Raw genomic sequence first — 120,819 nt, 5'->3', positions numbered from 1 at the left:
TGTTCTCACAGAGGTTGAAGGGATTTTGAACTCCAAGCCCCTGGGTTATGTTTCGACAGATGTGGCAGACCCAGACCCTGTGACCCCTAATCTGCTTCTCATGGGGCGGCGCGACTCCTCCCTACCACAGGCTGTTTATGAGGATGCAGAGCCTTTAAGTCGACGCCGCTGGAGGCACAGTCAAATGTTAGCAGACCAGTTCTGGGCACACTTTATCCGGTGCTACCTCCCAACCCTTCAAACCCGCTCCAAATGGCACAAGGACCCAGCACAGCTGCAACTCGGGACCACGGTCATGGTGATGGACCCTCAGCTACCGAGAGCCCTCTGGCCAATTGGACTGGTCACCAAAGCTCTTCCTGGGAAGGATGGAAGGGTTCGTGCAGCTGAAGTCCGAATCAAGGATAAGACCTACACCAGGCCCGTTGCACGCCTTGTAGCCCTACCCGCCATCCCAGACACTGACTTTGAAACTGTGCGTCCTTCTTAGGTCTCAAATTTGCTGGACAAATTAGGGGGCGGCTGTGACGAAGGACCCGCCCCGTTTCTGCCAGGTGCCTGATTGACAGGTCGAGTAGCCAATCACGCGTTAGCATAGGCAAGTTAGGTTGAGGATGCTACGTGTTTGCAGAGTTTTAGTTGTTTTCCCCCACATCGTGTAGAGCTTGTGGTTGTAGTTTGGTGTGCGTGATAAAAAGTGAGTATTTGTTAGAAACGAAAGTAGACATAGACACACCATTTGTTCCATGATTGTATAAAGTGTTGCATGCCATTCGAATTGTTTAATAGTGTAGTTAAAGTTATATATTTACCTTGTTTTGTGTTTGTGAATGCTAAGTGCCTCGAGCTAAGCGCTAACAGCAGTAGCTCCGACGGAGCTCATGTATATTTGTGCATTATATGTTATTGTTTTACAGATTTTAATATAATTTATGTTCTCCTTGTTTATATTACAGAACCACACACGTATTTACATGATTAATAACTGCTCTGTAAATACCAACCACCAGTATTATTTGACTGAAATCTTTAATAAAGAGAAAACCCTGGATCATCTCTCCCAGTGCATTCTTACCAATGCCCCCTGGCGGTCACAACCCGTATAAAACCAGTAAATTAGCTCTCCCCAAAACACAATTGTTATAAAAATAAAATACATAAACATTAAAGCAGCCTGTAATTGAAAATACGGGCTATAATAATTAGCCAACTGAACAGTGAAAAAATAACATGGCCATGTCTAAACAATATCCATTATCCAGATGTTAGCATCAAGGATAGAATTGAACTCACTGCGGAAGTCTGGGAAGTTGTCATAGCTGTCAGGCAAATGCAAAAGGGATGCACAGGTACGGCCGATTGGTCTGCGGGTAAATGTAGTTTGAACAACAAACTCTACCATAATACAACTAGATACCAGCAAGTCAGATCCTGTACAAAACCTTAGAAATTTCTCTAGTCTTTCTTCATTAAGTTCCTTCACATATTTTTTTAAGTATCGTGCCACTTCTGCTTCTTTTGGTGTCATACTGTCCGGAAAAGTTAACTTTTCTGTTACTCTTTTTGAAGTAGGCTTCGACTCACTGTACATTGTTTTCAGCCGCTCAGGGTCCAGTGCAAACATATGTGGCTGTGAAACGTTCCGCCAACAGTCAATGACAAACTTTGGTTTTTGAATAATTTCTTTGTGCGCCAACTCAAGCAATATTTCCGGTAGGGTTTCAGGGCTGATATGTTTGCGGCATTCGTAGTTGGCGAGAAGATCTATTATCTCATCAGCTTCCACAGAATCGAACTCAACAAGTGCTTTGTTGATTATTTCCTGTTCATGTGAGCTGAAAAGCCGAAGAAAACTTGTCTTCAGGTCACTGTAAATCTCCCCGAAAAAAATTTCCTCAAGAAAAGGAGGGGCAAGTTTAAGAGGCAGGTATCCACAATCTTGAAACCCCTTCACAAAGATCCTACCAATAGCCTTCCATGTTACTTCAGTAAAGTCATGTCTAAGAAAAGGCACTTTGTATGTGGTTCCCAGGGTACACCGTTCATAAAACTCTCCCCAGAAGCTAGTATAGACATCTTTAAGTAAACCTGTACCACTGCCCTTCTCCAGCGACTTGTCTGGAAGAATACGCTTAATTTTTATTGTTTTGTTAAGCATATTATCGTCTGAAAAAGCCCCTATCATGTCACTGAAGCTGTTTGCTTGGTTTAAGACCACAGTTATCTCTGGAATGATGCCTTGTGGACTGAGTGGTGGCATTGTATCAGGCTGGTAAACCACTGTGTCGCTGAGAGAATCCTCATTGTAAGTTTTGTCTGGGCCAAATGCAATCTCCAGGTCAGAGTTGTTTGCATTTAAAAGAGAAAGACTCTCAGCATAATCTGAACTATTCAGAGTGAAAGAATCATCAACATCAAATGTAGAAACAGCACTGTTTTGTGTATCCTCCGATGGAATATAAAGCTCTGGAACCATCTCAGGTGATTGTTGCTGTGGACTATTGATATAGGTTGTGCCTTCATTGGGTTGCCATTCCTCTTCTTCGAAGGATGGATCATCTATGTCATCATCCACAATCACTGTTTTGACTTTGGTTGCCAAATAAAACCTTTACATTGGCAGCTTCACAGTGTTGAATATGTCCTCCACTGACAAATCGTGTGGCAAGGAGTTTTGTTTAAAATCCCAAACATCAAAATCAAAATCACTCTCAATGCCTTTGTTAGATTTTCCTTGTGGAAAAAACAGAGCTTTTCCTTGTTCTAGAATGTCACTAAATCTTGCCGTGGTGCTGATTGAAAGCTTTCTTGTTCCTCCTCCTTGTTTAGCTCTGACCTGCTTAGATGATTTGTTTTCAGTGTGGATCCAGCCTATTTCAATTATTCGCGTAGACTGTTTGGTTCTTTTTTTTAATGTTAGATGGTCCAGGCTCTTCTTCCCCATTATGAGGTTGAGTTCTAACTTTCAGTTTCTCCCTTAGTCTCTCAAAAAGTCCCTGTTTTCGTTTTGCTGAGTGTGGATGAGATTTGCAAAAATTAACTAGAGCAATTCTGTCTCCATAGGATGGCAGGTGGTCCTCCAAATCTGCATCTTCCATCAGCAAAATTACTTCTCTGTCAATCTGAAAGCAGTGTAAAAGTAGAGTTAGAGGCAAAAAACTAAACAAAAACATTGAGATTATTTTAAGTGAATGGTGAAATAATGGGTGAGACACACGTTTTTGTAGTCAAATGGCTGACATAATAGGCAATATACAAGCAGAAAAGTAACCTTATGTTCTTGAATCCATGTGATGGCTTCCTCTGAAACATGACGTCCCCTTAAGAATGCCACAATGTCAGACAATGAGTCAGTCATGATACATGGACCTGGAACAGACAGGAGAAATGGCCTTGTTATTATCTGACTAATCAGCAGCTTTTAGTAATGAAACATTAGTCAACGCATAAAAAACATACCAACGGACAATCAAGCAATGCACATCAAAAGTATGTCCTCCTCCAACACTGGGAATGACCATCTGAATAAATCCACAACTGTAAGCATATGAGTGTTAGTGAAAAAAGATGATCACAGTTACTAGGCTCATAAGCATAAGTGTTGTTGTGGCTCTGCCTGCTAGCACTTGCGCGGGTTTATCTCTGTCAATATGGCAGGTTGTGGAGGGCGGGGTTACGTGTTTGCCTCCCGCGCTCACCTGGGTCGCGGCTGCTACTGCTGTGTAATAGGATGTAACGGGACTTACAATCACCGCATTGAAACCTTGTATCCATCGCGGCATAGAGCAATACTGGCCATGGGTGCTGGCCATGGATACCGGCCGTAAGGTGCTGTGTATGGTCTGCTCGACGCTGCGATCCCACCTGCGCTCCCCATTCCCATGTGCGTGTCCCTGTGTTGTGCGCATGCCGCGGCACTGCACTGTGCGGTGAACATCAGCACTCTCTTGGTACTAACTTTACCGAACTCTTGCTTACGTCGTGATGGGCTTGTCAGAACCAGGATTGATTCCGGACCAAACCACCCCCAGCATAACACCAAGACCTAACCAACTGGTCAAGAGCTGTGTCTTACGAAGCGTCATACGATGCGTCATACGCACACCTCCAAAATCATATGCATTTCATTGCCTTGTAATCTCAGCCATAACTTCAACATACTCCCCATATGAATGAGACCGTCCTGACGAGGTAGCAGCAGTCCTGCCCCGCAGTCGACCTTGTACACGGCCTGCGAAGGAACCAGGCCGACCCCTCGCATGTATTAAACGCACTTGCCGCCCGTTTTACTTGAAATGTATGGAAATACATAATCCACATTTTTGAAATATCACATATTATAACAATATAAGAAAATATAGCCTTACCTGCATTGAAAATATGGAAGAAATCCGGGTAAAGATGAATTGATCTCCGCTTCTTTCGTTTCGTCTCCCACGATGGTTTGATTTTGACTTAATACGAAAAATTTCGACTTTTTTCTCGTTAATTAAGGAGTTTTTTTCTCATTAATTAATGAATTTTTTCTCATTAATTATTGACTTTTTTCTCGTTATTTAATGACTTTTTTCTCATTATTTAATGAGTTTATAGTCGTTAATTTACGACTTTTTTCTGACTTCGACTTTTTTCTCATTAATTAACGTCTTTTTTCTCATTAATTAATTACTTTATTCTCGTAGTGCAGCGCATTTTTTTTTTCTTGGTTGGCCCTTATACTCCGTCGTACATTCTGATTTCTAATAAGATAATGTCAGAGTAGCCTACACTCTTATTATTAGACTTTTACTGAGACTACACCGTATTTAAGAATTAGACTAACTGCCTCAATCTCATTGTCAAACGTGAACTTTTGTTGTACAATTCCCAGACACGCCAGAGCACTAGAGGGCACTAGAGACTCACTATTTACCCAAAGAAGTGACTGTTAGCCTCGGCTAACGGCTAGCCTATTCCTGACATAGACTATATTTCCTGCTGATATCCAGGTTAAACTCCCATCATTTGACATTTAATGGAAAAGTCAAAGTACACTCTAAGGACGTGTTCTGACGTGAAACTACGGTAAGTAATGTTGTCTTCTCTCGTCTGCAGCGTTTGTCTGCTATAAGTTAACAAAAGTTTATTTCACAGTTACTGACTTGTGCTGAAATAAATACATGTATATTTGCCTTTGTATTGCGCACATGTTGTATCAGCATCTCAGTCACACACTTATGTCAAACAGATCACATGTCAAAACTGTAACGGCCAAGTGTCTTGCCCAAGGACACCAAGTAAAACCTGTTTAAGTGAAATCACAGACCTAATCAAATCCTATTCAGAAGAATTGCTGTTACTGCTACCTTAAGCTTTCATGTTTAATGTTTCTGTTCTCTTGTTGAAACATCAAGCATCACATTGCTTAAATCAGTGTTTTTCAGAGAAAATAGATGTTGAAAGATGCCACGACACACCACCAAATTAGACCCTTTATTAAATGGATGTTAATTCATTTAGTGAATAATGTCAGTAGTTTTGAAGTTCTTTAGATTTGGTAATGGTGATTATTTTTTGTGTACAGAAGTATATTCAGAATCAAAACACTCAAATGATCAATTACTCAATCCAATCCATGTGTGATTTTTTTTTTCTTTCAAGACACATCTAGCACCTCTTCAAGTCTACTTTTCACTGGTTGAAAATCAAGGGCTTGAATCACAAAGTTATGAGCAAAATAGTGTTATAATATTCACTCATCCATACATGCAATGTTTCAGGTCTTAATCATGATGGCCAATGTAGAGGAAGACAGGAACTGCGTCCCAGAGTCGTCTTCTCAGACACAGCTACCGTGCCGCTTCTACTCTCAGGGAAAACCCTGCCGCTTTGGGAAGAAATGCAGGTTCTTACATGTCGGACCCAGATTGCAGGAGGTCCGTCCCTCTCAACTAGAAGACAATGAGTCAATTGCCTCCAGGACTCAGATCACCTCCAGGACCAGAGCAGCTCCCACTCCAAGGCCATGCCGCTACTTTCTGTCTGGCTTCTGCAGTATGGAGGACCGCTGTCGTTTCCTGCACCCTGCTCACATGCCTCCATTAGAGGATATTCCCTCTCATGACCCCCAGCCATGTAACCTCCAGCCACGTAACCCCCAGCCACGTAACCCCCAGCCACGTAACCCCCAGCCACGTAACCCCCAGCCATGTAACCCCCAGCCATGTAACCCCCAGCCATGTAACCCCCAGCCACGTAACCTCCAGTCTCGAGACCCCCAGCCTCGTCCTCAGCCTCGAGGTCCAGATCTCACCAGGGACCTGAAACTAAGAAGGAGGAAGGAGATGGTCCAACAGCTGAGACTTACAGAGATCCAGCAGCTGAAGAAACGATTCCCCAAAGATCTTCTGATCATTCAGGAGCAACAGGACATGGCTTATTACAGGGCAACTGTAGAGGCCACTGATCCAGACTGGGTAATATATTATCTTGTGTCATTTGGCTGTCCATTGTAAATATGCAATTTCTACAGATCAGAACACTCAAATTAGCTCATTATTACATTGCTTGAAAAGCTCTTCAAATCTATCCCTGCACATCCCTCATTTAAATCCTGGATAGCTGTAGCAAGAAGCATGCTTAAAATGTGCTCAGTACAGAGTTACAAAAACACAAAAAAATAAGGCGTTATAGGGTCCCCCAGGACAGATTCAACCGCTACAAAAACTCTTTTTTTGCTACTTCTATAAGGCTCCTATACCAGCCGAGGAACTGAAGCGTATAATATTGTATTTGTTTAACTCACAAAAATCACGAGAATTAATCTTATTTACAAGCTTAATGTAGTATATTGAGTTAGACAAACATGTGTAAACATTTTTTTTTTGGGGTGGAAAAGGTAAAACAGTACTTTTTTTGCAGCCCTTTGATCTGAAGGAGATTGACATCATGGTGAGCTTTCCAGACAACTATCCTGAGGAGGTAAACCCAATAAATTGTTATTATATGTTTATGATTAATAGTGTTTTAAATCATTTTCAACTAATCCTACTTTAATAGATTTTTACTTTGGAGATTCCCCTGGATCAGCTGCTACCTCAAGTCATGGCGAGGTACGTCTCTGCCAAATACAACTGGTCCATCTGGTCCTGTCCAATTATATTTTGTGTCCTACTTTGTCATTAAGCCATGTTCAAGAAGCTTCAGTACAATGGCTACAAGCTAAACATGCCACAAACCAACTGCTGGGAAAAGTGGAGCTTCTGTTTCGTCCCTTTCTGCGATGGCTGGACCGCAGTCTGGAGCGGCTCTTCATTGAAGGAGCTAAACAGGTCTGTTATAATCCTTAATGCTCTGGTCTGGTGGGCAGTAGTATACCTCACGCTGTTGGAAAAAGGACAGTATTCATCTCTTTGTGACACATGACTAGTTTGATCATTGTTGACTTTGACATTTGTCTCCTGCAGCTGAAGAAGGACATAGATTTGGAAAAAGCTGGACTTCAGTTTATATCATACCAGGAACTGCAGGCTGCCGTCAGCGAGAAACAGACTCGGGACGAAGAGTCGGAGCAGCCTAAGGAGGCTGCGTCTGAGCGAACAGAAGACTCTGGGTCTATGTGGCCTGAGGAGGCGGAGCCTGAGAAGACAGAGGAAGCCGGGTCTGAGCAAACTGAGGATGATGGAGTCCATTTGGTCGAGAACATCCGTCTCCAAGAACGTCCAAAAGGAACAGAGATCCAGCTGCTCGGGCTGAGTCTGGGGCACAACACAGCCACAGTCATGACCCAAAAGATCACCGTCTGCCTTCGCTGCAACAGGTGTGAACTTATATCTCAATGTTGTTCCCTCGTCCTATCTCTAGAATAGGTCAATTTCGAAAGTTAATTAATTTGTTTCAACTTGCTCTGATCATTTCTGTCCAAACTTTGCCTTCACTACAGAGAACAACCGTTTGGTGGCGCCAGTAGAGAGCGATAGAAGCTGTGACAGCACAGGCTCATAGAGGGCTTCTTTTAAAGCTTTGTTTTGATTTATAAAATGTGAATATTTCTTTTTTTGACAACAAATAAATTGTGCAGTTCTGTTCTTGATTAGATGTAACTCACCAGTGCTTAAACATATTTTTCCCCCTCATCCAAACCAAATGTAAACACGCTTTCCACACGTGTGCACAGTCTCTGCCACAAGATCTCGCCTCATTCCTAATGAAAGTCTGTGTGCAGGTGTAAAATGAGTGCGGAGCTGAGTCTGTCTGGAGGGGCCCTCTGTGTGGCTCAGTGTGAGAAGTGCAGCTCAGATATCCGTGCTGGCTTCACGCCCTCCATCCTGCACCAGTACAGCACTGTTCTGGGACACCTACAGCTCCACAACACCACTGCCCTCGACCTGCTGGTCAACCGCTGCCTCTTCACTGTGGGCTGCCTGAGCTGCTCCCAGGACAGCGCTGTTGAGGTCAGAACATGTGCCCCAACACGCCTTCAACTTCACTTTTTTATTATTATCTCCTTTTTATTAATATCTCCAGCAAAACTGTCACTGTCACAAGCCTAAACATGTTTTTATATTCTTCAGAACCTCTCTTATGGCCAAACAAAGGAGTTCAATTGTGAACACTGCCACGAGAAGCTCAGCATTGCGGTCGAAAGTGCGCGATTTCTGTTCATTCAGCCTCGCAGCTGCAAAACAGGTGAGAGCCCCTTCAGTGTGAATACTGGACCAGAGCATCACTGCCTCTTTCTGCCCCTCTGCAGGTCCAAACACCAACACGGGTCACTTCAAAAACATAAGGGACCCTGCAGTACAGAAGGGCAAGCCGCTGCCCGACAAAGGGACCTGTAAACACTACAGGCAGAGTCACCGCTGGCTCAGGTACGCTCACACGACCTCTGCCGTGACACATGACCTCTGCCGTGACACATGACCTCTGCCCGCGACACATGACCTCTGCCCGTGACACTCGACCTCTGCCCGTGACACATGACGACCTCTGCCGTGACACGCGACGACCTCTGCCGTGACACGCGACGACCTCTGCCGTGACACGCGACCTCTGCCGTGACACGCAACCTCTGCCGTGACACGCGACCTCCGCAGGGACACGCGACCTCCGCAGGGACACGCGACCTCCGCAGGGACACGCGACCTCCGCAGGGACACGCGACCTCCGCAGTGACACATGACATGACCTCTGTGTGGTTCTACCCTAAGGTTCCCCTGCTGTGGCAGAGTTTACCCCTGTGACGTGTGCCATGATGAGGACCAGGACCATCCGATGGAACTGGCCACCAGAATGATCTGTGGCTTCTGTGCCAAGGAACAGGTCAGATCAGAGGCTTTCAGCACATTTCACTGGTCAATGGATGTCACAGGTTTTCATGTTTATAATTATTACTTCTATTGGTGGGATAATATAGATACAATAAAATAAACACTAGATAACTAAGATAACAATTGACATTTTTTTTTTAAACTTTTAAGCTATAAAAGGGCATACAAATTACTGACAGAAAAATTACACAAAAATTAAGCTTTTGAACCCTTTTTTTTCTCATCATTATCTTATTCAGAGTTATATATTGATTGAATCTTGCTTGTTTGAGTAATCTGTATTGTCCTGCATTTATGGTTTGCGAGCTCATAAAATCCCCTACCCCCGTCTCCGCCCACTGCTCTGTACTTACTTGGCATTATCCAACTATTTTAGGGTTGAAAACGCCCATATTAATTATTAAATTATAAAAATGTATACATGAAGAAGTTATGCAGTTTTGAAGTGTAAAATACTGTTCTAGTTTACCAGAAAGGACCAGATAAATAGCCATGTGTTACTTCTTCAACAAAGTAAAGGTTTGTCAACTACTTTGTATACATTTAAAATATGATACAAAAATATAAATTAAACAAGATTTGGCTCTCGTTTACAGTATGGTTGCCAGATAAGAGTTATGGGATTACTTCTATATATGACACATCTGCTGGCCATGTTCAACCAGGAAGTGAAATGATACACTTTAGAAAATTAGGTAAAATCTTAAACCCGATCATGTTCGGTAGTGGAAGTGCATAGGACAGGTTAAACTTAAGGCCGCAGCAGCGATTAAGACTTCTTATTTATCGGTATGTGAGACTGTTGGCGACGGATAATATTTATGAATGGCTTGTGTTGTTTTACAGAGCTACGGCAACGGAAAGCCCTGTGTGACCTGTGGCAGTTTGATGACTAAAGGCACTCGCAGCACTCACTGGGAGGGAGGCCAGGGCTGCCGCAATAAAGTCAAAATGTGCAGGTAAACTCACTCCACTTCTGTTTTCCTTTGGTCATATGCTTTAATCAAACAGAATTATGTCTATGTTTAGAAACGATCGCCAAAAATATGCCAACAGCAACAAGACGATCTCGAGGAAAGCAGCGAGTGAGAAGAATTAGTTTGATTAAAAATTAATTTATTTTACAGCGTGCAATGTGGATGTGACAGTGAACATGATTTATTGGAAAACAAATCAGACCAATGCTTAAATCTTTTTAAATAAAACATATTTTTCTGCTTGGCTTTAACTCAATTTAGATATAAGTTTATTTGAAATACGCGTTACATTCAAATCCGATGCTACTGCTTCTAAAAATGTCACAATTATACAGTAAAGTTCTCATCTTTAATTAAAAAGAAATAATGTATTCTGACGTCCCCACGTCTAAGAACATTTTAATAATTTCAATGAAATTATATTTTGTACATGTTATGATTAACACCTTTGACTATTTATAAAAATGAATAAATAACGTTCACACTTTTGTTGTTTTTAAGTCTATTACTTCTGCCAGGGCACCATTCTGTTAACTTTTTCTTTAGCTATTTCATATTTTTGTTTGTCATATTTTTTATACTACATACCTCTCCTTTTCTTTATCATCATTCTGGGTAAAACATTTCAACATGATTTTACTACCATACACGAGTTACATGAGCATCATATCTGATTAGAAAGACGCAACATCCGACTTGTACTTTGCCCCATGTACATGGCATGAATAGTACTAAAGTTGACTCGACTGAACACAAATCTGCCTGAGCTGCTGTACGGCTGCACATTAGGCCAGTGCGTGTGGGTGTGTGCGCTCAGCAGTTTGTCCAGCATGTTCAACAGCAGCAGCCTGTGGCCCGTGCAGCCCTCGCAGCGCCTGCTCCAGCCGCTGTGGGACCATCTCCTGCTCCACCACCGGCCCCTCATCTCTTCTCCGTTCTTCATCGTCCTCCTGGCCTTCTCCTGCTATGTCTGCTTCAGCGTTCCTTTCGCTCTTCTGGACCTCCTGGGGGAGAAGCTGCCTTATTTCTACCAATACAAGATCCAGCAAGACAGGAAGCCCACTTTAAAAATGATGAGCAAGAGCTTCACGACGGCGCTGTACAACCATCTCGTTTTCGTCTTGCCGTCCGTGACCATCGGGACTTTTATCCTGCCGTCACCGATGCTACCCCAAGACGCCCCGACGCTCTATGACGTCTTCGTGGACGGACTTGCGGCGCTTCTTCTTTTCGACGCTCAATATTACCTCTGGCACTTTATGCACCATAAGAACCCGCACCTGTACAAGTGGATCCACGCCGTCCACCACGAGTACGTCTCTCCCTTCTCTTGGTCAACCGAGCAGCTCAGCATCCCCGAGCTGCTGACCGTGGGGTTCTGGAGCAACCTGGACCCGCTGCTCCTGCGATGCCACCCGCTCACGACGTGGTGCGTGACGGTGTTCAGCATTTGGATGTCCGTGGAGGATCACATCGGGTACGACATGCCCTGGACGCTCAACCATCTGGTTCCGTTCGGTCTTCTCGGAGGGGCGCCGGCTCATGACATGCACCACCAAAAGCCAAACAGCAACTATGCGCCTTTCTTCAGCCACTGGGACAGACTGTTTGGCACGGCTGTGTCACTGAAGAGGAAATATAAATACTAAAATAGAGACTTTGATTTAAATGTCATTATGCAATTTTTAGGTTTTTAACAGTTATTTGGGAGAAAAAGAACGCTCAAGACGTTTCTTATGTGCACGTTGTATTTTTTGCACTGTTGCATTGTAGAGATGTACTAATTGAGTAATGGTTTTCTGAACTATACATAGAAGAAGAGGTTTTATTACTCCAACAAAGCAGTAATATGATGCACAAATTTGTGTTTTTAATTATTTTTTTGTAAACACGCTGTGTAGATGTTCTCAAGCAACATTTAGCTTTAAATGTCAAAATCTCATTCACAGGTCTTTTGCAAACTAAATCATTAATCAAAAGAAATTGTGAACACATTAATTGTTTACCAAAATATTAGTTAGTCACAGCTCTATAATCTTTGTTTTCAAGCTGATGAAGTACGGACAAAACTAGTTTGAAACTAGTCCGACTCAAATATTACATAAATCACACATTTTTGGCATACTAACATCTACTTTTTAAACTCTTGCATAAATCAGCACTTTTTACTGTACAGATTGTATTCTGCACTAATCAGCTTGAAACAGAATGTTGTTCTATTCGGGACCCTGAGGTCATAAGTGGGTCACTGAGGGATTGCCTGCTCTCTACAGTGGAGGATTACCATTCACAAAACAAAGGCTGCACATTTAGAAGCATAAAAAGGCATTTATTAAGACAATCACAAAATAAAACCACATCATCTTAATTTAAGCTCTTATTTAAATACTGCACAAACATGTTGGTGATTTGCCCGCTGTCCTCTGTGGGGTGACTCTTGGTGTAGCTGATGAACTGGCGTCGCAATTTACGCAGCTCTGCCATGTTGACGTTTCTGGAAAGTTCTATGTTTGAATGTTAAGGACCATCCGGAGGTGTACACACTGTCACTGTGAAGATTATGTCATCATGTATTACAATAAACCACTCTTCATTTGCTGGGTTTGTTGATAACTGCATTCACTCTTGGTTTACTCCCTTTTTTGGGGGGTGTTCAGTAACATATCGTCCAGGTTTTAACTTGGTCTAGTCCAGGTTTAGTTCAGTGTCTTGTCTCTAGTTTGAGTGCTGTATGTGAGAAGCAGGTATTCATCACACAAGCAGGTCCCATTATGCCATTAGCGACATGGTTTACAGTTCACTTTATTGAGGTTATGACATTGCAATTGATGTTTTGGAAGTATGCAAAATTAGAAAAAATGTTTCTTTCATAATAAAAACTCTTAACATGGCATCAAAAGGAGGAGGCAGAAATGTTTAGCTTAATTGATCAAACAAGGGTATAAAGTGGTATTTCTGCCCCTTTCATAGTCCATTCATTCCAGTATTCTAAGCACATTTTAGCACGTTTGTTAAAATCTGAATACATTTAGGGTTTAAATGATATAATCTTAGGTTAAATTGTGCATGTTTTATTGAGTAAGGTTTTTTTAATGCAAGGTTTCTCTTGAAAATGCTGTAAAAGGCCTTCACTGTATAAATAAAGGTTAAAATATATATATCATGGTATAAAATATGCTAAAAAAAATCATAATCTAGAAATATTTTTTGTCTCCATCAGCCCTGTAAGTGCCTGATATGTCTAACACCAAACACACACCAGCAGTAAAAGTACAGGTAAAAGTAGACTTACTGGACTGTTTGATTGTGTGACTGGTTCGTGTTTCTAAAATGTAAAGCCTGTTGATGCGCCATAGCAAGTAAACTTGAATGAAATATTTGAATACGTTTTTCACTGTGGCTGGACCTGCAACGTCACGGTTACGTCAACCAACACATGCACACAAAGTTCAAAAAGCCAATTAGCATTTGCTTTAAAATGATCTCCTTTCATTTATATTCTTTGATGGGAAGCTCCTCTGTAGTTTTCCTCGTCTCTCAAATTGGTTTTGAGTTTCCAACTGCTGTAAGAATATCTTTTACTTGGGAGGAGAGCACATTAAAGGTGCACTATGTAAATGTAAGGGTCCGCTGCCTGCTTGTCTCCATGGATATGTTACTATTATTACTATTACTACTTTGAATTTAATCTACAACAGTTTGGCCTTAAAACCTCTCTAGCTCAATGTTTTTCAAATATATTTTAGCAATAAAAATGTCTGTAATTGAATAAATGCAAGAATAATACCATACTGTGGAAAAAGTACTCAGCAACTAATCTGATCGTGGCGAGGTTAAAGGATATTTTCTCAGTTGCTCCAGGAATCGTTATAAAATCGCCGGAAACGCTGGTCTTTAGTGTGTTGAAAATGACCTGAAAGTACAGTGAACGAACGATCAATCAGACAAACTAGCAGCGACTGACTAGCCAATCAGGAGAGTGATAGTTTGTAAATACATCTATAACTAAAACAGCATTTAAACGTTTCATAATTGTACAGGCAAGAGCTTTTGAAGAACAGGACATCAATAGTGCAGACTGCTTGACATCAGCTGTGGGCGAAGGAACGACAAGTAAAGAGAAAAGAGGAGGGAACAAACAAACATTTCCCAAGACAGCTTCAGATCTAAAGTGTTAATCAGCATAAATCTCAGGACTAAATGCTCTGCACTTTGGCCAGCAGAGAATCTATGTGTATTTAAAATCATCAGTTTAGGGGAAAAAAACATTCTTACAATAAAAATAACCGACAACACAGTAGTAGTAATAGATGCTTGCGCTGATGTCCCCATTTCTTTAGCAGGTAGAAGCCACTGACTGGCTATTGTATACAATATTTTCAGAAGAATTGTCTACATACATTTATTAACCTTCAATCAATATTATGCCAGCTAGGTTGTGTTCAAACCACGCAACAGAACCAGCATATCAAGAGCTGTAATTTTGCTGTAATGCAGTCATATGTATAAATAAACAAAAACATACCATTAGCATGTCCTGTGTGACTCTGTCCAGCTCATAGAGAAAGTTTGCAGACGACAGAGGTTGCTGAAAATGAAATAAAAGTCAGTTCAGACAGAAACAGGCAGTGCAGAAGAGAGAATGTGACCTACACTTTGGGTGGACTGGTTTGGTGGAGGAGCTTTTCTTTTTAAAAGAGCATCAGAGATGGCCTCAAAGGGAAGCTGGTTGTCCTGATGCACAGTAAACAGAGGGCTGTCCCAGCGATTTCTGGAGTCGGGCTCTTCAAATCTCAGGACCAACGCATCAAATCTATAAACAAAACAAAAGCAGAGATTTATGCATGAGTCTGATTTTTCTGCACATTTTGAAGTTTCACCTTACATTTCTTGGCTATACCGCTCACTAACATCCCTTTGAGAATTCCATTTGGAGCCGACTTCAGGTGACGTCAAACAATAAATCTTTAGAAGAGGAACAACATCTGTCAGAAGACAAACACCAACATTGTGATGTCAGCAAATACTTACCAGGCAGTGCGGGGTCTGTGTGTGTTTGATGAGGCAGAAGAGTTCATACCGGTATCCTGCAAATACAAAGCATGTTACACTTGTAAAAGAAAGACATTTGGAATTTCATTAAGCTCATTTTACCTTTAATGTAATTGAGTGAATCTAAAACGACAATGTCATCCTTGTTGACTTTCCTATAATAAAAAGTACAATTGCATAAAGCTAGATTATGAAATGTGTGTGTTTAGATGTTCAGACATAAACACAAACCTCTCTACTTCAGCTTTCAGAGCTCCTCTGATATCTTTTTCCTTTTGGAAATCTGCACAAATGTGTTTATTGATTATACCATGCGTGTTTAATGTTTATGATGTTTAACAAATGACAATGGAAAATCCCTGTTAACAAATACTATGCCTACAAAACCAAAACAGAAGGCAAATATGATTTATACATTGAAGTAAACAATATTAATGGATTTGCGCAAAAAAGTCTAACAAACAAAAGGAGCAAAATTCATGTAATTATGCCAAGTGTCAACTCCAGTTTGTTATACTTGTGGCAACACTTAACAGCAGACTTTGGCCACTGTTAGATACACATTAATGGGGAAATGTGTTCCGTTAACTTCATGAATGAAATTGGAGTCCGTCTTGCCTGAGTACACGGAGTTTCTGTCCAAATCGAGAGCCGCGTCTCCCACAACGTGAATCTTCCGCTCCGAGTTTTGTTCCAGATAAAGCTTTAGTTGGTTTGTTCTCTGTGTTTTCCCACTACATGGATAACCGCACATAATGACCAGAGGCATGATGACAGCGTGACTTCACTGTCCAGACCAAAACATTAGCCTCATGCTGCCTCGAGACCGGAGCGCAAACCGGATATGAACAGGACGACGAGCCCCCTCTGTCGGTGAATATGAGTACTACAAGGAACAGTACACTACAGAGTAAAGTGAGTAAACTAAAGAGAATAGAAAGGGAGGTAATGTTAAAATAAATAATTTAAATAAACTGAATGCTAACAAATAAATTAAATATATCTAAAATGATCATGTTTGCATTATTGTATTTGCATTAGACAATAATTCAATAGCAAACCCTCTACATTTAAAGATGCACTCTAATTTTACGTCTCTTGTGACAATTTGCGTTTATTCAATTACAGGTGTTTCTATTGCTTAAAAAATACTTTGAAAACCATACATTCTCCCTGGGTTTAGTGCCAAATGCATAGAAATTACATTTCCATGGAGACAAGCTGGTGACGGACCCTCCTCAATAAAAGTTATATAGTGCACCTTTAAGCGACTCCACTATAATAAGCACAATCAGAATCAAACGCATATGAAAAGATGTTTTGTAGCAGTACTTTATTGGTTAGAGACATTTACAATATAGAGATGATGCAGTGCAGGTTTACATGACTTTGCCCTACACACACACACACACACACACACACACACACAAACAATACTGGAGCTTTTTACAAGTATGAATGAAGTAGACATGCTGATCAGGCTGGGTCTCCTCTTCTACAGAAATTAGAAATATTAATAGCATTAGTTACACAGCTGACGGCTTGGTTCAAATATACAACCGACTGACATTTGAAGGGAGCGTCTGTGTTGAGCGTGTCTGGGGGTGTTCATCAGCTGCAGCAGCACTGTTGACATGCCTTTGGTATCGTAGCTCGAGCTCAGAGCCTGCTTTTCAACATGACCATCGTCCTCATATGAAGACGACTCCATGGAGGAACTGTCCACACTTTTCTTCCCCATGAAATGTCCTTGCACCAAAAAAAAAAAAAGAGTAAAAGTCACACAAAATTGGAGATTCTTGTTGAAAAGGAAAGGTTAAATATCTTACCTGTTGCCCAGAGGTTTCCCCTTGGATTGACTTTGATCTTTGAAACTTTATTCCTCAGCTCAGTTAAATCGAGAGACATGGATGAAGTGACTGGAATGAAAGAGAAAAAAATGAACGAGTAGAAAAAGCCTAACACAGCACCTTTCATTCCTCTGAGCTCTCTGGTGGATGTGGTTGGATGAAGCTTGTGGCCCCTCAGCGTCTCATGCAGATCCAGAGGAAGCTCTCTGCTTTTATTGGAGGGTGATCTTGTGCAGAGGCTTCTCATTGGCCCGGTGAGGATGTCACGGACTTCAGTGCTGCTGTGACGCCAAAATGACCTCAAGAAAACTCACCATTACAATCAACTGCTGTTTGAAGAAATATTGATCACATCACTCAAAGCTCCCACTCTGCGTGTGTAACAGATGAAACATGAACTGGAATTAAATAGGAATATTTTATTTGATGGCCACATGCTGAATACTGGCTTTCAGAATGAATACATACATGTAAGATTTGCTGGTATATGTAAACACATTCAATAGAATCAAAAAGCTGTCCGGCTATAAAATAAAAAGCAGCATCTGTCTTTGAGGTCAATATGACCACGCCACAGTGATCATATTCCCAAAACAATTTATAAAATTTAATGTGAGAAATTATTTACTTCTCAAAGCCCTTCAACAAAAAACAATCGTTTGCCAGAGGTAGGAGCTGTGGGTCACACATCCACATTCAGTCCCGCTGCTCGTGTCAAAGTCACAACTGCAAAAGCTTCGCTCCCTCCGAGGAGCAGAAGAACTCTGCTTCTCATGTGCATTTGCCAAAGCACATTTTACTACGGTTAGGTAAATTAGTCTTGCACCATTACCTTTCTATGCATTCATTAAATTCAGGAAAACAATTTGATTAAACATGAAACAATAAAAAGAACAATGATCCAGCACAAGCATAGGTAATCATGACGTACCAAAATCATAACATAAAGATGATTAGAACTGTTGAGTTGTTCTGCATAAGAAAGCAATCAGTCGCACTGAAAATGGAATGTATTAAAGCTAATGACTAATGAGCAGATTCAAGTGCTGTTTTTAAAAGTGATGATCCCTGCGTTAAAAGGAACTCTCCCAGACCAAACACTCCTGAGGACAGTACACTGTAATATCAGGTTCCATTATTATTGCTACCAATATGTGTAAACGCTGAGACTGACGATCCACTCATTGAAGATCCATCTGTATTCTTGCATAATAATCACCCTCGACAAAAGGAATATTACATTGTTTTGTACATTCCATCAAACATCTGCCTCCTCCTCTTCTGCACTCTCAGTTCTGTCATTAGTTATTATTGCTTGTTTGTGATTGGACGGCTGTCTCGACTCACTGCACTGTGATTTGATGGTATTCTCTGCACTCTTTGTGATTAGACATCTTTCCCTATTCTCTGCTTTGTGACTGAACAGGGGTCTCCTTGTCAGACGCTCTGACTTTGTGTACAATGTGGAGATGTCTGTTTAGGGCCAGTGCTGAGGTGAAGCACAGGCCGCAGTGTCGACACTGAGGAGTGTTCTCCTCCAGTTTGTGTTGAGGGATGTGACGCCCGAACTCCTGACCGTCAGAAGTGACAAAACCACACTTAGCGCAGCGGAAGCTCATCTTCTGCCTCTTCTCTGCTGGAGCATCACCAGTATGATCCTCAATCTTTATACCGAAAACAGGTGGTCCATCACAACCCTAAAATAAACAAAACAGTGCACTCATTCCTCTGTGGTACAGGTGGGTTAGAGGTGCATTTCTGATCCCTACCTTTCTTAAGGACTTGTTGGATTCATGATGTAAAGTCTTTGGCAGTTGATCAAAGTCTGCATGTTTAATGCCGTGCATTAGACTCATGTGGTTCTTCAGATTCACACTTGACGTGAATGTTGTTGTTTCAGTGCAACACCTGAAGAATATCCATGTAAGAAAACATTTCTCAAAAAGTGATGATGATGATGATGTAGGATGAAGTCTTACCAACAAACATAGCTTTTTTGTCTCTCGTCATCATCATGGTCTTTGCTTATGTGCTTTCTTAAACTGGTGGTGAAGTTGAAGGACTGGTCACAGTGTTGACACGGGTAACGCTTTCCTCGCTGGATTACAAAAGTATAATCACCAAGTTTGCAATGCAAATACATGCACAAAGAATTTCCTCATCCAGGTCTGATCATAGACCATAGTACTTTACTCCAGAAGTATTAGTACCCAGAGCGTCACTGGCCTTCACATTGTTTCTAGTCCATCACATACCTTGGCTTTGCTTCCGGCTTTGCTTTGGCCGGACTTTCTCTGTGGGTCATCAAAGGGTTTCACTGAGCAAACAGTTCTCTTTTCCTGGATCTTGTGATCTTGGTGTTGTTCATGCATTTGTTGGCTGTTCTTTTCTGCCGAACCTTTATGGGTATTCTAATAACAAAATATTTTTAAAATATAAAAAATGTACAGGTGGACATTTTGAACAAAGCAGAGTCAGGCAAGACAGACCAATGCTTGGGCCCTCAAAGCTACGAGGATCCAGAGGGACGATAACAGGCGCACTGCAGATGTAATCAGTTTGCATTGGCTTTTGGCCCTCTAAGTGACTCCGTTCTCATAATATAACCCGTGTGGAGTAGACTTATCAAGGCTTACAGTTTACAAAGTACATCTGAATTTTAAAAGTTAGTTTAATCTTAATGCACATGTTTAAAATGAGCACTGAAAATTAAACCATAAATAATTGGAACCAAAATAATTTTACGTAAATTATAAATCCAATGGCAATATTTATTTTATCAAGAAAAAAACAAAATTCCTCCAAAAAAGGTTACACAAACGTATACGTAACTTTAGAGAAATGACTTTTGTACTATACTTTTTACATATACTGTACGTAACATAGTTTTAAAACGTCATGGTTCTGCACTTAATTCAATGCAAAATATTTCCTAAATAAATATCAGTTACCTTGAAGTGATGCATTAACTGCTGTTTCAAAGCAAAGATGGAGTGACATTTGGGACACTTGAACACACATTTGACTCGTTTGAAGGTGTCCTCGTGGAAATGCTGATAGAGTAGATGTTTCTTCTTGAAAATTGTTTCACATGAGCACTTAAAGATTAACCTGTGAAATTAATATAAAACACTGAATAAACTCCATAGTCAGATTTTCAGGATTTGCTCTGTGTTCTGTTTACTTACTGAGGTGACGAGTTAGTGGTGCTGTGGTTGTTTTTTAGATGTATCTCACAGCGGTCAGACGACTTGAAGGCCACTGGACAAACGGAGCACTTGAAGAACATCTCACAGTGTTTCTCAGTGATGTGTGTTTTCTGTCCTTGTAGAGACTTAAACACCACATCACAATGAAGGCATCTGCACAAACATACAATAAAATGCATACAGAACCACCTTTAGTGAGGCATGGATTGTCTAATATTACAATGGTCTAGTACAAATATGTTTTAGACAGTATATGTAATAAAGTTTCACAAATATTCCCCATTTATAAATAAAGAATCCACTTATTTCCTACTTACTTGTACCATGATTTGCGAGCGTAGTGCAGACAGTTGTCTTTGACGTGGTTGTGTATGTCCGCAGATCGACACAGGACTCCACACTCAGGGCAGCAGAAAGGAGACTTGTTGGCATGGAAACGCTGGTGTGCTCGGAAGCTGCACTTGTTTGGGAGAATCATTGAGCAAACCTTACACATCTGAGAAGAAAACCAAATCTATTTAGGTTTTTAAGTACTGAAAAACTGTCCATGTTTCTAAAATATGTACAAAGGACCAAGAGCACCACTGTAAATTAGATTCTGATCTCTATACAGTAGGTATCTTGGGCATGTGTGTTTGACTCACCAATCTATCTGTGTGCTCGGCCACTCGCTGGTAATGTCCGGCGAGTGCTTTAAGGTTAGAGCATTGCTGGCTACACTCGGAGCAGGACAGGCGCTGGGGGGTGACGGCCTCCTGATAAAGAGGCATGACAGGTGCGTTCTTCTGTGAGGAAGATCTTAACAAACTGGGCTGTACAGAAGGAGATTCAGCTCTAAGGGGAACAAACATCTGGTCTTCTGCAATGGGCTTCATATAAAGCTGTGTGCACTGCATGACGGTGCCATTGACCTTGTGCTCCCGTGCATGTGCCAATAATGCACACCTGTTAAAGAACAGCAGCATCTTCCTACAGTGAGAGCAGGTCACCTCGATGTGAACACTCCTTCTGTTGTAGTGGTACTTTAGACTCCTCTCCACACCAAAGGAGTCGCCACACTCCAGGCAGCGGTAACCACGAGGAGGGAGGCTGATGTTGCTCTCTGGAGGAGGGTTCAGATTAGGCACGTATGTGGGCATAGGGTTAGCGTAGTGCAATAGTCTGGTCAAGGTTCCCACTGCTCTGTTGGAAGGTGAGGTTGTGTTGACCTGGTGCACTAAAGGGACGCTGCTGGAAACCCTGGAGGACACAGTCTGCACACTTGGCTGGTTACACAACCGAGCAGCTACAGATGCAGCGACACTGTGCGGAACAAGGTTCAAACTGGCCAAGTGCATTGCTTTAGGAAGATTTGGGTTTGCAGAACTACGTGCTTCGAGCGATTTCTTTGGTTTTTGCTCCTTACACACAATGGATTGTCGTCTGTCAGTTGAACCTCCATAGGGCTGTAACCTTCTGATTGTAGTTTCTGATTTATTAAGTAAAATGTTTGGTGAAGATGTTCCATTTTGGGAAGGAGACATGTTGTAAGAGTCTTCGCTGATCATACTCTGACAGGGAGAGGATTCATAAGTAGACTGAACCTCCTCGGTTTCTGAATCTGGGCGCACACTGGCAACAATGCGTCTGATGTGTCCAGATGAGGTCTTTATGGTCTTGATCCTAACACGGGGAATGCCTGGAGGTGAAGCCACTGCTGGAGAGACCATTCCACTGCTTTCACTGCACATGCTCACTGGGCTGTCTGAGGGCTTCATTGGCCTCTTCACGGTGTCCAGGGGGCTGCACGGAATTCCAGGGGAAAAGGCTGCTTTAGGGCTTGTCTTTGAACTCTCAGCCCCTGCCAAATCACTGGGATCTTTTAGAGCATTCAAGGCAGCAAGGGCCTCAAGACAGGAGGAGATCTTAGATTGAGATTTAGAGTCTGAAGTCGAAATATTAGTGGATTTACATGGTTCGAAACTAGTCACCTCCTTATTGCAGTTACTGTGGGAATTTGGGGTCTCATCCGTAGCATTGTAGACGTTTTCTTCAACACATTTGTGGTTCAGCTTGGGTTTGTCTATTTCACACTTTTCATATTCATCTCCTTTAGACGAAACCAACGTCATGCTTTCCATCAAGCCGTTGGGGAAAAAATCGTCTTGTTTATTAGGAAGTGTTTCTTTCTCTTTAATATTTGCTGCCTCTGACTCAGTACAAAAACCTAAGTCTGACAGTGGTTGGAAAAGTGTTTGATGAGACTTCAGTAGAAGTGGCGCATCGGCCACTAGTTCACAAAGTTCTCTAGGAGTGTCTCCATTCAACGAAGAATCAAAAGGTTTAGAAAAGACACTTGTGATTGTTTTGGCCAAATCAGACAATGTTTCTGGTCCTCTAGATTCATGTTCAACAGCGGAACAATGGGGCCTTTGAACAGCACTGTCCAAACAGCCAGGTCGACCTGACTTTTTCACATTCACAGCTGGAACATCTGTGGAGATGGTGGGTGGCAAGTCCTCCTCTAAACATACCCCTATGGGGTTTTGTGCCCTGTCCAACTCCCCTTTGCTTTCTTCAACTGCCTCTTTAGCGCCCAAACCGGTGGCGTCGGGGATGTCAAAGGCTGCCAAGAGGTCGTCAAAGTCTGGGGTCTTCACGTCACCCATGGCAGCAGACTTCTATAAACCTGTGGCAACAAACGTAAGCTTGTTCACGTGTCACTAATCGAAGGCGACTGTTAGGTACATATTTTCACATGCACTTATTTACATTCGCTCCCGGTTAGCACACAAGCTGCTTCAGTAAACACAGTATTGTAGTTTAGTATTACAAGGCACATTCACACAGCACAGACTTGCAAACCCGCAGTCGCTAACATACTACAATGTAATAACCATGGTATATGTGCCACTGGAGCACAGATATGGATCCCCGGGTCAGTGAGTTAGCTTAGAAAGTTGCAAATTGAAACGTCGCGGAAAGTAGTCACATGCCAATATGTTTATTACAACCCATATATAAACTTACCATTTGAAAATACTGTGCTTTTTAACTATGAGCAATGTGAATACAATGCCGCGAAGGCCTGAATTATATCTGTCGCTGTGATACTTGTCATTATGCTAGGGCAGTAGCATTGTTGTTTTCCTTTTCCTGAACCGTGGACTGTGGCGCGCGCGTTTTTCCCTCGGTGTTGTCTGACAGGCTCAGGCTACGCTTCTGCTCTTTTAACTGCCCCATCGTTAGAATATTAACGCATACTTAATAATAATAATAATAATAACAACAATAATAATAATGACAATAATAATAAGAATCTGAAAGCAATAATCAAGCAACGATATGTTATGTGTCAAGTCAGTTTATTATTACCTACATACTATAAATCTTGTGGGTGAAGTTGTGAAGTATGAACGTAGATTCTTACCTACAGTGTTTTGTGATGGACAGATGTAATTTCAATCAATGTTAGATTCTGGCATGAAGAAGCAGTTTATTTGTCTATTTTAAGAGAAACTACTTCATGATTTTGTTGTCCTGTCCTGCCTTCCTCCCAGCCTAGGTGTGACCAAATCGTTTTTTCAGTATTTTCACTGAGAGCCACATAGTCAAACATTTTTAAAGCTGGGGGCCACAGACAGGAGGTCAGCACAGTGAGTTCATCAGTTTATTTTATATATATCAACCTTTATTTAACAAGGTAAGAAGGAGTTTAGGGATTTTCACTTATCTTTGACAGAGCTACTGCACAGACTTGGAACTTTAGTTTTAGGTCCGTATTCATGTGGAATCTGATATTTTTCATTTATAGTAACATAATTAATTCAAATTGCAGAATGAATACTACGAATTCAGCAGGAAGACTGAGGGCCAATGAAAAAACCACAACCTTAGTTTGCCCCCCCCCCCGTCCCAGCCTGCTTATCTCAGATCTTGTGTTCTCACAGCTCAACAAAATGAGCATGAACATGAAGCACATGTTCTGGACATATAGTACATTAGAAGTGTTACAAATGTGGCTCTAACCTCAGAGTATTATACAACTTTAACAGACACACTTACTCCTTTCCTTTTGGCAACTTTTAACCAGATAACTCAGACCCCTCCTAGTTGGAAAGAGGCCATCATATCCCTGATACCAAAAGAAGGGAAGGACTGATTGGATTGTGCCTCATATAGACCCATTTCTATTCTGAATGTGGACTGTCGTATATAGACCTCAATTATGTCCAAAAGAATGGAACAAATACTCCCAAACTTAATCCACAATAATCAAACAGGATTCATTGCCAAATGACAAACTCAAGACAACATGAGATGATCCTTACACATAATGAGCCAAATACAAAAAACAACAAAACAAAGCCATAATAATTAGTTTTGGAGGCTGAGACGCTAATTCAATTTCAAATTAACTATTTCATTCTAAAAAAAATGTAAGACCATAAAAAAGATCTTGAAAAATATGATCTCATCCCATACTTGAGTCTAAATCAGAGGATTGAAACTATGAAAATTAATGTTTTGCACAGATTTCTCTGTCTGTTCCACCCTCCATTTCCATCCACAACTGGCTGTTTGATGAGAAGAATAAAACCTTATCTAGATTTGTATGGCAAGGAAAGAAACCTCGTATCAGATTCAAAACCTTACAATAATCAAAAGAAAAAGGAGTTTGGGGTTTGCTTGTTCTGCAAGGTTACTTTATTTCAGCTCAAATCGGAGCATTATTGTTCTAGTGTGATCCAGCTGCCTGGGGGAGGTGGAGAACCCTTGGGTGAAATCTACTCTTACAACATGGAAGGAGCTAATAATTAAATTATTATTAATAAAGATTGACATTTTAAATTGGTTGGCTTATGATCAAAACACAGCACAGACTCAAGATTTAAAGTTTGGACAACAAAAGGAATCCATTTTTTTTTTTTACCAGATTGTAAAGAAGAAGAATTTGAAAAGCTTTGATATCTTGAAAGAATCCTTTGACTTGGAGGAACAGGACTTTAATAGGTATTTACAGATAAAGAGTTATCATAACCAAGAAAACAGAGTAATGGCCATCATAACCCCTTGACTGAGATATTTATTAAAGCTTATCAGATCTTTCAAGTGGAATAATATCCGAATTATTTAAATGTATTAACGATTTGGGCTTTCATTCTACTGGTTACGTAAAGGCAAGATGGGAAAGAGAGGGCCACTTTGTTCTGGTTGACGAAGAGTGGGAAGGTCCACAAAATCACATGGAATTCTGTTTGAAAAGTGTGTCTCGCTTCTTCATAACACCATGTCAAAGTGCCCATTACTCCCAGGGAAATGCCGACTGATGGAGAAACTGTGGCAGCCAGGAGTTCGGGGTTATTGGACTGAAATTAATAATGCATTGTAGACCGTTTTTTGACATTGCCATCCCACTTACTGTAATTTAGAACAATGTATCTGGGCCTCAAAACTCCTGCCATGGACACAATCAACTGATACCTTTGGCTTATACTTCTGGTGGCAGTAAAAAGGCCACCACAAACAAATGGATGACACGGACCACACCAACGATTAAGGACTGGACTGACATCGTGGCAGACATTAGACAAATGGCAAAAATTACATTCGGACTAAATTTGGAATTGGTCGAATTCAACTGACTAAATGGGACCTTTCTTTTAATTTAAATATTCCATGATTTGTATTTATGTTCAGATGATGTTTACTTGTTTTTCTTTTAATTTATACTCTCTGGTTGTTTTGTGTTCTGTTCTATTTGTATTTTTGTGCTTTTGGAATTCAGCTGTCCAAACCTGCTCATAAATGATCCGTGCAAATTTTTGAAGACTAGTCTATGCAGGCCAGGGGTTATATTTACACTCAACGTATAATGTGTGAATACATGTGAAATAGCTTTTGACATCTGTAGTTTGTAGTGTTATGTATAGAGTACTGTGCATTCACTTCTTTATATTGGTTACCCTCTGTCAGTACATAGCGTGTCGCAGAAAGTAGAAAAGTAAAATGAGGGCGAATTTTTAGGTGTCCATTAAAGCCCTGTTTTACCCCATTAACAGCAAGGGAGAAGTATCTATTTACCATGGAATACAACTTTAATTTATCATGTTCTTCACGTAAAATGACGCACCCATTTCCTCTGCCATGCTGTAACCTGGTTCTTATGAGCTGTGAAACTTTTATATGAAGCAAAAATACGTGATTAGGCACAAGTGGAAAATAATACTCATTAAAACCAATCAGTCTGACAGCAGTGGTCAGCAGAGCTCTTGAACCAAGCATGCACAATGAGAACTGCTGTTTATGAAGCATGTTTTCATCATTTTCAGATTATAATTTAACCTCTTATGTGTCATCATGAAAATGTTAATGTCCTCCCCGTCTGGTCTTCTGAGCATTACAACAATTGACCTGAACAATTCCTCACAGTGATTAGTTAAAAAGCTACTCAAGGAATCATTACAGGCATTTAATGGTGTTATTACACTTGTATAATCATAACTTTTCTAACCCTAACCCTTTTATGATAGACAAAGAGCACGTTTGTGGCCTATCCATTTGTTTCAGAATGATACAAAATTAGGACCATTGCCATAGCAATTAACAATTCATGACAAAATCTTATATTTTTTTAATAAGAAAAAGTCCTCAACAGGAAGCTGAAACATGACAAGGGCTGGTGATAAATATTGAATTACAATGAATATTGTGATGATTTGCTTTTAGGTGATATAATTTTATCAAAGAAGCTCTATGATCTATCATCAAGTATGAACTTTCAGAAGAAGCAGATTATTATATTTACCTCTTTAAGGTAATATTATAAAGATACAACGTTTCTTTGCTCCAAGAAAATTGTGATATATTGTGATATCTTTTGCCATATTGCAGATGCCCACACCTTCGGTATGTTGCACTATTGGTAATCTAAGTTTAGACTTAAGTATTAAATGTATGTTTTTAAGTATGAAAACTTTCTGTCAGAATTTGTCAATTTCTATATTTATGACTATAGGGTGGGCAATATTGACAATGACAATATAGTGGCAGTCCATCACAAACCTGTCGTGTCATTGTTGTCATGCATAGCATGTAAATGACAGCGTGGTAACATCACTTTAAATTACTTTGAAAGAATACAGTTCCAGTGTTGTTTATTTTGATAAAATTTCATATTAGCCGACTCTTTATTCTAATTTTCCATATCGCCAATAAAATAACTGCGATATTAACCATCCATTTTGTTTATGTTTTTGGTCATATCTTTGTATTTTGATATTCTGGTATCATTGAATCATTGAATCAATATGGCTTTAATTTCTCCCACCATGTCTCACCAAACTACATCTTATCACCTTTTTACAACTTTTGTAACCATATTATACTGCTTCTGTGCCTGGGCGTAACAGAGTTGATAAAGTTCTTATGATTATTATAAGTTTCTATCTGGCACTAACCTTATCACTGCTTGGACTCAATTCAGAGCTCTTGTTGATACGTTTTTTTGGTACATACCAGCACAACCGTAAGAGGTGTCCAAGGCGGGACATCCTGTCTCTGTTAATTAATGATCAGATGTGAGCGAGTGTTTTGGCTTGAGTGTAGTTCAGTATTTCACAGCTGCTTGGTACAGGAGGACACACAATGTGTGAGTTACCTCTCACTCCTTTTCTCTCACTATGTGTCAATATTTCCGGGCATATGATAATCCACTAAATCCTCTGGACCTAAGAATTTATATTTATTCGGCAAATGGCAAACCTGCACGACAAGGTAAACATTGACTATTTTTCTTGTTCTAGCAAAACCCAACAGTTATCAGCTCAGAAGTCCAAAGTATGCCAATGGTGTTGAAAACCGTGCTTTTGAAGATGAGGTAAGCTTCACTGTGAACTGAACAGAAAGTACATGTTATTCTGAGTGCTGCTATAAACATGCCTTTGTGTTTTAGCAGGTCTATGAAGATGTCCCCAGAGCTTGGGAGGAGAAGGCAAAGAAGATTAAAAAAGGGGTTATGTCCTTTGGGAGGTGAGTTATTGCTTTTTTGTTAAGTACATTCTGCCTGTTTTTTATTGTTAGCCAATTGTGCATAACATGACATTATTTGGTTGTGATTGCCTAATAGTGGGTTGGATCTCAAACATAACTTCATTGTTCAGAAGTTCCTTATAGATTCGGTGCATATCGTTTGAAGTGAGGAAATGGTAATACATGACATATTACCATTTCTTTACCGAAACAAAGTATTTTCACAGTCATTTAAAAAAAAAAAAAAAAAGATAAAAAATGGCTGACTCACGCGTACATAAAACGCGTGATCATAAAAAGTGCTGAATGGGAACTCATTTCTTTCTTCTGCAGCAACATTTCCAAGCCTCTTAATGCCACAGAGGATTACTTCAGGGCTCACTCGCAAACCTTCAAACACATAATTCTTGGCATACTAGGAACAGGTAATACGCACGTGTAATTGTGTAGATACATGTAGATAATCTATGTGCCGTTTCAGTGTGATGTTTTTGTGCAGGTTATGTGGCGTACTTCATTGCAGCGTGTGTGCTGGACCTGCAGAGGGCCACAGCTCTGGTGGTGCTCACAAGTTTGGCTGTAATCACCAAGTTCCTGGGCCTTCTGCAGGAGTACAAGGGAGAAAGCATCAGGCGCTGTTTTGAACCCGTGCTGACGTGCTTCCGGTCAAACTTCAAATGGATTAAATGGTAAAAAGAGTGTATGTTTAAAAGTGTGGAGTCTGTCAGGTTATGTACACATTGTAACATTGCACTGAAGGGGTCATTCTAGTTTTTGTGTTATATGTGGTGTTATTTTCCAGGGTTTTCATCTTGGTTGTGTTGGTTCTTTTGGTGGTATGGCTTGTCATAGACACAAGTACCCGTCCAGAGCAGCTCATCTCCTTTGGTGGCGTGTGCATGTTTGTCATCATCATACTCCTATGTTCAGCAAACAGGACGGCGGTGAGTGGAATATTAAACTAAGTGTCAGCAGAAAGTGCAGTCATATATATTACTTATCAGTGCTTATCAGCGTGAGCACTGCTGCGTGAGACCATATCACTCGGCCTTGGGCCCATGTAATCATGAGGGTTACCTGAAGTGCTTCCTTGGAATAACAACAGTTCCGGTTACCCATATAATTATACTACTGTATATGATCAATTTACTGTTATTAAGCTAGAGCCCCAACAGGGCCTATGGGTTTTGCAATTATTGTTGACAACTTTCTTGCAAAATAAACTTATAGAGAGTTTTACTGCCATGAAATTTGGTACAAATTCTGCCATTTGGACTGAAAATTCTGAAATGCTGAGCCAGCATTTTTGCATCGCAAAGTTAATTTTCCTCTAGTCCTATTTGGCAAAAAATATTTAAAAACTGTTTTATATTATATTTATATCAAAATTATATTTGTAAAAAAATATGTATTATGACCATTTTAATCTGTCTTTCTTGCCTGAACCTACTCATTGTGAAAGAGGGAATTTGGTGCGGCAATGCCCACTTTGGAAGGAATTACATTTATATGGTGAAACTTTTAGTTTGTTGAACATTTCTTCATGTCCTCTTCCTTCACAAAAGGCATTTGCACAGCATTGCCATGGCGATTTGCGAAAGCGCCCATGTTATTCTAATGGAGATGATACCTGAGTGTGAATTAACAAAAGCCGCGCAGGAGGCGTGTGTTAGCGCTATCCTTGGGAGTTCGGGCCGTTTGATTTCACTGGTGGCTTTATTTGACTATTACCGGTGTTATTGAAGTATAAATGATCAGTAACCTTCCAAAAGAAGATGTTTGTCTGTTTGACATGGGAGGATGTGATTGAATGCATATTTTAATTCTCCCCTGAGACATTGCATTTGATGTGTGGTAGTTGTTCTATACAGTGTGTATGTGTGAGCAGGTATTACTAGTGTTACGAGGACATAAAACTATTGACTCTTTATGAGGAGATGGCTTTTTATGGGACCAAAGCCAGATCCCATATTAGTCCTACTTAATATCAACAACATAGTTTAAAGTTAAGATATGAGTTAATTATTGAGCTTATGACTAGGTTTAGGTTAAGGTTAGGAAAGTGGTAATTATGTTATAGATATAGTAAATATACCAAATCAGATCTTCAAGAAATGAATGTCAGTCACTGAAACATTTTATTACAAACATTTGATCATTTTAATAGAATATGTTTGTTGCAGGTGAAGTGGCGACCAGTGTTCTGGGGCCTGGGGATGCAGTTCTGTATTGGGCTGTTCGTCATAAGAACAGAGCCAGGATTTATAGCCTTTGAATGGATTGGAGAGCAAGTGACGGTATGAAATAGCATATTTTAGCATGTATTGTGGTGGCCAAGATTTAAAAAGACACTAATACTACATGAAAACCCCATTTAATTTATTCATTAACCATGTTTTTCATGTCTTTATTTTTCAATAACTTGAATAATCCGAGCGCCGTCCTGTTGACACTTGAAAAATATGTCTTTTAAATTTCAGATATTCTTGAACTATACCAAAGCAGGATCGAGTTTTGTTTTTGGACCCCTGATCAATGATATTTTTGCCTTTAAAGTGAGTAGCCTGAACAATGTTGTCTGTAAATCAAATGAAGTATATTTGAGATGCAGTTTTATGAGTAATGATGTTCTGTTTGCCCAGGCTTTGCCCATCATTGTGTTCTTCAGCAGTATCATGTCCATCCTGTACTTTTTGGGTATCATGCAGTGGCTGATTCTTAAGGTGAACGCCTACATGTCTTTAACTTAATCATGTTTCAACACGGATCTTGTTCTTTTGGTCATTGTGTGCTGCTGAGTGTATCATACTCCATCAGTAATATCGGTACATCTTAAAACATATGGTAATCTAGGTAACGTCATGTTGTATAGTTTTGAAGAATAACTTTGGAGATAAAATGTCTCTAACAATATCGTTTGTGGTGGCTACTGGAACTATTCTAGGCCATGACCAATATTTGGTAGTATTCACACATTTATCAAAACGCGTATTATTATTCTTTTTATTTACTGTAATGTGCTACATTACTTTTTGTCTCATTGAGCTAAAGATGTATTTTAAAACAAGAACAATAACCTTTCTCATTTTCCCATATTTGTCAAAGTCAGGGCCAAAGTGAAGGCCCCTGTTGTGGTCTTAATAATCGTGATGCTTATGCTTTTGTTCTGGCAGATCTCATGGGTGATGCAGATAACCATGGGAACCTCTCCCACAGAGACCCTGAGCGTAGCCGGAAACATATTTGTTGGGCAGGTATGAGCGCACTTGGAGTTTTATTTACCTTTACTTAGTTTGTACTTTGTCCCACACTTTTATGATGACCTCCAGCAGGAGACTTATGCATTAACTTGTGTTTTTCAGACTGAGGCCCCACTGCTAATCCGCCCGTATTTAAAAGACATGACCAAATCTGAGATCCATGCCGTGATGACCGGGGGGTTTGCCACCATAGCAGGAAGTGTTATGGGGGCATTTATTTCATTTGGGGTAAGACATTATTTTGTGTAATTTTTATAGGAAGCAACCTTTGCTTAACATTTATTTGCATAATAAAAAAATATATTTCAGCAATCATATTGCCTTCACTCCATTGCATTTCCTATTAATATACTCAATTTCCACACCATTTTCTTGCCTTTCTAAACTCCTTCACACCCCCATTGTTACCAGCAGATATCTCAGTTCTGCATTAAAGGTAGATTTACTTAAATTTCCCATTTTACACATTAGACATTATTTATGTTTAAACATGCTATGGAAGCTGTAGATTTATTTATTATTGTTACAATTAACGCTAACCCTATATAGATTAAACTCTGGCTTCTTTGCTATTGTTTGTGCCAAATATGACTCTTATTTCCTCTATCCACTTAACTCCAGATTGATGCCTCTTCCCTGATCTCGGCCTCTGTGATGGCTGCCCCTTGTGCATTGGCCCTCTCCAAACTGTCATTTCCAGAAACAGAAGAGAGTGTTTTAAAATCTGACAAGAGCATTGAAGTGGATTGTGGGTATGTACCGGTACACTTAAACACCAGATTTATTTGTTAAGAAAATTATTGGAAAATGTCATTCTTTTTGTTCACCAAGCAATGAGCAGAATGTTTTGGAGGCTGCCAGCAGTGGAGCATCGGCTTCCATAGGTCTTTGTGCCAACATTGCAGCCAATTTGATCGCCTTTTTGGCCATTCTAGACTTCATAAACAAAGGGCTTCAGTGGCTTGGTGGGATGGTTGGATATCCCGAGCTCACATTTGAGGTTTGTTTTTTACTACTATCACTCACATTCATTATACTTTTATTGTGCAGGGGTTGTATCATCCAAATAACAAAAAACACAATGAGCTACTCATTAAAGTTACATATTGAGTTCACTACAGCTTAAATATTGTTGTATTACAAAAAAACAAAAATCCTACTACTGCACAGAAAAACACTAAATACTGTATCTTGTCCATCTATCAACTATTGAACAACAAGTTGATAAAGTAATAATTGTGATTGGCCTCTTTCCCCAAACTATTCCAACAGTTCCCTCATTTGTCCAGGAGTGTTCATTGTAGAAAAAGATTCAGTTGTAGTCATCTGTTTCTAGAAAAACAAAAGGTTTTGACTCTCAGATGACCACAATTAAATTGTTTTCTACAATATTCTCACAGCTGTTAGTTTTGTAGCTAATTTACAAGGTACAAGGTGCACCTTAAAGATTAGGCCTGTTCACATTTCGGTCTTGCAATATACTGTACACATTTATAAAGTTCTGTGTGTTCCGCAGCTCCTCTGCTCGTACATCTTCATGCCTGTTGCCTTTATTATGGGGATTCCATACAAAGAAAGCTTCACGGTCGCAGAAATGCTGGGAACAAAGCTCTTTCTCAACGAGTTTGTGGCTTATGAGAAATTATCTGCACTAAAGGCAAACCGCCTGAACGGACTCGATTTTGAGGTTGACGGAGAGATACAGTGGATTTCGGTAAACATATGTCCCCCTTTTTTTCAGCACCTTGGCCTAATGGCGTAATAACAATTTATAATTGTGTAGGTTCGATCAGAAACAATAACTACATATGCGCTTTGTGGATTTGCAAACTTCAGTTCTTTGGGTATTGTCATTGGAGGCCTCTGTATGTAGATTTTCATTGCGGTATATTTTTATTGTTCATGAAATATTTTGAGATTTCTGACAATGTATATTGTTTTATTTATTAAAGCTTCCATATGCCCAACCAGAAGAAGTGACATCTCCTCCATAGTTGTGAGAGCTATGCTCACTGGAACGTGTGTGTCTCTGGTCAATGCGTGCGTAGCAGGTAATAAAGATGACTAACCTACTGGACTTTTAAAAAACATCCAGCTGCATTAACGACAGAATAATGACAGAATATGTTGTTTGCAGAGGACATTCGTTTTACTAAATAATTAGAGTCTGTGATATGACAATTTTGACAATTTACATTTCAATATGATAGATTAATAGGGCCACACTATTATTCACCAACTCCAAAAATATGAATACTGAAACGTTGTTCTGTTTGACAGGAATCCTGTTTGTGCCTCCTCTTGATTGTGTCAATGTTTTTCAAAATAACCACTTCAATGTGACCAATGGTGACGTTAACAGCTGCTGTAAAGACCTCTTGGGAAGGTAAGAGCTGGAGAAGCAGCTTTAAAGAGTCTTATGCGGCTAAATCAGTTTTTAATTTGTTTTAAAAACTTTTTTATGTTTGGAAATATATACAAATAAAATCAAGAAACCAGACCAGAGAGCAGGACAATAAAGAAATAAATACAATAATAATAATAATAGAATTAATGAAATATAATAATTTTGGTACAATATGACAAACATAAATAAAATTAGGGCACAGCAAGTCCAACAGTTGCTAAATTATTTTAAATAAGCTTTTAAAGTTGTTACAACCGAGTTCCCTCATCATCACCGCTATATTTTGTTTGATTCATACATTTTTGAGGAATCCTGTATTGTCCTGTTTGTGAGAAAAATGGCAGTTTTCATCTAGCCCCTATCTCCGCCCACTAGTCTGTACTTGCAATATTTGAGAAATGAAAACTCAGTGTTATATATGTAGGGTTCAAAAAGGCCACGTAGCCACTTTTCAAAAATAAAAATATGTTAAGAATATCTGAATAATTAACTGGCGCTTCTAGATCAATATTGTGGTTAACACTGAAAAAGAAAAGTATTCAAAATGATTATCTGCTTATGTTATAGTCCAATACTATGTACTTAAAAAAAGCATAATACATCTCATTTAAAAATACATTCTGCTAAAACAATTTAAATGAGCATTTAACCATGTTACAGTTATCTTCCCTCATCATTAGTCAATGGACCTGTTTCTATTATTGAGTCGCTTTGGATCAATATTGTGGTCTACTGTGAAGTAACGATCTACATTGTTCAATACTAAGAACAAAAGCATCATTTAAGAGTGTTCTTCTCTTCCACAGCACTGTCAACAATGGCACCCTCATATTCGATGGCATTTGGAACAATGTCCAAAATGCCACGCTCTATTTCTCAGAATGTTGTCGGTGTTGTAGTGTTTCATTTGAAAATCTGTGTAAGTAGAACACACAGTATATTTATGATACCAGCTATCAATCGTTGTACATTTTAATACAACGATCTGTATTATTACAAATATGTTCTATGTGTTTATATGTCGTTTTATTCTAGTTTGTTTATTGTACATTGTACAGAAATAATATTTTGTAATGAATCAACACTCCTGCATTAAAGAAATGTCACTTTTATTACAAAAAATGTACGTGTCACTCATTCACACATTCATGTACAATAAGGGTGCACTTGCACACACACAACCGCAAAATAAACTGAGACAAAGTATGGGACTAGATCAGGACTAAACCAAGACTAGAAAGTCCCACATGAAGTCTAGATCAGGACTAAACCCAGACTAGAAAGTCCCACATGAAGTCTGGATCAGGACTAAACCAAGACTAGAAGAGGCACAAACCATATCTAGATCAGGACTAAACTGGGCTCAAACGCAACCTAAGTCTCCAACACATCTTCTCTTCCTTGGCTACACATTACACAATACTGGCATCATCAGCTCCTTCCAAAGTCTAAAAAAGCATGTGAATTGTGAGACACAAGGTAACAGTGTTCAAAAGAATATCAGTGAGTTACAATAGTTTACACATTTGTTTTGTCATTAACCCAGTATTGGGGTACTTCTGTTTGGAGCCTTTGTTTCCAGTCACTGTTTTGACACCTCCCCTTAAATAAATACATCCTAAGCTTGTGTTTGACTGCCACAGTTCAAGGAACAAGCTGCTCCACATGTGATCTCATCAGCTCCATATTGTGGTCACTTCACACTGCGCTAAGGCGCATAAGAGACGTTTCTTTTTTCTCGTTCCATATGAGATAATACTGTGAGGCTTTTCACAGAAAAAAAAAACATGCTACAGTCAGGCATCAGTCTAAGACAGCTGCCTACTTCTGCCATAATGCATAAGACAAATCTTACGTTCACAGTATGTTTTTAACAAAATGGTTCAGTGTCTTCTCATCCTCGTGCTCAAAATTTTCATAATTTTGTCTTCTCTTCTCATCCTTGTGTTTAACATGATCATAAATGCTAGATATAAAAAAAAAAAACATCATTTGAACTAGAAATGTGCCAGTTGCGGCCTAGCTTCCCCTACCTGCTATCTACAGCCCTGCCTTTACCTGTGGAGTTATTGTCCTCTGCCTCCTGACCTTTTCTGGGCACCTTGGGGCTCGTTCCAGCTTTTCTCTGTGAATGTGGGCTGAGTGAGGCTTTCTTCTGCATATGTGGACTTCCGGACCCTACACTCATTTTGCGGTTGAGCAGCGGACTTCTGGATCCCTTCATCTTACTGGGCGGCTGAAGACTGTCCATAGATTTGAGGGGCCGCAGACCCATCAGTCCACAGTAGTAGCTGCACTGATGGTGAGTGAGGAACTGGTCGAACACTTCTGGAGAGCCGTGCTCTGACAGACCCTGGTATCTGAAAGGCACAATTCAAAGAGTGTAATCAAGACAGCAGAAAGTCGTATGTTGTTGGGCTGTAAATACTAACCCTTTGGACTTGGTCACAACTCTGACGTTGGTAAGTTTAAAATCAACACCTGCCAAGAGAATACAGAGGAGGAGGTAAATTGAAATTCACTTTCAAGAGTCATACAAGAAAACTATTGCCAGCATAAGCAAAACACCTCTTCCATTCCGTGTGATTCGTGAAATGACGCTTACCCAAGTGTTTTGACACATAACCAGGGTGAGCGTGGTGTCGTACCTTCTAGTCGAGTGGGCAGGAGGTTGCTGTGAGTCCACTCGTAGAGCCAGTGTTGGAAAGTACAGCACTTCTGTTCCACCTCAGAAACACCCTTTGAGTTCAGCTTGCCCGCAGCGTCCGCCCAGCAGTAGGTCTGGAAGGGTCCCTGCAGCTCTGGCTCCACTGTGGCGTACGGCACAGAGTTTGCAGGCCGGTACATGAGATACTGAGAAACCACTCTGCCAAAGTCACACAGAACAATGACATACAGACATTTCTTCAATGTCCAGGCTTGTTCATGCTTCTTACTCTGGTGTACATCCAAAGTTATCATTGACCCGAGCCTCGGCTGTGAAGATTTTGCAGTATTCCCGAATCATGTTCTGGACTTTACACTCCTGTGGACACAAAGAAAGCATACAACTATTGCACAACTGGTCAGACATAGTACAATTTTATGATGCCATTTAAAAAAAATCGATATTTCTGCCTCAGGTAATTTGTATGTGTAGACTTCCACGTTTATACATTCCCCTGCAGTCAAATATCTCACCATTTGAGCCCCTGATTCACTGCCTCAGACACATTAAAGACTCTTAATCTTTATTTTTGGTGATTCATCAAGGCGTCACCAACACATTACTCCAGTCCTGGCATCACTGCACTGGCTTTCAGTTATCCGGAGAATCCAATTTAAAATGTTGCTCATGGTAGAAAAAGCTTCAGTTGTAGTCATCTGGACTCTCTACTATGGAACACGCCTGGACGAATGAGGGATTACACCGACAATGTTGCTCATGGTTTTTAAGTCTCTAAATGGTCTGGCTCCCTGTTATTTTCGGGAATGTTCCTGCCCGCACCATGTTGTAAGTGTGCTTTATAAATGAACCTTGATATTAATATTGATGTTAATGTTGTATTTGACCCGTGCAGCACCGAGCCCCATTTCCAGCTCACTAGCAATGATCTTGGTGAAGTGTGTTGGAAGATTAGCATACCGGTACTTCACATTCCTAATTCATTCCTTCTTACTTGTTTTGTGATTTCCTGGTTTCTCTCAGCTAAGTTGCTCTCCAGTTTGGTCCCATAGGGTATGGGGTTTTTGATCTTCATAATGCAGAAAGTTCCGGACTCAAAGATGGGCTCAAGGCCATAGATGACCTTCACTCTGCTGGTTTTGTGTGTCCAGCCTGCTCCCAGGTGCACCGTCTCAGTCATGATCCGACCAAAGAACTTCCCTCCCCAGGTGCCGGAGTCCCCCAGGCCTCTGTTGAACACCAGCGGTGTCATCTCTATCTCCTCTCCCACTGAAGAACACAAAATAGATGAAATATTATAAAGGTATTGTTTGTTCCATCCCTAACCCCCAAAGACAATGTATGTGTGTTTTAGTCCCTCCAGCATGTCCTGGGTCATCCCCGGGCCCTCATGTACAGAACACCTCCCAAATGAGAATGTGTCTCTCGGCTGGCCTGGGAACGCCTTGAGAAAACCCCGGAGGAGCTGGATGAAGTGTCTTGGTGACTGAAGTCCGGGAGTCCTTGCTTAGACTGCTGCCCCCACGACCTGGCCCCGGATAAGCAGAAGAAGATGGAGGGATGGAAAACATTTTGAAACATTAATTTTAAAAAATCAAGGTGTTGACACAGATTTGTGTTTATAACATAATTACCATAGTGCAAATTAGGCAAGCTTTATGTCCCAGTGTGTGTCGTTCATGGCAATCAATTGGTGACAATTATGGAACTATTCTTGTGTCATTTTAAACCAGGAAGAAAAAATATGTAACCAATATGGTCAATATAAATTAAAAACAATACTTGTACCTTGCAAGTCGTCTTTAAGCAGAATCTCTGCCATGACTAAGAAAAGAAACAAATATAAAGCCACCATTTAAACCACAAATGTGTTTTAGCATAGGCTTATTTCTCATGCACACTTACCGTCTTCACTAAGCAGAAAGTCAGTGGTGTCACTCCCATATTCATTCTTTATGGTGCAGCCGTAAACACCACAGTCCAGGCTGGAGGCCAGAACAATGGCCAGTGCCACTTGACTCTCATCTCCTCCACTGCAGAGGAGCAGGACACCACAGGTTTCAGCCACAAGAGGTCACTGTCAGACATGCCACGCTATTTCCAGCTCTCCTAAGTGAAAGTGTGTCATAACCTACTGTAAAAGTATTCCTGGCCATAATACCACATACAAGTCTCTAATGCCCTGTAGTGATTAATAGAGATTAAAGGCAAAACTACTTGTTACACTTGTAAATCTGGAGATTTAAAAGTGTATGTCCATCAGTGTAATGGACTTTGCTTCGTGGCTAAAAAAAAACTTATTTTGTACGTGTATTTTTTAATGTATTTGCTATGAAACTAATATATAAATATAGCCGCAAGCGGCAATGATCGGCCCTCGCCACGCCGCCGCCACGCCGCCGCCACACCGCCGCCACGCCGCAAGAGGAGGGGGCGCTAACGCGCCCCAATTGTCCTTTTATTACGCCTACTGCTGAATCTGTGACGCTGTCACATCTTCTCCCCTTTGTTTTACCATCAAAAAGCAATTTTATTTTGAATTCTTGGCAAAATGTGCGGCTTTGCCGCACAGACACCGTGACTCTTTGAATGAAAATGTGGATAACTTTTGATGGTCTTGAAGATGAGTCTCACCAAATTTCAGGTTAATAGGGCTGACGCCCTGGGAGGAGTTCGTGAAAGTCTAAAGTGTAAACATGTTCTGGCGATTTCCCCATTGGAATAACATGAAAGGTTTCGGTCATCGTTACGGCAACGCCATAACAATTATGACATGGGTCTCATTGACTTTTTTGATGGGGATGCCAAAATTGAGTTGTGTGTCAAATTTCATATAATTTCGCAAAACTAAACATTTAACCTCCATATAAAATCTGTAGGGGGCGCTGTGGCGCCAAATGAATTTATTTCACTTCAAGTAGGTTTAGGGCAAAGAGTTTAACAACTGATTCTAATTTGACGCAATTCGGACTTTATCTGCGCAAACGGCAGAAATTTTAAATATGGGAGATTTCTGAAATTCTAGCTACAGTTTGCGGCTTCGCCGCACAGAGACCGTGAGAGGTATCAATGTAATTTGGATAACTTTTGATGTCCCACTCCTCAGTAGCATTTTCACCAAATTTCAGCTTTTTAGGGCCAACGCCCTGGGAGGAGTTCGTAAAAGTACGACGTTTGGAAAAACTCCGAAGTCATGTTTAGCCATTTTTGAAGCAATATGGCCGACATTTGGTTGGGCGGACGGCGTTGCCGTAATAATATTTTTTACTTCTCTTGTCACCATCTACCTCTGCGCCAAATTTCATGATTCTACGATCAGATTTTTTTTGGGTCATTTCCCATCTCTCAATGCATTTTTGGTACATTTGGGGGCGCTGACGCGCCAATTTTTTTAATTTTAGAAAAGGGAAATAGCCAGAATGTAGAGAGGCACGATTTTTAGAGGCGTGCAAATTTTTGTGACTTTTCGTCAATGTTCACTGGGTGAAAAATAGGGGGGTTGGTCCCGAGAAGAAGAAGAAAGAAAGAAAGAATAATATTCCGATGCGAAAACAATGTTTCCCATTTTTCAAATATCATAAACTATACATTTTCGGAAAGCGCTTTCCTACCTCATGGTGTGGGTCCCTGGTCACTGACGGGTACTTTCGATAATTTTGAGTGGGCTCCGCCCACTTTGTGTTTTTGGCCCTCTATACAGTAATAATGTTCAATTTTTGCCTTACATGCTTATATGCACGGAACATGCAAGAGATGGGGAACGTATTCGTGAGCTACTTAGCGCAAATGAGTGCTTTATATGGGGATGACGACCGCTTCGCGGTCGTCATCCCAATGTAAAGTGCTCGTTTAGTGCGAACTTTTGCACGGGCTTCGCCCGTTTACAACGGTAATGTTCCATTTTCCTACAACTAATTAGTATGCACGGGGCGTGCATGAGTGGAGGAGTGCGTTAGTGAGTGTTTGGAAGTGGGCGAGCGCTTCGCGCTCGATTTTGTGCGCACTACGTGCGCACTTTCGCAGCCGTGCTTCGCACGGCCTTACGAGATTAATAGGCCTCTCGCCAGCTTGTGGCGCTCGGGCCTAATTAATACATAATTGTTCACCATTTGAAAAAAATACCTTAGCTCAGACATTAGAATGTGTTTATATTGAGCTTTGATAATTTGGTTAAAAAAGGAAATGTTCTATTTTGTATCTTGCTTGTGTAACTTCCGTTTCCAGAAAATATTTCTGGAAAGCAGAACACACTATGTATGTATGAGAAAAACAGCTTAGAGCATATTTAAATAAACTGAATGTTCACCAAAAAAATGTATACTAATCTGTATCATCTTGATCCGTGTTGAAGCATAGGTACTTTTATTTCACATACCTTTTCTGCACTTCCAGTAGCTCTTGCTCTTCCTTGTACCACTTGATGTTGGAGTCGCTCAGAACGTTGAAGAACTGGCACCAGAGCTTAAGGTGTCCGGAGGCATCAGGGAAAGGCTCGCCTCGGATCTTTCGGATCACCTGAGGAGCTGCACACAGCACAGGAGCAAACAATTTGACAATTTGTGCCACAGACATTACAGCAAAATGAAATGTATTGTTTAACTTATATTCACAAACCCATTTTACCTTTTAGTGGATCTGGCTTCTTATCTCCAGATTTATCCTCGAGTTTGGGGCTTTTTTCTTCGGGTACAGGTATTTCTTCCACCACTTTAGGCACTTCCAGAGTGGCCTTCCTGCGATTGAGGAGCGGTGAGCGTCTCTCAACTGGGGGTGTGTTTGGCCCACTGGGAGGCTGCAGAAAGGCTGCACGCCGAGCTTGTCCTGGAGACATGTAAGGGCTGTCCTTCTTATTATTGCTGTCTTCACTGTCCTCTTTGGTTTTTGGGATGAAGATCTTGCGCCTGGCCCCTGAGGCCAACTCCTCAGGGGTGGCCGAGCGGATGAGGGAGAGGCTGTCGCGGCGTTTGAGGCGGGGGCTACTTTCACAGGACAGAGAAGATGTGGGAGTGGAGCCTCCACTCAGAGAATCCTCGGCTTTGTCACTCTGTCTGTCTAATGCTGTGTCAGCTTCACCAGAGGCTTTGGACATGAACTTTCGCAGACTGGCTGGACTCAGAGATGGGTAGAGCGGGGGCTTAAAGCTCAGTCTCTCCACAGACATAAAGCTCTCTATCCGAGCCTCTTTCAGGGACTGAGTGATTTCACTCTCTATGCTGGCTTCCACCGTTTTACTTAGAGACACATTTACATCGGTTTTTGGTGTGTCACATGCCACTGGAAGCTTGTTTTCAACCACATTCTGTTCTCCCAGATCATCTTGAGTCTGCTTTTCGCTGTTTTGTTTTGTTTCCTCCTGTGAGACTGCTTCAGGTTCTCTCTCCTCAGTCACTGGTGTGGCTTTTGACTCGGTCATTTCTCGTTGTTCAGGTGTTACTCTGTTATCAAATGTTTCTTTGTGTTTCTTTTGAGTTTCTCCAAGCCCAGCCATGTCTGCCATTTGGTTAGTCACACGCATTTCCCTGTGCTCTGTTGTTTCTATGTGTGCCAGTGTGTCTCTGTGCTCAGGCACAGTCGTCTCTCTGGGTTCTATTGTTCCTCTGGGTTCAGTCGTTCCTCTGGGTTCTATTGTTCCTCTGGGTTCTATTGTTCCTCTGGGTTCAGTCGTTCCTCTGGGTTCTATTGTTCCTCTGGGTTCAGTCGTTCCTCTGGGTTCAGTCGTTCCTCTAAGTTCAGTCGTTCCTCTGGGTTCTATTGTTCCTCTGGGTTCAGTCGTTCCTCTGGGTTCTATTGTTCCTCTGGGTTCAGTCGTTCCTCTGGGTTCAGTCGTTCCTCTAAGTTCAGTCGTTCCTCTGGGTTCTATTGTTCCTCTGGGTTCAGTCGTTCCTCTGGGTTCAGTCGTTCCTCTAAGTTCAGTCGTTCCTCTGGGTTCTATTGTTCCTCTGGGTTCTATTGTTCCTCTGGGTTCAGTCGTTCCTCTGGGTTCTATTGTTCCTCTGGGTTCAGTCGTTCCTCTGGGTTCAGTCGTTCCTCTGGGTTCAGTCGTTCCTCTGGGTTCTATTGTTCCTCTGGGTTCAGTCGTTCCTCTGGGTTCAGTCGTTCCTCTGGGTTCAGTCGTTCCTCTGGGTTCAGTCGTTCCTCTAAGTTCAGTCGTTCCTCTGGGTTCTATTGTTCCTCTGGGTTCAGTCGTTCCTCTGGGTTCAGTCGTTCCTCCGAGTTCAGTCGTTCCTCTGGGTTCAGTCGTTCCTCTAAGTTCAGTCGTTTCTCTGGGTTCGGTCGTTTCTCTGGGTTCAGTCGTTCCTCTAAGTTCAGTCGTTCCTCTGGGTTCAGTCGTTCCTCTGGGTTCAGTCGTTCCTCTGAGTTCAGTCGTTCCTCTGGGTTCAGTCATTCCTCTGGGTTCAGTCGTTCCTCTGGGTTCAGTCGTTCCTCTGGGTTCAGTCATTCCTCTGGGTTCAGTCGTTCCTCTGGGTTCAGTCGTTCCTCTGTGTTTGATCGTTCCTCTGGGTTCAGTCGTTCCTCTGGGTTCAGTCTTTCCTCTGTGTTTGATCGTTCCTCTGGGTTCAGTCGTTCCTCTGGGTTCAGTTATCTTTTTCTGCTCAGTTGTGTCTCTGCGATCGGTCGTTTCCATGACGGGCGGGGTCACAAACATTGGCAATGCTGCGGCATCTGAAGAGGGGCTCACATCAGAGGCATGTTCGATACATGACACATTTATGATAGGAATTGGATAATGGGCCTGGGAATGCTCATCTGCTTTCTCCATATCATTCTCCATGCAAAAATCCGATACACAATCATTTTGGATGATAATATGTGGCCAATTATTAAACTCCTTGTGTGAAATGCTTGACTCCTTTTCTTGTGGTAAAAGAGGCATTGGTGTAGGACAATATTTGACCTCTGGCTGTGATACTTCTATTGTTAGAGTGCGATTCTCATCTTCTATACATATGACTGGAACAACAGCTTGGATTTCTGGAATATTTTCTGTAGCACGTATTTGAAATTCTGAAATTGTTTCCATTTCATGTTGAATGCCAGTCAAGAGGGGTGCGGGTGCTGGTAAACATACATTATTGTCTTCAACCCTCTCAGCAAATGCAACATCCTCTTCTATTGTAGATATTTGGATAAGAGGAATATTTTCCATGGGAATTTTAATCTCTTTTATCGCTTCACGATTCTCATTGGTTTGCTTTTCTTGTACTTTACTTGCACTTTCAGACATGTTCCACTTATTTGATTCTTTATTGATAACTGACAGACACTGTTTGCTTGGTTTACTGTCGACAAGAGTGGGACTTTCTACGTGCTTTTCCTGAACGTTAGAGTTAAACAATGGCTCTTGTTCTACACTTTGTTTGCGTTCCACTTGTCTGACAGGAAGCTCCTGACTTGATTGACACAGTGCTTTTTTATCCTCCTGTCGTGTCGAGGTTAAATCACTTGTGCTGTGGAGTGTGTTCTTCTTAGTTTGGGGATTGTGGTCTCTCGTCTCTTCGCGTTGGGGTGAAATGTCAGTGCTGTCTTCACATGTGACCTGAGTGTGACGGCGATGAAAGAGGGGAGGGCAGGGCGGCTCTGCACCCGGCTGAGTGTGCACTGTGGGCTGTTCAGGAGGAGCGCAGGAGTCTTTTGTAGGATGTACCGGAATAGCCAAACTACTGTCATCTTGCTTCATGTCCGAACGGTTAAGTCGCTGGTCATCTTTCCCCACCGTCTACGAGAGAAAATGGAGAGATTCTGACAATTGACTGGAAGAAAACAATACAAAACAAAAAATTAAAACAAGAAAGAAAGCTTTAAAAACAGACATCTCACTGGAGCAATGGGGGAAAAAAACGTGCCTTCAAGCACAAACTGAAACAATAAATACTAAATGCAGATTCATCCAAAATAAATGGTTCTTTAGGACTTAAATCACTCCAGTAAAACTGCACCATTTTGACAGTAAATGTTTGCCGTGGTCTGGCGTGTTGCTGTTCCTCGGGTTTGTGACGGCTTTGAGGCACTGACATTTCTGAAGGGATGTGATGGAAACAGCCTTTTGGGTCTATTTATTTAACTATTTTGGATCTAAAAAGTCTTTTTAGGATTGTCACGATTATCCCAAAAATCTTGACGTCTCTTGTATGCAGGTAATTATCTACGTATATATGGATGTGTAGGTGTATGCGTAAGTATATTTGTGTGTGTGTGTGCGCGCGTGTGTGCGTGCGTGTGCGTGTGTGTGCGCGCCCGTGCGTGTGTGTGCGTGTGTGTGTGTGCGCGCCCGTGCGCCCGTGCGTGTGTGTGTGCGTGCGTGTGCGCGCGCGTGTGTGCGCGCGTGTGTGCGCGTGCGTGTGTGCGCGCGCCCGTGCGTGTGTGTGTGTGCGTGTGTGTGTGTGCGTGCGTGTGTGCGTGTGTGTGTGTGCGTGTGTGTGTGCGTGTGTGTGTGCGTGTGTGTGTGCGTGTGTGCGTGTGTGTGTGTGCGTGTGTGCGTGCGTGTGTGTGTGTGCGTGTGTGTGTGTGTGTGTGCGTGTGTGTGTGCGTGTGTGCGTGCGTGTGTGTGTGTGCGTGCGTGTGTGTGTGCGTGTGTGTGTGTGTGCGTGCGTGTGTGTGTGCGTGCGTGTGTGTGTGCGTGTGTGTGTGTGTGTGCGTGCGTGTGTGCGTGTGTGTGTGTGCGTGCGTGTGTGTGTGCGTGTGTGTGTGTGTGTGTGTGTGTGTGCGTGCGTGTGTGCGTGTGTGTGTGTGCGTGCGTGTGTGTGTGCGTGTGTGTGTGTGTGTGTGTGCGTGCGTGTGTGCGTGTGTGTGTGCGTGCGTGTGTGCATGTGTGTGTGCGTGCGTGTGTGTGTGCGTGTGTGTGTGCGTGCGTGTGTGCATGTGTGTGTGCGTGCGTGTGTGCGTGTGTGTGTGCGTGTGTGTGTGCGTGCGTGTGTGCGTGCGTGCGTGTGTGTGTGTGTGTGTGTGCGTGCGTGTGTGCGTGCGTGTGTGTGTGCGTGCGTGTGTGCGTGCGTGCGTGTGTGTGTGTGTGTGTGTGTGCGTGCGTGTGTGCGTGCGTGCGTGTGTGCGTGTGTGTGTATGTGTGTGCTTGGGTGTGCGTGCGTGTGTGTGCGTGCGTGTCTGTGTGGATGGGTACGCATATGTACATGTAACGGTATATATGTATATGCAAATTAGCAATATCAGCAGAAACAATGTCAACATTGCAACATTTAAATTTAAATTTATTTTTTCTTTGCCCTTTCACCGCTACGGAAATGAATAGTTATTAGTTATTATTACTTTTTTTCTGTCTTTTAATACAGAAAATCATTCTGGTGAAAATAATGAATTGGAGAGTTGTATATTGAATTGTCATACTAGCAGCCAACATACTACATGCAACAAGTGCAACAGATAGATTGTTTTTACTGAAGGCATTTCGAGCAGAAATCACTGGCACAAACCCAGAGAAAGTGTGTGAACTGTAAACAGGAAGCGTTTCCTGGTTTACGAAATCTACATAAAGTGCTGAACCTGAGCATTTCCATCCGACACATTCTCTTAAAGTCATAGACACGAGTGAATCCGACAACAAAACTACTCCAGACATGTTTTGAAGTACAAACAACATTATGAGATGACAGCGGGATAACAGGGGATGCTTGGCAGAATCCCAATCCTTCCATTTCATCCTGCTGTTATGTTATGTTGACACTTCACATGTTTAAGTGTGAATTTAGTGTGTGAATGAATGATTGTAAATGATTGGTGAGGACATTGGTGGCACTCGGGCCCCTGAGCAACAATAAACAACAGCACTGAATGTTGAGAGTGAATCAAGTTATGTTCTTTGGGAAGGTGGTCAATAATTACAGCTCAAAATAATTGACGTAAGATCTAAATGTAGTATAAAGAACACTTAAATCTCTTATTGGTCTCGAGCAGCGAAAACCACTTTGAGGGTTGGACAAATAACATAATGTAATACATGAAGTTACTTTGCATTGAAAAGGGTTTGGATTCCCTGGCGTGAGTTAAAGGTGCACTGTGTAACTTTTCTGGAAAGTTCGCCACCTGCTTGTCTCCATGGAGCGGTGATTGCTTTGCCTACTTGAATGTTCCACAGTGTAGCCATGGAGAAAAGCAGTGAACGCCACCAGGCCGAGTTACAAGTCAGATCTGTGGAGAGCTGTTCCTGCTCACGTCCGAATGTTTTTTGTTTAAGCATGTTTTTCAAGGTATTTTTGAGCAAAATAAAATAGTGCTTGAATAAATAATAAAGTTTAATGCCCTATAGAGAAGCATTCCAGGCAAAACAACAACATCAACACTGCACTGACTGTACAGACTGCACTGAGTTGACATTGAGTACATCATAATAAAGACTAAAAAAAACCTGTCTGCAGCGCCATCTTGGATATCTTTCAGACGTCTTTTCTGAGTATTTTTTAGACTCAAATAACACATTACTTCTGATTCTGACAGACTTTCTCATCAGAAAAGTTTTAGCAGTCATTTCTCCTCTGCTACAGATTGTTGGAAAGTTGTTAGCGGCCGTTTGACCTCTGCTGAAGTGAAGGACAAAGTTAGAACTAGTGATGTGTCCTCTGCGGGGGTCAGGGCAATCGTGTTACAAAACTGTTCCAATCATATTCGCTCTATAACTACTCAGACTCCCGATCTATTGCACAATATGTATAGCTCAGTGCTGGCATGGTGACCTTTGACACAAATTACCAGAAGGACAGACTAGTGTTGTGGTTACTGAAATAAATCATTCCCACTGAAGTATTTTTGGGTCTCAGATGAGCTCATCATGACATTCTATAGGTTGTTCAACTCATAAGGACCTCGGCAAATTGCTAATATATGTAGATTGTGTGGTGTCTCAAGTTAAAAATCAAAAAGATAAAAGATAATGTCAATTAGGGGGTTTTATCAAAAATGGAAAACATCACAATTGTTATTTTCTTTTGGAAGTATGGAAAATATATGACAACAAAAAGAATAGAATCTAGCAGGGTTATAATTCAAATGAATGGGTTATAATTCAAATAAATGTCTTTTATAATACATTTTCAACAGGTTTAGCAGTTGTGGATTCTTGTTATTGTTATTTTCGATTATAAAAGACATAAAATAAATGTACCAGTGAAGGAATGCTGGCTCCTGACAAGTGGAACGTTGGCCAATTTTAAAACAACCAATTTAGAAACATGTTCAAAATGTAGAAATACATATATTCATGTTTTATGGGATCCTATTTGTGGAGGCTGTGCTTGTGTCATGTGCCGGTGTCTCAATGTTTACGGGTTTCCATTAAACCATAAATCAAGGCTCAGACACGTTGTTAGTTAGAGAAGTCTCGGGGTATGCTGCCCCTTCTTCACCTGAGTTAAAAAGTTACGAAGGTTAAAAAGCAAATAACCGTATAAGCTATTTATGTGTCCATTAACAAATTCTAAATGCGCTTTCTCAGATGTTGTGACGTTAAGGTGGCAGTACACTGATTCAGAAATATAGCAACAGAAAATGACTGTGAATGTATAACAACTTCCTTAACTTCTAATTCAAATAAATGTAAATTGTAATGTTAACAGTTCCTTCTTCAGTGGAAAGGAACTAGAGTCACGTTACACGCATGAAGAAGTTGAGGTCAACATGTTCCGAAATAAAAAACATGTGCACGAGATAAGCCGCTGTCACTTTTAAAGCTGGAGTTCTTTCAATTCATCATACATATAACCAGATCCTCAGCAATATTGGATCATCAATATACATTTTCAGATTATGTAAATGTCAAACTAATTTCATTGTCTGCCCTGAAACACAGATTTATTATGCATACCGTGTTACCATATTATTTCAACGTTTAGCAGACTTGGGTACAACTGGATGAATACTTGAAATAGAAAAACCTCTTGGGTTGATTGAGTTGTGTGTACAAATATGACCTACTATATTTTTCAGACTATAAGTCGCACCAGCCAAAAAAAAGCATAATAAAGAAGAAAAACATGTATAAGTTGCACTGGAGTAGGAAATGTGGTTGCAAGTGTGAAAATAACAAATAATATCACATATAAGTCACTCTGGAGTATAGGTAGAAGTATATAAGTATAAATATAATATAATATAATGTATAAATATTTTCAAAATTATGAAAAAAGGTGCGACTTATAGTCTGGAAAATACGGTATGTTTCTCACTGGGGTTTTGTCATTTTTCCTTTGCGAGAGACAGATCTAAGGACAGAAGAGGCTCTGGGACAGTTAGCCATTTGCTTATTTCCTGTGATTGTTCTAATTATTGACCTATGATTATTATTTAACCAGGCTTCTGTTGCCCTGCGAGGCGGCTGCTGTTGGTGATTTGGGCTTTACAAAATTGAACAGAATTAAAATAGAATGAATCTGACATATCCAGGAACTTCCTCCAATTTACTTGTTTTTATTATTACAGTGAGCCATTTCACTCTCCAACTATTGCGCAATCAGCCATATGACTAGGATTCATCTTAAACATTCTTCTCCTGCGCTATCTTGTCAAAAATGCTCCCTAAATATAACTCTCAAGTGTGGGGCAGCTGGCCATACCTCAACGAGGAGCTGGGGAGTGGACAATGGCGTTTCCTCTGCCGTCACCTCCATGGCTTGGTCAGCACCGCCCCCCGCTGTGCCGTGACCCGGGCTCTCCACCGCGATATCCTTCGGCTCTTCTGCAACGTGTGACCTTTTCAACGCAGCTTCTTGAACCTGCGCAACCTCCATAGACGTTCCATTATCGTCTTTGATGTTGGTTTCAGACTGGCTTTTCGATTGGAGAAAGAACGATGGCGGAGTTTGCGCTGGTATGCTGTGGTCTGAGTCCGAAACATCTTTTTGTCTGTTCTCGTGGGAATCCTTCTTGTTCTTCCCAAAGATAAAGTCCTTAACCGAGTGGAGCATGGAGGACAGCGAAGCCGGGATGTGATGGTCTTTGTGCTCCTTGTGGTCTTTGTGCTCCTTATGTTCCTTGAGGCCTTTGCTGTGGGGTCTGGGTGGTGTTGGGTGTGAATTCTCTATGTCTTCCTCTTTCATCTCTTGGGCTGAGCTTTCCTGTACCTACAAATGTCAAAATGTCAGATTTTAGTGACACAATTAGAGAGAAGAAACAAAGAACAGACATTGAAAAGCTTTGGTTTGTTGCTCCTTAATTGCTTAACATATGATCCATGCTGTTCTTGTTAGTGTAAAGATCACTTTTGAATGAGATATTGTTGTTTGAACTGTTGTTGTTGTTGTTGTTGTTGTTGTTGTCATAAACTATTGCTGTTGTCATGTATCTATAATCACAGTGTTAAGAATGTGGTCATAAAGCGACAAACTTGTATATGCTCAATAATATCAGTGTGTTTACCTCTTTCTACACATTGTTTTAGTGCTGACAAACATGTATACAACTTTAACAGGTTAAAATCTACCACCAGATGAACATAGTGAATGAGGCTGGACTTCCATTGGATCTAGAAGTATAATTATGACATAATCACGCAACAGTCCCAATGTAAAATGTGTTGATCTCACCTGCAACATGTCTTGTGCCATCTCCTCGTCTTCCTTTTGCTTGCTGTCCTCCTCATGTGCCGTCTCGTTGGTACTTTCCACAACTTTAGCTGTCTCTTCTTTACTCGCGACTTGTTTCTCATCTGCTGCCTGAGCTTGAAGCGTCTCAGCCAGAAACTGTGCTAAGCCCATGCCTCCATCGTAATGGTTGTCCCCCCCGATGCTCGTCACACTGTTTCGAACACTTGCACTCTTTGGTGCGCTTGGCTGGTCAGTCTGTCCGTCCATGCCGTTGGTCATTTTGATTTTCTTTTTGACCGAATCATCTTCGTTGTCCTTCATCTCAGGGGCTGCAGGTGAGGCTGGGACAGGTTCTTGGACTGTGTTTTGGCTGTCTTTGTCTGCAGCGGCCACCAGATTTTCCTCTGGGCTCTGCTTTGGTTGTGGAATGGGTCGTTTTCTGGGAGGCCGCTCTGGGCTCTTATGTGGTGTCTCTTTGGCTTCTTTGTCCCCTTTGTCTTTCTTGGTGGAATCCTCCAGGTCCTGTTTCTTCTTCTCAGCTTTTGACTTCAGTTTGGCAAAGAACCGCTGATGGATCTGGTACTCGCTCATGGTGCCCACCTCCAGAACACCCGAGCAGGAGACAATTCCTTTACTGTTGCTTGCAGACACTTGGTATATAGCGGCATCATCCAATGTGCATCTTAAGTAGAAAGAAATTTTAAAAAAATACATATATTAGGCCTACTTCTAAACTAGGAAGGTTACAATATCAATGGAAACAGTGTGATATCAAAAACTAAGCTAGTTGCTAATTAGAATGGGATATTACAGGAACATCAAATTTGGCTATGATCCCAAGTCCAACCCAAACAGTAAGCGGCTCATTTATTCCCTGTCCTTAATACATTATCTTTGTGAACACTGGTGTGACTCACTTGTAAATGTGCAGAGTATGAGTTTTCCCATTGCGTGCAATCTCATATTTTGGAAGACCACAGTAACGGTCCAGCTCCATGTCATCTTTGTACCATTTCAATTCAGGAGCTGGGTATCCTGAAGACACACAAACATCAATATGTATAACGGTATTTGTGGATTAGAAAACCAGGGCTACATAACTTCTTTAAAATCATATAACTAACAAATAACTAAACTCTGGTCTCAAATTAAATACGTACCTTTTCATATTTCTTTCATGCAATGTTGACATTGTTTCTGCTGATATTGCTATTGCAATACTGTAGCTTTTGAAATCCTACACAGACTGAATCACTTGAACATGAAATACTACCTGACACAACACAGGTGAACTTCACATTACAGTTCTCAGAAACGGCCTTGGATTTCAGTGTGGTTTCGAAGGAGGGCTGCACATCTTCGGTCAGTTGAGCCATGACACTGCACAAGGTGCTCCTAGAAACACACAGTCAGTTAGAAAGTCGGCTCCACTCCCACTGTGCATCTACTGTCAAGTGGCTCCATTAGAGGGACGGCTGGTTAATGGAAATCTGTGGTAGTACACTTAAAGGGAGTGAAAGGAAAAACTCAGAGACATCAGGCAAAACAGAGCAAAGTCAGTCCAAGGTGTAACTCTGTCAAAACCACTGTAAGCTGCTTTCAACATTAACATGTTAGTTGGGAGGAAGGTCTCAAAATGGAGTTTACCTCGTTGGTCTGTAGTGAGAATACCTTGAAAAGCTATTCAGAGAAGAGGTAAATAAAAGGAACTTGTTAGCCACATATAGTTCTATTCATATTTTGCCAATCTATAAACACTGTTTCTGTTGCCCTCCTTTGGAAATATTTCACACTTTACAAAACATCCATGGGAACCATATAATTTCGAAACATGTTTCTCACCTGTTTTCAGGTCGAACGTTAGACAGGTAAGTGTTGCGGCCATTGGAAGAAGAGCTGCTATCTTCTTCGCCGAAGCTACTCGATCTTCCATTGCCAGAATATGATCGAGTCATAGGCCTTCTGGACGTCATTGTCAAAAAAAAAAAATAACAAAAATATATCCAAAGAAATGAAAGGGCCCTTGCCACTTGAATTTTGTTTTATTCCCGCAGAGGCCCTAGAAGAGACACAGACAGGCCAGGATCAGGGTTTCACACTCACACAAATGTCAAAAACAGCTCTCCGTGCTTGTCCTTACTCATGCAAACGCTTACTTGAGGGCAGGTTATAAATAGGATGGGTTAGGAGACTACAAACTGTTAGCAGTCACACACACCATTTATAATGTAGTATTAGTTTAGCCTGAATTTCAGCAGTTTATAAGTCCTTTTTAAACTCACCATGAAGTGCCCCCTGAGTGTTGCACTGACTGTCTGAGCTTGTGAAGAGAAACTTTCCAACTGCCTATCATAGACAAGCATGTGTTTCCAGGCTGGGCCTATTTTTAGCAGCTCTACAAATAGGTGCCAGAGCACATCAGACACTGAAATTTGATTTTAGAGTTGTGAAGACATCTAAATTCACTCAATCTTTAGCCAATACCTTAAGTCAAATACAGTCTGTAACTAAATTGTACAAAAGTAGGGGAAAAAGGTAACTGAAAAGATTTTCAAAATTATTCTTCTGAATATTTTGTTCCATGCCAAATCCATTACAATAAAATAAATATACAGGCCAACATAAGCTGTTTGGTTGTACATTTAATGCTCAAACTGCTCAAATCCTACGAAGGCTTGACTTATTTGACGAGACAATCTCATTACCGTATTGTCACCAAAAGCCTCGCCTCGAAAGCGTTGTCCTTATGCATATTTCCTGGTGCGCAGTCTGCCTGCTCAACTATGACAAATCTTTTGGTAATATCACTGTGTCATGGGTCTGTAAAAGGGAAGTGGTAAACGTGGTGAATGAAGAAAAGAATCAAAGCAGTTAGTTGTTGTCGCCCAGCGGCACCGGCGACACGCAACTCGGACTGAAGCGACAGGTTTATGTTTATGATGCGCCTATAACACCAAAAGTAACGCCATAAAGTATTACATCCACTGAAAACTGGATACATCACGATGATAGGAGGTAAGAAATGCCCTTGCCTTGCAGTACAATACTTAACTTTGTTTGGTGTGTTAAGTTTTAATTGCGGACTTTTCCCAGAAATTGATATTGTGCGTCATCCGGTAAACGCGTGCGTCCCTTTGCGCCATAAAGTGGTCCTGAGCGTTTGGGCAAAGGGCAGGGGCAAGTTACACTACCAATGGTTCAATTATGTTCTAAAGGACGGCAAAAAAGAAGTGTGTGAGGTCGGTATATGCAGAAAATGTGCCTAATACATTTCATTTCTGATAGTTCTTGACGCCAATCGTTGTTTTTTCTTGCTTATTTGTTTTCAGGTTCCGGGTGCCACACAACCGAATCTGACCATCAGAGTCACAGAAACCCAGAACTATTCATGTCGAGTAAATGACATCTATTCAAATTGCAGGTTTACCAAATGGTCTCATGTTTTGGCGCTGGACATTGATAAATCAGGTAAGGCTATGAGCTCATTTGCATACACGCGGCTATTTGGCTCTCTATGTCTGAGGCGTTTCAACGACATCATTAGAAGGATCAATGCTTCCTGTGGTGGGATAGAATGACCCGATTTGTCTGTCGCGATCAGGTTTACCCCCTGAGTGGCGCGGGGAGCCTCACATTGCGGTGCACCCTAAACCCCAGACACTTCGGCCCGGTGCCAAGCTGACGCTCCGCTGCACGGCCTTCGGGGTCCCGCAGCCCAAATACCAGTGGTACAGGAACGGGACTCCTCTGAGGCAGTGCACGGGGGAGATGCTGCAGGTGAGAAGAGTACTCACAGGGTGGTTTACGGGGGTCTCAGGGGATTGTGCTGAGCAGAGGGTTTCTGTGCCCAGGTGATGCAGGCGGGGGTCCAGGATGCTGGCACGTACCTCTGCGCAGTCACGAGTGTCCTGGGGGAGAGCTGGAGCGACCCTGCTGATGTGGACATACGTGAGTGATGTGTGGATGTGATATAAAAGTATAGATGATACAGGAGTGGCAGAAATTCTCATGTGAAGAGAATGAGATGAAAAAAAATCATCTGATGTAGGCTACAATCAGGGACTTTGAGGCAGGGCCCCTGCTAGCCAATGCTAACCCTTTCATAGAGGTTGTATTACAGACATTAATTTTAGCTTATTTTTTTTCAAATGAATGTTATTTTGTAAATATTGGATAAATCACAAACCTAAGTGGGATCTGGAGGTCCTCAACCAAGTAGTTTTCAACAAAATTCATTTCATTTTTTTGTATTTTGGTGCATTTTAGGTGCAATATTAAAATCAACTCATTTCTTTATTTTGAGGGCCCCTGCAGTCCCTAAAAATCCCTGCACCAGCGTCACCCAGAGCCCTTCTCCTGCTCTTCTGCAGAACAGATCAGGCTCTCGAAAAAAGGCTACAGGCTGAAAACTATTCATGCCTTCTGTTGTATTTATGAAAATGTGATGTAGACTTCTGTAAAAAGTTGAACCACTTTTGGCTTTGAGGTGTGAGCTTCTTGGTGAGCCGTCACATCGCACGTCTTGTTGGGCCAATTTTCATAATCTAAAGACCGTTTTGCTCCTTGGGGCTCCTAGAATATTTTGGCAGGGTCAAAAGTGGTCCGAGCCGTGCCCCTGATCTGTCTGTGTCAGTTTAACCTTGGCTTGTTTCTGCCCCTGGGCATCTCAAACTCGCTATGGAGAGAGAGAGGTGACACTCGAGTCCTAGTTTGAACTGATAAAGAGCCTACTGTAGGCTCACATATGTATTTTGGGCAAAGTGTACTCTTTTAATACTCTTTTTGATTTGGAAAATTACAATTAAAAGACACTAGGTGAGGTTTGGAAAAATAGGTGAGCCATAACAGGTTAAAGATGTACAGTTAGAGTAAAAAGTAAAGGTATTTCAGGCAGAGTTTGAGAATGAATAAAGTGTCTAGTGTTATTTTTTGATTAAAAATGAACACATAAATAAATACATAAACTTTAGAGAACCAAACCTTACATCTGTTTTTTATCAGATTTCTGTTTTGCTTAAAGTTGAACTTTAACTCAAAATATAAACTTGCTTAAAAAATCTCATGCATCTCAAGTGGTCTCTAATGGTAAAGAAACTTATTTTTGAACTTTTTAGTCCTGTGAAAACATCATGAAAGTAGAACGTGCACACACCTGCTCTCAAATAGTGAAGTGCAAGTAACACGTATCTCTAAAATGCTCTCAAGTAAAGTAAAGATACACACTGTACATATTTTACTGAAGCGCAGTACTTTACTCTGCTAGGCTATTGCAGTAATAACTAATTTACTTTCTTGTATTTGACATACTAATGCAAATTATAGGCTACATTAATTATTGTTTAAATGACTTACTGCACATGTAGGCCTAATTAAAATGTTGTTTGGATTTTATTTTCACATATAAGAAAAACTTTGCAACTTCAGACACAAAACATTACTTTGAGACCATCAGGACTGGACCACTTCACCTAACGCTTGAAAAGGACTAGTACTTGTAGACATAAGGTGGGCAGTATTGACAAAACATGAATATCTCAATACTTTTCACTATCTTGTCGATAATATTCAGACAATATCATGGCGATCTATCATCAGATTACTAAAATGTGCCTTTAAGTGGCTTCATTGAGGTTCAAGTCTCCTTTAAAATGTGATCGGACTGAAATATTAACCACAAATGTGTCACTTCATAACCTTATTTGAAAGATTACACTGCCGGTATTTTCTCTATCTACTCTTCATACAGCCCTTATTAAAGATATGCTCGAAAATGACATGATATTACATGTTTTTCATTATCACCTTTTGTATATGGATAGCAAACGTCAAGTCCTGTTTTCGAGACAAACATTATTTTCACTAGACCGAAATTTCCAGGTACTTTCCATGTGACAGCGTCGACAAAGAATGTCGTCAGACCATAGTGAAATTGCAGGAAGAGGTCTGACTGAAACTGAAACCATTTACACAGCTTTTGTGACTTTCCTAGAGCAACTGCACTTGACTTAAAGAAGAAGAAAAAAAAAAAAAGACATAGACGGACTTTTAAGTAGAAGTTGTTACGCTAACATTTAACGGTTTGTTGCAGAGTTAACAAGGCCGAGTATTGAAGTAACTCCGGCAGCAGCATTTACAGGTACGCAGTGATAAAACGACGTGCTACTGCATATCTGTTGGTTTATTGCACCACAAATAACAGTTTTCTGCGTCGTAGCCACTGATAAAGTTGCCCTGCTCATCGGGAACCTGAACTACGCCCATCATCCCGGGCTGACGGCTCCTGTCATGGACGTGCACGAGCTGGGCCTCCTCCTGCAGCAGTTGGGTTTCAAGGTTCTGTCACTGCTGGATCTCACGGCAGAGCAGATGTCTGCGGCCGTTCACAACTTCACTCAGCTTTTAGACACAGGAGTGTATGGTATGTACAGTAACACCTGCATTAGAGTCCTAAACACAGTATGTTAAAAAGGATACAAAAATACTCCTGATAACAGTGATCAGATTTAGCTAAATGGGCTAAAAGAGTGAAGTAAACATAAATAACATAAATAAAAAACAGAAATACAACATTTTTAAATAATAATATTGTTTTAATTGTGTTTATTTTACCATTATTATTAGTATTATAGCTAGCTGTTTTTATTTTTTTTATCTTTATTTAAGAGTTCTTCTATTAAGAGTGTTTTTTAAACTTCCTATAAGTTATCTGTCCTTTCCCTCTGTATCTACCTGCATTGCAACAATGAAATTTCCCCATGTGTGGACAATAAAGGAATATCTTATCTTATCTTATCTTATTGTTATTATATATTAGGGATCTGGGCACAATTTTTTCCTGTTCTGCCAACTCATGACACCAGTTTAAAAGGGTTTTATAAGTTAAGCCTTCGATTGGCCTACCTATTTTATTATGTATACTTGCTATAATTTTAGGTCATATGATGATTATTGTTATTATTATTGGTCTATGTTATATGTTAGCAAATTCCTGGTTTACTGTATGTTATTCACTGACAATGCCAATAAAACAGACGTTTCAGTTTTTCAACATCCATGTGTTCCTCAGGCCTCTTCTACTATGCAGGCCATGGGTTTGAACGAGCTGGGAGAAATTATCTTGTTCCCGTTGATGCACCACAACCATACCACACATCAACATGTGTCTGCGTGCAAAGAGTCATGGGCAAAATGCAGGAAAAGAGGACTGCGCTTAGTGTCATCCTCCTGGATGCCTGCAGAAAATGGTAAGTCGCAGGAGTAAACTGATTTTTGACATGGCCAAAGGTGTCTGAAACCAAACGTCTGTTTTTGAAGGAGCAAAGAGGGAGGTACGCCGTCAGTCATCCAGCCTTTAAGACCCACTGGCAACACGGTTTATGGATATGCCACGTATGTATAGCCTCAATGAACATGATGCTTGCAAATGTGTTGTAACAGGCCTTAAGTGTGCACTGAATGCAATTAAGAAATAACGGTGTAATGTAACACCTTCTTGTTCTTGTCCACTGCAGAAGCGAAGACGCTGAGGCTTTTGAGGTCCAGGACCTGGGCAAAAGTACTGGGATCTTCACCAAATACCTGAACAAGCACCTCTTACTGCCGGAAAAAGTCACCCATGTTTTAGAGAGGGTTTCTGAGGGTAAGTTTTACATACTGTACATTCACAAAAGACAGAGTCCCAAATAAACACATAGATAAGTATAAAAATACTTTAATACATTAATAAATAATCGTTGACCTACGTCTTAATTTCTGATAGATAGGTGATGGCAGATTTCTTTCCCCGTGCCCATTTAGTGTCTGATGACCTCATTCTCAGGAAATTGCGACTGTTGGCAGGAGAACAAGCAGAAACCCGAGATGTGAGGCCAAAACAGCTGCTGCGCCGCTCGCACGGTGACGGCTCTGCTCCCAGGGTCACGCACCAATCAGCAATACTGCATTCATAACACCGCGCTCCCATTCCACGAAATAAACTGTCTACGCCCAGTCGACTCCAAACCACTTTTTGTGAAGGAACATGCAGGGTCGGACGTAATGTGTTGATCAAGTGCTTTTATTAGCGCTCATAAAAACACCATTACACGTTTTATGAGGATCGTGTGCCGTCTACACTACATTAGGTTTATTTGTGAAGTTGTTTTGGTTTTAAAATGTGTTGTTGGCCCTGTTGGCACAAGAAAAGGTCAAAGGTTTAGGTCATGTATAATTCATGTATAAAGCAAGTCACTGCAGGTGAAGAACAAATATTAAATTTGAAACTTCTTGACTTGTATTACAAGTTTTTCATTATGTAATGTTTACAAGTTATTTCATCTGTAAAAATTGCAAAAAAATTACATATTTGATTAGAACCGTTTCATTTATTCCTTCATTTTGTTGACATAATTATTACAACTAAATGTACACAGGGGAATTTGGATATTTTGTTTAGTATTTGAGAAACTTAATTCTCCCTGAAAATTGGTATAAAAATTCAAATTTCACTTTAAACTTCAATGAATCAGGCTTAGAATTAGATCAGCAAATCTTGTTGAATTAAGAAAAAGTAAAAGTACAAGATTGTAAAGTTTGGTCGACTAATAGACATGTATTTTACAGCATGTTTGTACAGATTTAAACATAATATAGCCGTTTTAATGCAGAATTAGACAGGATATTTTGTTGTTTTTGAAGGAAGTTTGGCACTACAAATTTGCCAATTGCGTCCATTATATCACAGTCTGGATTGCGATTAATCTTGCCGCCCTAGTTTTGTGTGTGCTACTTAAAGGGCTGATCTTTATTTATCTACGGAGGGAAATGCATTTGGAGTAAACAGCCTTTTGAAGTTACAACGTCTCATAAATCTATTGACGTGCACTAAATCAAATAATAAAGCATCTTAAGGTACTGATTGGCCCATTCTGCAGTTTTCCGGTGAAAGTTTATATACTGAGTGCAAATTAAGCCAATGACCAAACATTTTAAGAATCTTATTTCTGTTCCATTATTTTACCAATATCAGCAAATGTTACATGTTAAAGGTTTTATAATTTTTGCATTTTTTAATTTATTTATTAGAACATAGATCAACAAAAAATACACAAAAAAGAACGAGCTGGACCAGGAGGAAAGGAGTGGCATCAGATAAAAAGTTACAAAAAATAAAAGAGGAATTAGAGCATATTAAGTTCTGAATAATTGTCCCATTTTGTCTATTTTTTTGTGTTGTTATTTTCAAGTTGAGTTCACAAACATAGGAATTTGCTTTTTTTGATACGGTGCAACATAAAACAATGAACAATGATAAAACAACCTATACAAGTCAAAAAGAAAAGCAATTAAAATCTGCTATAGGATAAAAATAAAAATAAAAAATAGCCCATAAGATAAAATACAAATAGGCTTACTATGTACACAAATTTGCAGTTGAATTTACGTAAGTAGTGCAGAAAGTGAACAGTGCAGCGAGTGATTAAATGATGGATAAAGTGACAGTGTTTAGGAAGTGTTCATGAGTCCAACGGCAGAAGACTCATGAAGGACTCGTTAGCCCTATAGCGCGTCACCCGTTAAGGAGTGATATACGTCTAAGGATGCATTCTGACCCTTTTCTTAATTCTTTTTTGGCACAGATGTGGACAAAGACCTCCTGGTGAAAGGCAAACAGGCAGTGGAGATCCGCCACTCGCTGAAGGAGGCTCGGTCACTGACGGACCCGGTCCACAGCGCCGGGCACACTCGGGAGCTGCGCCTACGGGAAGTCAGCTGGAGACACGCTAATGGTGAGTCGGCCAGAGTGTGTGTGTGTGTGTGTGTGTGCGTGTGTGTGTGCGTGTGTGTGTGCGTGTGCGTGTGTGTGTGCGTGTGCGTGCGTGTGTGCGTGTGTTTGGTGTGTGTGCGTGTGCGTGTGTGTGTGTGCGTGTGCATGTGTGTGCGTGTGCGTGTGCGTGTGCGTGTGTGTGTGTGCATGTGCGTGTGTGTGTGTGTGTGTATGTGTGCGTGTGTGTGTGTGTATGTGTGTGTGTGTGTGTGCATGTGCGTGTGTGTGTGTGCGAGTTTCATTTCCCCTCCGTCACATGGACAGTGCGTCATGTGAGTTCATGCAGAGGCGGGAGGTACATAGAAAAATGGATAACATCTCCATTGTCGTCTTGGAGAGTATCGCAAAATTAGGATGATATTGCAGTTTTAGAGAGGCACAATATTTGAATATTAAGTGGATTGTCTGTAATTAAAATGATTAAAATGAGCTAATATTGTTATCATTTTAGAATAAGGCATAAATCCAAAGCATTTATAAATATGTAATAATCATTCACCAACAAACTAATCATTTAATAATAATAATTTACTCGGGCAAGGATTAGGGTTAAGGTCAGGGCTAGTTAATATTAATGATTAGCTTATTTTTGTTAATTGGTTGGTTTTATTATTACTAAACATGTATAAATGCTTTGTATCTATGCCTTATTCCAAAGTGTTACCAAATGCTGTTGCTACAAAAATCTTATTGTGACGTAATGTTATGTTCCAGATAGAGATGTCAAGGTTTCAAGTCACAAAAAATAATAAGAACCAAAAAATAATAATTGTGACAATTTCAGAAGCAAGTTTAAGTATTTTTAGTTTAAGCAATAGCCCCAAAAATAGACCTAAATGTATTTTTATCTGGCTGTTTTTGTGAAATTTAACTTATTAATACACAAACTTGAGGAATGGTAACATTTAACAATTAAAGATTTCACTGTTGTTTGGTCACAGTCTCAACGATCCCGAATAATCGTTAAATCGTGAATCTTTTTCTCACAATAATCTTTGCACTAAAATTTGATAATGTTACATCCCTCGTTCCAGAGTATGGCATTAAATTTATCCATCTTTATTTAGCATTTATCCGTTCGTTTCCGTCACTAAAACAATAAATTGAAAGTTACTGTGAGCAAGGTCGCCTCTCCACAGACCTGACCTGCAAATTGGCCTGGTAGAATAACCTTTCTATAGAATAGTTTAATGCCGTACTGTGCAACATCTCAATATATATATATTTTTGAGTCAATCAAACAAAAATGTGTTAAAACATGTCTTTAAATGTATTAGATGAGGTCTAATTATTATTTACATATTATTTTTATGCATTATTTTATCTTTGTTTTATTTTTTTTCAGCATTTCTTTATTTTTTTTAGCTTTTTAAAAAACATGATCTCAATTTCAATATATTCCCCACCTCAAATACCAAGCAAATGCCATGGAAACGAGCAGTTACACATACAAAGCCACACAGTGCTCCTCTAAAATGGATCTATAGCATTTGTGATCATATTTAATGTCACTCAGTACGTCCATGTTAAATGTCTTTCAGAACTGCCACAGAAGAAATGCCTGAAGTATCCCTGTGGAGCAGAGGTGGAGGTCGGCTTCTCGGCTTTGTTCTCCAACGTGCTGGTGGTGTTCGCCAGTATCAAACGCTCACAGCCTCACGTGGTGGACTGCACCGTGGCCCTGAGCAGCGCTCCTGTAAGAAACGCCGACATCACACGCTTTATCCTGCAGCAAATCACACACCGCGCCAGGGAAAAGTCACAAAAGTCACTCTCGATGACTGCCGCAACTTCAACTTAAAGGGCCCGTTGTCATTCAAGTCGTTAAGTCGATTAATTCGTTGTTGTTGTCTCAATCAACCAAAAATTGTGTTAGTCGATTTAGCGTTTTACTGTGGATCATGAGTTTAAGCTGTTTTTTACATATCGTATTTTCCGGTCTACAAGTCGCACCGGAGTATAAGTCGCACCAGCCAAAAAATGCATAATAAAGAAGACAAAAACACATAAGTCGCATTGGAGTATGAAATGCAGTTGCAAGTGTGAAAATAACAAATACTATCACATATAAGTCGCTCCGAAGTATAAGTATATCGTATAAATATAAGTTGCACCTCGGCCAAAACTATGGAAAAATGTGCGACTTATAGTCCGGAAAATACGGTAATACTGTACTTTTCTGTATAAATTGTTGTTTTTGCAAAGGATAATGTTCGCATGTGTTCAGAAACATGGTCAAATCATAGAGAGATCGGCATCAGTGGTGGAAAGTAACAAAGTACAAAAGTAAATGTACTGTATTAAAGTAAATGTTTTAGATTTCTGTTCTTTACTTTAGTACATTTTACAGTGGATACTTTTTACTTTTACCTCACTACATTTTTGAACTGGACTGAAAAGTAAAAGTATATTTTCTTCAGGATTTAGACCTGCTGAAATGGCTGAGGTGTTTTTCGCACGTTATTGTAGACATTGTTTTTTAGTTCCCTTTGCACAAACAAAAATAATATGTATTGCGAAACTGGAAAATTATGACCACAAATGTACAGACTACTTTATCAAGATTTATTGCAATTTGACGCTGTAATAGTTCTCAAAAATAAAAAAATAATTACTTTTTGCTTATTTTTTACTGTAATACTTCAATATTTTTTCTTGAGTAGACTTAATAATGTTATACTTTTACTGTTAATGTTTTGCTCCTCTGTAGCTGTACTTTTACTTAAGTAACAACGTTGAGTGTTTCATACATCACTGCAGTACATGTCTTTAATTGAACATAATAATAATAAGAATGTCCATTACAGCCCAAAATGTTACAGTTTTCACAAAATTCAAAGGCGCGTGACCTTCTTCAGCACGATCCTGTGAGCTCTGGTGACATCTAGTGGTAGAATTGTAGAACTGTTAAATAAATGTACTGATTTATTTTCCTGCTTTCTTCCTCAGGCAATGGAAGATATATTTTCTGGACATGGCAGATCAGAGGACTTCGACTCCCTGTTGTTTGGTCAGTTTATTGAGCCGGGCTGCACTATTTGGCTCTGTGGTCTGCAGACACTAGAGGTAAAGACGCTGGACTTTGGTCTTTTTCAAATGTAGAATGTTGAAATCTGGATCATTATCACTACTAACCACCATTTGTAAACATATAAACAAACGAATAATAACCCCATTAATTTCTTTGTTACTACTGGTGAATTTCATACTATATTATACAACATACTATATATTTTTTAAACAAAATCAAAATCCAGTGGTCATGTGATATTTGTAAGACTGCCCCTTTAGCAGAAATGTAGATTCCTAAACAGTTCATACAAGAGCTCTGTATTAAGGTACTCCATTAGCTCTGCATCGAGTGACACAATCGTGGTTCATAACATGTATTAGCCTGAGCGAGACACAACCTGTAGTGTCCCGTCAGGAGACACAGGTGGTGCTGTGCCCACATTCAAGATCTAAAATTCTCCTTTAGTTTCGAACTTGAATTCATGAGGGTTTTATGCACCTCCAAATGCTCCGAAGGACAAACACCTGACACAGATGGATCAGTGCAATGAGCTGCTTGTGATTAATGTGTTTGAAACAAAACAATTTGTCAGCATCAGAATCACTTCGCCCTTCCCTAGCTCAATGTTCCCTTTGCTCTCAGGAACCCCTGTTCATCAGAGTGGATCTTCACTATTCTGTGCACGAGAGTGAGAGTGTGAGGCGATGCACCCAGAGCCAGAAGCTGAATGTGGGCAAGCCTCTGGTGGCCTCGTGCGGACTCAGGAACAAGACTGTCTCTCCAAAACACCACAACGCACAAGCTTACAACGCCAACGTCTCACAAGAGAGGAACCAAGGCCCTTCAACGGTTCAGGGGTTCAGCAGAAAGGCTGAGGGTCTGCCACATGTGACAGTGGGAAGGAACACACCAGAAGAACATGATGAAGAGGACACACTTAACTTCATTCACCTGAAATAACTCACCCCTGCTGCTGATTTGAGACAAACAATTGTCTGGTGCTAAAAGAGCCTTAATGAAGAATGGGACAGTTTAAAGTACTTAATGTTTCCTACAGCTCTTTGACAGCTTTTGCGCTTAACAGGCATGTTTTTATGCATATCCAGTGCAGTCCAGATGAACACATGCTGTAGTGTGGGATCGAAATCCTATTGTTAACCGGCTGCAGCTCCTGCATCACTGATGAGTACTGATTAGCATCAGAATGGCTGATCCCACCCCATGGCTTCAAAATGTTATTGTATGTTACGGGTAAATTGAACCTTAAACCTCCATTTCTGTTTAAAGAGGGATTGTCTTTTTGAACAAACCATCTCTTCTCCTGCTTAGACTCTTCACCTCGCTGTCCTCAAAAAGAGTGGCCTGTGGCTTTAAAATGAATAATAATAAATAATAAGTATAGAACAGATAGGATAGAATACACTACATTGTCAGTATCCAATGCAGTGAGGGAAGTTGAAACAGCCTCTGCACAAAAGTCTGTATCAACACAGAAGGAACACAAATTCACAGTCTATATTAGGATAAATATCAGTTCTCAGACTAGATCCGCAGATTTAGAATGACATTTGGATAAGAGTGTCCAGATGACTTCAACTGAATCTTTTTCTACAATGGATCCCTCCTGGACAAATGAGGGATTACATGACTAATATCCAAGCTGTTCTATAGACGGCCCCAGTGATAAGCTCCTTCAATGTAACACCAAACACTAGAATGCCCCGATTTTTACTTCATTTTATCATCAGATTACAAACTGGAATTGCATCGATCTAATGACCTTTTTCATTAAACATTGGACTATTGTTTGGCATTGTTTTTATTGGTTTGTTTGTTTTCTGGTGGAAGTCTGGACAGTCTGCGCCGTAGGCAGAAATGATATTAAAACTGTTTGGTCAGAGTTTTTATGCAGGTCACCATAAATAAAGTGTGTATATGGTATTATTGTTGTTATTAACGCCTTAAGCTTGGGGCCTATGAGCACAAACAAATGGCTGGACTCTTTGTGAAGCTGAGACAATACAAGAGCTGTTAATATGAGGATTTAGGGACAGGTTCAGACCAAACTGACCGGTGTGCATCTGAGTTACAAAGGGTCAAACTTTAGGGTTGAGTGTCTATTGATGGGAATTATATGAACTGCCTCAAAAAATTGAAATGCATCCAATGTGTGGACTTCAGCTTTAATGCTGTGTCACACTTTTACAAGACTTTAAAAATAATCAGCCAATTAGGTGGACTCAGGACTATGGTCAGGGCTATGGTCAGGACTATGGTCTGTGGTCAGGACTATGGTCAGGGCTATGGTCAGGACTATGGTCTGTGGTCAGGACTATGGTCAGGACTATGGTCTGTGGTCAGGACTATGGTCTATGGTCAGGACTATGGTCTGTGGTCAGGACTATGGTCAGGACTATGGTCTGTGGTCAAGACTATGGTCTGTGGTCAGGACTATGGTCAGGACTATGGTCTGTGGTCAGGACTATGGTCAGGATTATGGTCTGTGGTGAGGACTATGGTCTGTGGTCAGGACTATGGTCAGGACTATGGTCAGGACTATGGTCTGTGGTCAGGACTATGGTCTGTGGTCAGGACTATGGTCAGGATTATGGTCTGTGGTGAGGACTATGGTCTGTGGTCAGGACTATGGTCAGGACTATGGTCAGGACTATGGTCTGTGGTCAGGACTATGGTCAGGATTATGGTCTGTGGTGAGGACTATGGTCTGTGGTCAGGACTATGGTCAGGACTATGGTCAGGACTATGGTCTGTGGTCAGGACTATGGTCTGTGGTCAGGACTATGGTCAGGATTATGGTCTGTGGTGAGGACTATGGTCTGTGGTCAGGACTATGGTCAGGACTATGGTCAGGACTATGGTCTGTGGTCAGGACTATGGCCAGGATTATGGTCTGTGGTCAGGACTATGGTCTGTGGTCAGGACTATGGTCAGGACTATGGTCTGTGGTCAGGACTATGGTCTGTGGTCAGGACTATGGTCTGTGTTCAGGACTATGGCCAGGATTATGGTCAGGACTATGGTCTGTGTGGTCAGGACTATGGCCAGGACTATGGTCAGGAATATGGTCTGTGGTCAGGACTATGATCAAGACTAAGGTCTGTGGTCAGGACTATGGCCAGGAATATGGTCAGGAATATGGTCTGTGGTCAGGACTATGATCAGGACTATGGTCTGTGTTCAGGACTATGGCCAGGAATATGGTCAGGAATATGGTCTGTGGTCAGGACTATGGTCAGGAATATGGCCAGGACTATGGCCAGGACTATGGCCAGGACTATGGTCAGGACTATGGTCTGTTGTCAGGACTATGATCAGGACTATGGTCTGTGTTCAGGACTATGGCCAGGATTATGGTCAGGACTATGGTCTGTGTTCAGGACTATGGCCAGGACTATGGTCAGGACTATGGTCTGTTGTCAGGACTATGATCAGGACTATGGTCTGTGTTCAGGACTATGGCCAGGATTATGGTCAGGACTATGGTCTGTGTTCAGGACTATGGCCAGGACTATGGTCAGGAACATGGTCTATGGTCATAGATAAGCATCATAATATGCTCGTAGTAGTTCTTGTAATATGAAGCTACAAGACTTTGTCCGTGTGTCCTATGACTTCCTGGCATTCATTTATTTATATGCCTTTGTCATATTTGTGTACAATTAAATCCAGCAGGTTTAACAAATGGATAAGGCATGTTTTATTTTGTTTGTTTGTTTATTCATGCAAGAAATAAACACTACATCATACAGTTAAGCATCCCACTGTGATAACATATCTTGCCCCAAAATAACTCGGAGCTCGCATCTGTCTACTGCAAATAAACATCCGCAGATACGGCAGACCGTGGTGCACAACCGAGCAAAACAAACAACACCACGTTTTAGTGGGAACAAGGGACACAAGTAGACTTCTAGAAGCTACTGCTGGGTTGGTGTGAAATGGAGCAGATAAAGTTCAGCATTTGTATCATATTGAGTCAGTTTGATTCATGTTTTTAGGCTCTTTTGGGCTGCTCCTTGTTTAGAACGACGACTTTAATCATGATTTAGTCCTGTTCTATGACCTGGTGGGACCTGCCATTTACCAGGATGAGATCTAGTGGTGCTTGGGAGGCCAAATCCTTGTATACATTTAGGTCTATTTGCTGTGTTTGAGATTCACTGCTCTATTTAAAGTTATATTCCACATAGGCAATGTTATGTTATGTTATGTTACGTTATCTTATGCAGGAGTATGAGCATTTGACTTTTATGATGATTATTGTGAGTTTTGGATAAGCAAGTTTAACATTACAAAACACATCCCCAAAAGAACCACCCTAAAAAAAATAGCCAAATAGAAATAAAATCATGGTGTGCGACACTAAAGTTAATTGATAAAAAAGTGTAAGTAAAATTCTAAATTCAGCAAATGTGTGCTGAGTGAGAGGTTACACACGTGAGTAAACGTGTGACAATATAATAGATCCGTGGTGTGAGTGTGTGTATTTGTGTGTGTGTGTGTGTGTGTGTGTGTAGTTCCTGGTCGGTGCCATGGTAACTATACCACGCTGTCATCTACAACTAGAGAGACATTGTATATATTTACAGTGGCAATTTCAGCGGCCATCTTATGACTGGAAGAGGAGCAAAATTCTAATTCATCACAGGTTTTCAGATTTCAGATTTTGCTCATGTTTTTACTTTTTTCAGTAGGTAACGTTAGGCACCGTTTAGAGGACTTTTTTATTTTTAATAAATATCTGGCTTTGTTAAAGTTTTGAATTGCTAAGACAACGGTGCTGAAGTTTTCATTGCTCTGAAACCATGAACAGAAAATAGGCTACATACAACTAATTAAAGGCTAATTAATGGTAGTTTTGTTTTGAAGTACAATGCAGGGAACTCTTAATTGTATTTTATGTACACGAAAACCATTTATCTGTTTATTTTTAAAAATTATTATGATGATTATGATTATATTATCATCATTATTTCTTTGTTTTTGGTAGTCCCCCCCCCCCCGTATTTATATTCATTGTATATAAATACGATCACTTTTTAAAAAAAAATCTATGTAAAAAAATTATAAAATGTTTTTATTATGAATTTCTTTTTTGACATTTAATTTTTTTTTTTACATCAAATCTAGAATTTTTTTGAAATGTATACGCAATAAAAAAACAAAATAACCTTCAAAACTTTTGCAGTCAGAACATGGCTGCTTGTACTTGCGTTTAGGTTACCATGGGGATAGTGCTTCTAGGTGTCGTTACAACTTATTATTTTAAGCCCCGCCCTCCGCAAAGTTTGCTCTTGAGAAATTCCTCCACAGTTGAACTCAAACACAGAGTCACAAAAAGCCCTCGGACAGACCGTCTCCTCGTGCGCACGGACCGAGCAGGACAGACTTTTCTCACAAGCTGAACCACTTACATTTGTGCACCGGTGAGTAACGTCTGTCTAAACGTTAACGCTCACAGCATCATTTCACACGGCGCGGTTCATTTAGCAGTGGGGCCATTAGAGGAGAGGGACACGTACAGGTGTAGGATCAGGCTGCTGGACGCAAACCCGTGATTTGAAAAGATGATTTGATGAAAGATGGACAGAAGAGTGGCCTAAGTTTGTCTGTAAGGACGCGTTCTTATTCCATCTCATGACAGGTGTTCAAACACGTCTGGCACTTCCTTGTTTCTTCACTCCACCTCAGCAACTTTAGTATTGCGTCGACATACGGCTGTTTAAGGGTCATTTTTACACTGTTTTAGCAGCTTACTTCAGGGAAATGTCATATATCAGAGGAATATGTTTTATATATATATATATATATATATTTTTTTTTTTATGTGAAGAAGACACTTTTAGGCAGAATTTAAGCAACGTACATAGAGCCTGGATGGTTGACAATAAACTTACCGGTAAATGTGTATTATCTAAACTTTTCTGGTGGTGGGTTTGCCTCTGCCATTGCCTGGGATGTTCCATAGTATAGCATTAAACACATCTATCTGTGTATAACACGTATTACCATTGTTTATCGCTAAGAAATACCCCGACACACATTGAGTCTCACTGTGGGTCGCCTCTTCGCAGATCTGACTTGACGCTTGGCTTGGTTTAATGCCATACTGTGAAACAACAGGATGATTAAACTGTCCAGTCACTCCCCCAAAACTCTCCCATTTAAAGGGCATCAGTGCTCTCAAATTGCCTGACCAGCCAGTCCCTCCTACATTCTGTTCAAATGCAGAAGGGTCTGGAACTGGTCCTTAGGGGGCGTCAAAAAAAACGATCCAACCACCGCTGCTAATTTGTGTCTCTCAAATGCGGAAGACATCTCCTCTTAAATAAATTCGGAACATTCAGAACAAAATATATAACTTTATTTACCTCAGATTTGCAGAGTTTAGTGCGTCGCTTGTTGACTCTGCAGAAATCGGCGATGTTTCTTAGTCATCAGTGTTATTTTATTTAGATTTATTTCTTTCCCTCGAAAGCCGCATGTTTGTTTAGACGCAAATGGACAATGTGTTTCTCTGATTAGTTACCGTATTTTCCGGAGTATAGGTCGCAGCAGAGTATAAGTCGCACCAGCCAAAAAATGCAAGGGAAAAAAACATATAAGTCGCATTGGAGTATGAAATGCGGTTACAAGTGTGAAAATAACAGATAATATCACATATAAGTATAAGTATATAAGTATAAATATAAGTAGAAGTCGCACTCCGGCCAAAACTATGAAAAAAGGTGCAACTTATAGTCCGAAAAATACGGTACTCCGCCTGTCAATCACGCCCCTTTGTAAATCGGAGCGGCCGGATGTGATTCCAAGACTCAAACGTCTTTATAAAGTATTTTCAAAGCGTGTGGTCTTGGCTGGTCCGGCAAGTTCCCAAAGGCCCCAGCTTCATTGGACTGAATGACGTAGTGAATTAGCGCAGCCTACGGCCGACCTGCTTTGCGTTGTATTTAGTTCTTTTATCATTTCATCAACAAAACTAATTAGGAGTCGAGTCTTTGTGCCGCCACTCACACAGTTCGAGATCGGCACGTATTCAATTAGAAACAGTGAAAAAGAGAAAATGACAAAGCCAACCGCAGAGCAATATATTTGAAATGAAAGGACATCAGAAATAGTCAGTAGAGATTGTATAACATTATTTAAAGCCCTTTTTACACATTCAAAGGGGGTTTTAAGCTTGGGGGCACCATCGAGTTTAGCTTAGGGCAGTCAAATGGCTAGCAGCGGCCCTGGCAGAACTCCCTCCAACTCATTCCAGGCGTTTCCTCTCTCTTTTGTGTGCATATAAACCCTTTTAAACTTAATACATTTAACTGGTCAACTAATAAAAGCATCAACAAAAGGACTAGCATCTTTAACCAGCACGACAACAGCTTTAGTTCTTGTTTTCTTGTCTCGTGTGCGACTGTCCTTTTTGAGGTCCCTCACGCCTCTTGCACAATATGTCCCTAAAAACATATTGCGCGTGGCGTCTCGGGGGCAGAAGTGGAAAAAAGTTACAGATGCCACGGCGACGCATCTGTAATTTTGAGGGTCAGCTGACACATCCTATCTGTCTTTTGATTCATCGATTTCACCGTCCGTCCGATGGTTGGTGTTCCGAACCAGCGCACAAGGGAACTGACTGTCAATATTTAGTGCTGAACTTCATCGACGGGAGTTACTTTTGTGTTTTGACTCGGCACGTCATCTGGCATTAGGCATGAGTCATTGTTTCAACAGAGCAACCGACGACTGCTCTGTGGAAACGTTGCCTATAAATATGTAATTGAACAGTCATTTCACGCAAGGAATATTGTCTTTAGTTTATTTATAGAGCGTCAAGAGACAGTTAAGTTATGAATGTACAATGTTTGCACAAGAAAGAGTCTATAATGTCTATATTAACATTTTTATTTTGTTTGTTTTTAACATTTAATCAATGAAGCACAACTAATTGATTTGGCAAAATTATTGGCAACTAATTTAATAATTAGTAGGAATAATAGGAATAATATTTTTATCAACTCTATGATTTTTTTATCTCTGTTCTTCATCTCAGTCAAATATATTTATGGCTTTTTTCGATTTAAACAACTAATAACCAGATAAATTCATTACCAAATTAATTTTTCAGTGCATGACATAAAAAAAAAAAATAGTGCTGGGTGATAAAAACTAAAAAAATCTTAATGCTTGATTGCCATTTTCGATTAATTACTTATTTATTTTAAATTTAAAAACTAATACCTATGGATTTAAAACTAAAGGTCCATGAAGATCAGTACAGACTTCTGAACTATAAAGTTATACAGTTTATATACAGTTTTAAGTTTCTATTCAAATTAGACTAGTTAGTTTGCTTGTATATTACAAAGAATGAAGAAAATACTATAATACTATAACGATAATCTAGTCTCAAAAGGGTAATGTATTATATGTGGTCAGAAGTTCTTTAAATATTTGTCCAGTAAAACTTAAAAATCACAACTTTCATAATCTCTTAAATCTCTAACAAATAATGTAAAATATAATGGTAAATGTTCTTAAATCAGAAATCAGACTGTTTTAAGAACATTTGGACTCTTGATATTTCATATTTTGTGGTATTCTGTGGTAAATCCCAGTTCCTCCATTAAAATTGCATTACTTTTCCCTTTTTAAAATGTATTTATTTTGTACTACAATTCACTGTCCTAAAAATAAATAATGCCCTTGTAGATTCCTGTAACTTTTCAGTGTCTCACTCAAATGTCGTGGGCTGGACTCTCCCTCAGGTCGTATCGACTAAAGAGATGCCTGGTTGCTAAGAGATGACCGGCAGTGACAGCGGTGAAACCCTGTGATGTACAGCGGCTCCTCCACCGTCTCCTCCGTCTGCACCTCCGTCTGCACCTCCGTCTGCACCTCCGTCTGCACCTCCGTCTGCACCTCCGTCTGCACCTCCGTCTGCACCTCCGTCTGCACCACCGTCTGCACCTCCGCCCCGGCGCACGTCATGTGAAGTGCCACCCGCAACTCCCGTTTGTTTTCCCCACCTCCAAACTTCCACCGGTGCCATGGCCACGGGCAGCAGCACCCGCCGCCGCAGCAGCGTCGCCGTCTTATCCAAGGTGCGGACGGCGTGGAAGAGCCAGGCGAGCGACGACAACGAGCTCGACCTGAGTAAGAACGGAGAGCCTGCGGGACAAAACACCATCCTCGAGTTTTTCCAAGTGTGCGACAGTGAGAAGAAGGGCTTCATCACTCGACGGGACATGCAGGTGAGCGGGTTCAAGGACCACTTGTAGAACGTTTAGTATTGTCATTATTGACCGCGTTCACCACTTACTCTGCGACTCGTCTTAATGATCACAGAAAAGTACGTTACCTCTTTTGTCTGCTTTGTCTCTTGTGTAAACATGATGGGTTTTGTGGAAGTCAATGACAGTTCAACAGAAAAGTGCAAAAACGTGGCTTTAAATGTATCAGTTGAGGTTTTAGTATATTATACCCTTAAAAGTGGAAGATATATGATAAGCACAATATTAAAATGTCACAGATCTTAAAAAAACAACATTCACAATATTATATATCTGTTAGAATCATTTAGATTTCCCACCTCTATTTCAAGAGAATTATTATATCCAAATTCTACTACTACTACTACTACTACTACCTCTACTACCTCTACTACCTCTACTACCTCTACTACCTCTACTACTACTACTACCTCTACTTCTACTAATACTAATACTAATACTAATATTACTAATAACATTTAATGTATTTTATTTATTTATGTATTTTATTTTTGGGAATTTCTGCAAATATAAATAATTCATTTTGTGGACGAGAAAGTTCAACTTCAAATGTATTTCAGAAGTATTGTCCATTGTAACCCCAATATCAGCCATATCCACTACATGCACTTAATCACTAATTATAATAAACACTGGGCTAATTCATCTGTAGATCAAATGTAAAACTATTGCGGCGTCAACAGTTCTGTAAGAATGTGTCCAGTAGAACCTTAAAAATAAAGATACTGCCTTCAGCTAAAATGCTTAGTATGTGTCTTATACCAATTGCCTATTAATCATGCAAATAACTTTAAAATACAAACACTTTGATATCACTTACACGTCGCTCACCGTGTGGTTTGCATTTGCCAACGCCAACATAATTGTTCACATTATGTAATATTATGAGGCGTATCCGGATTTCCCCATTGTAACTGCATCTGCGTCCAGAGTGTATCTGTTTACAACCTTTTAATGCCTATTTATCGTCCAGGATTTTCAGAATAACATTTCTCCTTACAAAGTCACAAGATGGAACCATTAATTGCATAAATATGTCTGTTTTAAACTGAATATTGAGCGATGTTTCCAGTGTAAAGCGTAAAGAAAGTGCATCTGCCCCATGCTTAAACATCTTGCATGCATCAACTACACACTCACATCCTTTTGTACATTTATACAACACTAGAAACAAACAGTCCATTCAGTAATCAGTCATATTAGAGCATGAACATCATACATCGTGGCCTGCTGAGAGAGTATGAGTGATGTCTCTGCTTTGTCGTGGATCCACTTTGCCGGCATTATTGTGGAGATTTGAGTGCCCCTCTGGTATCGAGGGCAGCCTTTGATTAAGCTCTCGTCGGTGGCATCAATGGAAAACCTCAATACGTGACGCTTTGATGTAGGTAAATGCTAATGTTGTGAGAAATTAAAACGCTGCGAGGCCAAAGGGTCATTCCCCGTCTCCGCTGTTCGGGTGTAGACGCAGTACTATTATTTACGTCAATTAGGCCTGGCACGATTCGGCCTAATTCTAACTCAAAATATATATATATATATATATATATATATATATATATATATATATATATATATATATATATATATATATATATATATATATATATATATATATATATATATATATATATATATATATATATATATATATATATATATATAGTAAAAATTGTGGTAATAACTGGGTTGGGGGAAAAATGACTGAAAGTTCTGCATTTCGTCACTGTCCAAGAGCTCTAATCTTAACTATATTAAGAGTTTCTAAACCTAACCCTTAAACCTGACCCTCATTTAAGATAAGATAAGATAAGAGGAGATAAGATGAGATAACCTTTATTTGGGAAATTATGTACAGAAACAGATTAGGCACAGAAGTAAATTTAAAAAAAAAAAAACATAACTTAAAAGCATAAACATTTTAACATAAAAAACCTCTTATACTCTTTATAAAAAACAAATTACAACTGTTATATGCACAGAAAATATTGCACAAGAATGAATGACATTATGTCACATGATAATCACAGTATTGCACATGATTATGAAGCTGAACTACACATGTTACCCTGATTGTGAAATAACATAAAAATTGTAGAAGTCTAGAATTCCATGTCCCAAAGGCCTAATTTTAAGCCTAATTTTAACACTTAACCAAGTCTTCTCCTAAATATGATAAATGCACTGTCAGGGAGAGAAGACAAATGACATAAATGTAATGGAATAAAGCTTTATATATTTTGATATGGGGATTGGCTTCACCATTTATATGTTTTGTGAAGGAACGTTGGATTTGACGTGGAAAATCTGGTCAATATCGGCTCGCAAAGAGATCAAGTCTGAGCAACGGGAGATGGACTTCAGTGTCTATGAATGAAACAAAACTATAAATTATAAACGATAATATAGAAACACATTTATGCCATTGACACAAGAGCCGTGAAGCAGGATTATCCCCCAAAAAACAAGTCTAAGTGTGCAGTATTGTTAAAAAAATGCAAAATGAAAAAAATAAAAATAAAGATATAAATACATAAATAATGATGATAATAACAACAATAAATAAATGAAAAGCAGAATGAAACTTTAAAAATTAGATTGTATTAATAATTAGTCATGCAAGTCATTTATTCAACTGTCTACTTCTCAAATCATATTGTTGTACAGGAAAATGACAAAAACAACAAGTACCCACGATATTGCAAAAAGAAAAAAGATAGTTCCGTCTACCTTTTACTGAGCGATAAGTCAATATTATTGTGACGGGCCAAAACGTCAATGTCTCTTTGTCCAATGTTTCATTTGTAGAAGGTGTCTGTTTAGTTTTTGTCAGGTTGTTTTGTCTTCTCGTTTCTTTTTGTCAGTTTTAGTGGCCGTTTCACGTTGCGGTCAAAAAGGGAGGTGACCGCGTCTGCTGACATAAGGGAAATGAGGCGTCCAGATAACGCACTTTACAAGAGCAGCTGATACTCTTAAAAACACACGATACCATCCTCGGTAAACAGTTAAAAGCAGCGCAAACATGGCATGACACCACAGCGGCTAACAGAGGTGTGGCTATTCAAACAAGAGGGGACAGAGGTTGTTTGAATAAAGATTTTAGAGTTTTTTTTAAGTTCTTTTTCATGCGTTTCCGATTAAGTAACGGCCTTAACGTGGAGTTAAGCAGCTGGCTGAAGACCGTCTGTGCTCGCGGCGCTGCTAAACGGTCAATGATTAGAGGCTGTGGGAAGACGCCAGGTGCTTTAGCGCCGGACGGGGCCAAGGCCAACGCCGCCGCCTTTTGTTTGAGACATCGTGACAGTTCTGGAACGCTTTGTTAACGAAAATATACACTCTGTGCCACTTTGTAGACTTAGACTTAACGGATCCACAAGGGGAATGACTCACGCGTTACAATACAACAGCCAGATCAAAAATAAGTACCGTATTTTCCGGACTATAAGTCGCACCTTTTTTCATAGTTTTGGCCGGGGTGCGACATACTTATACTTATACTCCGGAATGACTTATATGTGATATTATTTGTTATTTTCACACTTGCAAGTAGAGGTGTGCCAAAATGTCAAAATATCGATATGTTGTGATACTAAATTTGATGATACAGTATCGATATCGTGGGCTATCGATAACGATGTATTGCCGTGAGTAATTTTTGGTATAATTATTTTGTGACTGCACTACAATTGTGTTGCTTGTTTAAAGAAGGAAAACTTTTTTTTACACAAACGTGACATTTTGACTGCTTTGATGATTAAAATGGGTCTATTCCATTTTCAGTTTGTGCAGGTCGTGGTTTAGCAAAGAACAATTCTGTTAAAACGTATTGGGTTCTTGAAAAAAATAGTGATATATCGTAGGGTATCATGAGCAATATATGGCAGAATCGTGATATTATCGTATCGTGAGCCGCGTGTCGTGTATCGCATCAAATTGTGAGGGACCCTGTGATTCCCAGCCCCATGTAGAAGTAGAATTGAGTGAAGTAAATGAAATATCTAATTAAACCAAGTCGAAGATGAGGAGATGAAAGTGGTGAAATAACTACTCCCTAATTACCCTAAATAAAGCATGAACAAAGACTTAATTTATAATGAACAAATGGTTTGATTGATATGATTCAGGTTTGGTAAATACTTAATTAAGGGGTAAATTAGTCGTTTAATTGTCAGTGCTTTTAAATATCAATTTAGATTTTTTTATTTTCTTAACTGTCTCTTAAATGTGTAAATGTTTTTATAATTTGTAGGCTGTTATATTTTCACTTTATCCAGGTCACCCTTGGAAAACGAGGTCTCGATCTCAATGGGAAAATAAAGGTTTAGGAAATAAAATGAAACAATTAGTAACCATGTCTTAATCTTTCTTATAAACGATGTGTTCATTTTGAATTAAGTCTTTGTTCATGGTTTATTAATGTTTATCAAAAGTATTGTTATTATATTGCAATAATTTAGAAGCCTATCGTTTTTCTGATGTTGCCTTATGTTGACATACTTTATTGATTCAAAGGGGACATTTCTTGCACACATTAACTCTCAAATTACAGTCTAAATCGTCTTCTCGAGGTTGAAACGTAAAGGATGAGGAGGAGCTTCTAACTTCTTCTCACTCCTAACGCTCTCCTCCTTCTCAAGTAGCACGGAAGTTAATATTGTTTGTATTGCTAGTTTCGTTTGCCGGAAGGCGCATATAAAATAAATGGTCATAAAACTGTAAAACGTCATTGTAGCGGTGACGAGCAGTTTGTCCAGTGTTGTCTTCTCATTTGCTGCAATGCATGGGTTTTATTAATGATTTTAAAGATTTATTGGCTTTATTTAAGACCGAGATAGCATAAAATGGACAGAGAGAGAGAGAGGGTAGGAACATAAACAGTCGAGGCTGAGAATTGAACCCACAACGCTGAGGTGGTAACAACTTTAAACTACTGATAATACCACAGTGTAGTACCTACCACTTTACATTGTGGGTGTGTGTTTTCCTACAACTTCCCCAACATTTGTTTCATTGTCGTCCGTTTTACCACAAATATGTAACTAACTTCAATTCTCCATTGTATCTAGTTGTGACAGAGTTTTGTAAAGAATCTTTAATAATAATAATAACTAAATACAATCCACTGCAGTTTGAATCTTCACTATTTCGATGGACGATATATCGGTATATTTTTACAATATTTTTTTGAACAAACTAATGAGTAAAATGGAAATAGAAGAGCAATTTGCCCAATGATATGATGGTATGTTTACACAATCATGCAACAAATGATTTCATATCTCAGATTAAATACATGCTGTCATTATTTTTGTGTAAACTTGACTTAAAATTCAAACTGATTTGTGGCTCTTGCTTTGGATTTTAAAATGCGAATATAGCTATCGGGTATCAGTGCTGGCTCGAGCAATCCAAATGGAACTGTCCCTGTACTTACACGCACTGCCCAGAACCGTATTGGTTGGTTTAGCTACAGTATATTTAGCGCCCTCGAGTCACCGTTCTTGCCAACAGCAGCTATGTTTTTGTTCTCGCTCGACAGAGGCTGAACAGCGAGCTGCCTCTCACGCCCGACGAACTGGAGAGCGTCTTCGATACGCTCGACTCGGACGGCAATGGTTTCCTCACGCTGGATGAGTTCTCCAGCGGCTTCAGTAAGTGTCACTTTAGTAACTGAGAAATATACAGCGTGTTCACTGTTGGGCAGATGTGTGCGCCACCGTTTTGATGACTCGATAAAAACGGGGAAAGACCCACTCGCCTTGGACTTGAGCCCTGCGACTTGAGACGACTTGATGCTTCTCCTCAGAAAAATACATGTTTGTGTTGATACAAGTATGTGTTGATACTTGGATGTGAGCAGGACCTTTTTAAAAGAAGAACCATTCACAAAAAACACATTAATTGCATGTTTTCGGAAATGTTTTTCGTACGATAGTCAGACAATGTTATGTCAAGCTAAACTGAAATGTCTTTGAATGTATTAGTTAAGGTTTAATTATGAGACTTGAATTTTTTATGTAAAATTATTCATAAAAGTGTAGAAATTATACCCTTCATTTTTATTTTTAATCAGCTCTTTTTGTAAAAAATGTTTACTCACATTTTCTTTTAAATTTTGACACACAGCTCATCTGTCAATAATCCCTGGTGCAATATTTTCTGTCCACATAACAGCTGTAAATAAGTGTGTTTATTATAAGATTATAAGAGTTTTTTTTGTAAGTTATCTGTTTTTATTATTTTACTTCTGTTCCTAATCTGTCTAATCTGTGTTGCAACTCTAGAATATCCCCATTGTGGGACAAATAAAGGTTATCTTATCTTCTCTCCTCTTTACACCACATAATATACTCTTTGATTGTTCTTTACCCTGAACTTGTTTTCTAGGTGAATTTTTGTTTGGACAGACCGTTGCTGTAGAAGAAAAGATGAAGAAAACCCCAGGAAACGGCGCGGCGGAGGCGGTGTTCCAGGGCCAGTGGGACGAGCGCCTGGCCAGTGCTGACGACGACGAGGAGAAGCACTTCACTATGCTCATGGACACTCTGGGAGCCAATCATGTCTTTGAAAAGTGAGTTTAACGTCATCTTAACTATTGCTGACAGTTAATTTAGGCTGGGGAACGTAGACGTTTTATTGCCATTGTCAGATTCAGAACTTGCGTCGGTGATAGGTTCAATATAAAACAATGAGTAACAATAGTAAAATATAATCTATGAAGTAAAACAATAAAACATGTATTATTTATCTACACTATTATTTATTATCTTATTTACGCTAGCTGTTTTAGTTTTATTTTATTTTTATCTTTATTTATTTTTCCCCACCATTCCTCATTAGGAAATGAGAGGTTTTGTCTATAGGAGTTTTTGTTTATAAGAGTTTTTCTATTAAGAGTGTTTTTAAACTGTCCTTTTCCTCTGTATCTACCTGCATTGCAACAATGAAATTTCCCCATGTGGACAATAAAGGAATATCTTATCTTATCTTATCTTATCTGTAACGGAACATGGTGTACTCACATTTTTCCTATAAATAGTGGAAATGAAGCTAATACTACAAAATATGATGAAAAATGCCATATATTCTTATTTATTCTGTTTTTACATGGTTATTTATCTTGATTTTTTTTTATTGCATATTTAAATTTTTCTGTTGTTCTTTGCATCAGAACATTGTAATAAGATAAGTGAACATTTATTTGTCCCACAGTGGAAGAAATTTCATTGTGTTTTATGCATGGATTAGTTCAAGTAATAAAAAAAAAATTAAAGTTATTCGTCAAACTGTCAAAATCTAAATCCAGCACCAAAACACGACTACATTAGCACTAAATTGAAGGGAGAGAAGGTAATGCATGAAACAGAACTTTTTGTTTGTTTTGGAAAGGAACATTTTAATTTTAAGCTTTTTAGCCACTTTTTTCTTGTCACATGGGTCAAATTACCTCGGCTAATATTGCAATAATAGTAATTTTTTGCAACATAATCAACCGTATTGTGCCGTATTTTCCGACTGCATATTACCCATTGTTGAAATTTGACATTTCTGCATGGGAGATAAACGCTTTGCTCCAGCCCCACAGAGATCCGCAGCTTGTGGGCTCAGCTCCGGCGGGACGAGCCTCACCTCCTGTCCAACTTCGAGGACTTTCTGGCCCGAGTGACTTCACAGCTCATCGAGGCGAACCAGGAAAAGAGTGAAATGGAGAGCGCTCTGAAAAGGTCAGGAAACATCAGCGCATTTTTGATCGAGCGGCGATTTTGTCCCTGTGAGCGAGTCCGTCGCTGTACAATGTTAAATATATCGCCGTCGGACACGTTTCGTTGATTACCGTACCATATCAACTATTTGCTCAGTAAAAGAACTTACCATTTGATCCGTCGGGCATTGCCTACTTTCAACTTACTCAATGTTAGTGATATTTGGCCATTAGTTTGGTATAACAATATCGAGGGAAAATATTATGTTTCAGGTCAGTACTTGTTGTGAGTTGAAATGGAAAAACATGAGCAATGAAGCTTGACGCGGTGGCCGTATGTTTACACAGATTAAGTGATCCCCGATTATTACATTCTGTTAATTTTACAAAGGTAATTCAACATTTGTGAAGTTTACTACAACTGGACTTCAATTTGTGAGTCATTGTTTTATGTTTTTAAGTATTTAGCATGCCAAAAACAACAACAAACATAGGCATATACAACAAAAAGGGTGGCGATTTTATAAACCAAAAGATTATTTGTTTGTTTGCTTGTTTATTTAGTGATTAGTCATAAAGCAGGACACATGCTTCACTGTAATCTTGTGTGCATCTCTCTGCAGTATAGCGATCGTTATCAAGCTGTTTGCTGTTCAAATGTTTGCAGAATTTAGAGTCAGTTTAATCCACATTTTTGCCTTCCCTTCAGCATTTTAATTTGTGGGCCTTGCTGTAGGTTTTAAGCACTTGTATCATGTCAGAGGCTTAAACTGGTCTTCAATATTATAATGTATCGCAATATTTTCATAAGCGAGCAGTGTGAAGAGCTTAAAAATGTGTTATTTGTGACTGTGAGTCTAAGTTTTGTCTATGTTATGACGTAATTGTTTGCAGAAAAGCAGCAACGCACGACGACGACATCCGGCGCTTGTATGAAGAGATGGAGCAGCAAATCAAAAATGAGAAGGACAAGATTGTGCGGCAGGTACTAGACTTGCACATAACCTGCAGTTTCTTCTGAAGGTTACGTTTTTCAAAACCCACTCATCGCATTGTGTCTCATTGTCTTTCTCTCCCACTTCACTCGTGCAGGATTACCAGCACTTTCTCTCTCACAGTCAAGAGTTGGAGCTTCAGCTGTCATCCAAAGAAAAAGAGCTGGAACAGCTCTTTCAAAAGCAGAAGCGGGTGAGTGAGCGCTGACAGATTTCCCCCCGGGCGCCCTGCCGTGGATTTGATGTACATCCTTCACAGCAAGGGCAATGGCAGCACTTGTTAGTTTGATATTTTTAACAGTGTGTGGTTCAAGTTTCAAACAGTACATCTTTGTGTTGAAGTGTTGAATGCTGCATGTGTGCCAACTGCATTTATATCTTTATGTTATGTATGTTTTCTATATTAAGGCTGGGCAATTAGATTTTATTTTGTTTTATTAGAACTGATCAAAATTACTGTCATTATTAATGTTGATATCACAATATTGGCTGATGCAATAATTTAAATTGTAAGAAAAAAGGTGCTCCATCTTACTGAAATGACTTTATTTCTTCAATCATATCATAATTTCCTCTGGTCTTGGGTTTTTATTACCACACATGTTTGACTAGTAATTTAAGGATATAATAAAAAATCTATTCTAAGTCATTCTCATCCTGAATAAAACGGTTTAAGCATTTATTCTCTCCTGTTTGTCCTTGATTTTAAAATGCTCAGTTCTAAACTTGGCCTTCACTCAGAAGTAGTTTGACACTAGACTCACTGTGTGTTTTTAAATTGTTAATTGCTACGGCAACGGTCCTACTTTCTCATCATTGTGAAGGAAAGTGTATCTACCAGAAATCTCATTAGATTGCAGTGGAATGTAATGCAGGGTTCACTTCACTGTTTTACACCTTAACACATATTTGGTCCCTGAACAGCTCGTAACTGGATCATGAGTAACCTGCTTGTCATCCCGCTCTGTTTGCAGCTGGAGCATCAGTGCCAGGACCTCAACAGTGAAAAGCACGAGACCAAAGTGGAGAATGTGAAGCTGAAGCAGACGAATGGCGAGCTGTCGCGGGAGCTGGAGCACACGAGCCAGGAGCTGAGTCTGACCCAGGAGCAACTGCTTCTGCTGCAGACGCAAGCGGCACGGCTGCACGAGGAGAAGGAGATGTGAGTCTGCATGGTTCCAACGCGCTCCCACACTGCCCATTTGCACTGTGAAGGAGCAGTAACCAGGGCGGCCATTTAGACCCTACTCACCCAGTCAATTGTATAAAAAGTCATATGTACTGTTCGTTCCCTAATATTGTTGAGTGTCCTATTTAGCTCAGGAAAAATAATTCAATGTAGGCCTGAATCAGAAACTGTCAACACAAACTGTCCTTGAGCCTGAATATAATATGATGTTGTTTTTCCCGTAACAGTGAAATTTATAGAGTAACTGAAGGACTTCAACGAGAGCGAGCCAGTTTACTGAAACAGCTGGACCTGATGAGGTGAGGGCTACACAACGGCTGTTTCAATAAATGCAGCAGTTTTTCTGTCTTTTTAATTGGAATAATCTGCCTCAACATTTTGCAAAATTAAGATATTACAGAATGACTTAGTTTTTACCTGTTTACAGAGAAATGAACAAATATTTACGAGATGAAAGTGACATTAGTTATCAGGTATGTGCAGAATACAGACGTCAAGATTATAGATATAAATGAATAAATGAATGAATAAAAATTATATGTATTATTCATTTGACAGAAACCAAAGAAAAGCTCCAGTTTAATGCGAACATCCTCTTCCTCTGGTTCCACAAAAAGCTCCTCGTCATATGTCTTCAGAAGGTACACCAGCTCACAGTGAACAATTACAATTACCTGTTATTCATATTTAACTCATTTTTCACTGTGTGTCTTTAATTGCAGAGAAGATGAGGTGGACACAAATAGCGACTCCACGAGGCTGACCAGTGTCTGTCCAGACGTAAAGAGAGGTCATTTACGAAGAATCATCTCCATAGAGGAAGACCACCTCCCTCACCTGCTGCAGAACTGTCAGGTGCACAGCCCTCTGCAGGAGTGCAGCGAGGGAGAGGAGGAGAGCATGGACCTGGTCATGAGCGACATTGTCCATCAGTCCAAAGGCGACGCAACACCGACGTCTCCAAGAGGGCAGCCTGTGGGCAAGGAGACCTGCCTCAACGTAAGCTTAGTAACAGTTTCACATATTAGTGTTGCTGTTACTGGAAGAAGAAACATCACACATTCAGGATTATTGACACCACGACAAACGGTGGTCAAATCCTTAACTCACACTCATTCACAGATGACCATTCCTCCAGTATGTGACCAGCTTTATGAAACTTTCTGAATGATAAAGTCAAGTCAATGGGACATAAACAGCCAGATTAAAAAAAAAAAAAAGAGATCACATTACATTACATTTAGATTGACCTTTTTGGAGTATAGATTGAACAGACTTTAATACTCACTAATACACTTATTTACTTACTTACCTAATACTTATTACAGCTTAAATAGCCTTAAAAAAGCATGAACTAAGATTTAGTTCATGACAAACAAATAAGACTTTAATTAAGTAGTTACTAAGCCTGAATTATTCTCAAGAGTTGAGGTTTCGGTATTAATTATTTACCAAGCTTGAATCATTCTCTAGCTATATGTTAAGTTTCATGCTTTATTAAGGATATTAAATGTGCAGCTCATAGAAAGTGTTTTTAAAATTCCCACAATTATTATTTTTCAGTGCTTGCGATACTATCATGATTACTGTTAACCCATTCTTATTTATTATTCCATACATCCTTGCGATATATATTATATAGCTACACTGAATACACTTTCTGTTTGTTTTTCAGGAGGAAGGCAGTTCTTCCCCAGATCGCCTGTTTAAAATTATAATAGTGGGAAACTCAAGTGTAGGAAAGACGTCGCTTCTTAAACGGTTTTGTGACGACTGCTTCCATCCTGGTACTTCCGCCACAGTGGGTGCGTTTCATTCAATCCCACACTGTATAAGATCACGTCACACCATTTGGCAAAAGCTGACTCTTCTCGTTCCTGAATCCAGGCATCGACTACAGCGTAAAGACGATTACTGTGGACAACAGCCAAATCGCACTGCAGATGTGGGACACGGCCGGACAGGAAAGGTGAGGAAGAGTTTAGTATTTAAAAAAGTGTTGGCGGTCACTTTAGCTACTGCGATTCCAACCATTTTCTCGTCCCGAAGGTATCGCAGCATCACCAAACAGTTCTTTCGTAAAGCCGACGGCGTGATCGTAATGTTCGACATCACGGACGCGTCGAGCTTCACCGCCGTCAGGCACTGGCTCACAAGTATAAATGTAAGTCGACAGAAAGGATGGCCTTGTGTAGTAAATAGTTGTTGTACTGGTTTGTGCGACTGTTTGTTACACATTCAAATAAAGACGCAACACAAACGCGCGCACTAGGAGTTGGATTTGTCCCCTGAATTGATTCCCAGATACTAATCGGTGCTAAAACTATTTGAACAAAAATCAAACGAATACGACGAATTTGGACCTTTCCTGAACATGACATCGTTTTGAAAAGGTTAATTCTAATTCTAGTATCGAGCATTGAGCCTTTTCTTACTATCGATACAAATGGCTTCACACAATGTATAGTTCTATATGTTGTGTCGTTCCAGGAGGCTGCAGGTGAGGACATTGCCGTTATACTTTTGGGAAACAAAACGGACAAGGAAGACGAGAGACAAGTCCAGAAGAACATGGGCGAACGGATAGCCAAGGTTTCTACTTTTTACCACTACTTTCTGTGTCTGTGATAAAAGCGTCACTCAAAAATGTTTGTTTACGCGTATTGTGTTGTTATTGGTTATAATATTGCTAATTTGACTGTTTTTAGGAATTCCAGATGACGTTTTTTGAGTGCAGCGCCTGCTCCGGACACAATGTTATGGACTCGATGGTTCACATGGCCAGGTAAGACGACAACTGCAGTTCAGTTTGAGTTGTTTAAGAAGCTGAGGGAACTTAAAAGTGCATTAGGTAACCATTCATTCGATTCTGACCTTTTTTGTGATTTGTTGTCAAGAATTTTGAAAGAGCAAGAAGACAGAGTAAAAGAGAAGACCGTGAAGTTGGTCTCTACTGAGAAGAAGCGATCCTGCTGCTGACCTCGGGTACTTTTGGACTGTGTGTTGCACCGTGAACCACTCTCACTCTCACCTTCTCTCAAACCTTAAGGTGATTTTTTTTCCAGAACACTTTGGATCACTTTTGGCACAGATGTTTAATGAAATGGCTATTTTCTTTATTAATTACACCGTGATGTAATGGGAACATAGTATGAAATGTGTGCCATTGTACCACAGATCTTTTTCAGTTCAAACTCTAACTTTCTTAAATATATATTTAGGTATAGCTCGAGATGTTTCCATAAATATATTTATTGTAATTTAACATGTCTGTCTCCGTAAAAAATATGTATTAATAGGTCACGACCTTTGATTTCCAATGTAAAAAGGATTATGTATTGGATTGTTTTTCTAGTTTCATATTTAGGTTGTATCTAAATATTGTAAATATTATATTTTTAGGTGATTCAGTAAATGTATATTCTGTGGAATAATGACTGCAGATAATGATATGGGAAATATTAGAGAGAGAAAACAACATTTATACGATTGTGCTGTCTTTTGAACCTTTTTTCCAACTCAAAGGCTTTCTGTCACCTAAATACACGGTTTGTGTTAGATCATATGCTCTGGAGGCACAGACTCATGTGATTGGTCATTCAATGGATGAAGGACCAGGGTTAAAAATGGTTAAGATCAGGATTTTGTTAATTTAGGAACTCATTCTGTCCAAATACACTGTTCGTGTCATATGTGCACATGATAAATGCAAAAAAACACACAGCCCAGTCAATTCAGTCAATTATTTTGAACATTGTTCTTTATTTTTTTTACGGTCGACGTGATGCAAAATAATTCATTTCAAACAATGATAATATGTGTCAATTGAACTTGCCTTTACAGATTTGATGAGTTTCATATCTATTAAACCAAATTCATAAAATAAACCAGAATGCAAAATAAAACAATACAGTGATTCAATATTTTAAAGAAAAAAGCATTTATTTTGGACCATTACGTGTGAACTGAACATAATGATGACAAGACAGAAAAGTACGTCGACATAAAGCATGAAAGACGTGAGAAAAATGCATGCTGCTCCTGCAATACATTTACAAACATAAACTAGGACCGCATGAGTTTATTTTCTTGCTATTGATTTTCAAGTTTTTCTCACCAATTTACAACAGGACTTAGTTAGAACATGTAAGAATCACAAATAGATTCAGATCAACACTTTCTCTTCATGAGACAGACTGGCTCATCCCTTAATAAAGTGACAGGGATTTAGGAATGTACATTAATCTATTATAATCAGAGCTCTCAGACTGTAATGGTTCTCTGATAACATGGTCATATGAACATTTTTATGTAGAATTTATTATATGAATTCATCATAATTGTGGCTCTGGCATCCTTATTTTCTAAGCAGCAAGAAGCAAATTGTTCAGTCATTAAAGGCAGCATTCTTTGCTCAGGGTGCATGCTAATAATATATATAATTGTATATAATAATACTAGAAATTGCAATACTTTGCAGTCTTCCTTTGGCTGAACAATTTTTGATTATTTTGCAATGCACTATTTTCTTTTTGCTGGAATAATTTGGTTTATCTATATCTAGTGACAAGAGTATGCATGAGAATCTTTCAAAGTTTAACTTTGTAAAACAAAACAAACATTAGTTAGTTAGTTAGTAAAAATATCACATTTTTGTCATGGGTTTCAGCTTCTTGTTTACAAGTTCTATATATATTTTGTTTAGAATGGTTAGGATTGAATTGTTTCATTCCTTACTTAACATTAATGACATGTGTGACCACAAAACATCGACCAACAATGTCCTAGTTCAACACAAATCTGCAACATGCATTCCAGTTCAACATAAAATGAAAAAGTGGCGTATGAGACAAGAGAACGATGTGGTGACACTGAGGTTTGGTTCACTTGGGCACTTGGTCAAGGCATTCAGGATTCAGGGTCAACTATCAACAGCTTGCACTGACAAAACACTAAAGTGTCCACTCTTACTATCACATGACGAATGAGGACAAATCTACCACCACCGCACCACCACGTGTACAGCACCTGCACGTTACAACGTAAATCCTTGGCTGTGTTCAATTGCTGTCAGTTTTCAATAAATCTAGTCAAGATAAAAGGTGCACCGTTTAACTGTTCTGGTGGAGGGTCTGTCACCTGCTTGTCTCCGTAAGATGTTTTCGCACTTAAGAGCACCAAGAACTAAGGTCTGAGGTTTGTCTAAGTCTGAGAATGAGTACATATTTCCCAACAAAGGCAGTGTTGCACATGTGCTTGTGTCACCAAAAGGTTCCTGGTCTGACTAGAAAGTACCTGCCCTGGACTGGAGCTAAAATATCTATCTTGTGCTTATCCGGGGCTCGGGATAAAGGAAGTACCAGGAACTGAAAAAGCTTCCTATAGACATGGTTTTTGCCTGGCATAAAACATACACAGGTGTTTTTATTGCTCAAAAACATGCATTATTACTGTGTTATTATTGTGATTTTGTACCTTATACAGTGGAACATTCTAGACAAAGAATGTGGTAGTAGTATCTGCATGGAGACAAGCAAGTGACGGACCCTCCTATAGAATAAAGTTACCTTAAAACCTACACCCAAAATGACATAATGTGCATGACAATTCAACATTTACTAAGAAACCACGTCATTTCACATACATCAATAACATTCATGAAAAACACTCCTCTGTGTTACATTCATATACCATAACAGTCGGCATTGGTGACCATCCAGCCTTGATTACCAGTCGACCTAGAACATTGCTGTGGTGTCCCGGCCCCTCGTACACACCCTGGAGGTCTCGGCGTCTCCCGGGGTAACGGTGACCCCGCCCTCTTGTCAAACTAACGCATCCTGTAGTCGTGCGCTATGGCCGCCTCACACAGCTGTCCTTTGAAGTCCAGCTCGAAGGTGAAGTCCAGGTCACGCTGCAATGGACAGACCAGATTAATAGTTGCATATTTGTCTAAAAGAATATTTACATGTGTTAAAGGGGCATTAGGTAGCTTTTCTGGTTTTGATTGAGATGCTGTTGCTTTGCTTGGAACGTTCCGCTTGATAAAATTGCCACAAAATTGAGCAATTGTGTAAAGAAAATTATCTTGTGATATTTTTCTATATGTTCAGTTGAGTTTTCTGAGTGTTTTTCATTTTCCTCCGACAAAAAAAAATAGGGTCAAGTGATGGAGAGCCGTGTTTTTTAAAAGCTGTAGTTCAAAAAAGTGGGTCTATAATGACTTGTGACGGCTTAAGGATGAAAAAAGGGTAACGAGAGGCCAAAATTGTCAAATGAGCTGACTATTGATTTATTTTATATTCTGTCAACATTTGGCCTTGTCTGGTTCTCAATCTCGTGTCTCGTCCCAAACCACATTCCACAGCATGGCTTTAAACTGCATGTTATTCCCATGTAGACCACCAGGTGCTGCCACCAGCCAAAGATACAAGTCACATTATGTTTTTCAAGCTAGAAGTAATCAAAACACATTTGACACAAAACACACCACCAGAAGAGTTACATACTGCACCTCCACAATGTCTTGAATTAAGAATATTTATAATGTTAGTTGTTTTACATTGGAAGTTTTGTCTGTTGAACGTTTCACTTGAAGAACATTTGACATGACACAGTGATTATACTTAAGATTTGACTGAAAATGTTGCGTATTATGTTTATACTGTTATTTCCTGGTTGGACATGAGCCGCAGTTGTGACAGAAGTGGAGGTAATTACACAACTGTTGGCTGGCAACAGTAATGTAAACATGGGCTAAAATCCATGCAAATCACACAACAGTTCTGATTTGACAAATGATAATACTTGATAACACATTTCTTTTGATAAGTGATTAATCAATATGTGTCAGTTGCTAAATTGTCTGACATTTCTAATTATTAACCACAGGGACAATCCAACCAAATAAAGTAATAAGAAAATCATGAGAACATGTGAAATGTTGAATTTAAGTGATTTTAACACATAAATCATTTGTTTTTGCAGGTATAAATCAGTTTTCATACAGTATTTCAGTCCCAGGTATAGTCTGTGTTGACAGCGAGTTAAAGTACATATAGTACATAAGGAAGCAAGGCCACTGCCATGTCAAGATCACCATCTGTTCTTTCCATTTAGTACAAGTCATGTTCATTTCTATACAAAGAGTGTACGTCGTGAAAAATTTCAAATTAGATGTATTGTACATAACGTGAAGGCTATTAATGAAACCACTTTTTCATCCATCTCTTACACACACTACAAATTCCCCTGAAGGACATTGATTGAAATACTGTGTGATTTATGTGGCTTGGTGATGTAACTAAACTTCTGAGTCCATCAATACTCACAATATTCTTCTCGTTGGGCTTCATGGCGATGGAGCCGGTGAGCTCTTCGCCTCTTCTCACGGTCAGGTAATCCTCCAGGTAAAAGACTGTCTGCTTCCAGTGTGTGTAAGAAGCATCCGGAGCTGGAAACACACAAAAACTGTCACACGTGGATTTAGGAGGAGCTCGTATATATGAAAAATGTACTATAACGCTGCTGAAAATAGAAAAAAAGGACAAAATCAGAAACTTGGCATCCTAAAAAAGATGACTGTACAGCGCAGATGAAATATTGTGGTATTAAAATGCATGCACAAGTATATATATTTGTAGTAAGAAGCAGGAGCAAAGACATCAATGGCTCAAATTCTTCTTGTATGTATAAGTATAAATTGGTATTATTTTTGTTATGGGAGGTTTGAAATGAACCATGATATGAATATACTTAATGTATTGGTAAAACATTGTTAGTTACACATGCATTGCACATTTATCTGCTCATATAGAGTATGTTATTACTTACAAATATATAAATGGATGACATTTTTTGACATGTTTCATCTTTTACATGTCAAATAATTTACTGATCATTAAGGCTGGACAATACAACCAATAAATTCAGTCATTCATTCATTAACAAAAATAAACTAATCATTAACATTAACCCTAACCTTGACTCTAATCCTAACCCTAGTAAATGATTATTAAATATGTCTAAATGATTCGTTTGTTAATCAATGATTAATACATAGTTAGAAATGATTTGCATCAACGCCTTATTATGAAGTGATACCTTGATTTAATTTATTTTGTCTTATCAAACACTCAAAAGTGGCTTTCATTTTATCATTTTCGAACATGAACAATACACCATTAGTACTGTATTGACAATTGAAAAGATCAGAGCATATAATTGATCATTAGACACAACTAGCCCTCTTTCTTAATAAAATATTTGATTCATTTCACAGGATTATTGATTATAGAGTATGTCACTGCTAATCTGTGCACCTGCAACTCACTCCTTCTCCAACAGAGGTCAGTCTGACTCTCTTTTTTGACCCAGAATGGACCAGGCTTGTCTGGTGAAGTGTGGGATCAGAGCAATCAAAGCCGGATCTGAATTGCCCTAATGTACAATGACAACTCCATTAACTGCAGTCATCAATCCCTCGAAGGCCTCATCAAACTGCACATTATGAATACTTTCTCCTCTTTCAACTCCGCACCATCCTGGGGACCACACAACCGTTTGATCCTCAACTCTTCAATCACATCCTTATAACAATTACTATTGTTACAGACGTGGTTATAATGGTCGTGTGGTCAGTCTGTGTGGAGTTGGCGTGTTCTCAAGTGTTGAAAGATCCGTAATGTCTCTATGAAGACTTCACGACACATAAGTGCTCGTTTTAAAGAAAAGTGATCGAAGGCTTTTGTTTAGCAATGTTTTCTCCATTTGTCTTCATTGATCATATCTGAACAGAAGGAGTAGCAACAAATTAAAAAAAAATAAAACTTGCTGACAATTTTTCTAAATGGAGATATCTGTTTTTGCAACTTAGGTATTTATATAGATATTTGTTTTTAAAGTTTTGAAGCAAAATTAGACTCTTGAGTATAATAAGAACACTGTCAAAAAGAGACTGAGGAAAAAGCATATATTTGCAGCAAAAAGGTATTTGTCAAGTTTAATAAGTCCATGTCTAAGTGACAGTTCTACATTTTTTGTGTTTTAAAGAAGACATAATGCCTTTTGGGGGGAATATTTAGTACTAAACTATGACATGCATAGCTCATTATTTAAAATCAGTTCATTGTAAACTGGAATAGTGATCTCTCACCCTGACTGCACCAACATCCTGACTCAAAACTTTTGGCGACAGAGCATTCTCCCGAACAGCACCCCGACTCTGGAACTCCCTCCCCCAACCTGTCCGCCACTCTCCCTCACTCACAACATTCAAATCCCGCCTAAAAACATACCTCTTCACCCAAGCTTATGACCTCCCCTACCCCTAGCCTCCTCTACCCCATTGCCTATTCTTCTACCCCCTGTTACATCCCCATCTTTTTCTCTCTACTTCTTCTGTCTTGTTCATTTTATCTGTATATTAATGTGTATTGTACGTGTTGTCCCCCCTGTCTGTAAATACCCCCCCCCCTTTTTTTTTATATATGTTCAGCGTCTTTGGGTCACTGAAAAGCACTATATGAATAAAAGTTGTTATTATTATTATTATTATTATTAATGATAAAAAATGGGTCCATTCACCTTTTCTCAGAATAATTCCACCAAAACAAGCAGGAGATTTTCATTCATTTCATTCCTTTTTTGTGCAGCAATGTGACATTTTTAACCCTAAATGCACAAGTCCGAATTTTGACTTTTTGAACAGTAGATAAGGTGAAATATCGGATTACTCAAACATGCACCAATCAATCAAAACACAACTCATAAGTAGGCATATGATCAAGGTACACTGTTATAATACACAAAAACTCATAAAAGTAGTTTTTAAAAATAATAATCTGTCTCTAATTTAACAGTTTCCTCTCTTTTTATGCAATATAATCCTCCATTTCAGCTGATCCTCCAATCCAAGCCAACTTTATTTGTGTAGCATATTTGATAAACAAGAGCGTTTCTTAAGTGCTGCAATGTCAGACTAACATTAAGCCCTTCAAGTAAAAAAACAAAACATGTCAAACAAATGGAACTAGGCCTAAAAAAAGTCCTTCAGAACATAAAACAAAAAGAAAACGTCCCTCTATAGTTTATCTCAGCCTTCAAGTGTTTTACCAGTAGAAAATCCAGTCTTCTTGTGACACTTGGTGAACTCTATGTTGAAATAGGTGACCAGCGCGTGGATGTAGTCGTTCCTCTGGACTTGAAGACAGAACGCTGAGCTGAAGTTCAGGTCTTCAGACTTCACAGTGTAGATGTCCACCTCCTTCAGGAGACACAAACCAGACAGATGCACTTTAGCTCGCGCTGTCGTCCGTCACTCCCTTTAAGTCAGCAAATACATCATTCATTAGACAGTCACCGACACGTTTTTCTTCAAGCTGTCAGGATGAATCTAAACGGTCTAACAGATTTGAAGGGTGGTACTGCTTTTCTGATACCTTTCTAACCTGGACTGGATTAAGAGGGCTTCCTGATTGGTCAGTGCTTGTACAGTAGGAGGAGATATAAGAAACATAACACAACTACAGATGTGTTTTTGATGAAGAAACAACTTTATACTGCAATAAAATGGTCAAAAAGTCAATTTAGCGCATCCCAGACAGTGCCATGCTTTATAATGTGTGGTCAATAGTACGATTACCAGTTCAAGCTGTGCTCATACAGACGGGACGCTTCAAATGTCTAAATGTCTCTAGTTTTAACAGGGCATTTGATACGTACAAAGCTGTGTTCAGAGGAAAAGAACATGTTGTATCCAGGGCGGCTTTCTCTTAGTGTCGGGGGCAGATATTCTAGATATTCACTGCATGTTTTCTGACTGTGGAGTGTATGGAAGCCCTTTTCTGCTAGTAAATGAAAGAATAAAACCCAGTTTAAATGCCACAATTTTGTGTTTAAAAGCGATTATTATGAGTTCAAATCCAGCTCCTGACGTGACATTGTTGGTGGAAATAAAATAGATAGAAAATAAAAAGGTAGAAAGATTTAAAAGGTTGTCATTTGGAAATCAAGACGCGTCGACTGCCATCTTCAGACTGAAAATGTGTTCTGAACGGGAGTCGAGACATCTTGAGTTAAAAAACAGCATGATGTCTTTGAACTTTCTACTTTGAACTATTCCAGGGCAAATGAGGGACTACACCGACTTAACTTTTGAACTACTAATTATGACTTTCTACTCAAGACTGTGACTTTTAAACTAATAGATGATGACCTTCAAACATGAAATTCTAACTTATTGTGGGGTAGATATGGGCTTAATATGAATGAGGCTTGTGTTGTATACCAAGTTCATTATTTAAATGTAAATTAATTCAAATTTTACATTTAAAAACAATCCTTCAAAGTCACATATACATATACAAATGAAAATGTAGTGTCCTTCATTGGCCGTGCTGTCATGTGGGGGTCTGAGTCACATGTTAATGGACAGTTATCAGCTAAAGTCTGGAGGCTGACAGACGACCGTTCATTCAGTCATCCACCATGAAGCACCAGTACTCGACTCCCCGAGCCCAGTTGAGAGTGGATTGTGTGAGTCACGTCTTTGAAAGGGAACAACCTCAACAAAAAGAAACAAATAGTAATGATTCTCCCTTGTATAATACGACTCAGCAGATGTGATGGTAAACAAGTAAATGTCATGATCTGCCCTATATTACAAATGCATTCTAACACAAAGGCTGCTGTATTTTACGGACTATAAGTGGCACCAGCCAAAAAGTGTTTAATAGAGAAGAAAAAATATAAGTTGCACTGGAGAATGAAATAAGGTCGCAAGGGTGAAAGTAACAAATAATAGCACATAAGTCGCTCCAGAGTATAAGTATATAAGTATAAATTGCACCCCGGCCAAAACTATGAAAACATTTGTGACTTATAGTCCGGAAAATACGGTACACAGAAATGTCAAAATTGGGACTAAACCTGGGACTAAACCTGGAACTAAACCTGGAAATACACCTGGAACTAAACATGGAACTAAACATGGAACTAAACATGGAAATACACCTAAAACTAAATCTGGAACTAAACCTGGAACTCAACCTGGAACTAAACCTGGAACTCAACCTGTATTAGAACAGGACTAAACTAGGATTAGAACAGGACTAAACTAGGATTAGAACAGGACTAAACTAGGACTAGAACAGGACTAAACTAGGACTAGAACAGGAGGACTAAACTAGGATTAGAACAGGACTAAACTAGGATTAGAACAGGACTAAACTAGGACTAGAACAGGAGGACTAAACTAGGATTAGAACAGGACTAAACTAGGATTAAAACAGGACTAAACTAGGACTAGAACAGGACTAAACTAGGATTAGAACAGGACTAAACTAGGACTAGAACAGGACTAAACTAGGATTAGAACAGGACTAAACTTGGATTAGAACAGGACTAAACTTGGATTAGAACAGGACTAAACTAGGATTAGAACAGGACTAAACTAGGACTAGAACAGGTCTAAACTAGGATTAGAACAGGACTAAACTAGGATTAGAACAGGACTAAACTAGGACTAGAACAGGACTAAACTAGGATTAGAACAGGACTAAACTAGGATTAGAACAGGACTAAACTAACTAGGATTAGAACAGGACTAAACTAGGATTAGAACAGGACTAAATTAGGACTAGAACAGGACTAAACTAGGACTAGAACAGGACTAAACTAGGATTAGAACAGGACTAAACTAGGATTAGAACAGGACTAAACTAGGATTAGAACAGGACTAAACTAGGATTAGAACAGGACTAAACTCTGATTAGAACAGGACTAAACTAGGATTAGAACAGGACTAAACTAGGATTAGAACAGGACTAAACTCTGATTAGAACAGGACTAAACTAGGATTAGAACAGGACTAAACTAGGATTAGAACAGGACTAAACTAGGATTAGAACAGGACTAAACTAGGATTAGAACAGGACTAAACTTGGATTAGAACAGGACTAAACTAGGATTAGAACAGGACTAAACTAGGACTAGAACAGGACTAAACTAGGATTAGAACATGACTAAATTAGGACTAGAACAGGACTAAGATAGGACTAGAACAGGACTAAACTAGGATTACAACAGGACTAAACTAGGATTAGAACAGGACTAAACTAGGATTAGAACAGGACTAAACTCTGAGTAGAACAGGACTAAACTCTGAGTAGAACAGGACTAAACTAGGATTAGAACAGGACTAAACTAGGATTAGAACATGACTAAATTAGGACTAGAACAGGACTAAACTAGGACTAGAACAGGACTAAACTAGGATTACAACAGGACTAAACTAGGATTAGAACAGGACTAAACTAGGATTAGAACAGGACTAAACTAGGACTAGAACAGGAGGACTAAACTAGGATTAGAACAGGACTAAACTAGGATTAAAACAGGACTAAACTAGGACTAGAACAGGACTAAACTAGGATTAGAACAGGACTAAACTAGGATTAGAACTGGACTAAACTAGGATTAGAACAGGACTAAACTAGGATTAGAACAGGACTAAACTAGGATTAGAACAGGACTAAACTTGGATTAGAACAGGACTAAACTTGGATTAGAACAGGACTAAACTAGGATTAGAACAGGACTAAACTAGGACTAGAACAGGACTAAACTAGGATTAGAACAGGACTAAACTAGGATTAGAACAGGACTAAACTAGGACTAGAACAGGACTAAACTAGGATTAGAACAGGACTAAACTTGGATTAGAACAGGACTAAACTTGGATTAGAACAGGACTAAACTAGGATTAGAACAGGACTAAACTAGGACTAGAACAGGACTAAACTAGGATTAGAACAGGACTAAACTAGGATTAGAACAGGACTAAACTAGGATTAGAACAGGACTAAACTAGGATTAGAACAGGACTAAATTAGGACTAGAACAGGACTAAACTAGGACTAGAACAGGACTAAACTAGGATTAGAACAGGACTAAACTAGGATTAGAACAGGACTAAACTTGGATTAGAACAGGACTAAACTTGGATTAGAACAGGACTAAACTAGGATTAGAACATGACTAAATTAGGACTAGAACAGGACTAAGATAGGACTAGAACAGGACTAAACTAGGATTACAACAGGACTAAACTAGGATTAGAACAGGACTAAACTAGGATTAGAACAGGACTAAACTTGGATTAGAACAGGACTAAACTAGGATTAGAACAGGACTAAACTAGGACTAGAACAGGACTAAACTAGGATTAGAACAGGACTAAACTAGGATTAGAACAGGACTAAACTAGGATTAGAACAGGACTAAACTAGGATTAGAACAGGACTAAACTAGGACTAGAACAGGACTAAACTAGGATTAGAACAGGACTAAACTAGGATTAGAACAGGACTAAACTAACTAGGATTAGAACAGGACTAAACTAGGATTAGAACAGGACTAAATTAGGACTAGAACAGGACTAAACTAGGACTAGAACAGGACTAAACTAGGATTAGAACAGGACTAAATTAGGACTAGAACAGGACTAAACTAGGACTAGAACAGGACTAAACTAGGATTAGAACAGGACTAAACTAGGATTAGAACAGGACTAAACCTGGATTAGAACAGGACTAAACTTGGATTAGAACAGGACTAAACTAGGATTAGAACAGGACTAAACTAGGACTAGAACAGGACTAAACTAGGATTAGAACAGGACTAAACTAGGATTAGAACAGGACTAAACTAGGACTAGAACAGGACTAAACTAGGATTCGAACAGGACTAAACTAGGATTAGAACAGGACTAAACTAGGACTAGAACAGGACTAAACTAGGATTAGAACAGGACTAAACTAGGATTAGAACAGGACTAAACTAGGACTAGAACAGGACTAAACTAGGATTAGAACAGGACTAAACTAGGATTAGAACAGGACTAAACTAACTAGGATTAGAACAGGACTAAACTAGGATTAGAACAGGACTAAATTAGGACTAGAACAGGACTAAACTAGGACTAGAACAGGACTAAACTAGGATTAGAACAGGACTAAACTAGGATTAGAACAGGACTAAACTTGGATTAGAACAGGACTAAACTAGGATTAGAACAGGACTAAACTAGGACTAGAACAGGTCTAAACTAGGATTAGAACAGGACTAAACTAGGATTAGAACAGGACTAAACTAGGACTAGAACAGGACTAAACTAGGATTAGAACAGGACTAAACTAGGATTAGAACAGGACTAAACTAACTAGGATTAGAACAGGACTAAACTAGGACTAGAACAGGACTAAATTAGGACTAGAACAGGACTAAACTAGGACTAGAACAGGACTAAACTAGGATTAGAACAGGACTAAACTAGGATTAGAACAGGACTAAACTAGGATTAGAACAGGACTAAACTAGGATTAGAACAGGACTAAACTCTGATTAGAACAGGACTAAACTAGGATTAGAACAGGACTAAACTAGGATTAGAACAGGACTAAACTCTGATTAGAACAGGACTAAACTAGGATTAGAACAGGACTAAACTAGGATTAGAACAGGACTAAACTAGGATTAGAACAGGACTAAACTAGGATTAGAACAGGACTAAACTTGGATTAGAACAGGACTAAACTAGGATTAGAACAGGACTAAACTAGGACTAGAACAGGACTAAACTAGGATTAGAACATGACTAAATTAGGACTAGAACAGGACTAAGATAGGACTAGAACAGGACTAAACTAGGATTACAACAGGACTAAACTAGGATTAGAACAGGACTAAACTAGGATTAGAACAGGACTAAACTAGGATTAGAACAGGACTAAACTCTGAGTAGAACAGGACTAAACTCTGAGTAGAACAGGACTAAACTAGGATTAGAACAGGACTAAACTAGGATTAGAACAGGACTAAACTAGGATTAGAACATGACTAAATTAGGACTAGAACAGGACTAAACTAGGACTAGAACAGGACTAAACTAGGATTACAACAGGACTAAACTAGGATTAGAACAGGACTAAACTCGGATTAGAACAGGACTAAACTAGGATTAGAACAGGACTAAACTCTGATTAGAACAGGACTAAACTAGGATTAGAACAGGACTAAACTAGGATTAGAACAGGACTAAACTAGGATTAGAACAGGACTAAACTAGGATTAGAACAGGACTAAACTAGGATTAGAACAGGACTAAACTAGGATTAGAACAGGACTAAACTAGGACTAGAACAGGACTAAACTAGGATTAGAACATGACTAAATTAGGACTAGAACATGACTAAATTAGGACTAGAACAGGACTAAGCTAGGACTAGAACAGGACTAAACTAGGATTACAACAGGACCGCACCAACCAAGCCAGAAAGAACTGAACAAGAATCCGTGTTTGATCAAGACAAACTTTGCTGTCTGCAGTGCATTACGCGCAAAGCTCCAATCGCACACAAGTTATTTATTTTCTATAGACTTGGATAATAAGGTTTGGAAACACAATACACACAAATCTATCCAGCCCGGTTTCTACTTCAATCAGTCACGTTATCGCACAGACATCTAGCCGTATCAAAGAAGGCAAAACGCTTTGACAACGAGTGTCCCTGGAGGCGCCGTCGCACACGTCGGACATAACCCACCGGGATCGAGGTGACTTAAGGGAAAAGCCACCATCCAATCATTGAGCAGAGATAAGAAGGTCAACATGACAAGGTGCACGATCAGAGAAAAGAAGAAGGGGCCGCGATCGACATGCACGGCACAGCGTCTACGCCGGGCTTATCTGCAGCGGGAGGGGCAAAACAGGCCAGCGTCAAGGTCACAGTCCAGCGTCAAGGTCACAGTCCAGCGTCAAGGTCACAGTCCAGCGTCAAGGTCACAGTCCCGCCGCTGTGTCACGCAACGTGCGCTTAGTGTTGCGTCTCGTAGGACTATTTACAAAGACATCGACGTCAAAGAAGATGTACAACCGCAGTAGTTGGCGGTAATGTAACACTTGGATACCAACCGCCATGAAACGCAGAAGAAGAAGAAGAAGAAGAAGGGAGGAGGAGGGAGGAGGAAGGAGGAAGGAGGAGGAAGAAGGAGGAGGAAGGAGGAAGAAGGAGGAGGAAGGAGGAAGAAGGAAGAAGAAGGAGGAAGGAGGAAGAAGAAGGAGGAAAAAGGAGGAGGAAGGAGGAAAAAGGAGGAGGAAGGAGGAAAAAGGAGGAGGAAGAAGGAAAATGGAGGAGGAAGAAGGAAGAAGAAAGAAGGAGGAGGAAGAAGGAAGAAGGAAGAAGGAGGAGGAAGAAGGAAGAAGGAAGAAGGAAGAAGGAGGAAGAAGAAGGAAGAAGAAAAAGAAGAAAAGAAGAAGAAGAACGTGAAAGTCAAAGAAGGAGCTGCTCCCATAAATACTAAGCCCAGACAAACGTGAGCCAGTAAAAAGAAGGATTATGAGCAGTTGTAATTGTCAGATTGAATGCGGTTACTAAACTTAACCCACATTCATTGTATTGTGAAGTCAGAAAAGAGCAAGTGCAGTAGTGCTTCAACTGACAACTTTTTCATGCGTTTAAGCGATGAAGACGGCGTGACTCACCTTCACTAAAGAGGCGGTGGTCACCATTTGTTTGGGGTCAACCACGTCCACCAACGGCTCCTTTATGGCCACGTCGCGAATACAGGTCATGTCGAAGCCGTAGACATTCTCCCACCCTGCACAGGGAGAATGATTCACGTCTCAACACTGCTAAGTCGGGAATGTTTATATGTAACAGCTAAAAACATTCATTAGCATTTGCTTTGACCCTCAGACCATCAGAATTGTTATTTTGTTGTGTTATTGACATTAGTTACCACAGCGATGCCTTTATACTTGGTTTAAAAAGTCTACTTAATACACATATGACTCATTTAATGCACACGTAGAGTTATAATTTTGTATAAAGCTTAGCACATTTGCATTTTTTAAAGCCTTTTTCCACTCTGCTTTCTTTAAACCTCCCAATGCTTAAGGATGTTTTCATAATAAGGCTGTCTTTTGACCCTGGACTTCTTTTAAATCTTATTAATAAAATATATAGACAAAAGAAAGTCATATTGCGTTAAGAGCCATCTGTAAACATCCGCCCGCTTGAACGCTCCGCGACCACCTCGACGCTCAGACTCTGCTTAAGAACGTCGAGCTAATCCATTATTCATGCTGCTACTTAAGATAGAGAATCATTGTCTGTACCCGAGACCTAAAAAGAGGAAACTGCCGCGGCGAACCGGAGCACTGGTGGTAATGAAGAGGTCACTAAGCCTCAGGATGCTGCACTGTACATTATTTGCATTTGTTAGTGCCCACTCGAGTCCTAATGGCCACAAGATGCTTGAGGCGCAGTAGAGCGCTTCGGATTATAGGTCGTCTCCACGTCCCTGCCTCCTGGGATGAAAGTTTGAGAGGGCACCGCATTGTTATCTTTAAATGGAGTACTTTTTATTTTTAGCACTCTGCAGATACTACGAGAGAGAGATATTGCGCATGTCAGCATAACCTAGGAACTGACTGCTGTTTCAAGACTTTTACCACCGTAACATCACATTTAGAGCGACACTGAAAACCTTTGTCATGGAGCATTTTGTAACAACATTGCCTTTCACGTTGAGGATTTTGTGACTCATGAGTGAAGTGTAATTAGGCTAAAGGAGTAAAGTAAATTACAGTATTTTCGGAACTATAAGGCACACTTAAAAGCCTTTAATTTTCTCCAAAAACAACGCTTTATAATCCAGTGTGCCTTATATATGAAAAAATATCAATGAAAGACCATTCATTGACAGTGAGCCTTATAGTCCGGTGCGCCTTATATACACAAAATTATAAAAAATAGACCATTCATTGACAGTGCGCCTTATAATGCGGTGCGCGTTATATGTGGATACATTCTGGTTGTGCTTACTGACCTGGAAGCGATTTTGTGTGGTACACGTTTTGTTTGGCTCAATGCGCCTTATAGTCCGGTGCGCCTTATATATGAAAAATTATCAAAAATAGACCATTCATTGACAGTGCGCCTTATAGTGCCGAAAATACGGTAATAGGATGTAGAATTCCGCAAGTTCAGGTTATTTGTTTGAAGTGATGTCCTATCTTTATCTATAATATCAAAATGTACTTCTCAGGGCCTAAACACAAGCAATTGTTGATAGTTCTGCTGCTGAAGTTGAAGGAAATATAACTTTCTTAACTTTTTTATGTTTATCGGCTCTTTTTGCAGCCTTTTTAAAATGTATTTATACCATGCAGAATTATTTCAGGGGGTCCCAGATGATATAACAAAACTATTCCTACATTTTAGCCAGACAGGTTAAATTGTATTGGCATATATACAAAAATAAAGTGAAGCATTAGATATAAGGCTATTTTATCGTTTTGCAGTGAAGCTAATTTTTTGGGTTTGGGGATTTCAAAAGCCAACAGTTGTTCGCGACTTAAAAAGGTTGAGAAGTTTGATACATCTTTCTCTTTTGGTGAAGTGTTTGCTGCAGAGGAAGAAGTATGAGGCTGTGTGACAAAAGTAGAAGTGGGCGATTTATTATCTATGAGATCAAAAAACTCAATCATCAAAAAAAAGTTACAAAAATATCAGTTTTTCCTACAGGGGCAACAAAGCGCACATTAATCTTCACCTCAACAGATAAAATATTTTGGCTGTCTAATCTTTCAAACAACAATACAAAGTGATATTTTTGCCCTTTTGAAGTAAATCTTTTTTGTTTTAATTAGCACGTTTTAGCACCGATTTAATGCAAAAACATCATGTCATAAATTCTTCTTCCTCACCTTTCTCTTCCTTCCTTTCCAAGTTTTCCTCCAATAGCCACACTTCTCTTCTTTGTTGCCTTTCTTTCTTTCTACTTTCTTTGCTCTGATCTCCATAACTACCAGTAATTCCCGCACAGGCCTCAAAGGCTTTGGTCTGTTTTGTTTACCAGAAGCCATAAAGTAACGCTCTTCTGTGTCCAGCGGCGAAGCTCTTCACACATTATAGTGCCGCCTGTTTTAGAGTGGGCTGGGAGGGATTGTTGACATATAAAAATAATTTATGACCCCCAGTCGTGCTCCACTGAGGAAGAAAAGCCAATGTTGCTGACCAGCTTCTGTGTGTTTGGGCCTATATTTACTTCCAGTATTTTCTTATTTATAGTTTATTTGTAAGGGGCAACACCTTTTTACTGCTGTTTTAAAGCTTAAAACGACTTCATAGAATAGCTTTTGACATTTCAGATCTCACAAAATGGAATATTGAATTATTAAATAAATAATTCATATGGTGAATATGTCGCAAAGACCAAATTTAGCACCGAAATACAGAAGTGCATTACGTTTTAATCTCTCTCCTCCCTCCGTTTAAGGTCAGACACTGCAGGTGAATGGGAAAACCTTTTACATTTGAACATTTTTTGTACACAAATAGTAAAAAAAAATATGCCGCAAGCTTGATGCTTAACTGTATATATTTTAGGTACATAAATCTTCACAATGTTTAGAGCTACAGTGTATATATTTTACATGATGATATCAAAAGAAATTGTAGATATATTGTTTAGTGGTTGAGTAAATGTCTGACAATGTTTTTTATTCTATTCCTTCATTCATTCATTATTTTATTTTTCTGTTAAAACATCAATGCATAGGCTATAAAAAAACCTTCAAAATATAATTAATGACTAAACAAATTGCTGCTTTTACTTTGAGATGTTCGCGTGTCTATCAACTAAATTATAATATGCACTGCCAAAGCACATCAGGATCTGTAAAAACTATTCAACCTTCATAACAGTTCTTTAAAAAATGTTGAAATTTAAACCCGCCGTGCACCCACAGATGATCTAATGCGTTTTTCCTCGAGTCGTTCAACTTCTGACCGCTGCTTTTACAGTAAATCATCTGTGTTTCCTCGGTAATGCCTCAGATTTCTGGACATGTGTCTGTTGTCTATTAGGGTTCGTGCAAAATGTCTCGTAATGTCAAGTTGCAAAACAAAATAGTGTGTGAAACGTTTTTTGAAGTTTCTGACACAAATTTCTGCAAGATTTTTTACTATTTCACTGGATCAACTTATCCAGTGAAATAGTAAAAAATCTTGTCGGTTGGACCCCGCTCGCCCTCCTCACAGAACCGCAAAGTAAACAGTAAATAGAGCAAACTCACAGTGTATTTTGAAGTCTTTATACTGCCTGTCTTCTATGGCCACCACATAAAGCGAGGCACGATCAGGAAACATCAATCCGCCGGGTTTCTGTTTGACAAATGAAGCCGGGGAAAGAGGAGAAACAAGTCGGCAATTAATCCCGACAGCATTAAAAAGTCTACAGTACAGCGTCGGTGACATTTCATTGCTCAGTTTGAATTATCGGAGTGTTTGTTTGTTGCCGCTGGGTACACGGCGCGCTGTCTGGGCTCCTTTCACGCTCTGCCGCTCTTTAACTATAAATAAGATTTCAAAATGTTAAAAAGTGGATAAATGGGAAACACTTGCCCAAGAGTGTTATTGATACAGAAAACCAGCTTTAGCTTTGCATTATATATTATAGTATTACATCTATCTGTGCGAGGTCGGACAGTGATATATTTCTATTTGTAGCATTTGTAATTGATCCTATTTCTGGATGTTATATTCTTCAAAATGACTGGTGATATATGCGTTTATTCCACCCTGAGGATAAAGACTGTACATTCTTCTAAGTGGAATTCTCTTTGCCTAGTGCGATATTGTACAGATGAACCTCAAACGTGCAAATTATGAATATCCTTCTGCTGGATAGTCCTGGCCAAACCCATCAGCGGATATGGACGTGCGTGCCGTGGGAGCGCTGAAGTGCAGTTATGTTCTGAAAAGCTTCCCCGGGGACAGTGAAGGATGGGTCAAATGTAGAGGGAGAATGGACAGGGGGGAAATTACGGGGTCAAATTGGCACCTACCAGCCACTTGTCCCTGGCGAAGATGACCGTGTTGAGCATCGACTCGTAGAAGAGGCAGTAGCCCATCCACTCTGAGATGATGATGTCGACCTTGTCAACGGGAAGCTCCACCTCCTCCACCTTTCCTTTGAAGATGGTTATAACTAAAAACACAATATAATGCACACATTATGCATACACATCAATACAAGATACTAGAGCTCGTAGCACGCAGTCCTGAGACACGGATATCCCTTAAACCAGTGTTAAAGATTTTACTACAATTATGTTTGTGGGTGTAGATTAATATAAGAAATAAACAAATGCATTGCACTTTAATGTCCTTAATATCAGAATATATTTGTCCTGTCACATTTTCAGCACAGCATTTTCCATCGTGAAAGTGTCACTGGAAAATTTAAATACTGAATTTAGATTTCATTTTGAAATTCCATCCCATCCTTGGTCCAGATCAAACAATTTGACATGATGGCTCCACTTCCAGGCTGCATATTATCTCCGACTGCAGTGTCATTTGTCAGAAGGGGACAGCAGGTTTATGTCGTTCGGTATGTGTTGCCATGGTAGCCCTCACTTTCTTATGGAAATCGCTCCATCTGGGGTCCACAATGCGAAACGGATATGTGCCCTGGCCGCCTGACTCTATATCACTCCGCTCACTATTGATTGAGTTTGGAAAGTAGTTCTGAAAGTTGCCCCAAAACGCTGAGTGTCACGGTGACTTACGACTCGGCGTTCCTGTTTATATCAGCCAAAACTTAGTGAAATGTTACTACTACTTTCAATTACAAGTGTATAGTCATAGATCCATATGGCTGGGACATGCCTGACTGCGCAGTTTGTGGGTTTATTATTTTTTCTATGACAGCACTGCCAGCGGCTTGGCAGAAAAGTTGTTTATAATGTTGCACTGCGCAGTAATGAAAACATATGCTCAGAAGGCAGTGGCATTTGTGCACAGAATATAAATGAGAGCAAAAGCGGATCCAAAGCCAGGGACTCACTGATGACTACGCGACCTAATCCGACCTTTGATGACCTTGAGTTTGGAGTTAGTTTTCATCCTACGTCCATTAGAGCAGAGTCACGGTGGCTGGACGTCTTACCGCTGTCGAGGTGGTTGGACTTGATGATCCTCTCCGAGTATTCTGATATACTGGAACATTCAATCTGGCAGAAGACAAAGGAGGAAAGACTGAGCTGAGGTAATGGACTGGAATCCTTACGGGAATTATGTCAGTGATGGGAAGTTTGCTGCACTTTTGACTCAAATCGCCGCTCTAACCGTAATCGCTTCTCATTTGTGTGAACCTGTTAGAAGGAGGGCGCTGATTAAAAATATAGTGTGGCGGCTGTGAAAGTCTGAATTTGCAGGAACATCATGGGCTTGGCAGGTATTCGCTGGGGTAAGTTCGATTGGAAAATGTGGAGTTGTGAAGTGGCGTGAGAAGAATTTAATGTGGTTTGTACGGGGAAAAGGGAGTAAAGGAATTTCCCTTTTAGCGTTTTCATTTGTAGCTTTTTTATATGTGTCAGTTGTGTTGTTATGTCTATTTGTCTGTGTTAGAGTGCAGCAAGCCTATGTGTCTATCTAAATTCACAATAAGTAACCTTAAACATTGTGATGAGATTATGTAAAAGCAAATTATTAGTTAATCTGATAAATATCTAATACTTTTGTTGGTTAATGCACGCTATAGTGGAAAGAGCTTTGGGTCAGAGGCTTAGAAATAAATACTGTTACTTCAAAATAACATTTCTCCAGTAAAAGAACAAAATAGTGCTCCAAGGAATTAAAACATAAAACACCAAAAATAATGCAAAAATGCCAGGATTTTAAAATGATAGACCACAAAAATTAGGAAAAGTATACGAAGAAACACACATGCTCAAATCATTTAATATTGTCCCCATAAATCGTTTGTGACTTGAAGACTTACTCACAGTGGAAAGACAACCAAACCCTTTTTTCCCTTTTTTTCTTTTTTTTATAGTATGATGCCGTTTAATAAAATGATTACTCAAATATGGGTTTAACTGTTTATATGTAGGCTCTGTGTCAATGTAGGCTCTATGTCAATGTAGGCTCTATGTCAATGTAGGCTCTATGTCAATCTGCCCCACGGAAACTCTGGCCACAGTAAGTAAAGAGTTTAGGTCTGTACTTTACTTAGGTCATTTTTACAGTGGATAGCTTTTTCATTGTACATCCCTACATTTGAGAGCAAGTATCTGTACTTTCTATACTACATTTTTGAACTGGACTGAAAAGTAGAAAGTACTTTTCATATGGTTTGAATGCTTATTTTAATAATTCATTGGAACATTTTGCCCTAAGTCTTTGAGTTCAAGCACTAACTTTGAGCAAAAAAAAAATACATTTGACGCTTTAACAGTGCTTGAAATGTGTGAAATATTTTACTTTGTACTCTAAAGTGTCTTTTAAACAGGTACTCTTAAGCTTTTATTCAAGAAGTGTTTTTATGGGCTACATTTATTTACCTCAGTATTTTTTTCACTCATGCATCTGTACTTTTACTTAAGAAATGAAATTAAGAAAACAGTAATTCGAAGGTATTATTATATCATTGCTACCTAATTGATGTATATTTACCCACAATTCTTAGAGAACATGGCAGCAACGCCTCCCTTCCCCTGGTCACACATTTGAAGATCGGTCAACTCTGTGCATTTACCAGCGTGCCCTATTTTCTTTCATTATATCCAATGCCAGAACTGCACTGTCCTCATTCTATGTTCCGGATAGATCATTTTATCTCAATCAGTGCCTCCCCGTTCGACACTTTTTCCCACTTTCATCCTGACCCACTAATCATGCCTCGAGGAGATTTATTGAGACAACGCCGCTGAAAAGACTTACAACAAAATAAATCTCGTTCATCCATCATTCATTCCTGTCAGCGGCGGACGTTCCTCGTAAGCTTCCCTCAAACAAAGAGGACATCATTCAGGTGCAGTTGTTTGCGGTGGGTTCTGGGGAATATAGATTGCACAGCGTGTTCTCTCTGCCAAGGACGAGGCCAGTCAAAGTTGCGCCGACATGTTGGCTCCGGCTGCTTGTAATAAACTCCACGTCTTTGCGCAGGTTGTAAAAAAGCAGCAGGACATGTCTGTCTGGACACTGCAGTCAGGCCGATAGGGGATATCTGCTGTTTAATTAATAAATGGGCATCTACTGCACAAGAGCTTTTATGGATTTGTGGCGATTGATGTTCAATTACGGCGCTCGGTCACGTTTATTATACTACTCAATACCAACATGACTCCAATGGACCCATTAAGCCGACTTATAAATCTATCGTCACCGTCTTCCTTTTGCCAGTACATGTTTCGTCTGCTGTTTGTCGAATGTGTGGCATAAACGGAAAATAATTTACGTCTTGAGTTAATTATGAGACAAAATAAACACTGATAGGAAAAAACGTCATAATAAGACACTTCTGCCATGGGGTGTTTCATAAAAGTCTACATAAAACAATTACAATGGGCTTTTTCTACTCAGTACCACAACAGTAAAAAGTTACGACAGGGCATTTGTGAAACGTCTCGGACACGACCAAGTCTTGTATAAATTAGAAAAGTTCAAAGTGTTTCTGCCATGTCCGCCATCAGCACACTGTATCAAAAAGGTGAAGGTCATCAAAATGTCAGCGCCCACCAAGCTGTTTGGCCTGACGCGGCAAGGCAAGTCAGTCAATAATGCTGCATGAGGCATTGCGAGGGCTATTTGAATGGCGAAGATTTGTAAATCGCTAATGTTGCAATTATTAAGGTGAAATACAATGGCCTCCTCTGCTAACACGACTCTGAAGTAGATTTATCAACTCTAAACACCACCGTAAGCTGTTGTTAGGATGACTGCAGGGCACAGTGTGAATGTTAAAACTTCATATCGCAGCAGTGCTCTTGAAATAAACGAGACAGTTCTTTCTTTAGAATATTAGGTTTAAACTGTAGCCACATATATGCAGCTGGATAATGAGAGCTACATGAAAGACAATAGTGCAATGTAAGTGACTGTTTTCCTGTACGATCTTAAATGGGTCATACGTTTAGGTCCATTTTAGACAAAACTAATTATAGGACGTGTCAATGCATTCAGGAGGAACCAGAGAGAATTTAAGTAGCACACTGTGTTTCTAACAATGGGCTGTGTAAAGCTTTGAATTGAATTGTTTTTAATAGTGCTGTGTAAATAAATTGGATTGGATAGTCTTGTGCTGAGACTGAAACGTCAACTCAATTTGGATATTAAGGTAATGGCTTGATATGATAAATACCTCAAGGATGATATAGATCAAGACCACTCTAAAAGCTATTGAGGAGAGGTCCAGTTCTTAACTTTTTATGTGATTTTACAAGTTTTGACAACCTTGAACTAGGCACAAGCTATAAATTATACGATCCAAACAAGAATAAATCAGCTTTATTCACATGCATTACTTTTAGAGATAATGTTGATTCCAGTATGTCCCTGGCTAGTGTGTGTTAGCGCTTTGCAGAAACAACAGACAATTGGGATTTAGTGGGGCTTTTTTATCCATCTGTGAATCTAGTTTCTGTAATGGAAAAAAGTCCCTTCAAAATCTTCATGTCTAGATTCTAAATGTCTGCTGCCCATTGTCATTTCACAGGATGTGCTAAGATGAACAAGTGTTAAAGAAAGGACAAATAACTAATTCATTGTTTATGAAGCTAATCTATCGAGGCCATAATGGTGTTAACTGGTTCTTCACTGTAGACATGGCATTCACAACTCCTGGTTTAGTATAAAATGTTAATTTTCTGTTTTGACTTCGCTGACTTGACTGACAGATGGGACATATCATCATTGAACTAAAGATAACTCTGCTCACGTTTTCCTTTTTATTGTTCAAGTCTTAAAATCTTGATTCTAATAAATTAAACTGTTTTAGACTTACCGGTAATTACTTTGGACTAGACTAGACAGGTCTAGATTTAAATTTGTTTTGGTTGTTTTCTCATCATACATATTTTTCTTCTGGTAAAATAAATGGTCTCACTTATACAGTATAGTGCTTTTCTTGCCCAAGGACACAACAGCAGTATTCCCCTGAGGCAGCGAGTGTCAGTGGATCTGATCGCTCCACCAGCCCTGTTTGTGTCGAGAACTGGATTCAAACCGCCAACCTTCATATCAGAAAATGAGCACTGTTTGAAGTAAAATCATCTTTCCAGTAAAATATGTTGACCATTTAGGTTGGAATGTGTTATTTATTTCCTACTCCACTAATTTTACTTTAATACTATTACACCTGTTATCACTTTGCCTGGAATGTTTCCCAAAACTGAATTAAAATGATCTTGTATTTATTCAATTATTGGGGTTTTACAGGGTTTTAAAAGCATTCTTATTGTGCTCACCTCCCCACAGCAAAATGTATTTCATAAATAGTACATTTATGTGATGATATTAAAGTTTGTCTTGGCAGAGAACAGCCTGCGGCCCACATCAGTCAAACTAACACTGACAGAGGGCCACATACACACATATAAACACAAAACGTCCACTAGCCTCCAGAGGCCATTCTCGTCTAACCAGTGCCAGCTTGTAGCACATTCAGCCCATCTGGAACCTGTGCACCGAAATACGTTCCATGTGCCGCATCTTACACACTGAACGTCGGAACTAGAGTAATTACATTTCCCGCCACGCGATAAGAGAAAGAGCTATACAACATCAAACTTGTCCCTCTACGTTACACCGCGCGTTTCTGAAGTGCACTTTTATATCTGTTAGTGGCGGCCTGTCAGACTGCAGTGATTAGCCCGGTGGTCCATAAATGATGAAAGGCCGGCGAAAGCAAAGACTCACCCCGTACACGTGCTTGGCTCCAGCTTTGGCGGCGAACATGGACAGGATCCCGGTGCCGCTGCCCACGTCCAGCACTATTTTGTCCTTGAAGATGTGCTTGTTGTGATACATGGAGTTACGGTAGGTCAGAGTCCGCACTTCGTCTTTAAGCATTTCCTGGGCATTAATAAAAGAGGGAAGGTTTATAAAATGATGGCAATAAGAAACTGTCCATGGTACTTGTGAGATGTGGGGGGGAAATAACAGTGAATTTACAATAAAAACTACCAATTATGCAGTCAGAGCCACATCTATACGTGCCAAACGACACAATGGCAGTAGATAATGTTAGGATTCAAATAGAGTGACCAGATTTTCAAATTAAAAACTGGGACACACCCGGTAATAAGTAGGGAAGTAATAATAAAGGTGTGAAAAATAATTGTACACACTCGATCATTCATGCTTCTTTCACGGCTCACTTGCGAGTCAGTATATAATCTGAGAGACTTTCATCCCAAAAATGAGTGCATCTTTTGTGTTTTGGTTATTCTAAAGCCAGATTGTCTCTAGTTTGGCTAAAGAAACAACTATATATTCCCTTATTTACTGTTGACAGGTCACAAAGTGGTCAAAACTGGGGCAACTGGGACATGTCTTGAATAAAACTGGGACAAATCAATGGTTTTGGATACATTTGCTGGGACATGGGACATAGGGCTCAAAACTGGGACTGTCCCGGGTAAATGGGGACGTCTGGTCACCCTAGGTTCAAACCACTGCAGTTACTCATTACTGCACTGATCGCATGCTGCCTTTTAACTAGTTTATCATATTTTAATCAAATAAACATAAATAATAATTGAACTTCACGATTGCACTTATGTTTAAAGTAGACATTTAAGGTTTTGTCTGCTATAAAGTTACAGTATGTGAATTGTTGTAAAACTTTAATGGGCTAATAGAGAGGGAAAACAATTATTAAAAGTCCTTAAAAGTCTGGGCTTTGTTCGTTTAACTTTACAGCAAGTAACAAAAAGTGATCTATAGCTTATATTTTTCTTACGCTTGAACACCTATGAGTTTTCTGAGTTATGTAGTTTGCTTCAGTAAGGTTTTACTCATAAACCTCCTTTGCTCTTCCAAGCTTAGTTTGACCATTTGAGTGTCTGAAATGACCTGACGCACGTTTCAAAGTTATTATAAATGTATTGAAGACGACATTTGACTCATTCTCCCTTTTGAATCCCGTCAACAAGGGGCTTTACCGTTTATGTATTGTACTTTTCCCCATACAATCCTCCTGGCTTGACTGTGTCTTCTAGGTTCAGTGGAGATGATTGCCCTTTAATGGGACTGGCTGATCCTAACCTTTAAATAAAAGCTGGTCCATTGCTGTCATAACACTATTAAGTTGAATGAGGTTGTTGAGGTCAGTGCACAATGGAGAGAAGAGCTACCTGTCAAAAGATGTTCATGTCAGAGCCAGTCAAAAATACAGGCGAAAAATTACATTCTTCAATATTTATCTGATCCTTCAAAAAGAAGTTGACTGGAAAAAGGGCTTGAATAAGGTTTTGTAGTCGGTGGAATGATAAAATTCTGAACCAAAGTAGAAAAGTTGTAGAAATACTATTGTTCTCTACTTCAAATCAGTGCAGCCAACATAGAGAAATATTATTATTTTTTTGCTGATTTTGAACTGTCATGATCATTAGACTAGTTTTATGCCCAGTTTTTTTAAATTACCACCCGTCCTTGAATCCCTAAGTCACATGACCCTACCACATGTTCACACCCAGCCAATCAACATGTAGAGCAGTCCAACACCTGTTGCCCAGACTTCCTCCCAATCAGAAGTGTGGGGGAGGAGCTTAGAATAACACCTGCTCAGGACAGCTTTCAAACCAAATATTTCTAGCATTCTATTTCTTGTCAAAATACTCACTCTTGCCTGTTTGAAGAACCAGCCAACACTGAACACGTTTTGAAGGGACATCACATCACTTTAATATTGAGCAATGGGATTGGCCAGGTGCCCTCATTTGGATTTACAGATGGCGAGCTTATGAAAATCAGCTCGCCATCTGAAGATCGTCCCTCAAAGACCAGACTCGAATATCCACTGGTCTGGTAAGAGGCTGTTCCAGCTTGTTGTTCACTCCCACCTCTCGCTGGTTACTGCCACCACTTCCAAGTTCAACTTTCTCTCTGACATTTACGCCTTACACATCTACTCACACTGCAAATAACGGAATATCGGACAATATTGTGGCACGTAAACCGTAAACGTTTGCGAGATTCTCACACTGTGGAACGTCTGGAGCAGAACTTGACTAGTCAAACATTATGTGCACAATTTAATTCAACTGTGAATAATTTTGGGGTTAATTGTTTGTATTGTTTTGTATGTAATTCACAATATATGGCACCAACACCAAATCAAACTATCTGCTTTTGTGTGTTTACTGTCAAATAGCCTCCAGTAGTCAAATATAGGTCTTCTGTTTTCCTTATACTAGTCTCTTTCTATTACTACATTAGTAACAAACTGATGAACTAATAACCTGTTACATTAAGGCTTGTGAGAATTTTTTTAAAGCAATTCACAACGACGAATCCCTCCCCACAACAGCGCAGTACACACTGTGAGGTTATCATTATATCCCAGAATTAGGTGTATTTTAACAATAAAACAAACTCACATACTATTATGACTGCACATACCTCATGGATACCAAAGTGGGCGTATGAGTCAAAGTAGTAGTCTCGCGAGGTCATCTCCTCCGGGCTGAGGAACTTGGCCATCTTTCCGCGCCCCGGGCAGTTGGGCATGCTGGCGGCGTGAGGCGTGTGCGGGGGCAGCTTAGGCCGCAGGGTAGGCTGAACCGAAGGCACAGGCTTGGGCAGCGACGTGGGCTGAGACGGGATGATGCGGATCGGCTGAGGCTGTGTCGGCTGGACATACACGATACAGACAACTGTTAACTACCAGACGGGCATGTGATTATTAGCCCGCCACAGGGTTTATTTGGGGGGGCTGCTAAAGAAAGTAACTGTTGCCAAGTGTTCTAACCTTAAATATGTTGTGACGTGACTAACACTTGTGAGACATAATGGTCTAATCTCCCTGTGTTTCGATTGGTGTGATTGACAGGCAGAAGAATGCATGGTCCATTTTTGTCAAAACAAACAAAGAAAAAATACTGAGAAAAAGAAAAAAAAAGAGAACTGAAAAACTGGATTTCTGCAGATTATGTTAATTTGAGGTTTTTCTCCCGGCAACCTCCATTTTACCCAATGTTACAAGGTTAAAGAAGAGCACGGCATAATGTATTTAAAAGCAGCAATTAACATGCCATCCTTTCTTCAAAATTCACACAATCAAGTTGAGGTCCAAACTTGATTGTGTGACTTCTTTCATTTTTTGGGACCAACAGTTTTGTCCCGAGCAGGTTGGGAATGACTGATCAAAGTTACAATGTTAGATATTTCCTTCTGAATGGCATGGTTATTGTAAATGTTGCCATGAAGACAGAGAAAATGTGCCTCAAAGAAAAGGAAACCTGCATCTGAACAGAAAGTAAGGACCGGCTCACCAAACTAAACATGTTCTTTGCTACACTTTTCCTTTGTCTCACTCATAAAATTAATAAATAATAATGATAATTGCCATAACTGCATCAAATTACATCTACGCTGATGGTTGGCGCCTGAAAACTGCAGGTGGTTGAAGAAACTGCAGCAGAAGTGTTTTCCATCCGTGCAGCTTAACCAGCGTTATCAGACGTTGTTAAGACTTTCACAAAACATAGCGTTTTAACAGTTTCATCTGACAGTCAAACACATTCTCTCGCTCTCGGCTCATCTGCTCCTCTGAAGAGCCCAGAAGGGACAGTCCAGCGAGTGAGTGAGAGAGTGAGAGGAAGGAGCCTGGTCGGTCCACAGAAGGCTTGGCCCGGCACAGACGCTCCACACATAATGCCCTGATTATCACCTCTGCGGCCGGCTGCCACGGCTCTGTACGCAGTGTGCCGTGTGCGGAGAAAAACTCGCCCGACAGCTCCGTTTGTGGCAGAGAACAATTCTGTTATTTATCACCAGTCCAAAATGTAAGCTTCTAAAAATAAAGCGGACCACAATATCCCTGCCAGTTCCATCAATGAACTCTCCTTTTCTTGATCTCCTTTTCTTTCTGTATCGAATTAAACACACAATTTTGCTTTGCTCCGACACTTTATGATCGGATTGCAAAGCCTCATTATTTGGTGCAATGCCAGTGCTCATCCACCTGATTATTCATTGTTACCTCTTTTGTGCTGTGTACACAGAGGTGCGAGATTACATGACAATACCCGGCATTACAGAAGCCTTACACAAGTAATATCAGATACAATAATACATTTAGTGCAACAATGAGCAAGAATACGGGCTAAAACATATTAAAGTCAGGCATATAGTACATTTTAAAACATGCTTTTCAAGACCAATGTTTCTTTCTATCTGTCTGTCTATCTATCCATCATGAAGGATGAGGTCAACCAATGTGATTTGTTTTTGTTACCCATTCTCTGCATATAGATCTATAGATCCGTGTTGGGAAATAACTGTACCGAAAATACACTCAGATACTAATTTAGAGAGATATCTGCTTTCCAGTACTTTTAATTACCTAATTACTCTTTAATCTGGGGTTATTACTAATATAGTTACTTTTCTAAAATCAGAGGAATACATCACAGCTTTAGAGCACACAATTTAGGCTTCAAACTTCACGGAATTTGTGAGAAAAATAGAAAACTCAGAAGTTTTCTCATAAATAAATGCATAACAAACAACAAAAAGCAGTTTTAATCTTATGTTGGCTTTTCACATTATAGTACAATGTGGCTCAACATGAAAGTATACAGTCCTCTGATCAGACCAAGTAACAGAATATGTCACCAAATACATTTTAATGCAGGTATTCAGTATTCTGTAACTAAATACATTTTCAGAGTATTCCTCCCATCACTGCTCAGATGTCCAAAACTTTAAACCCTTTTTAACTGTTGTTTTGTCTGCTATTTTTATCACTTATGTTTTTCCTGAAAACACTTTGGACAATTCCCTAATCTCACATACATAGCACTTCCCACGTGCTATAAAGGGAACTGCAAATAGAGTCAATAAGGCTGCGCAATTCTCCTAGAGTTAAATGCGCACCGTGAGTCTCAGCTTTGTGGCGATGGGACTTTTATGTGGACTCTGATGGATCTTTGTCAGCCGGCCCAATTTTTCTTGTTGGAGCCGTAAATTCTTGGCCGCACCAATTTCCGATACTGTTTTCTATGGGAATAAGAAGATGGCAAAGAGATTAATTGCAGGATTCACTGACAATACTTTGTAAGGTTGCCAAATTCAATTCCTGGATTTTTGCAACAGTTTTTCAGTTTTTAATTGCTATGTTCCGGTGGGTGACCAAGATCCTGCTTCAGCATCTTTTCTATCTTAACGTCACCTCCTGCTATTTATCTATTCTTCTCACATGAGCAGTCAGGCAATGTTGTAATATCAAAGCAATTAAACATGAACATTTTCAATCTCTCTTGATTAAAAGAGTAGGATGAGGGACAGAACAGAGGTCTCGTATAAACATCTGGCTTCAGTCCAAGCTCAGAGTCAATAATTACAAGAGAGGGCAAGGGAAGACGTGATTAAGGGCGCCAAGTTTAATACAAAATACGTCCCGTCTGTGTAAAAGTTGCAGCGCTGGACAGAAATCACCGCGGACGACTCTGGGATTAAGAGGGCCCGTGGTTTTATGCAGCGGCTGCAGCGCGCATCTCTTTAGGAGCACAGCCTGAGCTCAGCGGAGAAGTGGTGCCTGAAACGTGAGAAGGGTGTGCACCTCCCCATTCTGCTATTAAGTCATGATGAGAGAACACTGTGTCCTCGCTGTACTTGCACTGTTCACAGGGCAAAGAGCAGAACACAACTGTCAATCACGCAGTAATGGGGTGTTTGAGTTTAAATGTGGCAACGGAATGAGGTTTAACATGATAAGCCTAGTACTGTTCTGTGAAAAAAGAACGATCTGATCATAACATCCATTTAGAACAACGGAATTCAAATTGTAATCACATTCTATAACTATTTGTCGCTTGAAAAATATGGTTTCATGTAAAATAGTGAAATTGTTTTTTTTCCTCCTGTACTGATATATTGTAAAAGCTTCTATTTGGGTGAAAAACAGCTTTCAGTGCACTAATTGTAAAGCGTTTTATTCTCCACAAAGCAGGAAGTACGCTGTTAGCATGCAAGTGTTTGTTAGCTTTACCATGACCGCCTCTGGACCGGCGTTATAACTGAAAATGGCTTACAGTAAAGTTGACTTTTGACCAAATGTGACGTTTCTTTTTCAATGAATGTTGTCAGTTTTACTTTTATTTGTATCTCTTGTGCTCTCTCTGGTCGAGTTCTGTTTGTTTGTGTTTGTTGTTAACTGTTATAGACTTATAGAGCGCAGTGAGTCATTACGTTTCTAGGAATTCTAGGTAAATGAGCAATATGTATGACCAATTTTGGACAGCAATAAAGGTTTATGTAAAATTCTGGATGATGTGTGTCTTCCTTCAAAAATGTAATCACTACAAATCATTTAAAGGGCGACGAATATTTTTGGTGGAGGGTTTCGCCACCTGCTTGTTTCCATAGAAATATTATTGATTGACTTAAAATGTCTCAGCATATGACACTAATCCTTTAAATTCCATGAAGTTAAGAAGATGACGCTCAAGTCAAGCTCAAATGAGGAGAAACAGCCAAAATCTGATCGTTATCTGATTTCTGGATCAGTTAATTGAAAGTTACATCTAATGTGATCGGATTTCTCTGTGATTCTTCACACTTGTGCTGTTGACAAGGAAAATAAGCAAAAAAGGGCAAACTAACGAACTAAGACGAGGGAGCTAAATGTCATCAGATTTATTTTGGCCAAAAATCAATTATAATTATTAGGTTATCTACGTTTTCTGGCCATGTAAATATTCCAAGTAAGAATACGCGTTATTCAATGTTTTTTGGAGCATCAAACAACCTAGAAAACCACATATAAAATAGGTGTTGACTCCTTCACAGCTGCTATGCGACTGGCACAAGCACCCGCATGATATCTAGTTCTAATTTGCAGATTAATCAAGCAGAACCAGAGCCTCACCCACCATGAACTAGATATTCTGGGCAATGAAGAATGAAGAATAGCGACCAATAAAAAGGAATTGTCCATAGTGAATGCTTCTGTCTTTATGTTACTGCTGCAAAGAACTGTGTGCAGACCAAGGCGATGGAACGAAATGAAAATTTTCCACAGTAAATTGGATGTGCAGAGATGAATCCTGGACATTGCATGCATAATTAGTCGATAACGATCAGACATAGGGCGACTTGGTATTGTTAAGCTCAATACAATGGCGTTTCACATGAGAAAAGGTCAAAGGAAGGCCATTTCATAAGTGAAGAAGCACCAATTTGATGTGATGCCATTAGTGCACTTACGGCTTCAGTGATAAGAAGAGCAGACAGACAGAGCGGAAGAGTGTGATCCATCCTCTTATTATAATGTACTGCAAGTTTCCACTCGGTCTGCTCACATTGGACGGAGAGCGCCTTCTACCACTTTTTAAGATGAATAATGAAAGAAGCACCCAAGTCTGCCTCCAAATGTGCTTTTTCAATCTTTTAAGCAAAACTTTCACATAAGTCAAGAGGGTTTTCTCTCATTCAATCTCATCAAAGTCAATGGAGATGGGAGATCATGTTTACAGCTGCAGCACCCTGGACAGCAACTCTCCACAGTCCTATTCCCTGGAGAGCTGTCTTGTGTAATATCAAATTAAGTTGGTGCGAAAAACTAGGTATTATGTCAAATAGGTCTATGTTGTTGCACTTTCTTTGATCGTTGTATAATGATATTAAAAATGGATGTCCCAAACCACCTGCCTCCCTTGGGAAGCTTGAGGCAAATACAATCGTTAACATCTCTTATCTCAAGATATCAATATTTTGTGGCATGTTCCTTCTGATATGAGTGTTCCAAGATGTAATAAAACTTGCTTTCATCATGTATTGCATTGTATGATAATGATCAACACACATTTTATTCTGAATTGGGAATGATATGTGTTTGTTAAAAAGCATTGAAAGTTGTCTTTGCATTCACGCCTGTATGTGCTGAACCAACGTTGTGTCCCTGTAGACTCTATTGTGTGTGCGCCTTGTTCAACGTGGTTACTGTATTATTGCACCTTCAGTTTGGCGCATCAGTCCAGGGAGCAACAAACTTCCCATTAATCAAAATCACACATCCGCATCTTGAATAGTTACATTGTGTGTCACACTTACCTCACAGCTTTCAGACTCCGCCATTTTTCTCCTGAGGAGCATGCAGCGGGACGAGTGCTTAATTCCCATAAGAGCTAATCAAATAAATGTGCTTAAAGTTCAAATGAGCAAATCCTGCACACCGCGTTGCCTTTGGATACAAATCATTTCCCAGACCGCAATGTCAAAGCACCAAACCAGAGCAGGTCCTCAGAGAAGACTGAGAAAGTGTCACGGATTCCATGGTGCAAAAGTTTGCAGTCCACCGGTGCGCTTCCCTCGCGAGCGTTACGGACAGACATCATGTGCACGAGCTGAAATCAGATAAGAGCGGTCTGTACGTGCGTCCGTGCGTCCGTCCCGCGCGCAGACGGACACCTGCAGCTGGAGCATCATCTGCCTGTGCAGCGCTTCTTACCGCGGCAGATTGACACAAATACTTTGTTTTAGCCGCGGTGATTGATCCCTCACTGCAACGTTGCGTCTAAAAATAGCCCGCCGCTGCCTGCCGGAGCGGAGAGGCGCAGCTCGCCGCGCGCGCACTGTCTCGCGAGTGCTTTTTTAGACATGAATATTGAATCAGCACGTGCCAGGTTCTTTCACGCGGGGCTTTCGCTGCGCTGCCGCATCTTCGCTGTCCAGCTGCGAAGTGCTGAAACCAGACACACGAGCGCAAAGTTGGTCAAGAGCGAGAGGACGGAAAGTGACTGCGGCGTTTCACTGATCACAGTAACACAGTAACGTTATGGTAAAGATAGGCTATGAAACAGACCAGGGTTACACGAGGACAGGTCACAACATTTATGAGATCAACAGACTTTTTTTTCACCCACTGCAGCAGTAAATTGAAGTGGCTTATAAGGCGATCTCTCACTGTAACAATATGGTTTTAGTTCTAAGAAAAAATCTCTTCCTAACCTCCATTGTTCTGTTCTACCTATGCATTTTGAGGTCACCATGAACATTCTGTGCTGAATTATTTAATGTAAAGTGCCTGCAATGCAGTTAGGCTTGTAGCTGGCAGGGAAAGCATCAGGTTGTTAAAGCTCAAAAGCTGGTTTTCTGATACAACTGAAGCGATGCTGTTGGGCCATATTTCTTTAAATGCATGCACTCAACTTTACATTAAACTATTTGTCTAATTGAAGTCTTTGATCTAAAAAGATACAGGGCTTTTGAGCACATTACCTGACGGCATCGCCTGACTTTTAAGAGCTTTTAACCATTACGTTCGTTTTCCCTTCTCATTTAACTACCGAAAGTTGAATTTAGAGTGATTCATGCATATTTGAAAATGTTTTACTCTCCCGCAGACAAGACGCCATTGCTCCGACACCCCCCGTTTCCCCACGTCACGCCAACTGTTATTTACTGTAGAAATATTGCAAAGACTGTTGCATAAAAAAACTACATGGTGAGAAGAAAATATTCAAATGTTTTGTTTACTGTCACAGCTCAAATGCAGATGACACCAGTCCAGGCATATCCTTGCTGCCCTGACATTATTCCATCATGACTGTATTGCTCTCCCTGGTGCTGCCTCTTTACCTTGTCTATTTAAAGTCCAGGCCATTCCTCTTCAACACCCACCCACGCGCGCTCCCTCGCTCACTATGTTTTACATTATTCAGCAGAGAGTAGGCAGTAGGCAGCTATCAACAAGTGGCTACACTACACTGTTCTGTGTGTACACTTTGGCCAATAACGCACATGATTCTGGTTAAAGTTATGATTAATCTTGATTTGGTTCCACTGAGACGCACCATACACCAGAAATGTTGCATTGTCTAATCATTATTTATGTTTTTATCTGCTTGCTTTGTTGTGACGTTAATGTGCCTTTTCTTGTTTGCTTTGTGTACAAATTGTGCTCTACAAATCACTGTAAGTCGTTTGAAAGGCTCACTGTGCAGTAGTGCAATATAACTCTCTGCTTTCCTCCAAACGCAATAGAATCCCACAGTCTACAGGAGCTGAAGTCCGACCAATTTGAATGAGCGTTCTCCTTGAAAGATCCTCATTGAATTCAACAAAAAAGGACAAAGAATAACTAATTTCACACGTGTCAACTTACTAGAGATAGCGGCCTTACATAAAGGGAGAAATGGGGCTGCACTAGCATAGAAAAAAAAACGATAAACACGACGGAATATCATCCTTTCAGCATCCTTTCCCCACAGTTCCCTGGAATAATCAGTATCAGAAATCAGACCTTTAGCCCACCGTGCCGGCTTCCTGTGAGCTAATTAGAAAGTGACGCTGGCAGGCAGAAGAGGAACGTTCTTTCTCCATCAGTGGATCCCGACCATTCCGACCAATCTTCTGTAATTGGGTTTATCTGTCTGACCGTGTCGGAGAGTGGGAGAGCGCATGATTCCTCAAGCAGAGTGGTACTGCGTCCCTGCTTTCATACCTGGAGGATACTGCACTCTGCCC

General features: G+C 39.9%; 9 protein-coding genes and 1 long non-coding RNA gene across 14 annotated transcripts; 5 read left to right on the top strand and 5 right to left on the bottom strand.

Annotated features, from left to right (window-relative positions):
• Positions 1-2,926: 2,926 nt before the first annotated feature.
• Positions 2,927-3,584, bottom strand: LOC140349230 (uncharacterized). The gene is made up of 3 exons (XR_011924523.1): positions 3,460-3,584; positions 3,272-3,369; positions 2,927-3,122 (listed from the first exon to the last, which is right to left on the bottom strand). It is a non-coding gene; the product is annotated as an uncharacterized lncRNA (long non-coding RNA).
• A 1,363-nt stretch (positions 3,585-4,947) lies between these two features.
• On the top strand, positions 4,948-10,460 carry LOC140349145 (uncharacterized). The gene is made up of 12 exons (XM_072435373.1): positions 4,948-5,064; positions 5,760-6,455; positions 6,901-6,960; positions 7,039-7,091; positions 7,166-7,310; positions 7,446-7,798; positions 8,204-8,432; positions 8,553-8,667; positions 8,732-8,849; positions 9,189-9,300; positions 10,155-10,267; positions 10,338-10,460. Exons 2-12 carry the CDS (start codon positions 5,769-5,771, stop codon positions 10,405-10,407), a joined length of 2,055 nt encoding a protein of 684 aa, XP_072291474.1. The 5' UTR covers positions 4,948-5,064; positions 5,760-5,768; the 3' UTR covers positions 10,408-10,460.
• Positions 10,461-11,088: 628 nt separating this feature from the next.
• Positions 11,089-11,934, top strand: ch25hl1.1 (cholesterol 25-hydroxylase like 1, tandem duplicate 1). The gene has a single exon (XM_072435643.1). The coding sequence runs from the start codon at positions 11,116-11,118 to the stop codon at positions 11,932-11,934; it is 819 nt and encodes a 272-aa protein (XP_072291744.1). The 5' UTR covers positions 11,089-11,115.
• A 659-nt stretch (positions 11,935-12,593) lies between these two features.
• Positions 12,594-16,118, bottom strand: kti12 (KTI12 chromatin associated homolog). The gene is made up of 9 exons (XM_072435734.1): positions 15,956-16,118; positions 15,569-15,620; positions 15,440-15,492; positions 15,317-15,372; positions 15,171-15,250; positions 14,939-15,098; positions 14,811-14,873; positions 14,130-14,198; positions 12,594-12,793 (listed from the first exon to the last, which is right to left on the bottom strand). The coding sequence occupies exons 1-9, from the start codon at positions 16,104-16,106 to the stop codon at positions 12,650-12,652; spliced, it is 828 nt and encodes a 275-aa protein (XP_072291835.1). The 5' UTR covers positions 16,107-16,118; the 3' UTR covers positions 12,594-12,649.
• A 1,473-nt stretch (positions 16,119-17,591) lies between these two features.
• Positions 17,592-23,044, bottom strand: znf592 (zinc finger protein 592). The gene is made up of 8 exons (XM_072435767.1): positions 21,041-23,044; positions 20,714-20,892; positions 20,376-20,549; positions 20,139-20,298; positions 19,443-19,598; positions 19,167-19,285; positions 18,957-19,095; positions 17,592-18,884 (listed from the first exon to the last, which is right to left on the bottom strand). Exons 1-8 carry the CDS (start codon positions 23,042-23,044, stop codon positions 18,588-18,590), a joined length of 3,228 nt encoding a protein of 1,075 aa, XP_072291868.1. The 3' UTR covers positions 17,592-18,587.
• Positions 22,980-35,027, top strand: slc28a1 (solute carrier family 28 member 1). 2 transcript variants are annotated; one of them, XM_072435769.1, is made up of 18 exons: positions 22,980-23,078; positions 28,181-28,254; positions 28,330-28,406; positions 28,740-28,831; positions 28,906-29,095; positions 29,209-29,350; positions 30,590-30,703; positions 30,887-30,961; positions 31,049-31,129; positions 31,580-31,660; positions 31,769-31,894; positions 32,288-32,418; positions 32,498-32,666; positions 33,183-33,380; positions 33,450-33,531; positions 33,619-33,717; positions 33,947-34,052; positions 34,880-35,027. In XM_072435769.1, the coding sequence occupies exons 3-18, from the start codon at positions 28,393-28,395 to the stop codon at positions 34,998-35,000; spliced, it is 1,821 nt and encodes a 606-aa protein (XP_072291870.1). In that variant the 5' UTR covers positions 22,980-23,078; positions 28,181-28,254; positions 28,330-28,392; the 3' UTR covers positions 35,001-35,027. The 2 variants fall into 2 exon arrangements, with proteins under 2 accessions (XP_072291870.1, XP_072291869.1); XM_072435768.1 differs by lacking the exon at positions 22,980-23,078 and adding an exon at positions 27,932-28,026.
• A 138-nt stretch (positions 35,028-35,165) lies between these two features.
• alpk3a (alpha-kinase 3a) lies at positions 35,166-52,617 on the bottom strand. Of its 4 annotated transcripts, XM_072435764.1 has the most exons (17): positions 52,547-52,617; positions 52,107-52,323; positions 51,912-51,944; positions 51,538-51,659; positions 51,182-51,299; positions 50,265-50,946; positions 49,296-49,802; positions 41,362-44,455; positions 41,114-41,261; positions 38,644-38,771; positions 38,527-38,562; positions 37,733-38,007; positions 37,010-37,098; positions 36,722-36,939; positions 36,506-36,554; positions 36,107-36,433; positions 35,166-36,039 (listed from the first exon to the last, which is right to left on the bottom strand). In XM_072435764.1, the coding sequence occupies exons 2-17, from the start codon at positions 52,235-52,237 to the stop codon at positions 35,931-35,933; spliced, it is 6,066 nt and encodes a 2,021-aa protein (XP_072291865.1). In that variant the 5' UTR covers positions 52,238-52,323; positions 52,547-52,617; the 3' UTR covers positions 35,166-35,930. The 4 variants fall into 4 exon arrangements, 2 of the variants coding, with proteins under 2 accessions (XP_072291865.1, XP_072291867.1); XR_011924532.1 differs by lacking the exons at positions 35,166-36,039; positions 36,107-36,433; positions 36,506-36,554; ... (2 more) ...; positions 37,733-38,007; positions 52,547-52,617 and adding exons at positions 38,015-38,253; positions 38,373-38,451 and having other exon boundaries at positions 52,107-52,359; XR_011924533.1 differs by lacking the exons at positions 35,166-36,039; positions 36,107-36,433; positions 36,506-36,554; ... (2 more) ...; positions 37,733-38,007; positions 52,547-52,617 and adding exons at positions 38,015-38,250; positions 38,373-38,451 and having other exon boundaries at positions 52,107-52,359.
• Positions 52,618-53,213: 596 nt separating this feature from the next.
• Positions 53,214-65,000, top strand: malt3 (MALT paracaspase 3). The gene is made up of 14 exons (XM_072435725.1): positions 53,214-53,279; positions 53,358-53,503; positions 53,594-53,732; positions 53,866-54,041; positions 54,116-54,212; positions 56,353-56,400; positions 56,479-56,682; positions 57,331-57,508; positions 57,579-57,653; positions 57,776-57,903; positions 59,882-60,031; positions 61,611-61,765; positions 63,019-63,135; positions 63,725-65,000. Exons 1-14 carry the CDS (start codon positions 53,270-53,272, stop codon positions 64,040-64,042), a joined length of 1,941 nt encoding a protein of 646 aa, XP_072291826.1. The 5' UTR covers positions 53,214-53,269; the 3' UTR covers positions 64,043-65,000.
• A 7,129-nt stretch (positions 65,001-72,129) lies between these two features.
• Positions 72,130-86,411, top strand: cracr2aa (calcium release activated channel regulator 2Aa). The gene is made up of 17 exons (XM_072435371.1): positions 72,130-72,348; positions 77,927-78,038; positions 78,775-78,958; positions 79,965-80,111; positions 80,984-81,074; positions 81,182-81,277; positions 82,059-82,246; positions 82,501-82,572; positions 82,701-82,746; positions 82,832-82,914; positions 82,996-83,272; positions 83,949-84,078; positions 84,161-84,242; positions 84,323-84,437; positions 84,764-84,865; positions 84,982-85,058; positions 85,171-86,411. Exons 1-17 carry the CDS (start codon positions 72,145-72,147, stop codon positions 85,250-85,252), a joined length of 2,088 nt encoding a protein of 695 aa, XP_072291472.1. The 5' UTR covers positions 72,130-72,144; the 3' UTR covers positions 85,253-86,411.
• A 1,654-nt stretch (positions 86,412-88,065) lies between these two features.
• Positions 88,066-118,927, bottom strand: LOC140349505 (protein arginine N-methyltransferase 8). Its single transcript, XM_072435862.1, has 10 exons — positions 118,405-118,927; positions 112,750-112,980; positions 110,044-110,199; positions 105,293-105,356; positions 104,187-104,329; positions 103,416-103,503; positions 99,816-99,931; positions 92,387-92,537; positions 89,605-89,726; positions 88,066-88,187 (listed from the first exon to the last, which is right to left on the bottom strand). Exons 1-10 carry the CDS (start codon positions 118,471-118,473, stop codon positions 88,104-88,106), a joined length of 1,224 nt encoding a protein of 407 aa, XP_072291963.1. The 5' UTR covers positions 118,474-118,927; the 3' UTR covers positions 88,066-88,103.
• Positions 118,928-120,819: the final 1,892 nt, after the last annotated feature.

This window comes from Eucyclogobius newberryi, unplaced genomic scaffold (genome assembly GCF_026437365.1).
Source record: "Eucyclogobius newberryi isolate DKJ021-1_F unplaced genomic scaffold, fEucNew1.0.hap1 SCAF_7, whole genome shotgun sequence".
In the NCBI taxonomy this organism is placed as follows: Eukaryota; Metazoa; Chordata; class Actinopteri; order Gobiiformes; family Gobiidae; genus Eucyclogobius; species Eucyclogobius newberryi.
Note: the sequence above shows the minus strand (reverse complement) of the source record. Positions and strands in the feature narration are given on the sequence as shown.

Coding starts and splice junctions, on each gene's coding strand:
- alpk3a (XM_072435764.1), bottom strand. CDS start 52,237: ATGACGTCCAGAAGGCCTATGACTCGATCATATTCTGGCAATGGAAGA. Junction 49,803..50,264: donor TGGCACAAGACATGTTGCAG/GTGAGATCAACA, acceptor TGACATTTGTAG/GTACAGGAAAGCTCAGCCCA. Junction 41,262..41,361: donor GAAGCCAGATCCACTAAAAG/GTAAAATGGGTT, acceptor TGCTGTGTGCAG/CTCCTCAGGTGATCCGAAAG.
- znf592 (XM_072435767.1), bottom strand. CDS start 23,044: ATGGGTGACGTGAAGACCCCAGACTTTGACGACCTCTTGGCAGCCTTT. Junction 20,893..21,040: donor CCGAGCACACAGATAGATTG/GTGAGTCAAACA, acceptor TTTTCTTCTCAG/ATGTGTAAGGTTTGCTCAAT. Junction 19,599..20,138: donor AGTTAATGCATCACTTCAAG/GTAACTGATATT, acceptor TTTTGTTATTAG/AATACCCATAAAGGTTCGGC.
- kti12 (XM_072435734.1), bottom strand. CDS start 16,106: ATGCCTCTGGTCATTATGTGCGGTTATCCATGTAGTGGGAAAACACAG. Junction 15,621..15,955: donor CAGAAACTCCGTGTACTCAG/GCAAGACGGACT, acceptor ACATTTGTGCAG/ATTTCCAAAAGGAAAAAGAT. Junction 14,874..14,938: donor CAAACCAGTCCACCCAAAGT/GTAGGTCACATT, acceptor TTTCATTTTCAG/CAACCTCTGTCGTCTGCAAA.
- LOC140349505 (XM_072435862.1), bottom strand. CDS start 118,473: ATGGGAATTAAGCACTCGTCCCGCTGCATGCTCCTCAGGAGAAAAATG. Junction 105,357..110,043: donor GAGCCAAGCACGTGTACGGG/GTGAGTCTTTGC, acceptor GTCTTCTGCCAG/ATTGAATGTTCCAGTATATC. Junction 99,932..103,415: donor TAAAGACTTCAAAATACACT/GTGAGTTTGCTC, acceptor CTCCCTGTGCAG/GGTGGGAGAATGTCTACGGC.
- malt3 (XM_072435725.1), top strand. Junction 54,042..54,115: donor GCACGGGGGAGATGCTGCAG/GTGAGAAGAGTA, acceptor TTCTGTGCCCAG/GTGATGCAGGCGGGGGTCCA. Junction 54,213..56,352: donor CCCTGCTGATGTGGACATAC/GTGAGTGATGTG, acceptor GGTTTGTTGCAG/AGTTAACAAGGCCGAGTATT.
- LOC140349145 (XM_072435373.1), top strand. CDS start 5,769: ATGATGGCCAATGTAGAGGAAGACAGGAACTGCGTCCCAGAGTCGTCT. Junction 8,668..8,731: donor GCCTCGCAGCTGCAAAACAG/GTGAGAGCCCCT, acceptor GCCCCTCTGCAG/GTCCAAACACCAACACGGGT. Junction 10,268..10,337: donor AATAAAGTCAAAATGTGCAG/GTAAACTCACTC, acceptor GTCTATGTTTAG/AAACGATCGCCAAAAATATG.
- slc28a1 (XM_072435768.1), top strand. Junction 30,704..30,886: donor GGATTGGAGAGCAAGTGACG/GTATGAAATAGC, acceptor TTTAAATTTCAG/ATATTCTTGAACTATACCAA. Junction 31,661..31,768: donor GAAACATATTTGTTGGGCAG/GTATGAGCGCAC, acceptor TGTGTTTTTCAG/ACTGAGGCCCCACTGCTAAT.
- cracr2aa (XM_072435371.1), top strand. CDS start 72,145: ATGGCCACGGGCAGCAGCACCCGCCGCCGCAGCAGCGTCGCCGTCTTA. Junction 81,278..82,058: donor TCTTTCAAAAGCAGAAGCGG/GTGAGTGAGCGC, acceptor CTCTGTTTGCAG/CTGGAGCATCAGTGCCAGGA. Junction 84,866..84,981: donor TGGGCGAACGGATAGCCAAG/GTTTCTACTTTT, acceptor GACTGTTTTTAG/GAATTCCAGATGACGTTTTT.
- ch25hl1.1 (XM_072435643.1), top strand. CDS start 11,116: ATGTTCAACAGCAGCAGCCTGTGGCCCGTGCAGCCCTCGCAGCGCCTG.